This window comes from Mobula hypostoma, chromosome 16 (genome assembly GCF_963921235.1).
Source record: "Mobula hypostoma chromosome 16, sMobHyp1.1, whole genome shotgun sequence".
NCBI classification, from domain to species: Eukaryota; Metazoa; Chordata; class Chondrichthyes; order Myliobatiformes; family Myliobatidae; genus Mobula; species Mobula hypostoma.
Window position 1 is genome coordinate 45,649,995 of NC_086112.1, and position 144,179 is coordinate 45,794,173.

At 39.2% G+C, this 144,179-nt stretch overlaps 1 protein-coding gene across 3 annotated transcripts; it reads right to left on the bottom strand.

Annotated features, from left to right (window-relative positions):
* Positions 1-7,484: 7,484 nt before the first annotated feature.
* Positions 7,485-78,996, bottom strand: ptch1 (patched 1). Of its 3 annotated transcripts, none has more exons than XM_063068864.1 (24): positions 78,848-78,996; positions 70,590-70,782; positions 50,684-50,873; positions 50,352-50,421; positions 50,143-50,234; positions 46,419-46,617; positions 46,066-46,187; positions 44,995-45,142; positions 43,112-43,243; positions 42,697-42,852; positions 40,233-40,331; positions 38,984-39,109; positions 35,885-36,003; positions 34,199-34,610; positions 33,168-33,480; positions 27,972-28,114; positions 26,396-26,579; positions 20,922-21,202; positions 19,066-19,203; positions 17,911-18,053; positions 14,927-15,026; positions 12,209-12,463; positions 10,483-11,007; positions 7,485-10,237 (listed from the first exon to the last, which is right to left on the bottom strand). In XM_063068864.1, exons 1-23 carry the CDS (start codon positions 78,848-78,850, stop codon positions 10,483-10,485), a joined length of 4,143 nt encoding a protein of 1,380 aa, XP_062924934.1. In that variant the 5' UTR covers positions 78,851-78,996; the 3' UTR covers positions 7,485-10,237. The 3 variants fall into 3 exon arrangements, with proteins under 3 accessions (XP_062924934.1, XP_062924932.1, XP_062924933.1); XM_063068862.1 differs by lacking the exon at positions 78,848-78,996 and adding an exon at positions 71,927-72,461; XM_063068863.1 differs by lacking the exon at positions 78,848-78,996 and adding an exon at positions 71,049-71,133.
* Positions 78,997-144,179: the final 65,183 nt, after the last annotated feature.

Genomic DNA, 144,179 nt, shown 5'->3' on the forward strand with positions numbered 1-144,179 from the left:
AGTTCTGCCCTTGCTGCAACCAACTCGCACTCGTGGCTACAATGTCATAATTCCATGTGCAGATCCATGCCCTAAGCTCGTCAACCTTATCTAAAGCATTCAATCAGAAAAAAAATTCAATAAAATCTTCAATGGATAGAAACCTGCCTTCTATTTGCAAATAAGTACATAAGAAATAGGAGCAGGAGTAGGACATCCGGCCCATCGAGCCTGCCCTGCCATTCAATAAGATCATGGCTGATCTGTCTGTAAACTCAGCTCCATCTACCTGCCTTTTCCCCATAACCCTGAATTCCCTTACTATGTAAAAACCTATCTAACTGTTTCTTAAATATATTTAGTAAGGAAGCCTCAACTGCTTCCCTGGGCAGGGAATTCCACAGATTCACCACTCTCTGGGAAAAACAATTTCTCCTCATCTCCGTCCTAAATCTTCTCCCCCGAATCCTGAGGCAATGTCTCCTAGTTCTAGTCTCACCCACCAATGGAAACAACTTTCCTACTTCTATCTTATCTATCCCTTTCAAAATTTTGTGTGTTTCTATAAGATCCCCTCTCATTCTTCTGAACTCCAGAGAGTACAGTCCCAGGCGACTCAATCGCTCCTCATAGGTTAACCCCTTCATCCCTGGAACCAAGCTGGTGAACCTCCTCTGCACTGCCTCCAAAGCCAGTATATCCTTCCTCAAGTATGGAGACCAGAACAGCACGCAGTACTCCAGGTGCGGCCTCACCAGTACCCTGTATAGTTGCAGCATGACCTCCCTGCTCTTGAATTCAACCCCTTTAGCAATGAAGGCCAGCGTTCCGTTTGCCTTCTTAATAACCTGTTGTACCCACAAGTCAACCTTTTGCGAGTCATGCACAAGCACTCCCAAGTCCCTCTGCACGACAACAATGGAACAGCATGCTGCAAATTTCTAAATCAGCCTAGAATCGATCTCTTGAATTTCATCTCACTGTTGGTGAGGCGGATTTTAGGATGCTGTCAATTCCCTGGGAGCAGATATGTTACAACAGAAATAAAAATTGGAAGGTTGTAGGATAGTTTATTGATTCATTCCCATCTGATTTGGTACTTTCTGATTGGAAGACCAATTTTACTCTGATGATAAGATCGATTCTTGACCTCACAATCTACCCTGTGATGTTCTTGCATTGTATTCTCTACCTGCACTGCACATTTCTGTAGCTGTTGCTCTTTATTCTGCATTCTCTTATTGTTTCACCTTGTAGCACCTCATGCATCGTGTAACAATTTGATCTGTATCAACAGTATGTAAAACAGGCTTTTCATTGTACCTCAGTAGATGTGACAATAATAAATAAATACTGGTACTTCAAACCATCTGGCAACCTGACAGAAGGATTCAGATTTCATAGACGATAAACCATGAAATGTAATGCAATGCAATTATACACTCATTGGACACTTTATTATCTGCAGGAGTGGAGCCTGGTGTGGTCTTCTGCTGATGTAGTACATCCACGTCAAGGTTTGATATGTCATTCATTCAAATATGCTCTTCTGCACACCACTGTTGTAATGGATGTTAATTTGAGTTACTGTCGCCTTCCTGTCAGCTTGAACCAGTCTGGTCATTCACCTCTGACCTCTCTCATTACCCACAGAACTGCTGATCATTGGATTTTTTTTTTGTTTTTCACACCATTCTCTGTAAACTCTAGAGATTGTTGTGCATGAAAATCCCAAGAGATCAGCTGTTCCTCAAATCCTCAAATCACCCAGTTTGGCACCAATAATTATTTCACTGTCAACATCACTTAGTTCACTTTTCTTGCCCATTCTGATGTTTCATCTGAACACCAACTGAACCTCTTAACCATGTCTACAGACTTTAATGCATTAAGTTGCTGCTACACTATTGGCTGATTAGATATTTGCATTAACGAGGTGTGCAGGTGTACCTAATAAAGTGGCCACTGAGTGTATGTACCTAACAGAAGGATTCAGATTTCACAACCATGAAACCAAATGCAAATATATATATATATTACCTGAAACTGAGATGAAACTATAGGTTTACTGAGTGTTTTATGAAGTCAAGTATTTCCAGCACATTATTATGCTGTGTGTTCTCTTTCCTGATTTTCTATACTTGTTAGTTTTTGGAATGTCTGTGGACATTCACAGAATGAAGCACTTTGCAAGCATGGTATCCAGTTTGACCAATCATCATGCCAGTACACAATATGGTAAATTGTACAAAATAAAAGTGCAACCAGTTGGTCCCACGTGAATTTGTATCATTTCATTCCCGTATCTGCAAATTGATATTCATCATTAGTTTGCCATTAATGAGGCCATACAATTTTAGAAAAGTAGTCACCTGGTAATGGTCTACTTTGATTTGCTGTTGCCTCCTTTACATAGGAAAAAATGTGCAAAATTATTTTCTTGGAAAGCAAAGGTCCTATTGCTTTTGTGAATCGTTGGGCCTGTGGTAACCTTGAAGAAAAAAAACTGGTTGAACAAATTCAGAATTTTGAGGTAATATTTTACAGCTCACCAAGTAGACCTTGTTGACAGAATGGGGTCAAGGAGGCATTAATATAAAACACAGAATGTGAAGCCATTAATTTTCAGACACCAGTAAGCCAGTAGCTGAGGACTTGGGCACTTGGACTAAATTTATGTGAGCACTGAACAACTGAGCTGCAATGATGTCTACTATTTTGACTTTGAAGAAACTGTTTTTTATCCAGTTTCATGATTGCCTTCGAAACATCTTTCCATGATGTTTATTGTAAATGAAGCAGGTACTGTTAACTACAATACATGAAAGGCTTTCTGCAAAAGAAGTCTTTAATGACCAGATGCAGCAATAAACACAAATAAGGCAAGTAATACACCAAAAATATTGCATATTTAGGAAAAATCATCTTAGTTAAAGTCGAAACTGTTAAGAGTAAAACTCCTGCAATGAAGTATAATAGGGTTGTTTGGTCAATAAAATTATTGGTTGAATCAGAGTTTTGGACCTGCATGCCCAATTCAGTACCCCAAGTAGAAGGTACTACATTATGAGAACATTATCATTAGCCTGGTGAATGATTAACCTATGCACTCACACTATGAGATAGGGTAATTGATATTAAATATTAATTTATCTCTGTAGACGCTGCCAAATCCAAGTGATTCTAGTATTTTTAGTCTTTGCTTTAGAACTGTCCTGGAGGAAATTTAAGTAAGTTCTTCCTGCTTTGTGTTCTTAAAATAAACATGTTTAATATGAGGTTATGAACACATACTTCCTAGATTTCAGAATCAGCATTAGAATCAGGTTTAATATCACTGGTGTATGCCATGTAATTTGTTGTTCTACAGGAGCAGTCCATTGCAAAACATAATAATAATAATTATAAAATTACAATAAGTTTATATTTAACAAATTAAATTTAATTAGTAGTAAAAAAGAGAAGAAAAAGTTAGTGACGTAGTGTTCATTGTCCATTCAGAAATCTGATGGTGGAGGTGAAGAAGCTGTTCCTGAAATGTTTAGTATGTGTCTTCGCTCTGTACCACCTCCTTGATGATAGCAATGAGAAGTGGACATGTCCTGGAAGATCTGCATGCACCCCCTTCTGAAAGCTGGCAAGTACAGTATATTGTGAATGAGCATGCACCTCCCCTATAAGAAAAGTAGCTGGCGCATCTCTGTCTTGTAACTACTCTGTAAAAAAATTATCACTGATATTTAAGTAGAAGTTTTACACAAAGTATCGACAAATTTAATAAAAAAAATTAAAAAGATTGTAGACAGTGCGAGAGGGAGGATAGCAGGTGATAGAGAAGGGGCGTGCTCAGACCGATGGTTTGAGATGTGGCTATTTTAATGCAAGGAGTAATATGAACAGGGTGGATGAGCTTAGAACGTGGATCAGCACTTGGAGCTATGATGTTGTGACCATTACAGAGACTTGGATGGCTCAGGGGCAAGAATGGTTACTTGGAGTGCCAGGCTTTAGATGTTTCAGAAAGGAGAGGGAGGGAGGTAAAAGAGGTGGGGGTGTGGCACTGCTGATCAGAGATAGAGTCACGGCTGCAGAAAAGTAGGAAGTTATGGAGGGATTGTCTACTGAGTCTCTGTGGGTGGAAGTTAGGAACAGGAATGGGGTCAATAACTCCATTGGGTGTTTTTTATAGACTATCCAATAGTAACAGGGACATCAAGGAGCTAACAGGGAGATAGATTCTGGAAAGGTGTAATAATGACAGGGTTGTCGTGGTGGGAGATTTTAGTTTCCTAAATATTGATTGGCATCTCCCTAGAGCAAGGGGTTTAGATGGGGTGGAGTTTGTTTGGTGTGTTCAGGCAGGTTTCTTCACACAATATGTAGATAAGCCTACAAGAGGAGAGGTTGTACTTGATTTGGTATTGGGAAATGAACTTGGTCAGGTGTCAGATCTCTCAGTGGGAGAGAATTTTGGAGACAGTGATCACAATTCTATCTCCTTTACCATAGCATTGGAGAGGGATAGGAACAGGAAAGTGTTTAATTAGAGTAAGGGGAAATATGAGGCTATCAGGCAGGAACTTGGAAGCATAAATTGGGAACAGATGTTCTCAGGGAAATGTACAGAAGAAATGTGGCAAATGTTCAGGTACGTTCCAATGAGACAGGGAAAGGATGGTAGGGTCCAGGAACCGTGGTGTACAAAGGCTGTTAAAAATCTAGTCAAGAAGAAAAGAAGAGCTTACAAACGGTTCAAAAACTTGGTAATGATAGAGATCTAGAAGATTATCAGGCTAACAGGAAGGAGCTTAAGAATGAAATTAGGAGAGCCAGAAGGGGCCATGAGAAGGCCTTGGCGAGCAGGATTAAGGAAAACCTCAAGGCATTCTACAAGTATGTGAAGAGCAAGAGGATAAGACATGAGTGAATAGGACCAATCAAGTGTGACAGTGGAAAAGTGTGTATGGAACCGAAGGAGATAGCAGAGGTACTTAATGAATACTTTGCTTCAGTACTCACCACAGAAAAGGACCTTGACAATTGTAGGGATGACTTACAGCGGACTGAAATGCTTAAGCATATAGACATTAAGAAAGAGGATGTACTGGAGCTTTTGGAAAGCAACAAGTTGGCTAAGTCACCGGGACCAGACAAGATGTACCCCAGGCTACTGTAGGAGGCGAGGGAGGAGATTGCTGAGCCTCTAGCAATGATCTTTGCATCATCAATGGAGACTGGAGAGGCTCCGGAGGATTGGAGGGTTGCGGATATTGTTCCCTTATTCAAGAAAGGGAGTAGCGATAGCCCAGGAAATTATAAACCAGTGAGTCTTACTTCAGTGGCTGGTAAGTTGATGGAAAAGACCCTCAGAGGCAGGTCGTGCCTGATGAGCCTGACTGAATTTTTTGAGGATGTGACTAAACACATTGATGGAGGTAGAGCAGTAGGTGTACTGTAAATGGATTTCAGTAAGGCATTTGATAAGGTACCCCATGCAAGATTTATTGAGAAAGGTAGGAGGCATGGGATCCAAGGGAACATTGCTTTGTGGATCCAGAATTGGCTTGCCTACAGAAGGCAAAGAGTGGTTGTAGATGGGTCATATTCTGCATGGAGGCCAGTGACCAGTGGTGTGCCTCAGGGATCTGTTCTGGGACCCCTACTCTTTGTGATTTTTATAAGTGACCTGGATGAGGAAGTGGATGGATGGGTTAGTAAATTTCCTGATGACACAAATGTTGAGGATGTTAAGGATAGTGTGGAGGGCTGTCAAAGGTTACAGCGGGACATTGATAGGATGCAAAACTGGGCTGAGAAGTGACAAATGGAGTTCAACCCAGATAAGTGTGAGGTGGTTCATTTTGGTAGGTCAAATATGATGGCAGAATATAGTACAAATGGTAAGACTCTTGGCAGTGTGGAGGATCAGAGGGATCTTGGGGTCCGAGTCCATAGGACACTCAAAGCTGCTGCACAGGTTGACTCTGTGGTTAAGAAGGCATAAGGTTCATTGGCCTTCATCAATCGTGGGATTGAGTTTAGGAGCCGAGAAGTGATGTTGCAGATATATAGGACCTTGGTCCGACCCCACTTGGAATACTGTGCTCAGTTCTGGTTGTCTCACTACAGGAAGGATGTGGAAACCATTGAAAGGGTGCAGAGGAGATTTACAAGGATGTTGCCTGGATTGGGGGGCATGCCTTATGAGAATAGGTTGAGTGAACTCGGCCTTCTCTCCTTGGAGCGACGGAGGATGAGAGATGACCTGATAGAGGTGTATAAGATGATGAGAGGCATTGATCATGTGGATAGTCAGAGACTTTTTCCCAGGGCTGAAATGGCTAGCACGAGAGGGCACAGATTTAAGGTGCTTGGAAGTAAGTACACAGGAGAGGTCAGAGTATGTTTTTTTTTTACACAGAGTGGTAAGTGAGTGGAATGGGCTGCCGGCGACCATGGTGGAGGTGGATACGATAGGGCCTTTGAAAAAACTCCTGGATAGTACATGGAGCTTAGAAAAATAAAGAGCTATGGGTAACCCTAGGTAATTTCTAAGGTAAGGACATGTTTGGCACAGCTTTGTGGGCCAAAGGGCCTATATTGTGCGATAGGTTTTGTTTCTAAAACCATTATTAGAGGCAAAGAAAACTTGTTTTGGAATGGCCAAGTTCAGAGTCCAAACCTTAACCCAATTGAGATGCTGTGACATGACCTGAAGAAGGATGTTCCTGCAAGGTATCCCAGAAATATTGATGAACTGAAACAGTTTTGTGTGGAGAAATAATCTAACATTTCTCCTCACCGTTGCACAAGTCTGATCAGCAGCTACAGGAAACATTTGGCAGAGGTTATTACTACTAAAGAAAGTTCCACCAGTAATTAAGTACAAGGGTTCATATGTTTTTTCCAGCCTCAACAAATGTGTCAATAAAGACACAAGATATACAATTATTTCTGTTATTAGCTTAGGCAGATTGTGTTTGTCTATTATCGTGACTTAGATGAAGATTTGATCCTATTTTATGAGTAATAAATACAGGTAACCAGGTAAACGCAAACAGTTCACAAACTTTTTCTTATAACTATTCAGTCAACTTATTTTTTAAGATCACCATAGATCATTCTTATCTGTGCAATTTGCATCAATATAAACTGTTTCCACTTGGGAGATAGAAGACAGAGGTGAGTTTAGACAAATTCTGGTGGCTTCTGATATTCTGTTGATCTGTTTTTTTAATAACTGCATACTGCAACTGAACATACTTATAATTGTTTGCCTAACTCAACCAAAAGAAGTTCTCAAGGAACATGTAGCTTGGATGAGTGAATAAATAAACTGTTTTTGGTACTGTATACACTTTTTCTAACTCGAAGTTTTCCCTGAACAAACCTTGTGGTGTATGACTGGAAATTCAAAACATTTACACACAAGCCAAAGTATTAAAGGACACCATTCCAAAGTTAAGTTATATTATTTTTATTTGTTAGAAATTCTATCAGTGTTTGAACATTAATATTTAGGGAGCTTGCACAATATCCATTTCCCATGATGTAAAATGGATAAAATTAACAAGGCACGTTTTCCATGGAAATTGAAACCAAATTAAGTAACATTTAGAATAGTTGCTTTCTTTTTAACACTGTAAAACATCTTCTCCAATTGTAAGTTATAATGAAAGTGTGCACTGAAACTGTCTCAGTTATGATCCAACACAATGGCATCATTACATATAAACTCTTTAAAAATATACTTCTGTCAAAAGACTTGATGACTACTATGTACACTACAAAAATAAATTTTCATATAAATAAATTATATGGCATACATTTATCTTTGTAACTGAAATGAAACAAACTCACCCCTACCGACACTGGCAGGCAATGAAACCCAGTTTGAATATTTTTCCTTTTGCATCCTCATACTAAAATCTACGTTCTTAATGTAACTGTTATATATCTTTCCTATTTAGTTATTAACATTAGTAAGCACTTTATACAGATTAAAAATCCATTACAAAGTAAAACATTACTGTAATAATGTTTCAAACAGAAAAATCCCTGCATTTTTGTTATAAACTGGCATACAAATTCTGTAAGAAACAATCTTATGATACAAAAATATAAATATCACAAAAATACAATTTTTCTTAAAAACATAGTTGCCAGCCATTGAGAAATTCTCCCTTTGCCAGTATGACTATAGGAGAAAATGTGCAGAAGCAGCAGATAGTGGAGGAGGGAGAGGAGAGAGTACACAAACATATATTTGCTTTTGATAGACTCTGTGCTATTAAACAAATAAAGGGGGGGGGGTGGGTGGGGGAATAGCTGGTGAGAATTGATGTACACCAAAGCAAAAGCAGTGGGAAGCCACTCTGAACTTTTGACACCATTTATACTATGGCAGCTGAAGTTAGTTCCAATTAACACCATACATTTTTTTGTGAATTCTGGATGATAATGGGTCACTGCAAGTGCCATATAGAATATCACACACATTTCAATGCCAGGGGTTCTTTCAATATATTAAAAAGGCAATTAAGGTTAACCCTTAGTGTGCTATTGGCAGTAGCTTTTTTTTCCCCAACACTTAAAAGAGAAAACAAACATAGCTTATCTGAAACACAATTTGGCATCATCTGTTACTTCAATCAAAGTGGCATAATTGAAAAAGATATGCAAAATTCAATCTGAACTTTTGGTGTTAGCATTAAAATTGGCTGTTCATTATAAAGCTTTCCTAATTTTCCTTTCCATAAATTCAAGTTAGGGAAATATATAAATGGTGGTAGATCCAATATTGAACATCTGAAATATTTTGATGAACATATTTCTTAATTGTATAGAATTCCTTTGTTATCTCAATGTATTTGATTATATAATTGATAATTATGAATTAATAAATGCATTCACATATGAATTTTATGTGGATGTCTGTTACAAATATTACAAAAGGAATTTTTTCCCCGATCAACGTTCATTCACCATATATTAAAACATCTAAATGAGGCACCTGGATAATCATTAAGTGACGATTGTGCTTCAAGTTCTTGTTAATTTGATTTCAGAATATTCAACAGAAAGAAAATGAGACACTGGAGGTCATGATCCACAGATCCCTCGAAACACTATAGCCAAATAAATACATTTGAAGTGCAACTGCTGTTGGAATGTAGGAAATGTTTGTAATTCTTCCATATATTACATTTATATGTATAAAAAAATTAATTGAGGTTGCTGTTGGAGAATTATGACCATGTCTACCCACTTGGTTTGAGTACAATGATGCCAAACATGTATTACAGTAGATGAACTCAACATTAATATAAACCAGTGTTTTGAAGGCATAGTTCCTGTGCGCCTCTCTACATATTTACAAATAAAGATGGAACTGCAGTTAAACCTCCTTTCACAAGTTCACTTGACTGGATGTATTTTTACAAATATACAAATCTTCGCTAAAGAAAACAGTGTATGAGCTTACTGGTGGGAATTTTGCAAAAACATAGATTGACAATAAATAAAAAAAATTAAAAACTGTCGCTTTGTTAGTATGACAGTTAGAAACTGCAGATACAGTTTATCATTCAAAGCATCTGAGGGTGTCAATAAATATACACATACACACACACTAAGGGTTAAATTAAAACAACATGGACATGTATAATACACCACAAAAAGAATCAAATAACTACAACTATCAAGGTCATAAAGATTAACGTGCTTTTCTTCATATCTGGTCATGAACCACGCATAGCGTGTTTGTAAGTTAACAGTGAACATTTTATACTACCACAGATCTGTGATATACAAAATTAAAATATTTTAACAAAATGTGTACCTTTACAAAATCCTATCACATGAGCAATATTTGCATAGAATAATTATACAATTATACAATATTTCAAGCAGCAGCAACATATGCTGACATTTATGACTAAGTTAAGCTTAAATGTGGCACAGATAAACAGATCAATGTACATAACATATGGATCACATAAAATTGTTCCCAATCCATTTACTGGAGCTTTACAACTCCCAAAATTATACCTACTTTACATTGTACATTTGTATAATACATATGTATACATCCTTTAAATATTATAGAGAAGCAATATTTAACAAATACAATAGATTAACAGTTACAGTAAACTGTTTTCACAATTCAAGATCGCCTGTGTTTATAGCCTGTAGCTTTCAGGATCAGACTATGCAAATTAATTGTTTTCCCATCTTTGGCCATATCAAAAATTCCATTCTGTAATAGTAAAAAGAAAGTAAAACTATTAGTTAATGATAATATTTTCACATCGTATAATAGTTTTCAGACCATCATCTTTCTTGAATGTAGTATGATTTACTAACATAAATGTAATTAAATCAGTTATTTTCTATCTGATCGAAGAAACAATTTGTTTTAATTATCTACCTAATGTAATTCATCTGTTCAAAATAGTTTTAAACAATATTGCATCTTTCACCAAACTTCCCTCGTAAACCTACCTAATGTGTTTTGTTTCCATTGCTCTGTGTTTCACATTCAACGTCCTCCAACTCTAAAACTTCCACCTTTGAGTCTCTTTCATAATGTGCATCAAAGGGCACATGAGGATCAACAAATGCTCCTTCATCGGTTTCGCTGTATTCCTCATAATGGGGGCATCCTCCAAATGCATTTTGGCTGGGGATTGGAGGGTGGACAGCAACAGTGACTGAGGCTGTAGCAGTCACAGTAGTGATAGGCTGGCAGTACGTTGGTGCAGAAGCACCACTGGCAGTGAACGCTGGATTCCTTGTCTTATGAAAATGTGACCTATGACTCGAATAATCATTATTGCTTATTCTGGAATGCCCATCGTGAGCAGTTTCAAAAGCATCCACACGCGGTCTGCAAGGAGGCGGTCGAAACCCTTCCCTTGCCTCCGAACTGTGGTCCCTGCAACTCCTCCGGGACTGCTGATGTTTGATGTTCTGTGCGGGTGGCGGCCTTGGTCTTGGCCGATGGAATCTGGATTCTGGCTGAACCACCTGAAAGTAAAGTGAATTATCAAATGGTAAGGAAGTATTCACAATAACAATGTAAGGATTCTGAGTGAAGAAACTTCTCCTCGTCTCGGATCAAAACAGCCATAATCTTATTAAATGGTTCAGCAGATTCGATGGGCCAAATGGCTTACTCCTGCTCCCATTTCTTATGTTATGTTCTTAGATTCTTTTGATCCATTAAGTCACTTGTGCATTCCAATGAGATCACTTCTCACTCTTCGAAACTTTAGCGAATAGGGTTCTAGCCTATTTAATCTCTCCTTGTATGATAAATGTGTCATCTCAGGAATCAGTCTTGTGTATCTTCCTGGCATTCTATCTACAGCAAAAATATTCCTCTTTAGAAAAGGAGACTAAATTATAGAAATCAAAAACCTGCAGCTGCTGGCATTCCAGAATAAACAGCAAAGTACTGCAAAGATTTCGTCAGTCAGGCAGCATCCATGGAAAGAGAAACAGTTCATATTTTGTGTCTTCTCTTTGCATTGATGCCGTTTGACCTGCTGAGTGTTTCTAGCAGATTTTGTTTCTACTCCAGATATGGTTGCACCAAGGCCTTACATAATAAAGCAAAGGTGTTTTTTTCCTTGAAGTCAAATCCTTTTGCAACAAACATCCACAAACATGGCCTTAATTACAGCTTGCTGCATCTGCATGTACAAGGATATCAGAGTCCTTTTGAACATCATCTTTTCCCAATCTCACTCCATTCAAAATAACTCAGCAGTTGTTTTTTTTTACAAACTGAAATACATAATCGCTATTTAACCTACGATGTACTGTCTACCACATTGCTGTGCACACGTGTATAATATATGTGCATCTCCTTGAAGCCTCATTAAATGCACATTGCTAATCACATTCCCACTAATCACCAATTCTCCTACAATAACAGAAATATCCTCAAAGAATTCCAACCGATTAGTCAAACGCAAATTCCCTTCAAAGATCCAGGTTGGTCTTGCACTATCGCATTAATATTTTCCAAACATTTTGATGTTTTTTGCTTTAAGATAGATTCTAGGGTAACAGGTTTGTAATTTCCCTTTTTTCTCTCCCTCCCTCCTTTGTTAAATAATGGAGTCCAGATCTGTACTCTATTGAAATCATTCCAGGGTCTATATAGCTTTGAAAGAAAATGATAAGCAAAGAATTTTTTTTTCAAAAAATTGGCTTCACTTACTGCAGACCTGGGGAAGACAGGATTTTCTGTGGCTTCCACCATGATTTGATGAGGTGGTGCTGCAGGACTGAGGCTGGATTCATAATGCTTAAGTTCTTCACTAATCCCAGAAACTGTAGTTTGAGAGCTGAATTCAGAATCTGAAGAATCAGATCCATTATTCCCTTGTTCAGGGGGAACTGCAAATCTCACAACTCGAGGTGGTGGCTCTGGTGATGGAGTAGGCAACCTTGTTCTTCCTTCGGAAGGTGAGATCTATGGACAAATGTGAAGAATGATTAGTAATCTTTGGGAATTCTTCTCTCTGTTTACAGTGAGGTGGTGTTTTAAAGTCTGAAATAATTCACCAAAAGCAGAGTTAATAACTCAGTCGATGATTACATCAGAACCAGAAAAATTTAAGGATAATACAATATTTTAATTGCGATCAAGTGGTGGAAGAACAGAAAATAAAAAGTGGCCTTTGAAGGAGCGGAAACCAAAAACAAAAAAAAATTGGATGACAAGTAGCTATGGTATTGGCTGAAAGATAGTGGCAAAGGCTAGCGACCAGCAAAAGCTGGGAATGTGAGTATGAACATCTGAAAAGGTGGAATTCAATAGAATGAAAACTTTAACACTTCCTTCTGCAGAAATTACTTGGCTCGCACAGAGTTTTAATGTGTAAAAACACTTAATGTTGGAAAAATGGTAAATGATATAGAATTTTTGAAACTGGATAAACTGACAACTCCAAACTAAATACAATGAATTCAAGTTAATTGGTCCATTGGTTAATCAGGTCAGCCACTTAATTGGGACAAATCTTAAAGAACAAACAATTGGAGAAAATAGCAGAGATTCCCTTAATTTATTTGGGACACTATACCACCTAACTGGGGCAGGAGGCTGGTTTCTAACTAGTGTCAGTCACGCGCACTTGTGTGGCCGTTAGACAATACACAGTGCTTTAAATAAAAAGTTTTTAAAATAGCATCAGTTGTGCATGTTTGTCTTAAAAAGGCAGCGATGTTTTGTCACTAATAGTTGGCAAGACAACTCAGAACTGTTTTGCTCACTGAGGTTCAAGCAGTCAGGCTTGGAGGTGCTAGAAACGGCTGGGAGTGAAAAATGAAACAATTTAACTACATCAACAGGTTAGAAACTACGAAGAATTTGAAGATATCGACAATCATCTTGAATGTTACAACTAAAATGAAGATTTGGAAGAAATAATCATCGACAGCATTGTATGAAGCCAGTCCATTATCGGCACTGATTTTGTGCATTTATTGTCAAAAGATGAGAATACAGATGAATTCCTCTGTGGACAAGTATTAGGAACTAATAAGTAGCTTTATAGTATTGTAGTAGTACTGGTAATGTTCTTATTTGCTCTGTATTTCATATAAATACAGAATTTGTTATTCAGTTTGTCTATTTTATACCTTTGTAACTACTTCCATGAACCTTCCGCTATTTCGGGCATCCACTTAGTTGGGCCAAAATGGTTCTGAAGAGTCCCAGTTAACTGGAATCCACTGTATGTCGCAAATTGCTAAGAGAAGTAAGGGAGGGAAATATAGAAGATCTTGGCATCATTTTTCAGATCTCCTGTTCTACAGGAATTGTGGTCTGGTAACTTGCACGAATTACAGATCAGTTAGTTTATTTTTGTTGGTGAGCAAGTTGCCTAGGATAATGTCAAGGGACAATATAAACCTTTTTTTTGAAAGCCATGGATTAAACCGGAATAGTTATCACTCATTAGTTCAGATCCTGTCTGACTAACCAGAGGTAACAAAAAGCTTCAGTGAGGGTTCACAGGGGATGGCTGGGTGGGTGAGAACAGAAGAACCAAAGGAGAAATTTCTTGAGCGGGAATGTATAGCCAACAGTTTTAAAAAGGAAACAGTGATGGTGAACAGGGAAAGTTTAAACAACAATGCCCCACAAAGGAGTCAGTACAGGTTAAAGGGTAAGCTGTAAAGATCATGGGAGCAAAGCCTCAATCTCGTGGAAGGAATTACATTACAAAGAGAAGGTGGTTGATGATGGAAAAACGGCTCAGAATTGAAGTAGTTGGACAATGTTCTTTGGCCATGATGCAGATAGTTGCATTTTCATTTCAAGAAATAAAGCAGTCAGATTTGAGCAGCTAAGCTCACACTCCAATGCAAGCCCGAGCCCCCCATATTTCAGGCAAGATAACAATCTGGAGACCCCATCTGCTTTGCAATTAAGACAATGGAAAGCTCAACATGATGAAGTCAAATGTGGCAATTGATGGCACATCAGTAATATACCAAGTGTGTTCAAGTTTCCTTTCTTGGTTGACCAAGCCACTATTTGATAAGGTTAATAGTTTCCTAGTGGTACAAGGATCAAAACTGAACCTGGTGCTCGTGAATCTGTTCAAGCTAGCATTTAAATCCTTATATCTTTTGTGGGCAACATTTTAAATAAATGTTTTCTTTTGCAGTTTTTGCAATGCGGCAAAAATTCATCATCTGCATCTGAGTGACTTTGTGGTAAGCAGAACTTTAATGGCTTAAGTACACCAACCCCAAGCCACGCTTGAAGATTTTATATGATAGAAATCAGACAACAACATTGTTGTGCTGTTTCTCTGGACTTTGATTGCCTATAGTCAGAATACAGTATTAGCAAACTTACTTTCGTTCTAATATCAACTCATTAGAAGTACCACAGTTATCATGAAGAAAATGAGAAACATACCTCTGGAAGTGGTCCAAAGTAAGACAGCAGCACTGGAAGCAAGACTAACCCATTGAGAACACCCAGAATGGTTAAGATAGCTAGGACTGCAAAGAAGTACCTGTAATAATAAAGAACAGTGCAATTAATTTCAAGGAATTCCTTAAACTGCTAATTTTTTGCACATAAAACCAAACCTTAGTGTAAATATAAATTCAAAAAAATATCACAGCAATTATTTACCTTTCACATCACTGAGGATATATCCTACAACAACAGTTAGTTGACCAAAAAGAGAGAAGAGTAAATTAATTGGTTAATTATATTGACAACAGTATAAACTGTTATTCATGAAGTCGTTACACATACAGAAAAATATGGAACGTGGAGCGAATGACCAGAGGTTCATACAGCATGAACAATGAAAGAGGCCCCATTATTGTAACCCCAGCAGAAGCAAAGTAATGAAGCAAAGGGTGTAGAATTTAAACAAGTTAGTCTAGAGCAGGGGTTCACAACCTTTTTTATTCCATGGACCCTCACCATTAACTGAGGGGTCCATGGACCCCAAGTTGGGTACCTCTGGTCTAGAGGCAGGGGAAGGAAAGTATCAGGCAGCTAACCCATTGTGAAACACTGCTATTTCTCACTAAAGAAGATGACTGTGCTGCTCTAAAGAGCACTATATGAGATCATTCTTACCCTCAGCCATTAGGCTCTATAATGAGTTAACCTGTAGCTGGGGAAGTGATGACCCCCTCCTGTTAGACTGTTTGAAGCAACTTATTTTGGTTGTTTCTTACTTCTCAATTAGTATTTGTATGTCTGTGCACTTGTAATGCTACTGTGACACTAATTTCCTTTGAGATCAATAATATCTAACCATCACCTCACAAAGTATCAAAACTTTTTGTGTACACCACTTAGAGATGCTGAATTGCAGTTTTATTAAATAGTTCATATTAAAATACATTATAGAGCATAAACCAAGATTCTGTCACAAAATGCTACCAATTTGACAGTTTACAGGAGCAGTTTACAACAGCGTCACTGCAGTGCAAACCAAATTTTTTGTAGTATAATTAAGTATCCATGAATAATCTTGTTTTGGGTCAGGGATTAAATACATTTATTAAAGTATATATACACATATACAGTACAACTTTGAGATTCAAAGACAGTCATACATTCAACGTGAGCGAAAGAATAAATCATGCAAACATTTTTTTTTAAAACGTGCAAACAATCCACAGAACATGAACCACAGAGACCCTGAAAACACGTCCACAGCCACGGCTGCTGGTGCGAGTGCCAGTGGCTGAAGGCTGTACTTCAACAGTCAGTTCAGCATTGAAGCGAATAAAGCCACAAGGAATAGTGAGCTGAACACCGGTTTGTCCATCACCTTGGCCTCGACGCCTTAATCTGCCCTGGCGCTTCAATCGGCCAAACATCAGTTTGATATCTGCTCTCGGATCTGGGCCCCTCAGCTTCAATCCAGCCTGAAGTTTGAGTCTGGTCCCAAGTCCGCTCCAGCAATGGTCACTTCAGCAGTAACTGCGTTCTCAAGAGTCCAGTTCACCAAATATGCCAGGGTACCACAAAGAAGCCAGGCCGTACAGACAGTTCAAAAACACACCTCCCAGTGGAAAATTACAGGCTGCAAATTGCAGTAATTGTAGTCCCGAGGAAGTATATTTAGTAGAATTGTTACCAGTTTTGTTAGTTGCCTGCAATGCATTGCCATGTCTCGCCAGCGTCATCTTCGCAAAAAGATTTATTCAAACATACCATTGCCCAAATGGTTAACTACTCTAGATTTCAAGATTTCCCTGGAATCTTCATAAATGCAAAGTAAACTTCTAACCAAAGGAGACCAAAGGAGAATATCTTTAGTATTTATTCTACCTGGGAGAAGCCTTGTAGATACACTTACGAATAAAGGATTCTAGGGCACAACAATGGATAAGACTTTAAAGGACATCATTGTACAGCAGCACAATTAGTCTAATACCAAATGCAAAATTTTCTTAAAATAAAGATTACATCAAGTAGCAGTGACTATCTTCTTTTCCAACTAGTAATGATATCCATTTGTGATTTCGTTAGCCAAGTGTAGTCTTTATCATTATAACTCAATATAAACCAGTAAATAATATCATACGAATAACAGAACCATGTTAAGGAGAGATTACATTATAACCAAAAAATGGTCTGTTTACTTCAAATATATTGCAAAAATTAAGCAATCATTGTCATTTAGCTTATTGGCTGCCCTATTTCAAAAAAACACTGAAAGCTGCCTTTGAGCCCCATCCCCACCCTTGTAACAGAATTCTGTGTTTATTTTATATTTCACTTATAAAAACATGTACAGCCCAAGGTCAGTTCTACTGTAGCAAAGACAAAAAGCCCAACAGGCTTCTCACTTTACAATAAATAAACTACAAAATATTGTATCCATAATTACAATTCAATCATATAATTTAATTCATAATTAGGGGGAAAAAAACGCACCAGCTCCCTAAATAAGCCCAGTAAACTCTGAAAATTGACTATCTGACTCATTTGGAATTCCCGATAGTTTGGCACGTGGCTCACCAGGTGCAGTTTGTTGTGCTCCTCTCCCAACTCATAGTGGACCTAGTTTCTATACTTCCTTTCAATTCATTGGGCCCAGGTGAGTTGTAAAAAAGTACAGGAACCCCAAGCCGCAATAGGTTGGAATTAGTCATTTCCCTTTGTTGGAATTATGAAAATCACAGACTTGACAAAGGTTAAAAAGCAAATGGGATAAAATAATTCTCAATCAGTCACCATTACATTAGTTTAAAAATACATTTTAGCCTATGAATTATTTGAAGGTTTAACAGCAAAACAATTTACATTTAGCATCAGTGACAAAGCAGTACAAAGTTTAAGATGAGATGACCATGCAGTTCAAAAGGAACATGGCAAATGAGGTACAGAATTTCTGGCACTAAAGAAGAACAGTAATTCCTTACCGTACAATAAAGTCAAATTCAGAACCAGCAAGCATGAGAACGCCAAGAAGTGTTGACACAGCTCCATCTAGCACAGGTGCAAACATCTGCTCCAGTGCAAGAACTACCCGTCTATTCTTGTCTCCTATGGCTGTTAAAAAAGCCTGTTGATAATAAAATCAATGGTGTCAGGTATGGATTTACTAAAATACATTAAATGAAATCTAAAAAGCCCTTTTAATGGCTCAGCTGTGGTTTTGCCTTACAAATTAATTATCTCAGGTACATTTTAACCAAAAAAGTACAAAAATCATCCTTCTTATTTAATAACTTTTAATCCAATGATGTCGAAGAATCTTAAAAAAAAAAGAGAAGTTCAATTTATCTAATTGTTCTTGGGTTTTAATGGGACTTAGTTACGGCAAACGGTTAGGAAGATGTTTAACCCAGAACATTTGTGCCAAACAGAAATGTGTATGTAAAATGACATCCATCATCCATATGGTGACTCTTCAGTTCTATTGTTTAAAATTTCCCTTTTTCTCATCATAAAGTAAACCAAGCTGCATTTAAACTGATTGTTATTTATGATTTCATTCTGATAAACAATGTCTTATTTGAAGTACTTCAATATTTTTCAAAAGGCTGTTCTCAGCCATGTGTATCCTTATTTACAGAAGGTGCTTCAACAGTCAGATCCTACTACACTAAGCATATGGATTCATGTATTCCTCAAATACAAAATGAGCACATAGACAAGATTTGCACCACTATGTTAAGCAGAAATATTTTTACTTTTATTGAAACATGCAGTTAACTTCCATTTAGTGAAGGCTTTATTTCATGACTTCTTTTAATTTACATTTTCAAAGATGGACTTTACTCAAGGCATGTTATCAAATACTTACTGATACACAAAATTTAAGAGACCATTCTGACCTAACCTACTTCAAAGTCATATTCAAATTAAACACAATATTTGTAACTTGAAAGTAACCAAAACAGTTTTTTTGGTATATTTTTCAATTTAAGAATTTCTACATGTAAGTAGTAAAAGATTTGTACGAGTCTTAAATCTGGAAAATACATCTGCTCAGAATGGCTTGTAATAAACTACATGCATTGTTTCTACTCAATTTGTCATAAACACAAGTCAGTGAAGAATGGTTGACATACCAAAGCTACATGAACAGTGAATTCCACCCCAATTCCAACAGAGGCAATAAGAATCACTACAGGAACTGCACTCAGCTTTATTCCAATGAGACCCATCATTCCAAAAAGTTCCACTGTCATCAATGCTAGAACCAATACCTTAATGGGGTTAAAAAAAAACATGAAATTAAATTAGCTTGCTATAAGAATTTCATAATTTGATTGGATATTCCCCCCACAACAGACTTAATATTAACCTCTTCAAAAACTTTTCAAAAGCAGTTAAAAATGTTCTAAAAAGTGATTTTAAAGCCTTGCATTTTGAGTTTCACAGATTCCGATAGAGCTCTCTACACGAAGCAACAGAGCAATTCCCTCACCTTGCAGATACAGTGCCTCCATCTCACACTACAAAATAGTATTCACCAACAACCCAATTTGAAAGTACCTTTTTAAAACTTATAGCACTTAATAAAAAGGTGAAACAATAGAAGTGTTCTGAACCAAAGATGATATTAAGGAGGGTGATGAACAGCCTATGGGCCAATGAGGGCAGAATTATTGGTTTAGGATGTGGATGAGGTGAGTTTATGGAGGGTGGATGATGAAAGCTTGCCTGGAAAGCACTGAAATAATCAAGTCCAGTGTAAGTTAAAACATGGATCACTGTTAACAGTAGACTGACTGAGGCAGAAGCAGAGAAAGATAACATTACAGAGATGGTATCTATGATGGAAAGGACAAAAAGCTTATTAAATAATTTGTGAAATGGTGTAGACATATTTGTATAATACATTCATAATGCAACATGCAAGTGAAAAATAGGAATAGGGAGCAAAGGCATTTTGGAGTCTCCAGAACTGCAAACCCAAGATGAGAGTGTGCAGGGTTCTCTAGCTACACATGATTGAATGATGTTGCAACTAGGGTAATACCCTTGTGGCTGAAGACCTGGGCAAGGAGGATGCCGAGCTCTCCTGTGTAAAATCAGTGTCAGGTCTGTGACAAAGACAAAGAAGGAGACTGCACCTAGGTCAGATTCAGAGTTGTTGTTTGTGTTGTGTAGGGGCAAAAACCACACTGCAGAGGTTCAGAAAGAAATCTAGACTATCCTAAATACTTCTTCAAAATGTTTTGTAAGTATTGATGAATCTGGGTGTACAAAAGTCCTCCAAAGACTTCTATCAGCTAATGTGTTTCAAATTACTCGTCTCTTTGCTCCTTAAATTTAAAGAATTGGTCTAGTATGATTAAATTTGAGCCAAAGACACCTCTCCATCTAGTTGCGACACAAAGAAATATGTACCCCAATAGAAACAGCTACTAAATTTCACACAGAATTTCAATGATGTTTCAATAGTGCAAAACAAAAACCAAATACAGAATTTTTCTTTTATGTTCTGACCAACTAATCTATTTAAGAAAGTCCTGCAGCCTTTGATGTGAAAGCACATTAAACTTCAACGAAATTTCAGGGCAAAATCTTAAATCATTGAACATTCCATTCAACATGTTGCATACTAAACATTTCTCTTCAGAAGACATACTGATACACAAAATTTGCTATAGTATCTGTTAATTAGTTCACATCTGGTATTATTAACCACCTCTAATGCTTTCACCAATTTTGCTCTCACCCTGAAATTAGTCAAAGCAAGAGCACATTTATTGCTACAGATGACATACTCTTTGCTAAGCTTGAAACTAACCCCTGGTTTTTCTTTCCACTGCTGAAATTTTCACCCGTCATTTTTCCAAGCCGAATAAACACCTCATGGATGATGTCACAGGCATACCCAGACATAAACAAAACCTTTCCCGACTAAAGAGCTATACCAAAAGGAATTCAGCAGGAACAAAGCGCCTTCTAAACTTACAATGATCCCAGCTGTCCACGGGTTCAACAGGAAAAGGGCACACACCAAGAACGTACATGCCAACACTACGCTGATGGCTAGCAGCAACCAATGTCGGAGCCCAATGTATTGTTCCCAGAACAAAAATGGATAGCCATTTGGATAACTGGCAAGACCTTGGTTAGTGAAGTTGCTGCAGATATTTCTGACTTTTTCAATAGCTTCCACAAAGTCCGATGTTTCACGCAGTACATTGAGGTAGAAAGGAAACTGGGCATATTCAATCGGCTCAGCTGCTGGAACTAAACAAAAAAAAAATCAATTTACAATTATATAAAAACTTGCATTTTCATTGCTATCTGAATCGTGCGAACGAGACTTATTTATGCTTGGATTTATTCTACTATTGTAAATCAAAATTACTTAGCTAGTAAAGAATTTCCTAAGCCTACAAAGAAATAACTGTCCCTACAGTTCAGATCAGGCCCAAGTTCAGATCCTAGTCTGTGCCAAATTCGCTAATCTTAGCCAAGCTCTTGAGCTTATACAATCAGTACCAAAGCTCCTGTGTGGAAGTGAAAATATCTTGAGTTTCTGCTTGCTATAGATTTCTTTTTGATGTTAGTGCCTACATGACAAAATGAAGACAGAATTAGGGAAAGGAGGATAAATGATTTGACTAGGAATGAAATTGAACTTTGAGCAGGGCACGGAACAAGGAATACTTAAGATGCAAGTATTCCACAAATTTGAAGATAGCACCCTTGCCAAATTTCAGTACCACCACCAACTGCTCCTTTCCAATTTGCTTTACAGCATCAATAAAACTGCTGTATCATTTGTGCAGCAACCTTCAGATAATTCTTTGGTAAAAGCTTAAAACTTCTTTGTGAAAACCTTTCAGATAGATATCTATCTGGTCCCCCTACAAAAAAAAAATGAAAAGTAGAACAAATTGGTCCATCATTTAAAAGCAATACAATTCAACTCCTTCACTCCAAGAGCCACAATGCATTGCAAAACCAATTATATAATTTAAGTTTCTTGCCAATATAATTATATATCTATACACATATTACTAATCTAAATAACATTAGAAAATAATAATAATATTTGTAAACTATAATCACAACACTTTGTATTTTATGTACAGAATCAGTTTTTGAATCCATATGAGAAGTTTGTATCTGGGTGGCCTCAGAGGCATAAAATTTAAATATTCAGACCTAATTAACTGGTGAACCCAAGTTTGATCATAAATATGACAATTAAGCTTTTGTTAAAAAATCAAAATGCAAAAATATCTTTACATTTGCAAGTCTAACGGTTTTTTAAAAAAAAAACTGAATACCTTTCCTTTCACTTAAATGCAAGACTACCAAAAAAAAAAATCCCCAACAAAACCAGCATTTAGTTTTTGCTGCTGTGTGTTCCAGACCCTGCAGGGTCATTCAACTGACTTGCTAAACATGATTTGCCCTATTATAATCTCAACTATAAATTTTCATTAAGACAAGACTTGGCTGGCTGCCACCAGGCTCCAGGGTTTGGAATACAGTGAAACTTCATTATCCAATCACATTTTCAGGAGCTCGCTCAGCAGACCAATAACCTCAACTAGCAAGCAGTCATATAACTGAAACCTGAATTGAAATTAAATCAGTCCAAGTTCTCTCCTGGAGACATAAAGGACCCCCCTCCCTGGTCAATACTCCACAGAATTACGGTGATGAAGCACAGGTGTGCAAGAACCCACATACTGGTATCATATCATTGACTAATGGTTATGCAAAAGCCTTTACAGTCTGTGGAGGGAGTAATACATGTTCCTTTCCGACAGGAAATATAATGAATTCTAGAACAAAAATACACATGTAATATTTCCCCTCATTTGGCCTACAGCTTTCTTTTTTTTTTAAGAAAGTGATAAGGTTTACATGGAAGTTTGAGTTATTTTTGAAAACAGAATTTAGGCAGGGGCGCCAGAACGCAATGCATTCTTTTAAAATGATTCATTTACTATATTATTATAAGAAAATAATGTTTTATAAATAATTTTGATGGACTTCATTAAGAGCTTTCCACACCTTGCTCCAATTTACAATCCCCAAGCTCCCCAAGGCATCATAATTCTATAATAAGTTCCAAGTTTTATTATTGTACTGTCAAGATCACCAGAGTCACTGTCATAACATCACAAAAACATCAGCAACTTCGAGATTTCTGTGCCTGCATATTTTATAGTGAAATCCCAAAGATTTTTTCAGTTCATCCTTTGTTTTGATTATTTTATTTTGAAACACAGCCTTATCCAAAAGCAATCAAGAGAAAGCAGTTTGAGTTGATATGAATGGGGTATTCATAAATTAGCCCTACTATTAAATCCCCTAAAATGTGAAGTTTTGTTGCATAACATTTCAGGAAATTTGTGATGATGTACTATCTAAATTGTCTGGAATCTCTTCTCAAAGCTCCTTTGCAAGTACCTCCCCAACCTCTCTGCCAAGAAGGGCAAGAACAGGCTGTACTGTGAGTTACACACAACCCTGAACCTAGGAGTATATCATCACATTTTTATGGTCACTTGATTCCTGGATATTCCTAATGAACACCAATATGGGAGCACTTGCAGCAGGAGGACTGCAGCTGTTCAGAGAAGGTGCCTTACTATTGCCCACCCAACCTCTTACGGTGAGGGATTTTACTGAATAGTAACATGGGCTTGTTTTTCATTTAATGGATGTGGTCATTCCTGGAAGACCACTTTTCTTTCCACCCACTTTTGTTTTGTCCTTAAGTCTACCTTCTTGACACCTGCAGTCTTCGTGGTGAAAATGTTTATAATAACTTTAGTAAAAGTTGTGCTATTCCATCCAAAGCTTGCTCTCAATGACGATTCTATACAGGGGTTCCTAACCTGGAGTCCACGCACCCCTTGGATAATCCATGGATTTAAGAAAGGTTGGGAAGGCCTGCTGTCATGGACTTGGCTATCCAATAAGCTCGATGACATCACAGCTACCGATACACAAAATCCCTTTGAATTTACAGCTGATAGAGACTGACCTTGAACATAAGAATATAATAAACAGGACCAGCAGTAAGCCATTTGACCTCTTGGGCTTGCTTCACCGTTCAATAAAATAATGGTCAACCACCTCAGTGCCACTTTGCTGTATTATCCCACATATTAGAACAGCATACTTGTTCCTGTGTTGTGGGCATTGTTGGATATGCCAGCATTCATTATCCAGGCATAGCTGTCCCTGAACTGAGGGAGCAGTTAAAAGTCAACAACACTGGTGTGCCTGATGTTACATACAAGCCAAAGAGAAAATGATGGTGTATTTCCCTCCTTTAAGGACATTAGTGAACTAAGTGGGTTTTTGCCACAAGCCAATAGTTTCATGGTTGTTGATACTGAGACTAGCTTTAATTCCACACGTTTATTTAATTACTTGAACTCACACTTCAATCCCACATAGTAGCTAGAAAATTTGTCTCTGGCTCAATGGTTCAGAATTTTGACTGCTAGCCTGGCAACCTAACTACTATGCTACCTTACTTCTTGATGCCATATAAATCTTTCTGCAGAAGTGTTGATTATGGCCAAGGACTAGACCTCAAAATCCTTGTTCAGTAAACAATTCCATAGATTCATTACCCTCTCAGTGAGGGTTTCTTCTCAATTCACCCCAAATGGCTAATCCTTATTTTGAGACTGTGACCTCTACTTCTAGGCACCAGAGAGCAGAACAGATCGAAAAAAATCTCAGTCAAACCCTGAAAAAAAATCAAGTACTCTCAGTCAAACCCTGTAAGAATTTTATATGCTTCAATGAAATCACTTCTCATTCTTCTAAGTTCAAGGCAGAATACATTCAGTTGGCTTAACAACTCCTCAAACAACATATTCTCAGGAATTTACCTTTGCAACACTATCACAAGTTTAACCTCCTCAAGTAGAGAGATACTTATGACAAACTTCCTCATGAATACACAATCTACATTACAACAGAGATCATAACAAATGAAAATAAATACGTTTTCAATTTCCACTGACATAAATTATGAACTTAACCAGTCTGCGGATACTTGACAGCGAGATTCACCTTATTTCGCAGTGCCAGTGTTCTCTTAGTTTCCAGCATTTCTATTTCTATTTCTAATATAGTGAGTTCAGTCCCACTTCACTGAGGTATAAAAGTTAGTTTTGTGCTTTGACGCATGTCTGAATAATTGCAGCATTGGCAGTCTAGCCATCACCTGGCTGAGGTGTTAAACTGGTTTCCTGTCTCCTCTGAAGTAGAGGAAGAAAGGCATTATAAAACTGAAAAAAAATTGCAGATACTGGGATGACTTAGAGCCCTCCAATATCTCACTTTAGTTTCCACTTTGACCTCTGGACTTGTGGCCTCCTGCCACAATAATGATGTCAGATACATGCTTGAAGAATACTTCACCTTCTATCTCGGTGCATTGTAGCTTCTGAACTAAATGCTGAATTCTACAACTTCAAGTAACCCGCTTTCTGTCTGTATCAGAACTTCCCCCTTCCTCTGCAAGTCATCCATTAGTTCAGTTTTCCTGTCTCCGTTTGCAGGGCAGTCTTACACCTTGCACTTTTCTTAACATACCTTTGCCTGTACTCCTGCTCTCTAATGTCCTCACTTCAGCTTTTATTGTTTTTTCTCTTATTAAACTTTGACTTCTAAAACTTATCCCCATGGCAATCTTGGCTTCACTCAGAGACAGATCAGAGATATTCCCTTCATCCTATCCATCCTTTCCTCACCTTTTCTGCAACTCAAAGCTAAGCTGTTTTCACTCTTTTCCAGTTCTGCCAAGGGGGCCTTCGACCTGAAATGTCAACTCGGTTTCCCTTTCCACACACGCTGCCTGTCCTGCTGAGCCATTGCAGCATTTTCTTTTTCTAAAACCTTAGCACTTTTCAAAGAAGAAAAGATGAATTATTCCTGGCTAATTGTATCATTTCTTAATGCATGTATGCATTTCTAAATGACAGTAAAAGAAGACTGAGTGTTCTCATAATCTAAAATTTATCCTTTTGTTATCATCACTTCACAAGATTATCAAGCCAGTTGTCAAGGGCTACATAAAGACAGGAACTGCAATTCCTGTTTTCTGGAACCTTGTAGCGAGTAAGTGAGTGACATCACCACGTATTGGCATCAAATAAATTTCTACCAACAATGGTGTAGAAGTGAAATCAATGGTTGACTAGAAGACTGAAATTCTTGCCCATTTTAAGATTTTCTCCAAATATGCACTGAACTATTTTGTCCCTGCTCTCCCCCCCCCCACCCCCTTTGTTCTAATCTGGCTTTGATGCTAAAAATAGCATTTGCTTTCTTTAAAATAATAACCGCCATACTAAAACAGAACTTAAAAGATCTTTAATTATAATCAGCCAGAGAAAATGACTGAAGTTAAGAAATTGGTCCAAACAGGGGAAGGGAAAACAGTGGACTTACTTCTAAGTGCAGTTTCAGGCCTGTTGTCCACCTTATCATGAACCCATTCAGGAGGATGTGGCCGGATGTTTGCTTGAGAGGCAGCGTACGCCACAGGGTCATTACTGACCCAAGCAGTCAGGTAGATGTAAAAAGCATTAGGGTTGATGATTCCATCAGCATTCACTAATCGCTGTTTAGTCAACTGAAATTGGATGAGAAATTATTTAGATCACAGTATTTTTCTTTCATTAATTTACCTCACAGCCGTGAGGTGAAAGAACCACCATAATCCTCATAAAGCAATCCTGCTGTCAAAAGGAATACATCGCAACCTAGCTTTAATTAAAGCTTCAAAGTATATCACAAATTTTACAGCATGTACTATTACATATTTCAACATTTGGAGCAATATAACAGACAAACCTAAAAAGAGAACGAAAGAAAATTTGGCAAGAGTCCATTTTCACGTCTGTGCGCGGTTAACCTGTTGCTAATGCCAAAGGAAATGCTGCCCAGCAAATGGGGGATAGCTATAAAAATAAAACAACATATGTGCAGGTTTTGCTAGCATTTGCTTCATTTGACCTGTGTATAGTCCGATAATGCACCACGCCAAAAACAGACAGAAGCAGAATCCTGCATCATTCATCTGTAGAGCAGTTTTCCGTAGAATGCTCACCTCAGACAGAAAACAGCAAGGATTTTAATGTCAAAAGGAGCTGCTTTCATTGCCAAAATTTACACATTGTGGAGGAGGAAATGAAAAGTTAAATGACATATATGGAACATGTATAGTTTATCTTTTAAGTGCACTTGTCATGTTCTGCTTTTCCTTTGAATGACAGAAGTATTGAAAAATATTTGATTCACAAGCTCTGGTTTCAATTAATCAACAGGATTCTCAACAACTGTACGCCTTCAGCTGTATACGGAATCAAACAGTGTGGCTAGCAACCCCTGTGGGCATGGCACACTTTTCTCCCTCCCAGGCACAGGAAATTACATCAGAAGTTACAGTTCCAACACTTATTCCCACAAGTTACACCTGGTAGAGAATGAACTACTGTATTTAGAGCTTACTAGGGTAAATATTCATTCAGGACAACTCTAAATCAGTATTTTGTGTCTTAATTCATTCAGTGTTAACGGGTATGCTATAGCCTGCAGTAAAGCAACACGCTCTACACCACATAATAATTTTAAACAATGTGCTCTGTAAAACTGTCATCTTGCATACGGCGGAGAACATAGAGAATAAGCAGGGCTACTCTCAGAACATAATTGATGGGACTTTGCCAAAGAAAGGCAAAAAAGACAAATGGCCAGAACGAGAACCTAATTGCTTTTTCAGAGCTTAGTACTAGTTCCACTGAGAGTTCACATTGGTAATGAAAGCAGACAAAAAAAAATTGCAATTCTGTAACCTTGTGTACAGAAACCATGTGGAGAAATAATGCATTACTACAAGAGAGGCCACAAAATTGTTCAAGAAATTTTGGGTTCACACGCAGTAACTCAAACAGCAGAAGAAATTCAGCTATTCTTTTCCCCACTTGTCAATAAAGAAGATGTCAATATGTTTGTAAAGCCTCACCTGACTCAGGTCAATTGGCTTCTGCCTATTGCCAGTCTGAATTAACAACTTGTACGCCAGAACACCGTCATCGGACCCATTTTTGTAATTGTTGTGAGTAATCTTTCCAGCTTTCCATTCCCTATCAAAGGTGTCTTGCAGACCTGGTGACCAAGAGGTTGAAATATTTTGTAAATAATTTGCATTTCCAAAACATATCATTTTTTATTTACATAAAGGTCTTCAACCTCACTGCCTGCAACCCAATTGAAAAACTGATCCCTTCCTTATTGGATCAGGGAAAAAAATACTACTTTAGAAGATCATCCTTGAGGTAACACTTCTACCCTCTTTGCCTTTTAACACATAATTATTCCAGTTTACATCGGAATAAAATCCATTCCCCCCACAAAAATTAAGGCACCACGGTAGTGTAGCAGTTTGCACAATGCTATTACAGCTTGGGGTGTCAGAGTTTGGAGCTCAGTTCTGATGTCACCTGTAAGGAATCGGTATGTCCTCCCTGTAGAATGCATGGTTTTCTATGGGTGCTCTGGATTTCTCCCACATATCAGTTATTGGTCATTGTAAATTATCCCTTAATTTTGCTAGGGTTAAATGGGGGGAGGGGCTGCTGCTCGAAGGGCCTATTGCGTGCTGTGCCTCTAAATAAAAATAACTACAGTTTTTGCTCTCTCGAAGCTCTTTATTTCTTTAGAAGGTATTTAATAATAAAACCCTTGAGGACTGAATATATGCACCTTGAAGATGTAAGCTCAACATAGCCTCATGAAAACCCTTCAAAGGAGTGGAAATCCAGTAGCTTTGTATAATAGCTGTTAAAATACCAAAAAATTAATTTTGCATGCTATAATTGTCATTATGTACAACTTCATTTCCAACGTGACCAGCACCGAAGTATTTATTCTACCCCAAAACATTTAAAAGACTTTGCCTCACAATTTACCTCATTTATGACCTTGTACTTTATCGTTTACCTTCATTGCACTCTTTTGGTAACTATTACACCTCATTCTGCATTGCTATTGTTTTACCTTTTTCCGGTTTAATGCCAGTCATGCTTTTCACCGTAGTTGGTATATGTCACAGTAATAAACCAAAACCAATAGTTTCTGCCTCCAAAACCTTCAACTTCATGTTCAATGTTTAAATATCTTTAAGCTGCCTGCAAGTGTCCTTCTTTGTTAAAACGGAAAACCATAAAAACATATATGCAAACCCTTGTGTACTTCATGATGCACGGCTTTCTCTACTGGTAATATTACAACACCAGGTTTCACAGAACGGGCTGGAGGAGAATGTATACAGCACAGAGAGAAAACAGTATGAAACATCCAAGTTAAAAAGAGAAAGGAACTCAGCCGTTCCTCAAGCGCGGCATGAGCTAGCACTGTGTCCTCAATTCATTCCATCTGTTTGACTCGGGCAGCACTTACAAGCCGTGAGATCTGTTGCCAGCACGTGTAAAGATCACAGCCAACACCTATTCATTCTGAACTGCTATTTTGCTCTGCACCCCTTTTTAAAAAAAAAGTACCAAAGATCAGTGGCTGTTCCAAGCAGGTAATTCGGATCAGATTTGGAACAGGAAGCCACAACCCTTACAACGTGCCTCCGTGTGAGCAGATGACAAACCACATACCCGACATTTAGACCCACCTCACAGCTGCACTGAAGCTGTAATCAAAACCATCATTACAGATCTGATAGGTTAACTACAGCTGTGAGGAGATAAGGGTAAAGAGGCCAGGCACAAATGCCATTGCCTGAGGCCTGAACTAGCTCATTCCAGATTGAAAAAAAACTCCCACATAGACTTGCAGACTCCAACTTAAAACAAACTGATTTGAAACAATGGTGAGAGCTTCAAAAGCACAGAAAGTACACCTGCCAAACTTGATACACATTCCCAGACATGTCCTGGAATGAAGAGAAACCAAGTCAGAAATACCACCTAGGTGATTTCAAAGCACTCCACTCAGTGTGGCCTACGTTTGCACATGCTTTCAAAGCTTAGTTTCCCTAAATAATAATCACGCAACTGGATTATCTTCCACCCCATCACCACAAATACCTACTGGCACTACGTTAATGAACATGTTGGCCAACCAATAATGAAAGATAGCTGCCCAGAAATTGAACACAACTGTGCTTTTTGAAAAAAAAGGTCACGCCTGATGCAAATTCATTCAGAATCTGGAATGAATTGTATTTGAAATCATCTCTAGATAAAAATGACAACCCTTGCAAAATTGGACCAGGCTCTTCTTGTTGCAGTTCACACGGGTGTGTCTGACCCAAGGGAAACAAAGGCCCATCCAATTATAAAACGAGTTTGATGTTGTACCATTACCTATAACCAACTGAAAGCAGACTATCCACATCAAGAGAATGACGTTCATAATGAAACAAGCAGCAGATCTTAGGGAGATCATCAATAGGTTGAGCGTTCAAATGGTCTTCATTCTGACATCAATGTTAAGCTTAGAGCATTTGACAGCTTTTGTTTTGCAATGCTCAAGATACTTACAAGTCTCTCTCTCTCTCACCCTCTCATTACTAAGTCTAATTAAAAGAAAGCAACTGTGCAACATGCTACAAACTGCTTCATGGATCATCTCACAACACTGGGGTGCTGGCATTCATTCATGGGTCTCCATCAGCATAGGAAAATGGGGTGAGGGGAAGGGTTTGTCACGCACACTGTACCTAAATGGGTACCGTTTAATTTCTCACTAATTTAGATATTAACCAACAGTACTTCGCTGTTTTAAAAGTGACCAGAACACCAAGGTGGAAAAACGTTTCCTAAATTTATCATGAATTACAATAGAAAAAGACTCAAAATTGTAGTGCATCTCAGCTTATAAAGACTATCTTTCCTTGTTTCGCAATTGACAAAGGTTGATGCCATTCATTACAATCCTGTTGGACATCATTATTCCGACTGCTCTCCTGTTATCTATCTACCACACTGTTGTTATGAATCCGAGTCTTCACTGGCCACAGTTCTCAATGTGGCAATACTAACAGTACTGGAGTTGCTGCCAAAAATCATAGCAGACTCCAAAGCTAGAATGAAGAGGCAATTTCAAGCAGCAAGCAGCAATAGAAAATCAATTAGTATAACAAAATTATGAGATGACTGAAAACTCATGGTGCATAGTGTTGATGAAATCAAATGACTTTTACTTATTTAACAGCAAAACAAGCAAGTGGGTCCACAGTTAAAATGGATTAATCTGCTTCGGTGCACACACGTACGCATGTTTTCCAACAGGGGTCACTAGATATTGTTAAAAGGCAGGCTTTGCCTGACCTTTCTCTTCTCAGATTAGCAATGCAGGGCCATCTGTCACAACCACAGTTGTAAATGGTTTTGTTTATAGTGGCTTCTGCACTTGATGATGAAAGTTTCATAACTCGGCATTTAGTGGGCAAATATCAGCAATTCTGTCAAAAATATACCCAGCAGTTAATAAGACAGGCACTTGACATGCCATTCTCAACTTTTGTTCTCCCTCCTCAAAAAAAATCTAGTTTTTCTATGAACAATTATACAGGCTGTCCTTGGCTTATGAATGCTGCACTTGCAGACATATTATTATTATAAAAATAATTATATTATTAAATACAAAAGCTCATTGTACATATACAAGTTCATTACTACGAATGGCAGAGGTAGTTTCCTCTCTCTCATTTTTAGTAATTGTTCTTTCTTAACAGTTTTATATGGCTTTCATGCAATTTATTACAATACTGTGGTCACACAAAAATATCACCCAATAGGGTATCATCTGATAAAATCAACATGGATGCCTACAAAAACAGAACCTATTTGTTACCTGGGAATGTTCTGTATGTCACAGTATCTCCAATTGCTTACATGGGTTCTGAAAATGCATCTCTGTGTAAGAAGTCATTTACACTGTCTTCACTGTCTCACGTACTATTTTTCAGAAGTATGATTCTGCTAGCAGGGTTCCAATGAAAAGTCATCAACATGGAGGTTCACTGTTTCATTCTCTTTAAATATTGTCTGACCTGCTCAGTGTCGCCAGGACTCTGCGTCTGAACAGCAGATTTCCAGCATCTGCACTATTTTACTCTGCATAGTTCGATAATAATAGTTTAATTTCCTCCTCATTAAGAATATGCAGATTTTACCAGCTTCAGACGTGAAAAGGATGAAATCTGCAACATTGTATTGGAAATATACAGTGGTGCATTCTTACGGTGAAAGCAGGTACGTTTAGCATCCCAAGCTATCTGTATAGCCTTGCAAAAATGAAGTATCTACCCATTCTAAAATAAGACAATCATCCCAAGGAAGGCAAAGGGTTGTCAGCTAGCCCTACAGTGGGAAACCATTACTTCACTGGGTCTACACTGACCATCGTTGATAATCTCAGTGATCACAAAGAGTTATATGTCCTGGAGCATCAGAAGTACTCACAAGATAAAAATCAGCCCATCTTCCCTTTGGGGTTATTCACAGGGAGAACCAATGCAAAATAACAGAACAGGTATGATATGATGTCTGTGTGGAGTGAGGTGGGGGGGGGAAACAGAGGAATGCTGGTAACTAGGTGACAAGTGCAGGGAGAGGTGCAGCCAAACACTCCTTTGCTGGCTATTCCTATTAAAATTACCAGAATTTTCTTTCCCTGAAGGTAAATGTCCACAATGCACCGTTTATCACAGAGATTTCCCACTGAAAGGCTAATCAGTACAAGTCATCCAAAGCCACAAACTCCAGCTAACTCAGCTGCAAACAGAATGAAACATTCTCATTTATTACAGATTTTTGAGGACCAGAAATCTTAGGGTTTTGACTGATTTTTCTATATTAATATCAAGGGTGTTGTTAAAAGTCATTCCTCTTGATTCTACCAAACATATTTGGTCATCGGAATAAAGTTCTTTCTTCTAATAATAATTATACATCATTTACAGCTTGTGGTTTTCTGATAAAACCTCTAGAAACATATCAAAAAAATCAGTAACAAGTTCATACAAATGTCAATTGGAAACTTCCCCAGCATGTGATAAAGCTAATGTACATTGCAGATCTTAGCTGCTGGCTCTGCATTTCTGTAAGGTGCTTTTCTGAAACTTGTACAATTTCCAATGATTTTTAAAATTTATCCTCCTATTCCATAACTTAAAATAAGAGGAAAAGATTGCTGTTCTTACCTTGTAACCAATCACAAAAATAGTGCAGCCACATTCTTGGAAGTTCTCCATTTTCTTCCAATAAAACAAATTTCACATTTCTGAAGCTCTTGTGCAGATTATACAGCAGATATTGAGAATTTGGATAGTCTGTTTCTTCTTTAGTTACGATGTACATGTTGTAGAAAGAGAAGTATTTGAACTGTGCTGCAATAAAGTCATATTCTCGTGTGTCACGAGGCACAATGTCTGTAAGATCCAGTCCATCTCTGACTGTTGTTGTTCCGTACAGACTAATCCCAAATAAACCCAGAAAGAGTAAGATGACTGTAATCTGTGATAAAAGGGGGAAAAAAAGTCAGATTAAGCAATAAACTATTTTGCCACAGCTCAAAAAATTATAGAATCAATGGCACTGAGAATTGATTAAAAAATTAACTGGTGATATATTCATATGCAGTGATAAAATTTCTTATTTCCTTTTCAGGTTATATTTCCCCTTCATATTTTCAAAATTTGCTGTATTTCACTGCATCACTCTGTGATCTGTGGAAGTTATTTGTTTTTCTATGACTTACAAATACTGTTCACAATCAATCAACCATCTCCCTCCAGTCCTCTGTCTGTACACATTGTTATTCAGCCTTGAAGTAGCCGCATTATCTACGTTTCTGAATGCAACGAGATTTGGTAAGCTTTATTAAACTACTGCTCAGACTTTTCTGACTTTACTTTCCTTGTGGCTGAATACAAATATTTTTTGTAATACCTTTTAATTAGCAAAACAAACAGAATATAAAAAGGAGAGAAAATCTGCAAATGCTGGAAATCCAAGCAACACACACAAAATGCTGGAGGAACTCAGCAGGCCAGGCAGCATCTATGGAAGAGTGCAGTCGGTGTTTTGGGCCGAGACCCTCACCTTCCAGTCCGGCTGAAGGGTCTCAGCCCGAAACGTTGACTGCACTCTTTTCCATAGGCGCTGCCTGGCCTGCTGAGTTCCTCCAGCATTTTGTGAGAATATAAAAAAGGGGTTTGATTCTAGTACTCACCTTAGTTGTGGGTTTTAGCAATAGCAGTGCATAATGTTTTTCAGCAAAAGAAGAGAGAGTCCACTTAGTGCAGGGTGGATCGACACAGTTATTACTGGGCTCTGTAAACTGGGACAGAAGATCCCGGGTTGAACTGGCAGTATCTGGACTCTGAGTGGTAAGTGAATCCTGCGTAGACGGAGTAACCGGCTGAACGGAAATCTCAGAACGAGGTTCTGCAGTTGTATAATACGCCTGGGTATGAGGATCATATTCTGTGCGCAGCTGGACTGTAGACTGCATGGTAATTTGGGTTTCATGAGTAAAGTTTTGATTAACATAAGGGGGCGGTGGTGGTGGTTGACGAGGATGGTTGTCATTCGTATCTCTATAAGCTTGCGGCTCAATCTGAATCACTCGGTTGGCACAAGGGCTGAAAGAAAGAAGAACAAAAGATGAATGCGATGGCAGTGCCATTATCACATTCACTCCAACTGTCATTTCATTCTTAAATATAACCTTCGTTCTGGGTGGAACCAAACACACTGAGATTACCAAACACATATCAGCCCATTACAACACACACAAAATGCTGGAGGAACTCAGCAGGCCAGGCAGCATCCATGGAAGAGAGTGCAGTCGATGTTATAGTCGTTACCCTGTTTTTTTTTCCCCTATTGATGAAATTTAAGTTAGGGAGAAACTCCTATATTTAATGCTGATTACCCTGATACGAAGGATCAAGTAAATGGCTAATGGCGGCTGAAGAACTACAAAAACTAGACCACTTTAAAAAAAAATCAAAATACTCCAAGCCAGCAGCATCCTTTAATAAGACCCAAAAAAATTGAAATAAATTTTAAACTTAGGAGTCAGGGAAGGATAATGGGGCTGATTCAAGGTCTGGAAATCAAAGGAACTGTGCATTCTGCAGGCCCTGCCAACTTTAACAGCAGGTTCTGATGGCTATTGTTATGCCTTTGCTTCATGCCAATCACCAGTCAGACCAATAGGCTGATGGGTGGACCAGAGACATAGGGCACTGGTGGTAGTTGGGGGCGGGGTGGTGTATGCAAGGAAAAGTCAGGAGTTCTGAGCCAGGCAACAATAAAGTGAATGGGTTGAGGTCAGTAGTTTTACATTTTAACCTGCAAAAGGTTACAACATTATGGTGAGACAACCAAATAAACTTTGTGGCCTTCAGCTTTACTTCACTAAACTCTGGGTCATTCATAATCTCCGAGGTGAAAATTCCTTGTTAGTTTTGCTGCAACTGAACATCATTCAGAATGAATGCCATACATGCCTTGCTGTCCAAAACCAAAATCCTGGTTGAGAGAGATGCTTTTCCCTCGATTTCATACACAATATTTCTAGATCAATATAACTAAGTATTTTGTAAAATGGCATGACAAATTTAAGTATTTAAACATGAATGGAATTAAATCAGTTCTACTAAAACCCATGGGAAAATCAGCAATTCTGTCCCGCAGACCATAACTACTGATTTATCTCTTACTTTTCCAGGGGACAAGAGTTTATTGCTCTTCAAACAATTGTGTGTCCAGTAAATTATTCAGTCAGAAAGCACCATAAAAACTTATTCTTACTCTACCTCTCAACAAAAGCAATATTACAAAGCCGTGGGGTATATTTATTCACATACCACAGAACCTTAGAAAATTTAACTTTTCAGTTGCTTCATACCTTGTAAAACAGCAAAGGATGTCCAGCTTCCTCTCCTCCCTCCGATAAAGATCCATGCTGAGAATGGCAGGGAAGATGAGAAGAACCATAGCAAAGTTAAAGACCACAACAACAGCAGCCTGAAAACAGAATTGAGTAGGTAGTCCATTTGAGAAAAGACGGTGATGAAAATATCTGTACACAGGAATACTACACATGAAGTTAGTCAGAACTTCAACAGTTTTAAGCCCCGTCTTTAAAAAGTTTAAGAACAAAAGTTTTACATTATCCTTTAAAGGGTTACTTTTTGTCATTTGTTATTTGTATATTTAATGTCTTATTCAGATCTTTGGATTTATTAGTAATTGCAACTTGCACAATAGTTATCACAAGTCAAAACTGCATGTACTACATATGCTCTGTGCCACAATGAAACAATAAGAACAACTGTGAAAGGGTAGCACTGGCATGAACAGCAAGATTTTCTCTACAATCCCGTGAAAATTCACTCCTCTCTCTCTCAATCTACACACTACCTACAATAAATATCACAATCATATTTGCAATTGTGTGCGTTCACGGCTTATGCAAAACTACTTTTATACTTTGTTTCTTAAATACATATCAACCCAAATGTCCCAGAAAATGTTTAATCTTTTATTTCTTTTCTTTTGAGATAATGTCTCAGTGCTGCTCTGGAGGAAAAGAAAACTGTGATTGCCTTTAAAAGCATTTTCCATAGAAAAGTAATAATTTTGACAGCGACAGGGATTAAGATTTAAAACCAAAATTAATTCAGGTCTCTGAAGTTTCAAATACAGCATGTATTCTCATTATTTTAGAATTCAAATAAATCAAACAATTCAAATATGCATTATCAATAAGCTGTTCATGGCAAAACTGGTTACTTCATGCTAAGGTTAAAAAGAATAAAAGCCTGTGCAATAAAGAGAAGCCAGCATGACTGGCTGCAGGGGCCCAGCCCAAGGTACAGGCGGTATGTGCCATTCCCGGTGGACCACCCAGAGAGCATGGGTATATACTGCTCATCACCTCTGGCTATGCAGATGATGAGGCCTGTCACCCACAGTTCCCACCTTACTTCTGCCTGCTTGCAACTCTGCTAGATCCTCCTTTTGTTGTCCTTTTCAATACCCTGTTCTTAACTGCTGGAACAGCTTTTCTTTAGAGTGCAATTCTATTTGTCATACAATCAAGGCAGGGGTATACAAAGGTTAAGGAATTGGGGAAGGGGGCTATGTAGGTCATTCACTGCACTTACTCAATCTGCCACAATTGTGCCAAGGATTTCACCACCACCACCAACCCCCACCTCATACTCTCTAAGGTTTTCCAATGAATGTTAAACATTCTATAAAAATGTATACAAATGCATTTAGAAGTACTTCATCCAGTCTTCTTGTGCAAGTTCCACAAAATTACCAAGCTAGATCTGATTAGCTTAAAATTCACCACCACACTGTTTATCAACTGTGACACCATAACCTGATCAAACATAGATTTGCTACATGATCAACAATACATCTGGAGAAAACTACATCAAACATTCAAAAGAAAATAACAGTGAAAGAAACGAAACTACTGACGTGCAAGGCTGAAAGCAGTCTGCGTTTCCAAGATCTAATCCGGAAACCATTTATTCTCCCTCAGCAATTGGATTGTTTTACAGATACTGGGCCTCAAAAGACATAGATACTTTGATAACTATCTCACGCTGTCTTAAGGAAATCATCAAAGTCAACTCCCTTTCTGCCATATGAATCAGTAGGGGAATTACTACTTTTTATTATATCATAAGGGGAAAAGAAGAGAAAACAAATTGGAAAATAAGAAAACATCGTTTCATTCAGTGCAACTAAATATGTCTTTGGCAAGCCAATCAAATCAATTTTAACAAGTGGTTTGGAAACAGAAATCTGTATCATCAAAAGAGAAGTGTTTTGTTTCTAATCAGTCTGATTAGTCTGTTATGACAGTTCATTTTATGCAATGCTTTATATAAAAATACTCTTAACCTTTTCTGCCCCTCTGCACTTCAAACCTGTGACTGTAACCAAACGGACAAATTATCACTCTTGATTTCAAAGAACTAGCTCTGTGTCTTTGAACCTAGCTGTTGTGATATTATCCCAGGTATTGTGAAAAATTGTAACCCTTCACTTTTGTTGGGGAGGTTACCATTCAGACAGCGTGATAAATGAATGGAGACTTAAGTTACAAAATGCAAAAACACTCTTCTGAAATATTACAGTTAACCTCCTCTGCAAATGTTAACTGACCTCATAAATTGTTTCCATGTTAAACTGGAGCAATTATGTTTCAAATAAGCAATACTGAAAATGAATAAGATCTTCCTGATGTCAACACTTCAGCTAACTAGCAAGATTTACCTTTGATGCTTCTGGCTTTGGTTAAACAAAACTACTTGAAACAAGTTATATTTAGATTTTCCACATTTTTACAATATAGATTTTAGCTCAGATCATAATGAATTGAGGTACTTTATTGACAGTTAAATTATTGGTTTGCAGACATGTAGAGAAAGAAACTAATATATAGATATGGAAAACTTACAAAATACTGTATCTAGAAAGATAAAGATAATTTTAATAGAATTCAATTTGATATGCAGAGCAATAAAATCAACTGAAAACAAAAATAAATTCAAAGAATTTCAGTTTCACTCTAAATTCATGTCAATGAACTATCATATTCAAAATATGACCAAAATTTCACGATAATTGTGCAAATATACGAGAAATGGACTACTGCAGTAAGCTGCAAAAGGTTTCTCTGCTATTCCTCTGACTGATCATTGAAAACTTTGTGCATTTCAGCTATATATTTTCAAACAATGGATAATGTGCTGTTATAATCTTACAATAGTAACAGAATTAATATAGTGAAATTCACCCGAGCAAATTATTGCTTTATTAAATCAGAATTCCTATTGTTTCACACATTTTCAATGACTATTCCTCATTTTCAGACATCATAATGTTCACACATCAAATACAACAATATATGATTTTTAAAACAAAGGTTCTGAATAGAATTCAAAGTTCTGAGTAGAACATTGTATTGAGTAGCTTCACATACTTGCAAGGAAAATGCTCGTAGGGCAGGGATGGGTATTAAAGCAGCCATAAAAAAGGCAGTCACATTGCTGATTGAGGTAAGGGCCACACTTGCTCCAGTTCTCTTTAAACATTCTCCTGTTCGGTCCTGTGGGAGACAAGTTAAAGAATTTCAAACCACAATCATCTTGGTTATTCACCAGAAAAATATTAAATGATAGAACACATTAAAAGTAATACATTCATTCGGAATGCAAGTATGAAGCATACAGCACTAGTACTGTTCAACAAAAGTAACATTAGTGAATGAAGGCAGCTTAGATTACCATCTTGGCTTGGAAAGCCAATGTTATTCAAATACTACACTAATTACAATCAACTTTCCATTTTAGGAACTGGAAAAGTTTTTTTTAAATTTTGTTTGAAGACACTCTTCATGTTAACTCTTTAAAGGCTATACCCACCATTCCAAAGATACAGACTGATTTTAAAACCATAGTTAGACATGTGTTTTTATAGCTCACAAAACTGGACATTGTTTTTGAAGTCAGAAGCTCCTCATTATGTCAGAATAAAAAAAACAGCCTCAGCCTCCTCCAGTGTACAGAAGTCTAACCACATTCCCTTCAGGAAAAAAATGCATCCCAATCCTATTGTGCTAGGGAAGAAGAGTTCTTTTTTTAAAAAAAATTAAAGCCAAACTATTTGTGTTTTTGATACAATTATTCCTGTGGCATGAACAGATCCAGCTGTTGGCATATCTGCGGGAGTATAAACATAGGTGCCACTCCTCTTTTTATAACTAAATAAGGGTGCAGCAATAAAATACAAGACCACACAGCAAGTCAGTCTGATATTCAGAGCTAAAAGGACAACATTCTTCTGCCAAATACACTGTTTACTATTTGAAACCACTTAAGTATCTGCAGAAGCATGATGCTTCAAGCTTGCCAAAAAAGGAACTGAGAAGTCAATCTCATCTTTGGTGAGGTGGAGTTAGGTTTGGAGTAAATGTGGAGAAGAGGTAACTGACCAAATGGAAGAGAAATTTCTTTTTGACCACCACTTTATTATGGACCTGCAGAAGCCTATGACCAAAATAAAGATGAAGTATGTCCTTTGCTACGATTAAAATACTGAAACTACTTTCTATCTGAAGTACAGGCAGTTGCTAACTAGGTCCAAAATACTTTTATATGATTAGAAATAACATAAGAAAAAGTAAACAGGTTTCAAAATGAAGATGAGTTTTCGTAAGTTCTCCTTCTTACCTCAAATGGAATTCTTTTATTGTGTCCCGTTTCACTGAATGCATGTGCCAAGAGGAAGACATCATCCACTCCAACACCAAGAGCAAGAAAGGGCAAAACCTGCAGAACATGAACACCAATAGCATCTCAATTCACTAAACAAGTACTTCAGATGCTGAATTAATAACTGATTAATGCACCATTTTAACTCACACAATTGGTAAAATGAATAAACACTCATTACTGAATGCTCGTACTACATACGCTATTCCACAAAGTGCTTGCAAAACTCTCAATAATTCAATGCAAACTCCAACAGACCTCACAAATCAAAATTCTGATTGGCCTGCTCTGCTGGCAGAGACACTTTAGACCAAGCTGTATGTGTGCCCTAAGTTCCAACATTATCATGTACTGCAGGGATGAAGTTATTTGTGTAGACAGATCGGGCAACTAAGGTACCCAGGGAGCACACATGCAGAGTCCATGGTGATCCAGCAGTAGATAGCCCAAAACAACTGTGCAAGGTTATGTCTGAATCTTTCAATGTGGCAGAAGAGTCCCCTAAGACTTTGATCTCCAAAGAAATGCTCGAATTTAGTGACAAGTAACGATGTTTGCTAAGTGTCTGGTACCATTCTTAGCTAGTAATAGCTCTGCTAAGGCCTTATAGGGGTGTGCTGGACAAGTTCCACCTGTGACATAGGAGCTCACCCAAACACACCCCAATGATATAGGGTTCAGGGGAGGGGGAATGCAGATTGATGATTTTCCCACAGCCTCCCATACCTGAAATATGGGACGGAATCTCAGACGAACCAGGTTCCACCCCATTTTCTGGCCTTCTGTCCGGAGATCCACTGGGGTTCCTTAATGTTTAAGTATTAAGAATCAGTACTTTGAGACATTTATCTATGTTAAAGGTGCTAAATAAATGAAGATGCTACTGCAGTAGCAGTAATGAAGACATCAAACTCAAAAAAAAAGCATCACAAGAGTGAGGATGTTTATTTCATTAGTACTTAATCTCACTGTCATCTTCAATAACACACTTTACATTTCTTGATTTGTTAAATTTAAGATCTGGAAGTTAAAAAGTGTTTAGATTTCAAATGAACTAATTTACACGAATTTTAAGCTACGAGTCAATAAATTTGCTGCTAGTGCGGTATTGTTCTATAAACAATATGCAATGATAGCAAAATGACCAAAGCAATATGAACATAGTGATGTAAAATTTTATTGTCATGGCTAGTGACGTACTAAAGTGTCCACTGGGTAACACAACTTCAGAGTCAGCAGTTCAAACAAATCTATGGCAATACACATTGATTTACTCCAGATGAAATGAAAACAAGGTCAAAGATGGACACAGTCTAGGACTCATTCAGATTAAGGGTTTCATTGTTTTCCATGACGAAACTCAACTTTATACAACTTTCGTATGTGTCTTGAGTTTACTGACTTTCATGTCGATGATCTGTGATCAGGATATAGGACAAGGATAAGGACTACTATCTAAAATGTAGCTTTCATAACTCTGGAGCCATGCTAACCAACCCAGGTTGCCCACTGAAAATTTGGTTTATAATTATGTTGCTGAAAATAAGGTGAGATTGCTTTGGGGGTAAAATAAAATGCTGGAGTCTGGTTCATTGATGCCGCTGATCCTTGTATCTACATGAAGCAAGCATCAGAATAATACTTCTTCAACTGGGCATTCAAAATATCTGAAATGACATCAATACTTTGAGCAGAAAACATTACTTTGTCACATTGCATGACCCAGATGATTTTGAAATAACAAATTTTTGTTTTATCATTTTGACAGTTTTGAAACAGAGCCCAGATAAGGAAATTTTAAAAAGCCTGGAGATTTTGTTCAGGATAAGATTACATAAGAGCAAGTACCCCGAGCATTAGGTATCCAGCTCTGAAAGCAACCCATTTAATTCCCTTTCCTGAAAATATATTCTTTAAGTGATTGTATTTTAAGTTTCTCCAAGGAGCTATTCAAGTAATCCAACTGCTGAGTGAAACACTGCAGTAAATGTGTTCTGTTCACATTTTTGGGTCATACCTACCTCTTTGTACTTGTGAAATTTTCAAGAGTGCTTTAAAAAAAAATCTCGATTTAAAATTAAATGCTGTAAAATCTAAAATTCAGTAGGGTATCATCATCTAACGAATCAAACAGTAAAGTTACTGCACTGTCAACTGTGGTCGGAATTTGAAATATGCCAATAGGGTTTTAGCTGCTGAGTTTGCAAGGAAAATCTAGCATTATCTACTCTGTAAATAGCCTATTCAGGCACTTGATGGAGAGGCCAACGCCAAGTTATAAATCAATTTAATCTCCAAAATAAAAATTTGATCTGCCGGCTGCTCCATGAATAAATTACTTCGAATGGATATCACAACGCAGCATTAGTAAGTATGACTGACTAGGCAATTACTTAACAGATTACTTGACTTTATATTATACCTGAGTTGTTGCAGCATTAAATGAGATTCCAATCAATGAACAAAGGCCCAATCCTGCAGCCACTGACAGTGCAACCAACAAGACACCTGCTAGCCCAACAGCACCCTGGGACTTAGCACAGTCCCACCGCAGCATGGTTAAACAGGCATAGGCAAGCTGCAAGCAGAACACAGGAGAAACAAACATTGAAATCCAAATTATTCTCATGTTTTTCAAACAAGGAATTACTCAAATTCATTTCTGAATCAATCGCTGTTATAAATTCATACTTCTGTTCCACTCACACACAAATGCCATAAACTATGAGGTTACAAGGCTGTGCATAAATAGTGCTTAATTGGCATACATTATTCCTGAGTGATCAGCAGTGCTATTGCTTGCATAGCTACACCTTGAGATGCACAGAATGACTTACCATTAAAAGATAGCCACCAGCAACTCGTATAACACTGACATTGGAAAATGACTTGAGGATGTCCTCAAGGGTAGTAGTAGAGAACGAAAGAACCTTGTGGGTCGAATTCTGTGCAACACTTTGATGGACAACCTGGAATAGAAGTGTATATAAAAGAAACTTGAAAAGGTGATACTGATTTGATTATAAATGAGCATTTTCTGTGAACATTGTCCAAATTCTATAGCTTTCTTGGAGTAAAGCATAAAAAGGTTGAAATAACCACATCATTTAAAAACCAATTAAAACTGAACATTACCCATGAGTGCGCACCCACCCTAAATCAAACCAGAAAATAAGATAAACTACTGCATATTTGTCACCTTAGTTTAGCTGCAATCCTGATTTACAAGCATTTAATGAACCTCCTTTTCTGCTTGTATGCAAAACAACCTTTGTTTCTCCACCCCCCCCACACCCCCCCACCAATAGCAAAAGTCACAGTTTAGGCAATTCATCATGTTCTTCTTCACTCCAACAAAAAAAATTCTTCAGAGCTCCTCATTCACACTTCATTGGCTGGCCAGCACACAGGGTCACAGGCTGCTTTACAAAGGTCACTGCCCGGGAAACAAATGCCAGATGATGTCACATGACCCCACCAATGGGACTGCAGCTGTGAGAAGAATCTGCGCCTAGCTAATGTTTTCCAGACACCTTTTTTTTTAATAAACAGAGTAACAATCACAGTGGGCGACTGTTGCTCAATTCAGTTTAGGCTTTGTTTGTTTCCATATTATGCTAGTAAAATGCAGTTGCAAACAAATATTGTTCTAAATATGCTTGAAATTTTAGCATCATGTCTGTTAGCATTAAACTTGTAACGGCCATAGGCAGCACTGTGAAGAAAAACTATACTGATGATTCTGAATCCCAACAGGTTTACCTCGAAATCAAGCACTGCATAGCAAGACATTTAAAAAAACTGTGCAAGCAAAGAGAGACAGAAGCAGGCTTCACGGCAGGAAGCCACATCTGGAGGCTAAATTGACCATTTGACAGACACATCCTTCCTATTACACATAGCCTTACATGCTATGTTTTCTAAACTGAAATGCATCTTATTTCCAACACTGTATTTTAAAAGAAAAATATACAGAAGATCAAATGTGATTTTACTTCAGCACTGGAATTTTTCACTGATATTCTAGGGGGGTTTATTTTTGTTTCACAAAGTCAGGTAATTTTGGTTTTTAAAAATTACATGCAACACATTAACTTCCAGTTTCAATTATAAATTCCAACAAAATAGCTTACAACAGTAAATAATCCCTGTACAAAGTCTTTCATTGTTGTGCACCATTTTATTAGAGTAATTTTACCCAGTTATCTAAGCATATCACTGACTAGTTTAACAAACATGGCAGATCATAAATTTAAGTACAATTGGAAAGTCATTTTCAATGCAAAATGACTGACAAAATATTTTCCTAACATATAATTTATTGGTGCAGAAAACACAAAACTTAATGTTTAAATCAGGTTTTGGATGTGTTTGCTGTTATTGGGGGATGGGGAGGGAAAAATATATTAAAAAAAATTAAAGCCCAACTTAAGAGTTATCCAGGGGCAATTTTGTACAAAGGAGCTGGAAAAAGTGCAAATCTCTGATAATTGTTTCAAAGTACTCATGCAGCATATCTTTCTCTGAAGTGGTTTTATGCAGAGCTAACAGCAGTCATATTGCACCCAGCAACAAATAGCAATGAGATCAATGATCGGAGATGGACAGTGAATGGATACAGGAGTAGGTGCCCATTTCCTTAAATGTTAGTTACATTCTGATCCGACATACAAATTTCAGCATGTACATAAGAACTTCCATTGCTTCTTTTTGACTTTACCTCAACATATTTCCTTTGCCAGGCCTCTAGAATGGCTGCAGCTTTGTCCAGATTCCAGTTGATATCCGAAACGTAGTAATAACCCTTGAAATGCTCATACATCTGTTTGGGGGTCATTAACTGAAACATGGTCTGGAAAGCTTGGGCACTGAACACAGGTACAAAGAGATGGGGGATGGGGCAAAAATAAACACCATCAACTCAGTTTACCAAGTCAGAAATGAAAAGCTCAAAATGTCTCAGCTACTTTTCTCCACCTTCTAAAAATCTGACTTTTACAGTTTAGTGACTTGTAAATGAACATTCAAAGGTACGACTCAGATTTTCTCTGAGACAGAGAAAGAAAACATTTGACCATTAGCTGTCTTATTTCTTATTAATTAGTTGACTAAGCTTTACATAGTTCAAAGTAAAAGCAAACACACTTTAAGAAGTTTTATTTCTAATATGGCTTCAAGAGCAAGTTTGCTTTCCTCCTTTTTCAATGTTACTTCCTTCATGGCCTAAGGTTAACAACGTCTTGGAGGCAGAAAGTCATAACTAAGGACTGGAATATCACTGTCATTAGTGATACAACATTGCTATTCAGATAAAAATTTTAAAATGGATTCAAGCAGAAGGAAATCCTCCTCCCTAGTAAGCATCTCTTTCCCATCGAAGTCTATGAATAAGGATTTTAGATTGCACCTTTTTAAAACAATTTTAACACAACATCCACCCAACCCAAGTAATAAATCATATATACAGAGCACATCTGCTGGAACCATCCAGACTAAAAAAAAAATCAAAAATAAGCATGTTTATAATTATTCTATAAGATCCTTTAAGTGCAACAGGAATCCAACTATTTTAAGAGGTGTCTTCCTTTACTAAAAATCAGCCATTATCATGACAACCCTTTCTAATTAAAAAAAAATCTTTTGGAGTGCTTCCTTTCACCCATTTGCTTTGTGAATATTTAGAGCATGGAATGAGACCCTGAGACAAGATCATCCTATTTGCATACAATTCTGTTATTTTAATTGACTATAATTTAGTGTGCGTACAATGGTTTCTGGTTCAGTTGCTTACCTGCGAAGTTTTCCACTGCTGTTCTTGGTGGTACCTCCTAATATTAGCTCCTCTTGCCAATGCATGTACTTTTTAGACAGGCCTTGGCAGCCACCACTTAGTACATGGGCAATATTAAGAGGCTGTAAATTTAATAAGCATCATCAGACATACAATTATAACAACATGATTATATAACTCGAGAGCTTGTTAGAATTTTCAGTTTGACTACAAGCTTATTACCATTGATATTGCAATGCTTGAGAAGGACTGCAAGGTTATATGCAAGTCAAAAATCCAGTAATAAACGCACATCATCCCTGATACAAAAGAACTATACAGAAACACAAGTAAAATATCTAGTTACTGCTTACTGTTGTTGAGTTCTTGTTAGGGGCAGTATGTGGGCAGTCAGGATCTGCGGGGTTCAGGCACGGGCGATCCATGTAACCATGTCCTACGCCAGCCTTGGTCAACATTTCTTCCCAAATATCCACCTCATGCTTTAAGTTCTTTAACTCCTCAAGGAATTCTAAGGGGTCAAGATTTGTCCATTGCAACTGTGGCTTCCCTCTGTCAAGAAATAAATTGCACCTTTAAGTAAACTTTCACTAAAGACAGCTGCTACTTATTTCGGCAATTTGTGTTTACTATTTGGGCACAGGTCAAAAAAAACCTTAAGTATCTCAGTTGTTTGGGAGGCACAGGGTGTAGCTGGTGGAGTTTCAGCAATACAGAATTAATCTGTCCTTCAATAGTGCTGCCAATTCCCCATGTGACTGCGAAGATTTCCCTTGGTTGCTTCAATTTCCTCTCACATTCCAAAAGGGTGTTGTAGGTTAATTGGCCACTGCTAATTGCTCCTAATGTGGCTGATTGAAAAAAATCTGGGAGAAGTTGATGCGAATGTGAAGAGAGAAAAAAAAGTTACAGGAAAAAATAGAGGGAATGGGTTGCTCTGCAAGTAGGTATAGATAGACTGCATAAGGTAGAAGTTGCTTCCAATTTTTAGGGAGGTATAGAATGACATCACTGGCTTGTAAATACTAGAAAATACAGGGTAATTATATTAATTCAATTAATTCACACAAAAATCTCCATCATACAGAACTTTTCAATATCTCGCATATTCTTCGTCAGAGAATGAATCGTTCTGCTGAACCTGTGCCATGTCCGACCTGATGAAAGATCCAGCACCCAAATTTTCCAGTGTAATTGCAGAAAGTCCACCTCTGTCACTGAACTCCACAAGCAGTCTGACATTAAAGCAAGTCAGACTGACAGTCACAAGTAACTCTCAGGATGTAGGGAGCATCCAAATTTGCATGACTGAGCTTCAGAAATCTTATGGATTGTCAATCTAGCCTGCTTACATAAATGTAGTGCACTGCTAGTACAAATTACTCTTTTCAATTATTTTTGCTTAAATATTAATTGGTTAAAGTGTTTTAACTTTCATTTTAAATAATTTATGCTTTTTTAATTATTTGTTTTGAATTCAAATAATTGGATATACTATTCAAACATTCAGCAACATTTAAGGTTCTTGAAAGATTTGACAGTTGACTAAGCCCAAGGAGATGGCTGGTTTTTTGTAAGCTCTTTTGCAGGCTTGTTCTGGCATTACATTGTGCAAAGCCATTTGAGAATTAAATTAGCAGATCTGGTAAATGTATAAAGAGACTGTAGGACAGGTTAGAAGCTGAATCAGATGGCTCACCACCGGCTGCAAGTTCAGTCATATTGTATTGTACATGCAGGGAGCCAGGATTTCATGTAAGCAGAGAGGTATCCAACTATAGTCAATTTTCTGTTCCGTTTGTAGTATTAAAACAATGTTAAATTGAAAAGGTGTGGCATAATTTCCACAGCCAAACAAAAAGCTAATGAATAGAGAGTATTGGAATATAGGAGTGGAAAATTAATAAATACTGAATTTACCACTTAGCTGTGAATTTAAAATCTATTCCACCACATTCTGCTGTACATTTTAGTAACACATTTAGTCTGGCATTTCAAACACATTCAATGAAGCTTAACTATCAAATTTAGTAATAATCTGAAATTGCTATCAAAAGCACAATAATCTAAAAGGATTAGACATTATATTCAAAAACTGAATGAAAATTCATAATTCACTGCATCATTGGAAAAACAAATTTTAAAAAAGTATTTTTGAAGAATACAAGGAGAAATTTTGAGAGGACTCAGTTGTTAAAAGGTCTAAAAAGGCATGTTACCTGATTAATTTCAATTTTTGATCTGCATCAAAAAGGGAAGCTAATGCATTTCACAGGAGAAATTAATAGGAATTCAAATGAACTCTAGCGCCTCCTGGCAACTTCAGGCAGCAATGAAGGGCTACAAATACACCCCTTTATCATTTACCAGACTTAGCTGAAAACCTAACAATAAAATAACTTGCCAAAAAATCCTCCCAAAATTAAAGGATGTCGATGATAAAAATGTGAACATTTATATGTGGGAACACAATGGTATCAGCATTTCTTCAAATCGAATCCATGTAAGCATCAAAAATGTGGATGGTTTTATTCTCAGAAAAATATTGAATAATTCCTTTTCCCACAGGGTTTAACATAAAATACAATCATATTTCAACTGGATATGCTCTTCCAAATTCTGCCTCTTATGCTTCATTGGTTAATATTGAGAGAGAAATTTGTTATGAATATGCAAGTTCTGCCAGCCTGCATACACAAGTGTTTCTGTCATTAAAGGCTGTCACATTTACACATTGACAGGGTAAGAAAAAGGCATTCAAATGGATCAACAGATCAGGACATAATGTCTTCTGTATTATAATAATCAAAGCTGATTTTATTCCTGAATCTTAGTACCTTACCTTTATTACTGCTAATGATACCTTACTTCTTTATAAGCTTTGACAACCTGGCAATCAACCAACATCACCCTCCCCTTTTGAATTTCTTCCTGCTGCTGACAGATTAGAGAGCTTTTGGCTGGGTTACTTTGTGGTTCAAACCACATTGTATCTGCCTAACCAGGCTTCAATTCTCCCAACCAGAAAACACAAAACCCTTATTTACAATTCAATTTTTTTTACATTATCTGTTTCTTGACCCTGCCTACATTTACAAGAAGTCTCAAGCCACAGAGGGTAAATAAAATAACACAATTTGATTTGCGAATCAGAATTTTGAAATCTACACATTCCGTGATTAAAATAGCAAACTTAACTGACTGATAAAGAGCCACATGTGAGAAAATATGCTTTCATTACTCTTTTCTAATTGATGTTAGCAGCCAAATATCTTTGTTGATTGATGGGAATGGGCAGTAGAACAGAGACTAATGTCATCAAATTATTAGCTATGAAAACAGAGTAGAAAGGTTGTAGGATAAACATTTGTTCAGGCCCCACTTTGGTTCCACCAGGAGACTTGAGCCTTGCAAAAAAAAAAATAGTCATTGAACCCATTAATTGGCTGAACTGCTGGTTCTTGTCAGGATGGTATGGGCATCTTACCAAGCTGAAGAAATGGCCACATGCTTTGCCTGTAGTCAAGAGGGTTTGTGTGGTTGTGAATTGACACATGGAATGCCATGAACTTGATGAGCATGCCTATTTCTCCTGGATCAACAGTTAGTGAAGAACAGGTGCTCAGTCTGCCTTGGTGCACCTTGTCAGACTTCTCCATGGCAACCCTAGACTGGTGAAAACCCAAGGGTTCCAAAGCCATCTGCTTAACTCTGTTTAAATAGTTATCTTTGGAGAACAAGTTCTTAGTGCCACTGTCATTGCACCCATTTTGCCCTTAAAGTAGGCACTTCAGTTCCAGTGTCAACTTTATTATTGAGACAAAATGTTAGCTCAAGACATAGCTAAATAAACAAGAGTTGCCCGGTTCTCAAGTTTTTGAGTTCACAACAATGAAGGAACTCATGGAAATTCTGAACCTATTTATTGACTGCATTCTACTTTGTAGTCTGTTGTGCCTTTTAATTGATCCATATATATTTTTAGTAAAAATATAAAACGTGAACAAAAAACCCTCACATAATATCAGCTAAAAAAAATCCAAATATTGACATTTATAACTGAAGGCAATTACTTACGGTAGGTAGACTGTTCCTAATTGTAATTTAGCACCTTCCCAGAAACAGTCCAAAGGTGTGATTATTAGACAGGGATACAATTTTTCGATAAGCTGATAAAAACAGAAGCAATCACTCATTTTAGCAATGATAGCAATGATCAAAATTGAAGTAAACTTTTATTTTACTTTGTGTAATAGTTTTGAATTTCAATGGTACTCTAATCTCACCTGGTCCATCCAACCTGTTTCTGTTACAAGTGCTCCTGATTTATAACACAAGTGGTCTAAGGTCCACTGTCTAAAGAGAGGGAGAGAGAAAAAAGTATTAAAACATGCACACAAGTTAAGAATGTGCATGCAGGAAGATTAGATGGCAATACAACAAAATGACACGATGACAGGACTAGACTTCACAGACTTGAAAAGGTAGCACTTAAGTACATTTTCCAGTTAAGAGTCAAATTTCTTGGAAGAACAAAGATTTCCTTTGAAATGGGAAATAAAGTGCTTCACGCAAGGTAGTTAACTTTGAGAGATGTGATTAATTCAACGTGACTTACTTGTTGTACAAGTAAACTTGCACTCTGCTGGCTTTAAGTGCAGAGTCAAGGTGTTGCTGCAGTGCTTCAACTGTTAGAATATTAGCACCTTCCTCAGGTGGTGTTTGAATCATGATCTGTGGATTGAACATGGCCTCTTCTCCTATCTTCTCTCGCGTGTATGATAGTTCTCGACTCACTCTGCTACCAACTATGGAAAAATACAAGAAATTTACTTAGTAATATTGGAATGTTGAATGGAGTAATCAATTTCATAACTATTGATTACCCATAAATTATTAAACTTAATTGCAAAATTTAATTTAATCGGAATGTCATATGACAATCACATTGCTGAATTTCTGATTGATACCATGATTATTTTCATCATAATTCCTTACAGCATTGATACTTGTGAAAAATTAGGAATAAGATTGCTCAAATAGTTAAAAAAAATAAATATTGAATCAAGTTGAAATGCTGCTGGCATTCCATTCAGATGGGTAGTACATTCATGGGTATTTTATATCTATGTATGTCCTGCAACAAAATAATCTCAGAATAAAGCAACAAATAGTCATTCCCCATTCCAAATAGTTGCTTTACACATACAGCCATTTCCATTAATTGTCTGTTCCTGAAAGATGCATGCCACAGGCAAAAATCATATTCAAGATAACCAACAACCTTCTCATATCTTACTTCACACAAGTAACAAAATTCCATGGCCAAATTACTACCTTGTGCCTTCCTTTGATCCAACATAAGTTTTCTTAAAATGCTTTTGGCCATCTAGTTATGGCCATCTTTGCTGCTTGGGCATTAAGAATCACTCAAGAAGAAATGAAAGTTTGGATGTGTTTCCAAGTCATTAGCACAGACTGTCCTATAAATAAGAAGCAAACAGGGCAGGCACGATAATAGACATGCAATTCACCCTACCTACTACCTATTTTCTCCATTATATCTAAAAGAATTTTAATGTCCCCATGTTATACACAAATGTTTACCCCAATGTCTCCTGCTAAATCATACAACACTTTAGCACTAACATACACTTAATTTAACTTTTATCATGTGCACAGTTACACAAAAAACTATTAGTTAATATACGAGACAATTCAATTCCTTGAAGCAAACAGCCAAATAATATTTCATATCCCCAATTTATTTAAATGTATGCAACTTGGATATTAACTGCACATTATGGAAATTGGTACACTTCTAAAATTGATTGCAAAAAGAAAATCCAATGTTTTGCATTTCCCTATTTAAAAAATATTTGCAGTAGACAGGAACAGAGTGAGCAGAGACATTTCAACTTTCATAATGCTAAGAAATATTGCAACTGCAGCTTCAAAATGAAGAAAGATTCTGTAGAATATGGAAAATGCATTATAGTCTTGGTTTCTACAAATTGCATATATTCCAGGATTTTGTTTCATTTTATTGAAAATCTTAAATATCTATGTACTTTTTATACATAAAATCTCTGTCAAGATTTTTGTCAATGTTAAAAATTAAACTTTTTCTAAATAACTACAAGTCATTCACAATTTCAATATTTGTCAGTTTGTTAATGAATCAAAATATTCATCTGAAATCTTATGTCATCTTTCTTAGAAACTATAGGTTATAACATCCAACATAAAGTTTAAACAATATATTTTCAATTAAATTTTATAGAAGGTTTAATTTGTCATTCCAATTCTTTAAAAATTTAATTATTTCCAGTGAAGATTATTATTGGGAATGGACTCTCCAAAACTGTGCCAGTCCCCAATATTCGTGCTGAAGATTTCAGATCCAAAGGACTGTTGCAATGTTCCTGAAACCACAATCTCATTTACCAGTACTTCTAAACCACACTGGAATCTTCCTGGATTTTGAAATCCTGGTACAATGTTGGACTCCAGTCTAACATCAGTTCCTTTCTTGATATTACAACTGAAGAATACAACCTTACATTTGAAACATATGACTCACTACGAGCAGCACCACCAGGATGAGGAACTGTACATTGCGACTAAGATGTCACCTGTACAGGAAAGCTCTGACTGGAAAGCCCCTCTCACCATCAGCCAAGCGAGGTCTGGGTGCTTGTTGCTCAGATCTGCCAGATGAATTGGACAACTTGTTTGGGGTACAAGCTCACAGAAACCATACAGTCCCTTTTCCGTAGTGTCTGCAGTACACTGCATTTTGTACATTACAAGAATGACAACAGCTTCTGAAGAACGAGAAAACCTGCAGATGCTGGAAAACCAAGCAACACGCACAAAATGCTGCAGGTCATGTAGCATCTATGGAAAGGAACAAATAGTCGACGTTTTGAGCCTAGACCTATTTGCTGCCTAACCTGCTGAGTTCCTCCAACATTCTGTATGTGTTGCACCTCAAGAACTTCACTGGGTGAAATCTAAACAATATTTCTGTGGCTATTTCTTTGAAATTAGGTATTTCTCAAAAACTGATTTTTTTCCCCCTGAATACTTTGGTAATCGAACATAGTATACTTGGGAACTTATTTCCAATAATCTCAGAACTGAAACCTTTATTACAATAAAAGAAACAAACAACATGTGGACTAGAGGTAACATTTCAGCATAACAGAATAAATTCTCTTTAAATCTGATTTTTTTAAACCAAATGTGTTATAACATAGATTGGAAGATTATTGTATAGTACTTGACCAATTTTGTAACAAATTTGACTTATTGCACACAAAAGAACTGATAATTAATGCAATTTCTAAAATGAACCAATTGGTCTGTCTACACAAGGACGTCAAACCTGTAGCAAATTTACTATTTTCTACTTAGACCACAACTTTAGGACACAAATTTAACTTTAAAATTCTGCACTTAGAACAATTTGTATTAGTAAGCCAGTTGACAAACTTTAAGGATTAAAGAGATTTCCTTCATTTGTCTTGCGTACATTGAACCAACAGTGAAATGCGTAGCTTGCAACAGATCAGGCAACAAAAATTGTGTTGGGGAAGCCCTCAAATGTCGCCATGCATCCAACACAGCATGCCCGCAACTCACTAACCCTAACAGTACGTCCTTTGGCATGTGGGAGGAAACCCACACTGTTATGGGGATAACATATAAACTCCTTACAGGCAGCAGTGGGAATTGAACCCTGATTAGTGATGCTGGTGTTGTAACGCATTGCACTAACTGCTATGCCGCTGAGCCGGCCTATTTATGGGAAATATTGCAAGTTATCCTCACAACAGGTAAAACAAACAAAGTGAGTTAGAAATACTCAGCATTCACTGTAATAATTTATTTTCTTTACTTCAAATCCAAATTACCACTGCAACCTGGAAAGCAATTTTGTGCACCATATACCATTATTTCCCATCATGACAATTACTTCCTGGTTCTAATTAATCACTATATTGTGAAACTTGAACTCTGTTTTTTTTCCTACTCTGAACCTTAATTTTCCTTTAGGCTTTGCAATAGTAATCAGTGTTTTGCAAAGAGAGCGTAAACTGATTCACTTACACAATTCATTAACAATCACTCCCACAGAGCTTCCATTACTCTAGTAAAGAGACAGTCTGCACTAGTGCTTAGTATCAACACTGCTGTAACATTTTCCAGCACCACTATCAACCTAATCAAAGAAGAGCTGAATCCTGAAACAGTAGAGACCCTGACATCCATACAGATAAAATACTGTCTAATAAGATACGTTAAATCCTCAGCAGGGTCATGATAAAAAAAACTTCAACTGCAGAAGTTAGCCTTTCATTCAGTATAAAAGCTACTCTATTAGGAATTCTTGCTTGAGATGATATTTCCTTTTGGGATCAATGGAATTTAACACTAATTTGTATCAAAGACAATTCCTGACTAGGACAAGCAAGTTATTCTTCATCGTTTCTCAAAATGACTAACTGTTTACTATCAACAGTAGTTATTATTTCCAAAACAAGCCGCTGTCAAATTCCATTAGAGATCTGAAGGAGTTGGACTGTTGATCAATGTTATATGACATTGACTCCACATTTGGAAAGAGGAAAATTTCTGAATCCCATCATTGGAATGTACTATACAATCACACAGGCAATTGACTCCACAGTCTTAACCCCTCTGACTGTACTTTGCAGAGCTTTTGATGTAATTAACTACAAAATGTACAGAGGTCTTTCATAGCAATTTATCATTTTCCAGTGTAAGATTTCAATAAATAGCCTGCATTTTTGTTACTTTCAAATGAAAGCAAATCTTAAAGCCAGCACAGAGATTTTCATCAGTATCAAAAATCCTAATTTTCGATGCTTTAGCCTGGATTATCTTATCTATCTTCTGTTATCTCATTCTACATAGACCTGAACAATGAAAGGATGGGAGCAGAAACATAATTTGGGACAACAGAAGAGGAAATATTAGTACAAGGTGAACAGGACATTGGGCTTTAAGCGGGAATATAGGATCAATGATCTGAAATGTTTAAAATGTTCCTTTTAGTTAACCCAAGCAGAATATTTAAACATGTTTCATTTCCCCATTTAACAATACACTTGACAGACCTGAAATGTGTCATGGGGAATTAAGCAGCTTTTGCTGCACACTATTTTAACAGAGGAATTCTAAATTGCAGATATGCTAGCTAGAAACATGGAATTTTTCAAGCTGCTATCAATGATTATCTGCTCAATCAAATGCAGTTTTGTAGTATTTTCTAGAATTGTGTGTAAATATCTACCAAAACCTTTAAATTATAAACTACGTTGAAAGAAACGGCTTGAATATTTTAATTACACATTAAACTAGGTGCAACAGGCTTTTAAAGCACATTAGTCATAAAAGTCACTTGGGTTCCAAAGAAAAATTAATTTTAAATGTCAACTGTCATTCCCTCATTTTTCAAAAATCAAAGTTTACATAAATAATAAGCATAACTAAAAATTGCTTCAAGTACTTGGGTGAGGCACCATCTGTGGAGATTCAAAAGTTCCCTTTTCCTCTCTCTCTGGATGCAGCCACAGTTGCCGAATCTTGCTAACATTTTCTGTTCTTTCAGACTTTCAGCAACTAGTTTTTCTTTTCAATTTTATTATAATGGCTTTTGATATTATTTTAATTGTTCTCTTCAAAACATTTTAAAAGTTTAAAAATTAATTTAGACCATAGAGGTTTTCACCACTAGTGCCTGAAAATCTATTTTTTTCTTGGAATGGTTCATAATCTTATTTATTTCCGGGTTAGATCGTGTCAAGCTGGTGACACCAATTGATACAGCCTCCAAGACTGTCAACACACCCAACAATACTCACTCCCGTACAAAATCTCCAACCCTCCAAATGACAAACTTCTTGACTCCATCCAACCCCTATTCCATCTTCTGATCTCCCATCACGCACTGACCCGATCGTCTCTCGGCATAACCTCCATCACCCATATGGGACATCTGAACAGTAGAAATCACAGTTCCAGGGTAATGTCAGATCAAATTTTTACTCCCCCCACAATGAAATTCAACAATTAAGGTAAGCTGATGCAAATACTATCAATATGTGTATTTCTAAGTACCTACACTTATTGAAGCCACGTTAAACTCCATAGATCCTAATCACAAAAAAAAATCATTAGGTACTCCACCTTATGAATTTAATAAGTATGCCAGTCCCTAGAAAAGGATACTCATTTAATGGACTGAAGTTATCTAATAACCTCCAAGAAGCAATTCAACCCAGTCAGCCTATCAACCCCATTCCCCAATTTATTTCCCTGTAAACTATTGTCTTTCACATGGCTCGACTTCTCCTATCACACATTTACAATTTGTAATGTTCAAATAACCAAACAATACTTAACTTTTCCAAAAGTGTCTTAGGGTCAATAATGCATTGGGCTGATTATGCTATTTAAAACAGTTGTGATAGGTCACCAGCTATTCAGCTGGGAAAATCTGCTCTGTGGTGTGGGTGACGAAGCTTCCTCTCCCATTTCCACCCCCCTACAATACGGTTTATCAACAGGGTGATCGACTTTTTTTAAATCTGCACCTCCCTTTTCTGATTATTCCCATGGGTTTCACCTGAAAGGATTTTTTTTGCCCACTAACATTTTTAAATCGATAAACAAAAATCGTTAAACTTCTCAAATATGTAAAATAATTGAACTGCATGAAGGGGGGCTATTATCTTTAAAAAAGAATTTTTCAGCAAATACAATAGTAAATGTCTACCATCAGCTATGAACAAAGGCTGTAATTGATAAGACTAGATTGATTTTCAGGTACAAAATTATTATGGTCTCAAAATAACATATGAAACACTGCGCCCCTACTTTGAAAACCATTTGGCCCAAATGTCGATCAAGATTATCCTTTCACTTGCCTTTACTGCCTATCTTCTTCGTTTTCATTGCAGTCCATCCTCACTCACCAGCTCATCTTCTGCCAGATTAATGACAACATTACCAATACGGTGCTTACTGTTCAACTTCCCTAACTTTCCCCCGCCTGTCAACCCAGTAAATAGTTCCTGTTCATGGGTACTATTCTACCCCATTCGAAAATCCTAATTCCCTCCTCAAAAATTGCATTCTTGACTTCTCTGTTGTCACCAACCAAAAGCTTGCCTCTTACACAAAGCAGTTTAAAATGCTAGTGTATGATTCATGCACGTGAATAGAGCCACAATTTCCTAACTTTTCGACATCTTGGAATCAGTGACCTACAGAGCTTCACGCGCTGTTGAGCTCTGTAGAATTGCTATTGTTTGTTTCCAGTCATATCTGTCCAATTGCAGCCAGAACAGCTTTTATCAACGGGTTCCTGCCCGACACCTGTAGTGTAACGTGTAATTCTGGAGCTCCTTCCAGGTTTAATCATAGGCTCCTTCCTCATTCACGCAAACCAGAAAAACAGGGCAGCTTCCATAACAAGGCAAGTTCATGCATCAGAACAAAATGAATCGCAACATTGACAGGGGTACTTGCCCAAAACCAAAGGTGAGGGGCTAGAATCATTCACGTTAATCAGCACTCCATTATAAGGAGGAATTTCAAATTTCTGATGTACTCTGTCATTTCATGAACTCCAAGGTCAGCAGTTAATTTATAGGTACTGCATCAAGTGCAGGCATTTATATATTAAAATATATTGTGACATGGAATAATAAATGTTCAAGAAACTTCTTTCACGAGCATGGTCACAATAATTTACTTCAATAAATTGTATTGAAGGAAATGAGCCCCTTATTACGCAAACACTCAGGTTTTATCTTAAATGACAGTAAGGCTTTTACCTATTGACCAAACTGAAATAATATTAAAATTCTACCGGTCTGCTGTTTGCACCATCTGTTGCTGTGAAGTTTTACTCAAAACTGCCTTGCACTGGTGCACGTCTTCTGAATCCCTTTTCATATTCACTCACTCTGCCAATCCTGATCAGGTTGAATCAACATTTCCAAATGTGTGAATCTCAGATCATGTCACTGCCTGCATGGTCTCACTGTTTGTATGTAAACTGTGATAGTGCTGTTAAAAATCATTCAAGCAAACCCCTGTCTTATATGTGTGAATTAAAGTTGAAAATTACTTCTGAAGCAATGTAATGCTACACTTTTTGTTCCATCTGTGGTAACCATGGAATTTGCAGTTTAATACTTGAAATTTCCGTTTGCCATCCACCAGTACTGAAGTTTACTTTGGGAATTTCAGCAAGTTTTCTGCTACCCGCAGACATGAAAGTTATCTAAATGAATGAAATGAGTGTTCAGTCTCACCTATACTTTATGGCACAAAACTGAGTATCAACATTGGATATGAATAAAATTGGAAAGTGAAGCCCTGCTGACTGGCCAACAGCAGCAGTAATGATGGTCAAAATACCCACCTCAGTATTAGTGTGTTAAAGTACCAATCCTCATTCCTAAAATGTCACGGAGGTGGGGAGGGGCATTTCTTCAGCCAGAATTGTCTTCTTTTGCACTTTAGTTTCAACACTAACAACAGAAACTTCAAAAATAATCACATTGGCATTGATACAGGATACAAATGCAGCCCAAAAATCAATGGACATGCTTGTTCTACCAGTGCAAGCTTAACAAAACCAGCACTGATAACTCCATCTTCTAACCTAGCTCCTAGCTTGTGCTAATACAGCTCACCCTGTACAAATTTAAATCTGAGGATTAGTTGATTTTTTAAAAATTCAGATTGCAATGATGATTTTATACTGACTGGTGGAGGAACAGCAAAACAATACTGTAGGCAGGTCTGGCAATCCTCAGGGAGGAGAAGATGGCAGCACGACGCAGCTCGCAGCGGCCACTCCGGTGGTGATGATATCTATTATCTGTCAAGTAGGGTGCCGTGCACAATTCTGATTTGATGGAAACAGATGTGAGAGTACGGAGGAACATCTGGTGAAACTTCTGAAATGCCTGTTTTGCTGCCGCTGCTACTGTGTGGTCCAGAATCTCCGGAGGAGAAGGCCCCGAGTCCTCGGCTTTGCTTGTTGCTCGGGGGCTGGGGTGGGGTTGAAGCGCTCGGCAGAGGGTGGTGCTCGGTGCTCGGTGGCGGAGGGCTGGTCGGAGGCTCGAAGGTTTTGGACGGACTCAGTCGGCTGCGGTCGGGTGCTTCCAATGCATCGGCAAGTTTGCGGCGCTTGGAGGTTCATGGCAGGAAGAGTTTCTCCCTTCTACCGTCTGCGTGAGATGATGGGGCTATTGGGACTTGAGACTTTTTTTAAAACAGTGCCCATGGTCTGCTCTTTATCAAATTACGGTATTGCTTCGCACTGTTGTAACTATGTGTTATAATTATGTGGTTTTGTCAGTTATAGTCTTGGTTTGTCCTGTGTTTCTGTGATATCTCTCTGGAGGAACATTGTATCATTTTTTAATGCATGCATTTTTAAATGACAATAAACGAGCACTGAGTGTCCTCATAATCCAAATCTTATCTAAATAAAAACTAACCAGGTCTGGGATATCTATTAAATTGCCCGATTTCTGTTTGGGATTCTGGGCTGGGAAACCGGGGCTCTCAAAAGGACCTGTACATTGAATTAATCGCGGTGCCTAATTTGTTGGTCATTGGAGAACCTGAAGTCAGGAAATTTATAAAGAATGGAACGGTACCACCCCAACACCATCACCCCATTCCCAAGTTCCCCTGATGCATTTATTTGAGGCAAACAAAGCCCCTCCTCTATTAAATCCCATTTCAATTACCAGGAGAAAACTGGGTCTTGGATAATGTTCCATTTCACTCAGGCTTCTACAAATAACTTCCACATTCCTTCAGTCAACATAATGCGAAACTGAAAAGAGTTCATCTTTCCCGTCTACACAGCATTAACATAATACTATGTGTGAAACATAATGAATCCAATCAAGAGTGGTATTAAGATCTTGCACGTTATTATCAAAGATACTGTTCCAGCTTTCTTTCCTGAAGGAGACAAATCAGGTTTGGGTACCATCTTATGGATACTGAAATCTTCTAATACCATGCATAAACTAGTTCAATACTACTGACACTTGGCTGAACTAATTCTGCCGTCAGTCAAAGTTCAGGCATGCCTATTTTCCAGCAGGTGTTTCTGATAACAAGCAGGAAACTTGGTTTGATTTTATTTTCCACCTAACTGCTGGCCAGGAGACCAACTGCAGAGTCTGCTTAACTGGATCACTTAACTCAGCAAAGATCAGAGATCAGACTTGAAAGCTTGGTCTACACGAATATGCACCCCACCATTCAGTCCATTTACTCCTTGCAGCAACATAGAATTAGAGGTGCCAGTTCGCAAAGTTCAATTTTTAGGATTTTCCCGAATCATATATTATAGCAAACATTCACAAATGGAAAGCTATGAAAAATTAACTTTTACATTCTTTTTCAAAACTATTTGATATTTGTGACAACATTAAACATCGTTGGTTAAAATTGAATTCAAAATAAGGAAAACTACTATTTACTTCAAACATCTACGCTTTTAACTCAACCAGTTTTGCACAGTGTCTCATGAAACATAGCCACTGGTTTTAAGGCTGCAACTTCATGTCAATACACTCACTTCTGTTGCGTCACACTGACCCCATGCCTCTTTTAAAGCTGACATCACCAATCAGTTCTGAACAGGCCTCACCTCTCAGCAACAAAGTCTCTTTTCATTGGTTTTCCACTGTAGGCCACATGGGCAAATACAATGGCAGCCTCCAGCTTCACACAAGATCCCCAGTCTGTATGGATCATTTTGGAGTGATTTATAACCAAAACTTTTCCTTCTGCATCTGTGCAGGGAAACACACTTCACTGGGGGCCACTTTCATGATTTTGTTGCAACTAGGATTAGTTGGATTAGGGACTGACTCATAAGGACCCCCTGCAGCTATGAGGAAGTTTCATCGCTGGATCAGTGTGATGCTAACCATGCTTCACCATCAACACCACAAGTCTGTCATAAAATAAATACAAAAGTAAAAACTGCACAAACAATTTATAACAAATTACTGATTCCACTGAAATATAGAATTATTTTCTCTTAATGTTTGTTTTCTTGTCATAGGGCATGAAACTTGTACTTAGTTTCCCATCAAATGAATAAAAATGTGTCTCAAAAAATACCTTGATGAAAAAAAATCAAGCTAATAAGCCCCTTCTTCCGCATTTCATTCCAAACAGTTGCTACTTTTAAAAGTACTTCACAAGACCTTTTAGACATTGAAATAGATGCAACATTACTTGGAAATTCAGATGAAAAACAGTCAATCAACAAATATAGGGATGCACTGAAGATGGAAATCCACTAAAGAAAATAGAAATTTTTGGAGCAATCATGATGTTTTTCCAAAGTGTTATATGTTATACTTCTTTTGCTCTTCTCTCTCTCGTTCTTTTTCTCCTCTCTTCTGTTTAGTGCATTCACTATCAAAAGAAAGGGGGTAAGAAATGGAGGCTTTGACCTGCAGCTGTAACACAATACTTTCACACAGCCCTGTCGACCCCCTGACATAAATTTTACACCGCAGCTGGCATTTACACACTTAACATTTCCATATGTATAGCGTGGTCTGTGCTAATTATGCTAATCACCTGTCTAACTCTCCACTGCGAAAAATGGTTGTATTTAGCAGTCCACTGCTTACAAATACAGCTTACTGTGTGGCTGAAATGTACATTCAGACAACCCTGAATGGTAAGATTTTTCCACGTTGCTGGCTTCATTCAGACTGCAGAAAAATTTATTCAAGTCAACTGGTTTCGGCCTGCAACAAAAAAGTTACGAGAAAAAAGTGAGTGTGCTCCTGCCCTAACATTCTAAGTCTGCTTGCAAGCAAAATGATAAATCAATTGGTGTGGGAAACAAACGAAGAGATATATTGTGCAAGGCATGTGAAACTGTTGCCTTAAAAAAAATGAAAACTGCTAGGTCCACCCATTTTTTCCAAAAGATCTCAAGGATGAAGAACATTTGTTCCTCTTACAGCAGGTATTGAAACGAAGGTGGTTAAAAAAAACTTGACAGAAACCAACTCTTCTATTCAAAAAAGAGAATTACCACTCAACAATAGAAGAATGTTAGATTTTTGGACTTGTCAAAGAGAATTTGTCACAATCATTTTTGTTTTTGAATTCTGAGGGAAATAAAACACTTGTATCTTTAAAGAGAAAATTATACCCATTTTGAGGTCCTTGCATAGTAATCACCTGCAGTGTTTGCTGATGAATAAACCATATATATATATATATATATATATATATATATATATATCGCTTTTCAAATTTAATTATTTAACATCAAATACTTTGAACAGTTTTAAACTGGACAATTCATTTTGCAGAAAACTTCTAGCAGAAATACATTGTGTTAGTAGGATTTGAAAATTTCTTACAAATAATAACCTTTTTCAACAGTGAGGCAATTACATTTAACTCAAATTCCACTTGATTTTAAATTCAGTTGCAGTTCTTTGGCAGTCCAGAGCCTTGTAATAATTCAAATGTTAACTGTCAGTTTTGTTCCAAAACCCGGCTCTGCAGCCAAAAGAGAAATAACACTACAACTACTGTGGTCATTTCACAGCAGAGAGAATTTTTAAAAGGGCGGGGGGGGGGTGCTGCGGAGAGTAGTGGGATGGAGGTTTGGACCACCCTGATTCCATGGCACAGTATTCTGTTTACATTGCAGGGCTTGATTGTGTAATACATATGGCATTTTTGGGCAGGATTCCTGAGCCTTGGGCCAAAAGTCGTTTAGTAATACTATTTTAAAAAACTGTACACTAGCCATTTATTTTCTTTTTCCTTTTTGGAAGACTTTTATTTGGATATTTATCACTAAGCACGATAACATCAACCACTTTGCCCTCTATTCCATCAACAATGACAGAAGTACTTTTTAAATCTAATTTAATCATAAACATTTAACACTGAAATATCTTAATCTACATATGCAGCAGGCCAATCAGTTGTCAAAACACATTCCCAATAATGTAAAAACATGTTAATTGACCAGTTCCTTTGAACCACCAACATCTCAGCACTAGGTCCAAATTTATCTGGACCAAGTTAATCCCAAAGCAGAACAATGAAAACACAATGGAAATTAAGGCACAATCTAATTTTTTTTCAATCTGAGATCAGCTGTGGCCAAGATGTGGTGAGTATCTGGTGGACATAGTCTATCAGCAGGTCACGGGGAGGTCAGCTTTGAAGGAGAAATCCAAATGAAATATAAACATGGCAGGATGGAAACGAAACAAATCTCCCATAGCTCTGTCCAGCCAGCACTAATCTGGGCATCAGCTGCGAAGCAAGATCCAAACAAATGGATCACTCAGCTCATACATCTGGAAGCTGTCTTATTTTAGCCTTCAAGCACAGAAGTGCACAGCCTAAACATTGATCCATCACACAAAACCATTTATAAGAACATGATTGGATCTTGTAAAATTAATATTAAAATTAATATGCATTGTTCTGGGCTGTCCAATATTAAACAGAGAGGAGCTTTGAATGTCATGGGGCTTTGCAGTGAGATACTGGTAACACTACATTAAGGAACTTCTTGACACAATCTGTATTTCTGTTAGACTTTAAATGCTACTTCACTGACATATTTTAAATCAATACAAAATACAGGGCATGATAACGTAATAGCTGTGAAACTGGCCGAGCCCCCAGCATTCTGGACCATTGAGCACTCAACTGCCATAACAGCAGCGATAAATTTAAAACTGAACTAATTTAATAAATCTGGAATTAAAACTAGTTTCAGTGATGTTGATAGTGAAGCTAAGCCTGCTATAGAAGCTACTACATTGTTCACAAATATCCTTCGAGAATGAGAATCTTCCACCCTTATCCTTTCTGATCTTCAGATCTACAAATGTGACTTGGACCAATAACTGCCCCTGAACTGAGGAGAAAGTTAAGGATGAACAATGCATGGCAGTACTTCCTTATAACATCCACATTCAGTGAATGAAAACCAACACAGGACTGAAACAGAATCTATTTCAACACAGATATTTAAAATGTCTACTTTAATGATTTACAGCAGCGAAAACAGGTTTTGATGAATGAACTTTCCAATGTATTACTGAACTGCAAAGTGCAAAATTTTAAAATGTTATACCAAATTCTAGCTGAAGACATTCCTGTTTACAAGTGTTAAAAAGATTAATGTTTCAATGTTGAACTCTAAATTAGAAATATTACAGATTCGTGATTAGTTTGACCAGGCAAAGCTGTTAGCTTTTTTTTAAAAAAGCCTTAAGGCCATGAACTAGTAATCTGACCTTTATGTGCAAATGTAAATACAAGTCAAATTGTTTACTGCAGCAGCTGTAGAAACATTTAATGAGCTTTTATGATAATAAATAACAATTTATTAAATCAAAGGCTAGCATTTCATATGCCTAAGACACTATTTTTGGAACTCCTTGTTTATGAATAGTTACTTAAACCAATAAATTCCCTGGGCCAAAGGAGTTTTCTTTATCCAAGGCCATGTCTGAAGAACTGAGTATAAATGAATCTAACCTGGAATTGCAAAGCTGTCAACTGTTCAAAATGCACTACTATGAACTACAGAACATAGTGCTGAAGAATAAAGGGGGAGAAAACATCAAGCACTAGTCTAAACACTGGTAAGGTGGTCTAGCTTGGATGGGCATCTTGGTTAGCATGGACCACTTGGGTAGAAGGGCCTGTTTCTGTGTTACATGATTCTATGATTATGGCTCTCTACAACTATACACCCTCAACTGCAAACTCTTCCATGAATCTTTATAGCGTCTTTCACAACATGAAACTTTCCAGGGTACTGTATGGGATTTAGGGAGTCAGAACACTTTAGCAAGAGGAATAGGTACTTGGGAAAATTATCTGCACAGAATTAAAGTATAACAATCTGATGCTTTTATAACTCAATGCTAAAAATTACTTTGTGTCTCAATTAAAATGTGGAGCAATTGGTTCTACCCTTCATATTAGATGCAGTGCCACATTTTAAATACTGGTTGCAACTTTTTGTGCCTTGGTTATATGAGAATAGGTGTTTAGGAGAAAAATAACAGTAACAGTACACCACAGTACAGTACACGTCCTTCTGGGATTTTGTGGTGAGGAATTAATCATTGGTTCATAACCGTAAATGAATAAAAATCTAATCACCAGCCATAAAAGTCACTGAAGTCAAAGGAAAAGAATTGGTAGGAATACAAGGAGCAGCCAAGATGCTCATGTGAAATCAGTGTTCAAATCCAAAGGCGAATCTCATCCTTTAATTAGATGATGTTTCATTTAAGATCAAGAAGGAAGTGATACTGAGAGACATACATGGTGAAGTGATACTGAGAGACATACATGGTGTAGATAACAGCAGTTCTGATGAAGGGTCAGTACAATGTTCACTCTGTTTCTCCCATCACAAAGTGCTGTCTCACCTGCTCATTGCATCTGTAGCTACCCGCCCCCACCCACCCAGGGATATCAGCAGAGTCTGGCCAGCTGTGAAAATGCTATGCGAATTTGAAATAAACAGGTCTGAAAAAGACAGAAGACCAGAATAAATCCAGTCTGCCTCAGCCATTCAGCACCTGCCACAACACTCTTCATTCAGGTCTTCCAGTTTGCACAGATAACACCTAGTGAATGCACTCTAGATACACACCCGCAATGAGGTTACAAGTTTAAGAACACATTGACACGATCAGCAGCACTAAGGATAAATATTTTAAAAAAATCTGCTCCTGTTCATATAGTTCTGGAGAGCCGTCATCTACTTCTCTCAGAGAACAGAACTCTCTAAGATTTGGTGTTGGAAATACCAACACCAACTTTAAAGTTAAGATGCCTGTATTTTGAACTCTGGGTACAAGGAAGATCATGAAAAGCCCAAAGTTTAGAAAAGTTAATTTATTGTGCACTCTCCTGTTAAATGTGCATACTGTCATGTCAATGCTGCCCATTGGATTGGTGATTCTGTTACAGGCATGCTAGGGCTGTTACATTGAACTAGATTACAAACTGTTAATATTAAATTTTGTTAATGCTGACTGTCATGTCACAATTTTTATGTATTGTATTGTCAAGGTTCATTTTGTGCAATAACTGAAAGCCACGTACACTTTCAACGTCACTATACTTTCCATTTTGAATTGACTATTTCTGGTAATTTTAGGTTTGTCCTTCAGGTAGATCTTTCCACATAGGACCGGGAAGTTCAGTAAAGACTAATATTAGGACAAAAAAAAAAGTATCCTAATGTTCACTAGCCATTAAATTCACTTCATGTTGACGCGGTATGGTGTGTAGGAGGGTCTTGGAACTGCTGGAAGTACCAATAAAGAACAATTAGTACATTTCCTAAGAGGAACCTAACCATTAAATTTATATCATAGCAACATAATGTAGTACAAGGGAGTATCCTGGAACAGGGAGGCCCCATTTGTCAAATAGCTTGCTTAGATTGAGATAGAGTGACACGCTGTTGGCAGGAATATTAACTGAGGTTTTGTGGACTGTAGATGCAAAACTCTTGGATGGAGTGGGAGTATGAAATATTTGGGGAAAAAAAACAATTTATTCTACAACAGTCTTTGAAGCACAGTTTTTATATGCCTACAGCTCACTTCTCTCATTTTGTTTCTCAAAATGTTTTGTGATTTAGATGCAGTCGCTGATAAACTTAAACAATGTAATTTTAAACTTTTCATCAACATCAACCTGTATTAGAATGATGATCAAACAGTACTGTGCTGAAATTTTATCATTAGTACACAGTGGTAGAAAAAAAATAAAGAAAACAATCAAGTACAAGCCGACTAAGATGCAAGGCTGCTAATTTAAAAGTATTCTTTTAAGATCATCGGTATTAACTACATTAAGTTCCTGAAGCAAGTAAACCAGTTTATGCAATGCAGGATAAAGGATACAGTGTGCCTAAGTATGGCACTTGGCAAGAAACAGGTTGGATTTTTATCAAAGAGGTCCCTCTCCTGGAACATTATTAAACAAATTCATAACAACTTGCAGTTCTTCCTGTTTCGGGCCATTGCTGGCACAGCCAGTCCTTTTACTACTCATCTTTTATTGCCCTTGAGAAAGTAGCAAATAAAGTTACCACCTATCTTGAAATTCTGCAGTTCTTCCGATGAATGTACCCTCACAGTACTGTTTGGTAAGGGGTGCTAGGATTTAGATCCAGCAACCATGAAATACATCCAGGTCGGGATGACGGATAACTGGGAGAGGAACGTGTGGTTGGTGTTCCTAAGCACTGTTGCCCTTGTCCTTCGTGATGTTAGAGCTTGCAGATTGGGAAATGCTGTGAGAATAATCAAGATGAGTAACTGTAATGCCCTTTGTAGGTATCACACATTATGGCAATGGCCCAATGTGAGAGATGAAATGCTCGAGTGCCCTTGACGGCGTCAAGCTCGAATCTTGTTGGGTGCTGCACTCAAATAGGGAGCCACTGGGCCTCCTTCATTATTTCCTTTTAAAGTAGTAAAGTCTTCGTGTGTCAGGAATTACTCACCACAGAATACCCAGTCTCTGATCAGACTGGTTGTGTCATGGCCTGCTACCACGATTCCAATACTGTACATTGTAAGCTGCAGAGAGCAGTGGTCACAGCCCTGTCGAATATGGGCACAGCTCTCCCCACCACCTGCATCATTTACGGGACGTGCGCCTCAAGAAGGCAGCATCTATCATTGAGGATACCAACATTCGGGCCATGCACTCTTCTCACTGTAAGAGTACAAAAGCCTGAAGTCGCTAACTACCAGATTCAAGAACAACTATTGCCTACAACCATCACATCCGGAACCAACCTGCAAAAGACTAAATCCTACATCAGCAACAAAACACTACAGACCACCTGCTGTAATATTATAGATTTTGTTCAAATCACGATATTAGCACAAACACAAAACAGTCTTCCTTCCCTCTTCACAGTTTGATAAATTATACATTAAAATACAAAAAATTATGTTTTGTATGTTGTTTGAACCTGTAATCACACTGACGATGAAATGTTTTGTTGTTCCTGTACCTCACCAATCCTGTGCACATGACAATAAATTCAACTTGATCTTGCAGCAAGAGTATTTTAACTGACTAATGTAACAGGCCTTCTGGTCAATGGTGGCTGCCAGGATGTGACTGGTGGGAAACTCAACAATAGTAATGCTACTGAATGTTCAAAGCAGGTTGTGAAAGACTTTTTGGAGATGGTCATTGACAGTCAGTTGTGGCATGAATATCTGTTCTTTTTTATTTAACGAGAGTGTTTGTGCTGAGGATTTCTAATAGATGACCTAAATAATTTAATATAAACAAGGACATTTCAATACATGTTCAATTTTTATATCAATTTATATAAAAAGCAGAAATCCAAAAGAAAATTATTTATTTTCGAAGGAAGCCTAAGAGTTTTATTGATTTTAGGAGCAAATGACATTTAAGTTTGCCCACAGAGAATAACAATCAATCGAGGGAGAAGAGTATTTTCTTATTGGTATCGATTATGCCACATTGCTTAGAGGTTCCAGTTTTGAATTACACTGGAAACTGTGCACACACTGATGCAGCAAGTATTGACTGAGTTGCAATAGCTGAGAAAGATGCCAAGAAAGTGAGGGCAAAAGGTCATTTCTGATTATATTAAACTTTTTCCAAACAAATTTTATCCACGTGAGAGACTGTTCAGGTAAATTGTGCATTTATTTACTCCAATATCACTCACAAGTTTGTTGAGATTTATTGAAATTGCCAGCATCCTATTGCATTTGGTGTGGTTCACTTTCTTTAGAAACCAAAATCTTGTGAATGTCAAATGCAGTAAGGATTGTTTTCATCCATGCTTCTTTAAATGGGCTGATATTGTACCAGTTTCTCAATAAGCATATACAATACACATGTTATTATGATACATGAGAAATGTTTCAAGTCTTTGATCAAAAGCTGCCAGACTGAACCTTGTAAAATGTCATTGCTGGTATTTTTCCCTGTCACTGTATACTCCAAACTTTGCAAACCAAGTTGGGTTTGTCCCTTTAGAGAACCCAACCTCCCACACTGGTCCATCACCTGCATAACTCCCCTCTGTTCAATTCTTTGCTCTGTATCGCCTTCTGTTTATACACTTAACCACAGAAGTATGCAACTGCTGCTCTTTTAGTTTATTTGTGCAGTGCCCATGTTCGTGACCAAAGAGTTACACACTCCACTGAGAACACACACAGCTACACAAGATTCCTGCTGCTGTCAGCCATTTGGGGAGGGGGAGCGAGAGGGACGACAGAGGGGGAACAATAAGCAATATGTGAAGCAAATGAGAAGGTAAAAACTTTTTTTTTTAAAAAACAGCCACAGATAACAGAAAATAGTTAAACAAATAGAAGTATAGCTAACAGAATAAACTTTGGAGCTGTTACATTAAAAGGCATACAAGTAATCCTTGAGATACTGGAAAATATTTAATAACTCAAAATGACTTGATTAGTCCGAATTATTCAAACTAATTATGCCATTCTACTCATATCTTCAATTAAATCTTCCTTAACACAACATATTCGAAAGCTTCCCAACTATTATTAGGTACTGCATGTCAATCATTTGACAGGATTTGGATAAATAACAATGTTTTCATTTCTCTCTACTAAACAATGAAAGCTGTTCACTTGCAGTATTAAAAAGTTCAATAACTGTATTTCAGTTCGTAAACTACTCACGCATCAATGAACCACCTTAGCCCCATTGTTTTTAATCACTATAATGTAGATCAAAGCTCACAAAATCTTTAATTGAACTTAGCTTCCTACCACAGGGAAAAAAAACACTACTTATAGAAAACTCCTTTTAATGCAATACTGACTTGCAATTACATTAAACATACGTCACCTCCCGCTAGCTTACATTAATCTACTTTGCAAACATGCGTTCCAGTCTGTACGACTTCACTTTTTTCCTGAGACAAATGTTTTTTTGAAAGTTGAAAGCCGTCCAAAACAGGACCACACACACACACACACGCTCACTGAGAGAGCGCTGCAGCGATCATACTCTGCTGCTGGGGGCACTCACAAAATGGCGGCTTTGACAAGCTCCACTGCTAAAAAAAACTTTTAATCCCCCCCCCATTCCCGCCAAGCAAGGTGCCACAAATCACTCTCCTCACCCCCAACACCAGACGCCGTGAGCTTTACATAAACGTAGAAATTCATCATAAAGGATTACAGCAACTTCTTTGTAACTTTTGCTTGGCTGTTAGCCAAACAGACATACAATAAACAATCCCCACTCTGGCATGATGTTTCTTCATCACTGCCCCCCCCCAATTCTTTTGGTAGCATTCATTCTGTATTTTAAAGTTGGATTCGGTTTAATAAAACAAACGCTCCCGGGGGGGGGCGGGGGAGAGAGAAAGGTCTTACCTTCCACCCACAGCTCCTCGACATCGGTTTCTAGATTAGCAGCCCTTAATCCTACTGCGAACGCCCCAAATATTAACAGGCCCACAACGAAGAACTTTCCACAGTTCCTTTGAATGTAACAGCCCAGATTAAAAAACAGTTTCTGAAATTTAGCTCGAAGCCACAACGGTGCTTTCTTTCCAGTAGCCTTTCCCTAAAATAAAAGAAGACACAGTTGAGAATCTGAGAGAACTCATCGGGCAGTTGCATCCTTAAAGAGACAGCACTCCTTCCAACTGACGATTTCAAGTTGCAACAAGTCTTTCTGTGAGAAAGTAAAGTTTTAAACCCAATGCTTTTAATTAAACTAGCCCCATTAAAGATTTTTCACTGCCCATTGGATTACATTATATTACGTATTGTGTTACTAAAGGTGACGGCAAACGACTGTCACTTCATCTGTCTAAATTGCAATCCAACCTGTAGTGGTGACAAAGCGGGGGTGAACTGCTGTTGCAAAAAGGATTGGTATCTCATGCTTTGCAATCCGTCGGCGTCATTGTTTTTAAATTGCAAATAAAGTAAACGGACAGCCGAAATACGTGCAAATATTTCACTATATGGGGAAAAATAAAAGTTAAACCGCGAAAGGGTCAACGTGTTAAATTATCGTAATTAACATATTCAAGTAACGGCCAGATTTTTTTTGGGGGGGGGAGATCTAATGAGATACATGGTAGCAAAGAGTGCATCCACGTGGTTGCTCTGCTGTAACATCATAAGCCTGAGTAATTCATTTCCATAGCAGTATCAGGACGCTGTGATCAGAATTAGGAAGTGAAGCAGCCATCTGAGAGTTACGACAATATTTGCGAACGGAAGAGGGAGCCACATGGATTTCAGCTTATAACTGAGCAGATACGATCGCTTAAAGAATGTTTCGCTTTTTGTTTACTTTAAAACTTAAAGCATGCAGCCAGGATTTTTCAGTTTTTAGTATCTTTTAAAGACACGCCGGAATCCGCATTGCCGTAAAGCATTTCCACGCAAAAACATGGCGAGTTAGAGAAACAAGAAATCCCACACACACACGCACACACACACATCCAAGTGAGTCGATGCTCCCTCCGTGCTACTTGGGACTGCAGCAATTGTGGAAACAGCGCCTGGGAGAGCTGAGCTTTGTTTTCTCTCGCTTTAAACTTTCACTTCTACTAGCAGCTCAGTGATAACACGGGGAATGAGCATCGATGCCCCGGCGATTCGCTCCCCACTCTACCGCTTCTGGGGAACACAAAAGGCTCCCAATGCACAAAAAAGCAGCAAAAACAGAGAGGGTTTACAAACTGGAAATGCACCTTTGAGATCTGATCCAGCGCAAAGGCAGCATCGCAATAGCTCGGCCGTTCCAGATAATCTAAAACCGCTGTCGGATGCCGCAGGTTTCTCCTTATCCTCCTCTTTTGCTGAACATGGTCCTCCTCCTCCTCCTCTGTCCTTCGGCGCTCCGTAATGTTAACAGTCGAGGCCATGTTGTTGATGGGACTTGGGCAGTATAATCACACACCGTCTTAGGTTCCACCAAACGGGCACTTTAATCCTCAACAAAGTAGACGCTGCCTGGCAAACTTCATACTCCTCGTAGCGATGGCGAGTCAAAGTTTGCGCCTTCCATTCCCACATTTCGCGATCTGGGGGATCCTGGCGTTCTTCTACATTCACGGGGCACAGTGCACTTTAAAAGAGATTCGGAGAGGGCAGCTTGAAAACGTTCACCTTCTTGCAGAGACTCGGGGATTTACCCGCACCGATCACTCGCTTGAACCATTCTGTGCAACAGGCCCTGAAGCTCGCTGAGCCTTGATTCAATAGGGGAAAAAGCCTCTCTCTCCATTTGGGGGGTGGGGGGTGGTGGTGGTGGAAGGAAAGCAAAAACCCGCCTCCAGGGCCGTCAGATGGCTGGGAGAAGGCTTGTATTGCCTGGCTCTGATTGGCTGAGGAAGGCTGAAATTACTCAGCAAACACGACTATTATTAGCTGCTTAGCAACAGCTCACCAAAGTAGAGAGACCACCCAGGCTGTGAATGCATCCATCCCCACTTCAGGGGAGCCGCGGTTCTGCTGAAAGAAATCATAGTCCTTCACTCCCGTCACCATGTCTCTCCCTCTCTCTCTTTTGCACGCACTTAGTAAAACAACTTTTATACTTTAAACAGGGATACAATTTCGATATTTTTCCCCTTTAACAGCAAATTGGGGTTTCTGTATTTTACAGGGAGGCAAATTCTGAAGAGTGTTTTAAAGATTTTTTTGTTGAACTATTTGCTCTTGTTTAAATGAAAATTCTTTATCTTGGCCTGGAGTTGTAACAAATGCTGGGAGGTCTCAGTTGAATTAGCAGGCTTGCTCGAATGACAGTCCTGGTATCGTGCAGTGGGAAGTGCGAGGTTTCTGTGTGTGCGCGCTCACGTTTTCCTCCGAGACCTTAAATAACTGCTCTTTCCAAAAATGCGCAAGTGATTTTTTTAAAAATCCTTCCCTTCGCCCCATGCAATAAATAGGAAAGACTGCCGAGTGGATATAAATTTCTGGAAATGTTTAAGCGTTGTTTCTTGTTCCCTGTTTGGGACATTAGAGACAAATCGAGCTATCTTCATTTTTTTATATCATAGAAATCCCACACATCCCTCCCACCGCCTCCACACAAACCACCCATACACATTTTCATTTTATTCATTGAGAGATAGGGGAGTTTCACTAGGGGTCATGTGACCGGCGTACCCAGGGCGACGCGCTGCAACAATGTGAGAATGGCTGAATTACGGTAGTATCAAAGGAAGAAAACAAAATCCTCACTGGTCCTGTCAAACCCCATCAGGATCAATGTGATTTGCATGGATAATTAACAGACTTCTGTTAATTTCTAGAAAGGAAAGGGATAGCAGAGGACAGGACGAGGAAGGGAAACCTGCTAGGTTGAATTTCACATTCATGTGCGCCTGTGCGTAAGGAATTTGAGGAAATCCTGAATTCCTAACAAGGTCTATCTATTCGCCCTCATTCCGTACTTTAAAGTACATAGCGCCTTTCAGAACACTCCACATAGCGTAATAGTCAATGAAGGTATAGTCGCTACTTCAATGTAAGGAACCTAGCAGCTAAACTTCTCACGGTGAATTCCCTAAAGAGAACAGAATGACGGTCAGGTCATCCGCTTTCTAGAATATTGAACTGTGCGAAAATATCGGGCAGGACACGAGATAACTGCTCCGTTTTTCTGGGAAACATGGGGTATGCGACATTTTACTTTCACTTGGGAGTACTCGGTCTAATTTCTCATCCAGCAGGAGGAACAGTACCCTTTCAGTACCACATTTTGGCGTGTCTGCCTAGACTTTGTGCGGAAATCTCCAGAGTGGGATTTCAACTTTCTGACGCAATCTACTAAACTGCAACCACACAGGGTGGGCCACTTGTTAACTCACTACGTGAAAGTTTGAAGGGGTATACGGCCCTTCAGGCAGACTTATCCCGATCATTTCATTCGATGTCAAACTATACAAAGGCCTTAAATGGACTTGTTGGTACATAGAGACATTCAGCCCAAGAACTGCTCCTTCATCCCACTATGTCGTTGCCGAACATCCAGTTCGCTCCTATACTAATCCCATTTACCAAATAGACACAAGAGATTCTGCAGATGCTGGAATCCAGAGCAACAAACACAAAATGCTGGAGTAATTCTGCAAGTTAGACAACATCTATGGAGAGGAATAAACAGCCAACTTTTCAGGCCGAGACCCTTGATCAGGACTTATCCTGATGAAAGGTCTGGGCCCGAAACGTTGACTGGTTATTCCTCTTCATAAGTGCTGCCTGACCTGCTGAGTGCCTCCAACACGTTATCGTGAATACTATACATTTGCACAGGGTGTTCTAATAAATTCATGTTAAAATTGGCGTGCAGTGAATAACTTAGTGAGTAGACATCGTCTAGAGTGCTGAAATGAGAATATATTGGTTACCTGCACAGAATTTCGAATGTGTACGGATTAGTTTATTCATTATTTCTAACATTTTCATGAAGTCACATGGAAGTAGATTAACATTACATAGTCAACAGAAGAAAGTGATTAATTCAACCATAATGTCATAATAATACTTATAAAGTACGAATCGGATTCAGATTTAGACGTCAATACTATTTACTATCAATTGACCATACTTTTCACAACATAGCATCTTGCTGATGATACTAAATATGAATAAACTTAATTCATTCAACGAATGTCTACTACTTTCTCAAACTTACACTAAACAAATACATTAACTTTTTCTTTCAACTTTGAACAATTATATTTCATATTCATATTTCCAATTAGTAATTCTCATTCCTCAGTTTAAATACTAAATATTAACTGTAACTTCCTTCACTATAGCTGAATAAATTAAACATTAGTTAACCATTATTTCATCTTATTCTATCTCAATCCAGTACAACTACACAGTATTTAACTCATCACACAATATATACAGCGAATATATAAAGCATTTTTATTAGTATTAACTTTAGTGTTTGGTTCTTAAATGAAAATATGGTCTCTATTATAAATTTGACCCGCAAGTATATAGATTGATATTATGTGCAATTTGCATCCGGTGTAAAAAGTAATGAATGTCATACCCCTCAGCGTACCTGCTTTCGCAAAGTACGTCGCCCCTTAGAGGTTCCAAATGGCATTGCAACAAAGAACGAAGATTGATGAATTGGTCAAAATGCATCTGCCACAATAGCTGTTTTTTTTGTTCAGATTTATGTTCTCTAGATTTGTGTATATATACAATTCAATCTTCTGTTTGCGCATTTTGGTATCTCGTTTGTAACAAGCATTTATAAATACCAATAGCACAACAGATTATACGCGATAGAATTAAATAATATCCAATTCAAGAGATAAATATAATCCTGAAAAACGTCAAATGATGGCAATTTTGCACAGGAATTGATCCAAGAAAAGTAAAATTAATCTTACCCTTTCAAATAGATGCCTTATTTGCACATTTTAAATTACATTCAAAATCAATTTTTTCTCTATCGGAACTACCACGAAAACAAGATCAATTTACTTTGTATGTAGTCTACAAATGGCATTATATAACTTTATTAGAACGTTTTGTTATTTAAAACTTAATCAGAAAATTTTAGTTAACCCAGACTAACATTAGCTTAATGACAACATGAGAAATGTGTGTGTTATCTTGACCAAAATGGGAATTTATCATGTTTCACTATAATCAAAAGTTGTTCCATACCTCACTTTCATGCATCGATTATTAACCTCCTATATTACTTATTGTGCGCACTTTTGCAATAAGTAATGCCTTTGTAGGTGATAAAGTATAATGGCACGAAATGTTGACTTTAAAAAATAGATGCCATATCACCTTTGCTTCCAATTTATTAAGTGATTGTTCTACTTTAAAGAAAATGTTTAAAAGGAAGGCGCGTCTCCATAGTTAACTGCTTTAAAGGCAAGGGGAATGGATGGAGTACATTCGGCATGTAATTGCCTTGCTTCTGTAGAGAAGCAGAGAAAGGAAGAAAGCGTGAGCTCAAACGCACGACCTGGGTGGTCAGCTATGGATGCCCTCAATTTGCCTCATTACTAATGCATGCGAGTGTTCCATTCCGAAGCGATAATGTTGTTCGTAATCAATCTAGCCTTATTTACATTTGGAAGCTTTGTTGTCTTTAATATGCATGCCTTGTTCATGTAAACGCGTTCGACGACCGGTTGGGTTAACTTCAACAAATCATTATAGCTCCCCCCCCCCCCCCATAATAGTCAGAACTTTTTTTTCCCAAATAGATTTAATCAATTTCATTTGTCATTTGGGTATTACTGAGTACTGTATTTGCACTTTCAGAGTTTGACTCTTTCCTTCTGCATTGGAAGTATTGCACCATATCTTCGGAGTACGTTGAATCAACCATTTAATGAATATTAACTCAGATCCACGATTTACCCGATGTAACATTTTAACTTCATTTTGCTATTTCTCATTTAAGATTATGGTTAGATGGAAAAACACATAATCCAATATCCCGCATCCTTCTTTCTTCCATTTTTGAACATTATTATCTGATTTGATGATCTCCACCATGTTTCATACTTAAATTTTACAAAAAGGATTAAACTGTTATCTATCTAGTTATTTGTTTTTTCCAAAAAAAGGAGCATCTTGAACTATTACTTGCTTTCCTTAAACATTTATCCGTCCATCTACAATGTTCTGTTTCTCCAAGCTTTCATTTGTCCTGTCACTGGTCTATAGATCTTAAGGCAATTCATTACTTTCTTCTGTAAAATAGAAAATGGTAATGGACATGCGTCCGTGACACTCTCAGCATCACATCTCCCAGCAATCTTCTCCAAATCCAACATACGCATGGTTTTTTTCCCCATCTTTAGTTTACAACTTCCATTCATTTTAAGCAGACATGGCGCCAACAATATAAAAAGAGCAAACTATAAATTACTCTCTGATTGACATAAATCATTCAACCCATTTTCGATTGCAATACATTGAACGAAGTACGACTTTCCACATGAGTTCTGAGAGCTCGTACCAAGTGTATCTTTGGAACTATATGTTGTAACCACCAGACATGAATTTGAAAAAAGTATATATTTATATATACGTAATGTTTAGATTCATCTGTGTGCATTAACACTGGCTTTAGTTGGAGAATACTGGAGGAAAAGGCATTACTCATCACCTCTAAATCGCAACCATCTTACATTTTCAGTGTTGCTGATTTTGTCCAGTCTAATTGATTGGTCAGTTTGTGAAAGATGTTTTCAATTTTCTTTGAACTAATTTCAGCTAACAGATTTTTCAACTGAAGTTGACGTTGTCCTCCAATGTGCTTTAATCTTCAAACACAGCACACAGTAGTTTTTCTTGTAACTGGTTTCAATATGTCAAGCCTCCCCTCTGCTTCTCCCACACACGATGGGGGGAAAAGCACTACTCACAAAAACTGTCAAAATAACGCAACTAATTACCCCTGATCGAGCTGAAAGAGAAGTGCATTGCATGCTGCCCGGAGCATGGATACCGAATTAGGGATAGAACACACAGACATATATACATCGACAAACTCACACAATTCTGCTTTCAGTAAGTAAGTTTAATCATTTCAGGGGCCATTCATTTGACAGCCTAGCATCACGTCTTGTCGAACACGATTGGCGACACGATCCTTTGACCTACTGCTGTAGCAACAAATTTATTAGATATATAGGCGTGAGAAATGAAAGGAAGTAAAACAATTCCGCTTCATTGTACTCACCCTTTGACTCTGCTAATCCGGTTTACACCTCACGCCTACATCACTCAATAGGACTATTACCAGCAAAAAATAAAGGGGGGGGGGGAAGGAATGCTGAAGTCTAAGAGGGAAACTATTTAAGCGAAAATGAAAAAAAAGATTAAGACATTCATTTGCACGCGCCGATTTTCAACACTCATTTTCATGGTGGGACTTCCTTTTTCAAATGGCCCGCTTTAAATATAATTATCGAATTTCATTTGAGCCTTTGATCCAAATAATTGATTTAAGAACTTTATTATTGTGAGGAATCGCTCTGTTTTATAAGTCACAATTTAGGTTACGTTAATCGACCGACTCACTGTATAGACGTTAGTTAAGTAGCATTTAAGTATAACCTACACAACTGGGAGAAGTAAAGGAAATATTGTATACATGAACACTTCAATATCGTACGTGTGTTAAAGCCAACGGCAAGCACACCGGCACGCCACGCTACTTACAGAAGTTCAACTTAAGAAAATATAGATGTCTTTTTATTTCTGATAAGAAGGCAGCAGTAATCAGAGATTTCTCCTCCCAGACGTGCATCTCTAAAAGAATTGCACTGAACGGAAGCTGGGGGCGACCTCTCGGATCCGTGAAAATGAGTTCGCGGGATCCTCAGGACCCTCAGCTCTGATATCTTCTCCATTAACCCTCCATCTGTTTCAGCAACCAGTCCAAGCTAAACCGAGTATTTCCAATAGAATCAAACAGCAAATCGCCTCGGATCTTTATCAACGCTGTTATACTACCCAACCATAATAATCCCACTATTAGCTGCAGAAGCAGAGGCTAAAATAACTGTATCAGTAACACAACAAGCTTATGCCATCTGCCAAGAGTTCACTCCAAGAATCTGCGGTCTCTCTGTGCTCAAATCAAAGATAACTTCACTTACCATCTTTCTCGAGCCTCCCCTGTATGACCGTGCTGGTCTTGCTTTGCGCGATATTTTCAGGAGTTAAAAGATGTTACTTTTCCACAAAAATTAAAAAAAAATGATTTTAAAGGAACAGGGATTGTAATAATCCTGCTAGGTTGCAGTCATTCTGCTGTGTGCTGGAAGGGCTCACAATTACATGCCTGTTTCTATTAAGCAGCGCGGTCTTCGAGGTGGGTGGTCTGCTCTCAATAGGCAGGACCTGTCACCGTCACGTGACTACCCAACACCACCGCCACCCCCCTGCACAATAAACTAAACTTAAATCTAAACTAAACTAGCGTGTTATCAGTCCTGTGTAAACACCCAGTACACAGCAAACTATAAGAAACCAAGTACTGTGTTCAGTCCCTACGAGATCCAGACGAAGCGTTCCGAAATATTGACAGCTAGAAAAGGAGATTATTTATCCACTGTTTGACATGACACCAACTAATACTTTGTGAGAAATGATAAATAAATGGCAACCTTCTCCTGGATAAACAATTGTTACATAAACACGACTCATTTCAAAAGACGGAATTTTGCAATTGTATATGCTTTGCATTAACACGTTTGACAAAATCGTTCTGTTAATCTTTTGTAGCAGCAATTGAAATTCCCCAGAATATTGGTCAAAACACAAAGATTGCGATAGATGTGAACATGTGCCTACATTCTATTTCGGCATTGCAGTCGCAAGAGAAGCGGTCTTACTGCATTCTTATACTGTACAATTCAAAACATTTTAGGTGTTCTAAGAGTTAAATAATATACTGTTATTTCATTACTTAAGATGTACATCTTCAGTTTTGGGGACGGTGGAGATAGGAAAAGGGAGGCGAACACGCAAGATTCAGGAGGAAAAGATGCATAGCATTGAGTTCTGGTGAAGAAAAGGTGCAAGGAAGAACGAGATACAGGAAGACAACGAAACATACGCGAAAGGCAGAAAATTAAGGACTGAAAAAAAAACGAGGCACCAAGACAGAAACTCCGAATGAAGTAGAGAGAGACACAGCAAGATAGATAGTTTGCAAGAGGGTGTGTGTCTGAGAGGGGTAATATTTGTAAGGGGAGAGAGAGATTGGAGAGGAGATGGGTGTAGGAGAAGGCTAGGGCAGAGAGACAAGTAATAAGATTGAAAATGCGGGTGGTACAGAAATCTAGTATGAACGTGTAATACATCCACTTTCAATGTGTAGTGATTAATTTATTTTGCTGTAGATTAGTTTCTACCTATATGCCAGAGCCAAGTTATAACCAGATAATTGCATACCAGCCATTCTTGATTTTTATGTGGTGTTAGTTGCTTGCAGAGGTACAACAGATAACCACATGGTTTGTTCTCCTTGCAAACTTAGTCCAGGTCCAGCAGCAACTCAATACTGGCAATTTTCATCATAGTAAGATTCATTTGTTCATTTTCCAAATGATTTTATGCTATAAAGGAAGTTCTTTTTGTAGTACATTTAGAGATTGCAAATTATTATATCAGTCATGGAAAACTTTCTTCACTTGGGAAACTGAAGACTCCATGAATGCTGGAGGATATTTTGAGCTGCTTTAATACAGCTTTTTTCTTACCATACAGATGGGGCCAATGTCACCAATGCTGTGAAGCAGACAGAGGAATGGCTGAAGAAGATCAACAAATCCGGACTTCCGGGTAAATTCAAGACCTGGCTGTACCAATATGGCCTTCTGCCCAGGCTTCTCTGGCTCTTCACACTTTATGAGTTCCCCATGACTGTTGTAGAGGGCATCGAGAGGAAAACCAACAAGCACCTGCGGAGATGGTTGGGAGTTCCCCCAAGCTTCTCTTCAGTGGGCCTCTACATTCGTTCTGGGCAACAGCAGCTTCCCCTGCCATCTGTTGTGGAGGAATTCAAGGTGGCAAAATGTAGAGCTTTATTAAGCTTGAGAGATTCCAATGATGTCTTGGTAAAGCAAGCAGGGGTTGCAACCAGATCTGGGCGCAAGTGGGCAGCCAACGCATCTGTGGAGCAGGCAGTGTGTTCTCTGAAGCTGCGAGATATCATTGGCAACCCCTGCGTCGGGCAGCAAGGCCTCGGCTCAGTTCACTTCCAGAAGTGGGGAAACACAAGCATAAGGAACAGGCGAGACGTGATACAGGCAGAAGTACGGATCTGTGAGGAAGAGAAGTGGATTTCAAAGGCAGTGGAACAAGGGTCCCAGGGTGCCTGGACAAAATGGGATCTGCCTAAGCGCAAGATCTCATGGGCAGAGTTATGGAGACTGGAGCCCGTCCGTATTTCCTTCCTCTTGCGATCCGTGTATGACACCCTTCCTTCACCATTACATCTGTACACATGGGGGATGAGAGAGGACCGAACTGTAAACTCTGTGGTCAAAAGGGGACACTAGCTCAGATACTGTCCGGGTGTAAAACAGCTGTAACTCAAGGACGGTATAGGTGGCGCCATGATAAGGTGCTTCTGGCTCTTGCTGGAGCGGGAGAGACGCAAGAAGAGGACGGTTGGCACAGATTTGAGGAAGGCCATCACCTTCATCAAAGAGGGAGCTAGGCCTTCCGTAACCAAACAACCAAAGCCCAATCTGCTGCTAATGGCCAGGTCCTGGGAGATGAGGGTCGATGTGGGAAGGAGGTTGCAGTTCCCGGATGTGGTGCACACAACCCTACGCCCCGACATTGCACTGTGGTCAACAGAAGACAAGAAAATAATTCTGGTTGAGTTGACTGTGCTGTGGGAGGAGGGATGGGAAGAGGCCCACGAGAGAAAGGCCTTGAAGTACCAGCCCTTACTGCAGGAGTGTAAAGACAAGGGATGGCAGGCATAGTTGTTCCCTGTGGAGATCGGCTGCAGAGGTTTCCCAGCCAAATCAGCATGGCGGTTGTTATCAGATCTGGGCCTGGACAAAAGGAGCAAAAAACAAGCAGCTCATAGGATGGTGGAAGAGGCAGAACGAACCTCTTGTTGGATTTGGAGTGGGGCGAGAGGAGGGGAGCTGGAAGCCAGGAGCATATGGGCAGTGATTTGGCCACCACTGTCGGCCCACCAACTGGAGAGTTTCATGGTTAAGGGTCGAAACACTCTGTGAAGGTTGGGAACCACCTGATGACATCTGCTCCTGGCTGAAGGCTACGGTTACCTTATAAAGTAACTGGAGAATGCACCCTAACAGGTGTATGTAACAAGCCAGAAGACAAAGATGGAAGACAGGCAAGGGGCGGGGGTTCTAAACTGAATGAAGTAATTTATTTCTTTGAGAGTAATCCCACCCTTTAAATATTTCAGACACTTGGGTTTTTATTTGGGAATGCAGACATTATCACATTTGGGACATTTTTTTTCCAATCAGTGTGAGCAGCAACCTTTGAATTTCTCTAAATAATATTGCTCAGAATAATGGACAGCCGGGGTTCTTCAAATGGATTGTAGTAACAATTCAGAGAAAGCTTGATATGGACACCTCCACAGAGGGAAATCATTTTTAAATAAGAATAACAGCAATGGAAAGAGTATGTTGGTTCATATTTCACCATTCTGTGAAATGAAGGTAACTTGCTAAATTTAATGGAATTCTTCCCTCCTCTGCTCCCCCCTCCTCCCTCCTACAAACCACCACCAAATCTCTGTGAGTTTGGAGACACAGAGCATCTTGGGCCCTCTCCCTGGATAGGCAGCAAATGAGCCCAGTCTGGTTCACTGCTCTTGGCTGGGCTTGGATGACTTGGCTGGGCTTTGCTTACTGGTTGAGTGAGATATAATTCTCCTGAGAATGTGGCCTCCTGGGTTTAATTAATATATGTAAAATCATCATTTATCTTCCCTCAATAAGCCGGCATTGTGTTGCAAGGAAGTTAACACATGTAGGGAGACTGAAATTAAGTAATTCATCACTTTCAGATGTGTTGCTGTCTTCCAATACACTGCAGGGTATGGCCTCTGTGAAATGCATTTAAAAGCAGAGAGAGTTCAGCCTTGCTTAATATCTGCTTAAATATTTTTTTCCTAAAATGTCTCACTCCCTTTTACTGGACTGGGTAACCCATTTAGCCCATGATCCTATAGAATAACATTGAAGACTTTTGAATGATTTCTCACATTCATTAAGCATCAGTAAACAGATGTTATAGTGGGCACAGAAGGTCTGATCTGTTTGTTGAGTTGTACAATTTAGCACAAGTCAAATGATAAAACATGCATTAGTACTGTGTATTATTTTACTCATTAGCATCAACTGACCTTACATAAGTAAGCCAAAGAATGTTTTAATTTGTTCTTGGTCATGGAGTAAAAACTGGCAAGGTTAGCTTAATGAAACACACAAGATGTTTCTGTTTTACACACACACACACAGATGTGCCACCTTTTTGCACACCCTTAGGTGTTACAAAAGGTGATTGCTGGATCATCTGAGTTTTCAGGACAACCCATTAACTTTCATGATTATTTTTGTCAGTACAAACCCACGTAATACAGAATATTTCATTTTATCGCTTATCACGTGGTTGGGAAACGTGGGACCTGATGTGGCAGTTAAGAGGCATTTAGAGCTAGCCTTAGCTTTTTTGAGTGAACAATGTGTTGTTAATAGTAAGCTTGTACCATAACTGGTAGACCATCATATTTAAATATACTGCGTTGCTATGTTATAATTTTCACCAGAAAATATAGAATTAAAAAGAAATACCATATATAGCAATTCAAAAACACCCTGTGAACTAATTTCTGTTCAGGAGCAGGAACTAATTTCTGTTCAGGAGCAGTTAAAAATGTGGTATTCAATACAAGAAGTCCCTCTCATCCTAATTTTCTTGATCGCTAAATATTTTTCTTTTTTGCAGTCACACACCTAATTGTAAGAAAAAGAGAAAGTTGAAAAGTGGTTTTAAAATTACAAAAGGATTCCCTAAGGTGGGTGTAATGAAGGTGCTTACACTTGTGGCAAAACTCCAAAATTAGGGGCTATGAATATAACATAATTACTAATAAATTCAGTATAGAATTTAGAAACTTACTGTACATTATGCCACTGGCATTTAGGGCAACAATGAAGATCCTCCATCTCTGGCAGAGTTCAGGGCTTCCTTCATCATGTCAGTAGCTTCCTCTGAGTTTTCACCATTGTCAGTGTTGCAAGTCCTGGGCGGAGACTTGGGATTACTGTTGTACTCAGATGTAGAAGGATTCTTCATTGCTGTTTCTGCACCAATTTTGTTTTACTGGTCTGGGTTGTTAGCTCTGAGCTGAACCCGCGAGCCTGCACATTTGGTGGACCACTCTTAGTCTGGCCTCTACCCTTTGACCTGTTTGGCATGAGTGACCCTACCAAAAGTGAGAACATAAAGCCCTGACTACAGCCAACTTAACTCTCTGGGTCAATGAGGCACACTAGTCTCCAAACCCAATGTCAAGTTTGTGGTCCTCTTGGAGGAGAATTTAGAAAGGACTACTTTATTTAGTGAGTGGCGAGAATATGGAACTTATGACTGTATGGATATGAAGGAAAGAGATATTGATAGCTTGAAATAAAGTAAGATGGGAAGAAAGCTCACATGGAACACATCAACATTTGTTTCTACTGTATAATCCAAACCATGTCCCAGTCAAGTATTCTAATGATTCATAAAATGTTATTCATTCTTTCTCAGCTCAAGCGTACCTCCACATCATTCACAATCCTCAGAAATCTCTCAACAATTCCATTCTTATGCATGCATTTCTTCTTGAACACGTTTTCCTTAAAGATACAAATATAATCTAAAACCCTGAATAGCTGTTAAAGTGGTGTACTAGACCTCCCACCATTTCCATCCACATGGAACTGCCCTTTCAGTATGATTTATGGTATGGGTTTGTTCATACACAAGTGAAAGCATGTTAGTTTGTAAAGAGGGTGCGGTCTAAGTTTTTTAAAAACTCATGTTTATTAAATTTTGTCAAGTATTTTATAAATCAAAATTCAATAGTTTTTTTCTGAAGGGTTTTATATAGATGGAGATTACTCTCTGCCCCTTGTTCAGCATGCATTAGCTTAATTTGCTTTGCTACTGCCAATTATTAGACCATTATTGACCTTCCTAACACTTGTTATCCCTGAGAGGACCACGACTTTGTTATGGTTTGGAGGCTTGCATTTCTCAATGATCCAGTGAGCTATGCTGGCTGGGAATCAGGGCCAGGCTAAGTGTGGTTGTCTGGTCCACCAGGTTCGGGGGTTCAGCTCAGGACTAACAATCCTGACTGGTTAAGCAAAACTGTGACAGAAACAGCAATGAAGAATCCTTCTCCATCTGTGAGCAACGGTATTCTTGAGTCTTCACCAGGGACTTGCATGGCTAACAATAGTGAAAACCAAGAGGAACCTACTGGCACAATGAAGGAAAGCCCGAACACTGCCCAGAACAAGACCAAAATTGGTTTCTGGGATGTATGACCTTGAACCACATCTAGGACACAATAGAGAAGATGGCCAAGGACAGACAGAAATGGAGGACCTTCACTGCTGTCCTAAACACCAGCTGCGTAACAGGCAGTCAGTAAGTAACACTTGTTAGACCACCCTTGACCAATTGTTGGAAAGTAATTGGAAGGTAAAGTCATTGCTCAACGCTGTTAGTTCAGTAGAAAAGTCCTTGGATAAGCAAATCAAAAGGTTCATTGTGATGCAGAAATTCATTTGCAGTGGATTTTAATGAACCAAATTTTTCATGCAGTTCACGAAGTCACAGTTCTTTTCAAAAGATTCCAAATTTATTTTGATGGTGTAAAGCTATGATAAATCGATCCCAACAAGCTTTTGCCAATATTTGAATAACATTAGGGTTCTAGCGTTTATCTGTCATTCATTATTCACATTTTTTCTTTCTGTTTCGTGGAAGTTTGCAAAGATTATGGATTTCAGGTTGCATACTGTATACATTCTCTGATATTACATTGAAGCTTTGAACCAGTGAAAATGCACGTAAGCATTTGATTTTTATTTATGTGATGCAAATATGATGAATACTTACTGCTTGGCTGGATGAGTGCAGTTCAGCAAAATTCAACAGCTACTTGCACTTTCAGAAAGAAGTAGATTGATATCTCAACCACCTCCTCCACAAATGAGGTACCATCGCATCCTTACTACTGGATCCAGTGAAGTGATTTGTTGATTCTACAGCATATAATTCAGGCTGAGATTACAAATGTTTGTAGAAATGAACCTCTTTTTAAATCCTACATCCAAGAATGGAACACAAACACTCTGCAGTCTTCCCTTATCTTGAAGTAAAATGTTAATGAATACTTCTGGAATCATTGGTATCTAGTCAATATATTGAAGTCACTGCAGTCATACACCATTCAAATCCCTTGCAGCAATGTATTAAGCAATACAGAATGGAGCGAGTGGCAATTCCATGGAGCAAAACTCCCAGAGACTGCAAACAAAAGTATTGCAGCTCCTCTCATGAATGTTTTTCATGAAGTTGCAGCAACCAAGATCTGAAATTTACAGTTCACTCTTAATTCTGGATTATTCGGTTTAGGGGATTGGTCATTTGCACTCTATAGTGATGGTCAATGATCTAATCAAGAAAGAAATCCCCATCAGCCACAATATGGCAGGAAACGCCTACTCCCATAATGCTGGTGCATCCATTAAACTTAATGAATTCCACAGAAGGACTCAGAGAGTGCTAGGTAATAACTACAAGATGACCTGCCAAATTGGGATCTGAACTGCCTGCAGTAGTTGACAGATCATTTTATGACTCAGCATGAAAAAACACACTGCAATTTAATCCCATGGGGCATCCACTGAGGACAAGAAGTCTGCCACTGAATTTACTGCGCTCACCAAGGGAATAATATATTTGGAAGCAGAGGAACACACTAAACTTGACAATGTGGATGTGTCAGGAAGGACGATGGTACATCCTAATCACTAAAATAAAGTGAACACAATTTACTTTGATAACCTTCCGAGTTTTCTCCATCTTTGTGGGAGTGGCACTGTCTAAGTAGCTTTGTGTGGAAAATAGAATCAAGAGTTATACAGCACAGAACTATGTCCTTCAGTCCAACTCATCAATGCCAACCAAGTTGAGCTATTCCTGTTTGCCTGTGCTTGGCTCATATCTCTCTAAAAACCTTTCCTATCCATGTTCCTGTACCTTCTTAGATGTCATAATTGTACCTGCTTCTACCAGTTCCTCTGGCATCTCATCCCACATACTCATTGTGTGAAAAAGTTGCTGCTTTAAATCTTTCTGCTCTCATTTTAAATCAATGTCTTCTAGTTTTAGACTCATCAACTCTAGGGAAAAGACGATGACCATTTATCTATGCCCTTTCTGATTTTATAAACTTTTATAATATTAGCTCTCAGCCTCCTTCACTCCAGCTTATAACAACAGTTTAAAACCCAAGCCCTCCATTTCCAGTAACATCACCGTGAATCACTTCTGTACCCTTTCTAGTTCCATGATATCTTCCCTTTAGCATGGCAACCAAAACTGCATGCAACATTCCGACATCTGTTCTAATATTTTGTATAATTATAACATGACAACCCAACTCTTGTATTCAGTGTCCTGATAAGGGAAAGCAAGCATATCAAAAATCTTTGTCATTGTCCTGTTTACCTATGCCATCACTTTCATAGAAATATGTACTTAAACCCCTGGGTCTCTCTGTTCTACTACATTCTCCAGTGACCTGCCATTTACTGTGTAAATCCTGCCCTGTTTTAACTTATCAAAATGCAACACACTAGTTTTTAATAAGGGGCCCTGTTTTCTCCCTATTTACCCTTTTGCTACTTATATATTTATAGAATCTTATTTGGATTCTCCTTTACCTTATCTGCTAAAGCTGATTTCCCTTTCAAGTGTACCCCTACATCCCCTGTACTCTTTTGATCCCTGTTGCTTGTAGCTGACATATGTTTCTTTATTTTTTTCCTATCAGAACCTGAGTATCCTTTGTGAATCAAGGTTCTCTAATCCTGCCAGCCTTGCCTTTCACTCTAACAGAAACGTGCTGGCCTTTAACTTTCCCTGTCCTGCTTACTTTCGCCTTACCTGAAAACAGCCTCTCCTAATCAACCTCTACAAGTTCCGATCTTGTTAGCATTGCCCCTATTTAGGAATTTAACATGGATCAGCTTAATCCTTTTCCGTAACTATTTTAAAACAAATAAAATTATGTTCACTGGTCCCAAAATGCTTCCCCTCTAACAGCTCAGCCACTTGCCCAGCCTCGTTTTCAACAGGAGGGCATGTGTTGCCTCACACCCACCCCTCACTAGAAAGGCTGCCTACAGTACATATTGCTTCAGAAAATTTTCCAGGATACTCTTAAATTCCACCCCATCCAAGTGCTTAGATAAATGGCAGTCTCAGTCAATATCAAGGAAGTTATAATCACCTTCTATTACAACCCAATAGCTTTTACAGCTATCTGTAATCTCCCTACATATTTGCTCCACCGACTGTATAATACAATCCTATCAAATCGATCACTCCCGTCTGTTTCTGAGCTCCGCCCATACAGTCACGTTGGATGACTCCCCAGGAATATAGTTGTGAATTTATCTGGATCTGCCATAGCTTAATGTCAAGGCAAAGGGAATCTTAACAAAACCAAGCACATTATATCAACTTCCTGATCAAATGCATGTATCGTTACAGAAATACTTCAGTAAGATATGAGGTAGTTCAGTCAACGAAGCACTGTGCCCCACTCTCCACCCCATGGTTCATTTTACCTGGAAATAACAGAATGTCAATTTCAAAGGGAGATTTCTTTATCTATTATTATGCAGCCTTAGTAACACTGCAAACAGAAATAAAACTAAAGGCTGGAATTACAGAAGCAGGGCTTTCTCGAGTGGTTTGAAATGAAAAGGCAGGACAAAAATATGCTACAAGCTGATGGTGAAATTAATGCTGTCATGTGCAGATTGCAGTTTTAGAAATAACTCCACTTTTTGTATTGATTGTATAACATCGTTCATTATTCATTATATGCCTTAGCTGAAAATTAAGTACTTTTGGCCGATTCTGAATCAGCATTAGCAGAAGGCAATTTCGCACAGACCCTGTTCAATCTTCACATCAAGAATACATTACAAAGCTGCTAAGCTGGACAGAATCAAAAGCAATCTGGAAGTTGAAAACTGGCATCCATGGGGTGTTGAGGAACAGCAGAGGGAATGTACTGTGCACACCAATGTCATCTGCAACCTCATAACCCAGCATTTTCCGACTCTGCCATTTTTATCAATCCAGGTCATTGGCCATTGTTTGAGGAATGTGGAAGGGCATTGTTGGGTGCAGTAGCACGCATGATTAAAAATGAGATTGTGGAGCTGCAACTCAGGACTGATGAGGTTGGAAAACAGGGCTACAATTATACTCAACAGAGACAAAATATGCATATGGTAGAGAAAAGTAAACATTCCACTATCAATGGATAGTCCGACCGCATTTCATTGGGCAATTATGTAGTTATAGGGAGAAGGAGATAATAGGCATCCGTTAGTCTCATGAGGCCATGGATTTGTGCCTTGGAAAGTTTCCAGGATGCAGGCCTGGGCAAGGTTGTATGGAAGACCGGCAGTTGCCCATGCTGCAAGTCTTCCCTCTCCACGCCACCGATGTTGTCCAAGGGAAGGGCACTAGGGCCGATACAGCTTGGCACCGGTGTCATCGCAGAGCAATGTGTGGTTAAGTGCCTTGCTCAAGGACACAACACGCTGCCTCAGCTGAGGCTCAAACAAGCGACCTTCAGATCTCTAGACCGACGCCTTAATCGCTTGGCCATGCGCCAACACAAGAAGGCGTATCAATAAACATTTCCCTCCTCAGCAAATGCAGAGCACAGCTCATGCAAACTAAAGGCAAGGTTGTTTAGTCAAGATCACTAAATGCAGCAGAAGCTATGAAACCAGGAAACATCTTGACCATAATGTTGAAGGCCTCTGCCCCAGTACTAGGCTTGCATCTAGCCACACTGCACCAATACAGGAGAAAATTTGCATGTGCTGGAAGTCCAAAGCAACACACAGAAAATGCAGGTGGAACTCTGCAGGCCAGACTGCTTTCCATAGACGCTGTCTGGCCTGCTGAGTTCCTCCAGCATTTTGTGTGCGCGGCTCCTATACAGTTGCATCATTTTTGTGAGTGTATGAAAAACAGTTCAACTTCACAAAAATCAGACCAGTCCAATTCAGCTCATAGCAACACAATCAGCCTGCTTTTAATCATCAGCAAAGTGATGGAAGTTGTGTTGGCTCCAAGTTTTATCGCAACTTTGGCCAAAAATTAACTAAAGTTGAATTCCAGAAGTGAGGAGAGGTTGCTAACCTTCATATCAAGGCAGCATTAACTGCGCGTGCCATTGAAGAGCAGTAAAATTGAAGTCAGTGGGAACTGAGTGGAAGGAATTCCTGTGGCTGGGGTCATTCCTTGCACAAAGAATGATGGCTGTGGTCTGCAAAGGTCAATCATCCCAGCTTCAGGATGTTACTGCAGGAACTCCTTAGGACAACCTTCAGCTGCTTTGTCAATGACCTCCCCGCCATCATCTTGCCAGAATGCAGGTGTTCACAACATTCAATTTCACTCAGAAAATGCAGCGGTTCCTCCCACTATGTAGCAAGGTGCACAGTGGAGAATATCCTGACTGGTTGCGTCTTGGCCTGGTATGGAATCACCAATGCCCAGAATGAAAAAGCCTACAGAAAATGATGGATTACAGCCCAGTCCACCACAGGAAAAGATTTCCCCGCCATTGAGTACACCTTCAAGGAGCGCTACCACAAGAAAGCAGTATCCAACATCAAGGGTCCCCATCATCCTGGCAATGATCTCTTCTCACTGCTGCTATCTAGAAGGAGGTACGGGAGAAAAAGGATCTCGTGCTTTCCTGGCGTAAGTGACGAATAAACTCTTCTCAGGCCTCCAGCAGGGTACAGGTATCGATGACAAACTCTACCATCTTCTTCAGGGATGATGCCTGGGCATGTCTAGGTCGTTGGTAGTACCTGTACCAGCTGGAAGCCTGAGAAGAGTTTATTTGAGGTGCAGGGGCTTTACGCCCCACACCACCCAGTTCAGGAAGTGTTATTACCTTTCAATCATCAGGCTGTTGAACCAGCATGGATAACTTCACTCACTTCAACTCTGACTAATTCCACAACCCATGGGTTCACTTCTAAAGACTCTACAACTCATGTTTCCAGTATTATGTATTTATTGCGTTTCTTGGTATTTGCACAGTTTGTCTTCTTTCGTTTACCATCTCTGTGTGTAGTTTTTCATTGATTCTATTGTTTTACTTTGTTCTACTGTGAATACCTGCAAGAAAATGAATCTCCGGGCAGTATATGGTGACATAGAGTATATGTACTTTGATAATAAATTTACTTTGAACTTTGAGGTGACTGATGAAGTCACCATGGGACCTGCAGACCCTTTCATAGCCGGGGTAGGAGGTGTGGCATATGGCATGTGGGCATGTGGGCATGTGAGTGGATATTTTGCCAGCTGATGTGCTCCTACTACAGCATATGCCTTCACGTGATATTGAAGTTCTCGATGTACCTTCTCCAAAGTGATTCATCATGAGCCAGGAATTGGTAGTGATGTTACTCTTCGTTACGAAGGCTTTCACAACATGCTTGATATGTAACACGCACAACACGCTGGAGGAACTCAGCAGGTCGGGCAGCATCCATGGAAACGATTAGTCAACGTTTCGGGCCGGAACCCTTCATCAGGAAACACTGACTGATCGTTTCCACGGATGCTGCCCGACCTGCTGAGTTCCTCCAGCGTGTTGTGCGTGTTGCTTTGACCTCAGCATCTGCAGAGTATTTTGTGTTCATGCTTGATATGTTTCCTTTGTCTTTCTGATAATCTCTCACTGTGGTGAAGCTTAGAGTGGAATGCTTGCTTTGGTAGCATGGTTTGAGAACAATTTAAACTATAATTGGTCTACATCCCTCTATTCACAAAGTGTTCGTGTGCCTTTCTAAGTCCTTCTTCAAATGTTGCAATTATATCTGCTTACACCACTTCACCTACAGCATGTCCCAGCCATCTACCACTCTCTATGTAGATCCTTCACCTGGAAGTCTCCTTTAAACCCCCAGCCCTGCCCCCACCCCCATCTAAAAACCATGTCCTCTACTATTTGATGTTTCCACTGAAGAAAAAGACTTTGATTATCTACAACAGTGCCTCTTTCACCTCAGACGGCTGAAGAAGTCCGGCATGAGTCCCCAGATCCTCAGGACTTTCTACAGGGGCACCACTGAGAGCATCCTGACTGGCTGTGTCATTGCCTGGTATGGGAACTGTAATTCCCTCAATCGCAGGGCACTGCAGAGAGTGGCGCGGACAGCCCAGCCCATCTGTGGATGTGAACTCTCCTCTGTTCAGGACATTTACACCAGGAGGTGTGTAACAAGGGCCCATAGGATCATCAGGGACTCCAGCCACCCCAAGCCCAAACTGTTTCAGCTGCTACCATCTGGCAAATGGTACCACAGCACTAAGGCCTGGACCGACAGGCTCCGGGACAGCTTCTTTCACCAGGCCATCAGATTTATCAATACACATTGATCTGTTGCACATCTGATCGTACATTGATCTGATTGTGTACCTGACTGCACATACATGTATGCAATTTTAGAGTTTGGCCAATATCCTCCCACATTTTCCCTCTTTATTGTTTGTACATTGTGACGGAGATGCAATATAAAGAATTTAACTCCCTTGGATGTAAGAAATAAAATAAATACAATACAATACTTCTTTCAGATCTCCTCTCTGTCTTTGATTCTCCAGAGAAGCAATCCAAATCTGTCTAACCTATGGTACTTACAGCTGGTACTCTCTAGTCCAGGCACCATTCTCTTGTGCCTTCTCCAAAGTCTCCATATCTTTCCTGACCAGCTCAGCACACTAATAAGTGGCCTTGCCAAAGTATCATACAGCTGTAACATGACTTCCCTATTCTTACACTCGTAACCCAGATCAGTAAGGACAAATATGCCATATGTCTTCTTCACCACCTATCTACTTGCAATGCTACTTTCAGTGAGCTACAGACTCACGTGCCATCAATGTACGTCAACACTCCTAAGAATCCTGCCAGTTTCTGTACACTTTCATTTTACATTTGACCTCCCAAAATGCAACACCTCACCTTTCTCCATCTCAAGTTCCATCTACCATTCCTCTGCCCACATCTACAACCAGCCTCCATCCTGCTGAAATCTTTGGCTGCCTTCCTCACTATCAGCAGCACCACCAATCTATGTGTGTCAGCTGCCAGCTTGCTAATCAGTACACACAAAATGCTGGAGGAACTCAACAGGCCAGGCAGCATCTATGGAAAAGAGTAAACAGTTGATGTTCTGGGCCAGTCTTGAAGAAGGGTTCTTGGTCTGAAACATTGACTATTTACCCCTTTCCATTGATGCTGCCTGACCTGCTGAGTTCCTTCTGCATTTGTGTGTTGCTTTGGATTTCTGGTGTCCGCAGATTTTTTCGTGTTTGTGAGCTTACCAGTGGGCTTATATTTTCAACCAAATCATTTATACATATCAGAAATAACAAAAGCCTCAGTGCCAATCCCTGCAGAAAACCACTAGTTCCAGTGTTAGGCCTGTGAATGACGTGAAACAGCAACTGGAATTCACTGTGTGCAATTAGCACCTCATTGTTGGTGGTATTGGCCTGGGAACGAACGCCGAGCTGATGTTGGTTTGACTATCCTGCCAATGCAGAGTCGTGTTGGAGGTTCCTCTGTGCTGCTTGGAGTTGTCTGGTGTAGTTGTTGATGTTTCAGGAGCATACAGAAGGGCAGTCATCATGAGCTTAGTTCCAGATTCAAGGTTTTATTATTGTCAAACATTCTTCTGCTCAGATGGCCAGAAGATGTGTTAACACACTGAAAGTGGTGGTTATTTTTATTTTAAACGGCTGACTTCACTGAGAGAAGTTTTCTGAGAAACGCGAACTAGTCCTTTTCCCCAGGGTCATCTAATGGTCTTTATTGTCAGTGAGCAGTGTGGTACAGAAAGGAAATTTATTTTGTAAATGGTGTATACAAGATCCATTCTCTCATTTTCTCTCTGGTGACGGGAAGTTGTTAAAGAAACCTATGCTTAGTGCATTTTGTTATCATCATTCTTAAGGTCAAAAACCCTTCACATCCGAAGTTAACTTACACCGCTGTTTCTCAATTTTTAAGTCTAGAAAATGATTATAATAGAACATAGAAAAGTACAGCGCAGTACAGGCCCTTTGGCCCACAATGTTGTGCCAACCCTCAAACTCTGCCTCCCATATAAGCCCCCACCTTAAATTCCTCCATATACCTGTCTAGTAATCTCTTAAACTTCACTCGTGTATCTGCCTGCACCACTGACTCAGGCAGTGCATTCCATGCACCAACCACTCTCTGAGTAAAAAAACCTTCCTCTAATATCCCCCTTGAACTTCCCACCCCTTACCTTAAAGCCATGTCCTCTTGTATTGAGCAGTGGTGCCCTGGGGAAGAGGCGCTGGCTATCCACTCTGTCTATTCCTCTTATTATCTTGTACACCTCTATCAAGTCTCCTCTCATCCTCCTTCTCTCCAAAGAGTAAAGCCCTAGCTCCCTTAATCTCTGATCATAATGCATACTCTCTAAACCAGGCAGCATCCTGGTAAATCTCCTCTGTACCCTTTCCAATGCTTCCACATCCTTCCTATAGTGAGGCGACCAGAACTGGACACAGTACTCCAAGTGCGGCCAAACCAGAGTTTTATAGAGCTGCATCATTACATCGCGACTCTTAAACTCTATCCCTCGACTTATGAAAGCTAACACCCCATAAGCTTTCTTAACTACCCTATCCAACTGTGAGGCAACTTTCAGGGATCTGTGGACATGTACCCCCAGATCCTTCTGCTCCTCCACACCACCATGTATCCTGCCATTTACTTTATACTCTGCCTTGGAGTTTGTCCTTCCAAAGTGTACCACCTCACACTTCTCCGGGTTGAACTCCATCTGCCACTTCTCAGCCCACTTCCGCATCCTATCAATGTCTCTCTGCAATCTTTGACAATCCTCTACACTATCTACAACACCACCAACCTTTGTGTCATCTGCAAACTTGCCAACCCACCCTTCTACCCCCACATCCAGGTTGTTAATAAAAATCACGAAAAGTAGAGGTCCCAGAACAGGTCCTTGTGGGATACCACTAGTCACAATCCTCCAATCTGAATGTACTCCCTCCATGACGACCCTCTGCCTTCTGCAGGCAAGCCAATTCTGAATCCACCTGGCCAAACTTCCCTGGATCCCATGCCTTCTGACTTTCTGAATAAGCCTACCGTGTGGAACCTTGTCAAATGCCTTACTAAAATCCATATACACCACATCCACTGCACTACCCTCATCTACATGCCTGGTCACCTCCTCAAAGAACTCTATCAGGCTTGTTAGACACGATCTGCCCTTCACAAAGCCATGCTGACTGTCCCTGATCAGACCATGATTCTCTAAATGCCCATAGATCCTATCCCTAAGAAACTTTTCCAACAGCTTTCCCACCACAGACGTAAGGCTCACTGGTCTATAATTACCTGGACTATCCCTACTATCTTTTTTGAACAAGGGGACAACATTCGCCTCCCTCCAATCCTCAGGTACCATTCCCGTGGACAACGAGGACATAAGGATCCTAGCCAGAGACTCAGCAATCTCTTCTCTTGCCTCGTGGAGCAGCCTGGGGAATATTTCGTCAGGCCCCCAGGACTTATCCGTCCTAATGTATTTTAACAACTCCAACACCTCCTCTCCCTTAATATCAACATGCTGCAAAACATCAACCTCACTCATATTGTTCTCACCGTCATCAAGTTCCCTCTCATTGGTGAATACCGAAGAGAAGTATTCATTGAGGACCTTGCTCACTTCCACAGCCTCCAGGCACATCTTCCCACCTTTATCTCTAATCGGTCCTGCCTTCACTCCTGTCATCCTTTTTTCCTTCACATAATTGAAGAATGCCTAGGGGTTTTCAATAGTTGCACTCATTCAGTAATGATAAGCTTTGCATGTTATTACATGCTGTTTGAGAAAGTACATTTATAAAATATAATTTTCTAAACAGTTCAAGGTATTATAGAAAGAATGTGTCAGTTGGCATCTTACTTTGCTTCTGCTAGCAGAAGAACATCAGGGGCAGGAGTTGGTCTTTTAGCCTCTCAAACGTTCGTAGTTTAAACTACATTTTTTAAAATCAAAGTTTGTATACTTTGTATAACCTTGAGGTTCATCTCCTTACAGGCAGGCACGAAACAAGGAAACCTAATAGAAACCATTAAAAACAAAACAACATCATTAAACACCAGTGAGAGGGGGAACAAAACAAATCATGCAAACAATAAAGCAAGTAAGCAAATTCTGAACTTCAGAATGCCAGATATCACTGCAGCGAATCCAGAAGCCCACTAGTTGTAGGCCACAGCCTGATCCAGCACAGAGACGAGCAAACCCTATTTGTCATTCAATTAAATCAAAATTTTATTTATATGCATTAATCATATCCTTTGGTTTTCTTGTCTGACAGAAATGTATCTGACTCAGTCATGGATGATTTGTTGATCCTATTACAGAGATGACTAATGGAAATATGACTTTATGCAAATTCTCCCAGACTCTGCTCTCAGGTACAGCATTTGAACCTCTTCAGAACCAGAATCAGGTTTAATATCACTGGCGTATGTTATGAAATAATCAAGATCATCAAGAGGGAAAGCTGAGCTCTACTTTAAGTAGGATCAAATGTTACAATCCCCAAACACGCTTTCATTTATTAAGCCATCAATGGCTTTCTTGTTGATTAGCAAATCAACTCCCTGTCACCTCACCTGCAGACCAACGTTTTCACACTTCATTTACTGGTAACGACTCCCACCCCCTTTGCTGATCTTTCCCTGTCATTTCTTCGCCAGCCCCCAAGGTCAGTCAAAGCTACATAGTTAACATTACAATATTGGGGGAAGTTGCTAGTTTTTGACTAGGGAAATTATCAGTTTTTCACAGTTCTAAGTGACAGAAGATGCAAAAGGCTGCAGTTGATGGAATCTGAAATGAGAAACAATCTCTTGCACTTAACTCAGTGGGCTGGGCAGCACCTGTGGGCGGGGGGGGAGGGGGGAGGAAGAGGATTTGTTGATGTTTAGGGCAGGATTTTGGCCCGAAACATCCTTCCCCCCCTACACTCCCCTGCCTCACACACACACACACACACACACACACACACACACGCACACACATGGATGCTGCTCTATCTGCTGAATTCATTTTCAAATTTCGTTCCACAACAAGCTCCTATTCAAGCAAGGTGCATCATTTCCCTATGGGTAAACATGCTGAGTAACTAAGCACAAATGTTAAACATCACGAAGGAGAAACTGTGGAAGTCTGCATGTGATGATATTGCCAGCAGAGGAGTATACTTTCACTGTGTATACTATTTCAGATGTCAGAATAAACTTCTTTAAACCTAAAAGGAATCTAAAACAATCTGCTGGAGGAACTCAGCAGGCCAACCACCACCTGTGGGAAGAAAGAAATTGTTAACTATTTGGTTCAAAACCCAGAATCAGGCCTTAGTGCTTGAAATTGTAGCTGACTACTTATATAGTAACCTGGGCCTTCATTCCATTACACTGAAAATGGTGGATCATCTGAAGTACTCTGATCTAACCAAGCAACTCCTCGTTTACACCTTCCCATTGGTAAAATTCATTTCCATGGAACTGTACTCAGGTTGCCTATAGTTAATCTGTTCGTGGATTAGAAGATTGAGGGAGATGTCTGAAGAGAAATTGCTGGGATTGGAGAGCTGCCTGCACTTGTGATCTACCTCCCTAGATAACAAAATCTACAAGACTGAGCAAAAGCTTTATTGTACATCAGCCTGAATGATGACGATCTGAAGTTCAACAATCATGAATCTCACAGAAATGAACTGGCGGGTATTTAAACCGTCACCCTTCCCAAGTTTAACTGGCTGTTATGGCTGTCAAACAGTTTGAAAGTTAGTGAATTAAAATTTCCAAAAACACAAATACTATTAAAATTAAATATACTATTAACTAATTCAGAAATAATCTTTTGCATTATTTAAAGGATACAGTAGTTTAAATCATGTAAAATACATGTCTCACTATTGAATTGTGTAGAGTTGATGAGAGCACATGTAATGACCTGGTTCATAGTTTTACTGTTATGTTGTATGTATTTCATTTTGTCAGTTCTGTAAGAGCAGTCTGTTCTGTTTTCATGCTTGTTTGGGTTACTGTTGAAGATAAGAGATGAGGAGAAATGTGTGCCATCCGATTAGGATGGTCGAATTAAGGGGAGGCTTCTCTGGTGAGGGACACTAAGGTTGGGCTTGGGGCTTTTGTTTGAAAGGAGATAAAGAGAGAAGACACTGGGAAGAACTGGTCATAGCATACATTCCAGTGGGATACCAGTTTGTTCGAGATGGATTCCAAGTGATGTTCGGATGGTGGTGTGTGCTTTCACGTTGACCCAGGGCCCAGCGTGTGAGTGACAGAGAAGTTCAAGATGACCTCCAACTTGTGCACATTTGACTGGTTAATTAGAATGGACCCTTTTCTTTTTTAATTCTTTACTAACCCTTTAGTTAAGATTCATAAATATAGTTCCTTTAATCATATCTGTTATTTCATATTATTTCCTGATTGAGAAGTTGCAGAACCTGGCCCTTTGTACCTCCCTCCGCAATTGGATCCTCGACTTCCTAACCAGAAGACCACAATCTGTACGGATTGGTGATAACATCTCCTCCTCACTAACGATCAACACTGGTGCACCTCAGGGGTGTGTGCTTAGCCCACTGTTCTACTCTTTATATACTCATGACTGTGTGGCTAGGCATAGCTCAAATACCATCTCTAAATTTGCTGACGATACAACCATCGCTGGTAGAATCTCAGGTGGTGATGAGAGAGCGTACAGGAGGGAGATATGCCAACTAGTGGAGTGGTGTCACAGCAACAACCTGGCATTCAACGTCGGTAAGATGAAAGAGCTGATTGGGGACTTCAGGAAGGGTAAGACGAAGGAACATATACCAATCCTCATGGAGGGATCAGAAGTGGAGAGAGTGAACAGTTTCAAGCTCATGGGTGTCAAGACCTCTGAGGATCTAACCTGGTCCCAACATATCAATGCAGTTATAACGAAGGCAAGACAGCGTTAGGCAAGACTTCATTAGGAGTTTGAAAAGATTTGGTATGTCAACAAATACACTCAAAAACTTCTACAGATGTACTGTGGAAAGCATTCTGACAGGCTGCATCACTGTCTGGTATGGAGGGGCTACTGCACAGGACCGAAAGAAGCTGCAGAAGGTTGTAAATCTAGTCAGCTCCATCTTGGGTACTAGCCTACAAAGTACCCAGGACATCTTTAGGGAGCAGAGTCTCAGAAAAGCAGCATCCATTATTAAGCACCTCCAGCACCCAGGGCATGCCTTTTTCTTGCTGTTGCCATTGGTTAAGAGGTACAGAAGCCTGAAGGCACACACTCAGCGATTCAAGAACAGCTTCTTCCCCTCTGTCATCCGATTCCTAAATGGACATTGAACTCTTGGACACTACCTCACTTTTTTAATATATAGTACTTTTGTTTTCTCCCCAATTTTTAATTTGTTCAATATACGTATACTGCAGTTGATTTAGTCATTTATTTACTACTATCATTTTATTTTGTTTTTTTTTCTTCTATATTATGAATTGCATTGAACTGTTGCTGCTAAGTTAACAAATTTCATGTCACATGCCGGTGATAATAAACCTGATTCTGATTAATTTGTAACAGGGTAGCAAATTACACAGCATCCACACAAACAGCAGCTTGGGGCGAGAGCACACCCCAATCTCATGAGTTTGGAGGGGGGCTGTAGGTTGTCTTCCCTAGACTTACACAGGTGAGGAAACCAGGGTGTTTCACATGTTATATCTAAAGCTGGAAAACTGCAGGAAGCTGGTACTCTTCTGCTCTATTCCATGAAGATTTAGTCAGAATTACCACACTGAGCAACGGCCAAGATGTTTAGCACTTCTGCATTCACAAACACTTGGGTGAGAGTTTCAAACTTCCTGATAGTTAAGGACGAAAATGAGGATTTTGTTGAAAAAAACAATTGGGTTTCTGAAGAAACTTTGGGTCAATGTCATTCAATATTATCTTCTATCTCTAAGTGATAGGAGCACTTCCACAAAAGAAAACAACAATGGAACTAAAATACATCAGATAACTTAAAAAAAACTAAAATAATGAGAAAACAAAAGGGCAAAATGCTAATGTAAATCACATGGCTGGGAGAAGCACAAATTATGGTAAATGTAACAAATCTGCAGTGAGACAGTACAAAAAGAAACCTGCAAGGAATATCAAAACCAACCAAAAGTATTTTAAAGACTATATTAATAATACAGTGTGGTCTGGAAAATGTGACCCTCTTAAATTATCAGTACAAACAAAAAGACAGATAGGTACTTTCAATGACACTTTCAGTCAGTGCCTAGATTAGAGAAAGAATAGGATTGCAGACATAAAATGAAGCTACTATTAGATTAGACACATGGATTTATGTGAATAAATGATGTAACGGGTAAAATATATATGCTCAATGTAAGAGATACTCTGGACCTGATAGATTCCCTCTCAAGTTTGTAAGGAAGCTGGTGATAACATTGTAGGGTAGATCAGAGGTATCCTGTGCTGAGAGACTTACCTCCTTGACGGCCCAAAACCTTTTGTCAGTGTACAAACTGGACGTCTGATGGAATACTCTCTGCTTGTCTGATAAAGGGCAACTCCCAGACACATGGATTTCAGAGCTACCAAAGAATCTTAGCATCATCAAGTACAGACTGCTAACTTGAATGGCACATAATCAATCGTCCTAAACTTCCTCCATCACTGGCACATAGAGGTATTATCTATAAAATACATGGCAATTACTTGCCAAGGAAGTCCAACAACAAATCCCAAACCTGTAGCTCTACCACTAAGGAAGACAAGCACGATAGGCACATAGGAAGGCCATCAGCTTGCATACCACCCTGAACAGGATATATGATCATAAATTAATAATAATAATTGATAATGATAACATTCATAATTCATTAATATATCATTATCCCTTCATTGTCATGGTTCTAAATCTTAGAACCCCCTCTCCAAAAGCATTGTAGGAGTTCCTTTATCAGAAGGAACTCAATGACTCAAGAAGGTTCAACATCATCTTTTCATTGAATAATTAAAATGAATTGATTGACCGCCAGAAACTCATTCTGAAAAATGAATAAATAAAATAAAAGTGATCAAATTATAGTTTTCTTAGTATCTTTCAGTATGGTTTTTGTTTATTTGGATTGAAAATTTGTTGAATTCACTTTGTAATTGTCAGCAAAGTAAGAGAGAGAAACTCTAACAAGGATAATGTGATTGAACGTAGTGAATATTAGTGAGGATTTGAATGATAAAAAAAACACATTATTTGAAGAATTAACTAAAGTAAAAGGCTTCTAAAAGATATTTGAAGGAGTTCCGCTTAAGAAAATTAAAAGTCTTAGAATCGACATATAATTCACCTTTGAGAGCGGCTGAAAAGAGGGCGGTGGAGGAATGGTTTGATACACAAATGAGCAACTTGTGACTAGTGCTTTCCCAGAAGGATCTGTATTGGAGTTGGAATTATTAACTTATCTGTAAACAGCTTATATGAATGGATCAAAAGCTACATATTTAATATGGTAATGGCATAAAGATGTTTGCTATTGTAAGCAATATAGGCAGCATTAAAGTAAATGAGTAACTCAGTGGCAAGTATAAAGACATCTATTTTAGACCTAAAGAGGACGGAGGATGTTTAAATGGTGAAAGTCAGAATAAGTGGAGGTCCAAAGAGGGAGTTCGTACATACGGATATTGAAGTGCGATGGGCAAATCCAGAAAACATTGAACCAGGCTAATGGAGTGCAGGCAACTGGAGGACACAAGAGTAGAGTTTATGCCCTCAAATATACAAAAGGCACTTTCAGTACCAGGCACATTCCTGCTGTATGAAGGACTTTAGAAGAAGTGCAATGGAGAATTGCCAGAATAACACGTAGAATCTCTGGCTTAATTTGCAAAGTATTTCATTGAAGTTTCAATAAAACTTTGGATGAATTTTAAATAGAATAGATGAATGTAAGTAGAACAGTTAATACTACTACTAATGGGGTGGCGGGGTGGAGATACCAAAGGAGGTGTAAGGTGCTCCTTCTCTTTGCTGACCTGCAGGCACCCTTGGGCAATGTGTAGCACCTGCTTAGCTCCTTAATCAGGATCACATGAAGCCAAAGGAGTAGATGGTGGATGGTTTTATGAGCAGCTGGCACATATTACAAGTCCTGGTTATGTGACCACTGTTGCCAGGCAGACAATCTCTGAGGAGTATTGATAATGGCTGGGATCACCCACCTTGTAAAGACACTGTCCAGAAGAAGGCAATAGCAAACCACTTTTGTAGAAAATTTGCCAAGAACAACCATGATCATCTGACACGGCACATGATGATGATGATGATGATGATTATTAATTAATATACATATTTTGAAAGCATTTGATATATTAATTATAGGTGTTATTAATTATGATTTTCCATTGATATTTTATATAGTTCTATCACATTAGCTAAATTGGCTCACCACTGCAATATTATTGGAGCTTTCACTCACCAACCCAGATCTACTCTTATGGTAAGAGAACCTTGGAGCACAGCAATGAAATATTTATGATCTAAACTAGTTACCTGTCTCCTTTGCACACTTTTTCTTTCATTTTCTCCAGGGGTAAATCAAGCTCTCTTGAGGCAGGCCAAAATTTGGCTCAAGTCATAAGCTCCCTTACTTCAATGTAAAGTGAAACAAATAAAATGGTAAGTACGATCAATCTGTGCAACTCCTGGTTCCAAAACAACAAACTGGTTTTCACTATGCTTGCAGCAAAATGGGTAGATGTATTTATCACTAGTTGTTTGATATCAGGGATAAAAGTTAAGGTTATCCCAGGAAGTTATACAGGGCAAACTTAAACTCAAAACAGACTTTAAAAATAATTCAAAGGTTCAAAGGTTCAAAGGTTCAAAGGATCATTTATTATCAAAGTATGCAACTCTGAAATCCTTCTTCTCCAGATAGCCATGAAACCAAGAAAGGAAGGAACGGCAGCACAGTAATTAACTCTCAAATTCCTCCTCCCCCGCACAAAAAAGTGAGCAAAAATGGAACAGGCACATTGATCCCCAAAAAAAGGAAGATTGGGCAAAAAACACAGAATATAACAAACTATAAGACTGAAGGAAGTCTATAGTCCAAGTATATATCCATAACACAGAAGGCCTGGGGAACATTCTCCGGGCACAGTGGCAGGCCTTTCCATTCCGGCAGCAAGCCATTCCATCAGCAACCAAAAGGCAGTCTCCCCTCTCCGGCAGCAGAGCGATCTACCTGTGATAAAAAGGCAAGCAGCTGGTCCTCACTTTCCACATTTGCCATGATGTTTCAATCTCCCTCATCGCTTTAATTGGCAAAATGGAGTCAAGCATTGGCTTGTGTCCCGTTCCGCAGCCTGCTCGCCACAAGATTCCCGCACGCAGCCTCTGCCTCCCGGAATTCTCTTGGAGACTGCAGAGTGCTGAAACACCCAAACGATCTCTAAACCACAAACCTCAGGCTCCAACAGTTCCAGAATCACATTCATGATGAAAAACAAATGAAAGAAGTGAAAAAAAATGGTTTCATGATCTATCCAGAAGATATTGACCAAAGGATCATTGTACCAGAAGTCATGCTTTTCATGGAAAAATGGCTATGAAACGCTGATATAGAATGCGTGAACTTTATCCATTCAACAATATTTTAGCTCATATTTTGCGTTGTAGTTATACTGAAACTGCATGCACTGTATTAACTTTATTATATCGTGGAATCCAAAATAATTTTGGAAATTCCATTCATTGATTGCTAAATGTAGAAACTTTGACAGTTCTGTTAGTAATTTAATGCTCCTATACAATCTGCTTTGTTTTGCAGTTGACTTTTGCAATCAGGAGAAAATTACAGGAATTTCTGAAATGGTCATGCTGTGGACATGCTGAAAACATTGTGGCTTGCTTGTATGAGGTGTACATGAATTTTCAATGATGCACAAAGCCATAATTACCACTTAGTAAATTCTCTGGCCCTAAAAATCTATGAGTATGCTCATGGATTGCAACTAATATTAGAATCAGAATCAGGTTTATTATCACCGGCATGTGACGTGAAATTTGTTAACTTAGCATCAGCAATTCAATGCAATACATAATATAGAAGAGAAAAAATATGATAATAATAATAATAAATAAATAGATAAACAAACAAACAAACAAGTAAGTAAATAAATTACTGTATACGTATATTGAATAGATTAAAAATCATGCAAAAAGCAGAAATATTATATGTAAAAAGGTGAGGTAGTGTCCAAGGGTTCAATGTCCATTTAGGAATCGAATGGCAGAGGGGAAGAAGCTGTTCCTGAATTGCTGAGTGTGTGCCTTCAGGCTTCTGTACCTCCTACCTGATGGTAACAGTGAGAAAAAGGCATGCCCTGGGTGCTGGAGGTCCTTAATAATGGACTTTGCCTTTCTGAGACACCGCTCCTTGAAGATATCCTGAGTACTTTGTAGGCTAGTACCCAAGATGGAGCTGACTAAATTTACAACCCTCTGCAGCTTCTTTTGGCCCTGCGCAGTAGATAGATAAATATATCAAAATTTAATGGATTTAAAATTAATTAATAAATGTTTTTAATTTTTGATCTGTTGGCCTCTCCATGAATCTTATTCTCTGTAAAACATTCACACTTTTTGTTAAAATGTGTGGTCCTTATTTCCTTTCTTAGTTTGCTGACGCAAGAATCCTTCAATTTAATTGGTTGCTTATCCAAATTGGTGCTGTGGAGGTTACTATGTTTTAGATATAACCTGGAAATAATGCCTCCATTGGCTGAAATCGAAAGGAAAAGAACTCACTTTAACACAGTAATCGCTTGATCTTTCAGGAACCTTCTACGATTGCTGTTGTTTAACCGCTGACCACATGTACAAGAAGGCAGTGCAGGTTGAGTACCCCTTATCCAAAATACTTGGGGTTGGAAATGTTTCATATTTTGGCTTTTTTCAGATTTTGGTATATATAATGAGATAACTTGGCGTTGCCATTATTGTGTATTTAATATTCCAGTAATATTTGAGTAATTTGAGTAATATACAGGGTACTGGTGAGGCCGCACCCAGAGTACTGTGTGCAGTTCTGGTCTCCATACTTGAGGAAGGATATACTGGCTTTGTAGGCAGGGCAGAGGAGGTTCACCAGGTTGATTCCACGGATGAAGGGGTTAACCCATGAGGAGAGATTGAGTCGCCTGGGACTATACTCTCTGGAGTTCAGAAGAATGAAAGGGGATCTTATAGAAACATACAAAATTTTGAAAGGGATAGATAAGATAGAAGTAGGAAAGTCGTTTCCATTGGTAGGTGAGACTAGAACTAGGGGACGTTGCCTCAAGACTCAGGGGAGAAGATTTAGGAATGGAGATGAGGAGAAACTCTTTTTCCCAGAGAGTGGTGAATCTGTGGAATTCTCTGCCCAGGGAAGCAGCTAAGGCTTCCTCACTAAATATATTTAAGAAAGAGTTAGATAGGTTTTTACATAGTAAGGGAATTCAGGGTTATGGGGGAAAGGCAGGTGGATGGAGCTGAGTTTACGGACAGATCAGCCATGATCTTATTGAATGGCGGGGCAGGCTCGATGGACCGGATGGCCTACTCCTGCTCCTATTTCTTAGGTTCTTATGTTATGTTTGTGAATATGTCATTTGATTAAGCTGTCATGGTACGATCTGTGAAGTCTGCATTCCGGTTCATGGTCTGGTCCGTGGGCTCAGGACTCTGGGTCTTCCAGCTGTCCCTTGTTTTGATTGAATTAATCATATACACCTGATTCCCATCTTGAGGCTTGGAATATAAGTAGCCTTGGAGTTGAGTGTGGGCTGTGGTTTGTGTTGTCAAGATCCCCTGGGAGCAACCTGCTGGTGGAAGGCTAGAGCAGCCACTTGCCATCTTTAGGCTATGTTGGGGCTCCATCCCCTTATGGAGCCTTGCTATCAGTAGTCGGAGCTGCCTTTGCGGTATGGATTTGGCTGTTTCCTGGGCCACTCTGAGCTTGGTAGGGATTTGGCTGTTTCTGTAGCTAGCTGAGGTTGCTGGCCATAACTGTGACTTGGAGTGACTCTGATGCAGAGATGGTACTGTCTGTTGTTCTTTGGTGTTTGTCTCTTCTTGTCCTTGCCTCTGTGGTGTAAGTCAGGCTGTTCTGCTGCCCAGTGGGGGGATCAGTCTTGTCCTTGCCTGGGTGGGGTAAAATCAGGCCATTCTGCTGTTGCCCTGTGGGAGGACTTGACTTCTCTTGTCTTCTCTTTGCCTCTGTTGGGTAAGTCTGGCTGTTCTGCTGTTACCTGATGGATGGTCCTGTCCCATCTTGGTGTGGAGAAGAATTTGAGTCCTGGATTGTCTAAGTATAAGTCCTGGCTCTATGTCTATGTACTGTTCTGTCTCATGTTGGTTGTTGTGTTAAAGATGAGTCCTGGCTTTTTGAAGGATAAGTCCCGGTTCTATGCTCATGTACAGTTCCCAGCCTGCCTCCAAGCTCAAGACCCAAGACCCCAGCCTGCCTCCAAGCTCAAGACCCAAGACCCCAGCCACGTCCTGTAGCCATGTCATGTCCTTGCCTAGTTCTGGGGTCCGAGCCTAAGGCAAGACCCACGTTCTGGATCCTTGTCCAGTTTCTGGCTTGGAGTCCAAGCACAGGCTCCTAGGTCATGGTTCCTAGTACTGGTCCTGCTTTCCCAACCCCAGGCTCCTAGTTCATAGTTCCTTGTCTGGGTTCCCTGTTTCTTTTCCATGTCTTAGCCCAGGTCCTGCATCCTAGTCCTGTCCCTAGTACTTCAGTGTCTGTGTCTTGCATTTGGGTCTGCTACCATTGTCCCCATTGTGACATAAGCATTCTTTGATGTTTATATAATTCATTATGGTTATATGTATATTTTGCTTAAAGTCAGACTAATCTAGACTCACATTTCAGAACCTCCATCTTTTCCTTCAATTAGTTTTATATTTTGGTGTTACAAAACCTAACAGTGGCAACGAAGCATTTTTAAAATGAATCCTACGACTACCTACCTGTTGAAATGCAGTGCGGCATCAAATAAAAAGTATGAAATGATCAAGTTAAAAAAAAAATGCAGCATGCCTTTCTTCAGAGCAGCATGTTTTCTTAGCAAAAGGAACAATGATCAAGTAAAAAAAGGCAGAAGATGGAAGAATTCACGTGCTCATAAACAGTGAGTGCTGGGTGATATTAATAAGAAAGTAGAAATGGCTGGTTATATTGGAAAGATTTTCATATTTGATTACACAACATATGACTGGATATTGTATACTGAATGGATTGAGCAGCATTTTGAAGCAAATGGAATAGCCAGTAGAGGTGAGTGCCAATTTTGCTGACTGCCTTCCTTGGATTTAAAAGTGTACAGTTTGCTTCAAAGTTTAGCTGCTCCAACCAAACCAGCCGAAATGATCTTTACTGTTATTCTGAAAGTAATGCAGGAACATTTAGAACTGAAACCATTGTTGGTTGCAGAACGCTTTAGGTTTCATACACAGAATCAAGAGGAAGAAGAGTCTATTTCAGCATATCTGGCTGAATTGAAGAGACTGTATGAGCATTGGCAATTGGCTTAATGATACACTGTGAGATCCTTTAGTTTGTTGTATCTTAAAAGAAAGCATTCAAAAACATTTTCTACCTGAAGCACAACTTGCATTTAAAAGAGCAGTTGAAATAGCCGCATCAATGGAAATAGCAGGCAGAGATGCAATTAAGTTGCTGTCAGGAATGAGAGAGAGTGTGAATAAAATTGCAGTGTCTAAACAGAAACCAGCCTGGCCAAACAAATTGTGTACTGTTGTGGCAGGGGCTCACACTCATTGGACAAAAGCAGAATGAAAGGCAAAACTTTCAGAAAATAAAACAAAGTAGTATGTTGGGCAGACAAAAATAAATGCACTGCACAGGATAGAGAAAAAGGTAAAATGTCAAGTTGCAGTTTCAAAACCAGCACTAAGCTGTCGATGAAAAATCTGATAATGATGAGAGTGGCACAGGATTGTGTAGCCTTGGGATTTACAATGTGAAAATTATCACTAGACAAGCAATATGGCTTGCACCAGAAGTGAACAGCAAATTAATTAAAATGCAATTGGAATAGGTGCTGCGAGGCTGCCCAGGCACTCAGTGTTACCTGGATGACATCATTGTTACCAGTGCGGAGATCAAGGAACATCTCCAAAATCTCAAGACAGCCTTAAAAAGATCAGAAGATTAGGCGCTCAGAGCACAATGAAACAAATGTGAATTCTTTCAACCAAGCATCACTTACTGTGGTCACACCATTGATGCATAAGCATTAAATAAGAGTGCTGAGAAATTTCAAGCAGAGGTGGATGCCCCAAGGCCAAAGGATGTGTCAGAGTTGCGGGCCTTTTTAGGATTTGTCAATTACTATAATAGTTTCGTGCCAAAGCTGGCCACTGTGCTCCATCCCTTGAACTCATTACTGCAGTTCAGAAAGAAATGGCAATGGAAAAAGCCGTGTGAGGTGGCTTTCAAAAAGGTAAAGGAAATGCTGACATCAGACACAATAATCACACATTATGATCCACACCAACTAGTGAACTTTACCCGTAACACCTCACCTTATGATATAGGTACAGTCATGTCACATGTTATGACTGATGGAAGCAAATGTTCCATCGCCTTTGTACCATGTTTCCTTACTGCTGCAGAGAAAAATTATACACAGATTGACAGAGAAGCTTTGAATCTGGTTTGGGGTGTAAAATGTTTACAACTAGAAAAGACCACACACTGTCTCAGTCTACCTGACCACCCAAGGTGCCTGAAATGTGCAGAAATTACAGTTCCCTCTGTTTTTTTTTTAACCAGTGCTGGAATGAGCTTGCTCTTGACAGGGGTTGCCATATGTGGGGATTGAGAGTTGTTGTACCATCCAAGCTGAGGGCTAAAGTGCTGGAGGAGCTATATGCTGGTTGTCTAGGCATGGTTAAAATGAAAGCATTGGCTCAAAGTTTTCTCTGGCGGCCTGGAATAGATTAGCAGATCGAGCAGCTTGCCATGCATTGTTTGGGGTGCCAACATATCTGATAGATGCCAAGGGCAGTGCCTCTCCATTCCTGGGAATGGCCTGCATTACCTTGGCAGAGGATGCATGTGGATTTTGCCAGACCATTCATGGGCACAAGTTTCTTGGTAGCTGTGGATTCAGCTACAAGGTGGCCTGAAATGTTCCCAATAGCCTCCACTACAGCCTCATACACTATTGATGTGTTGAGAAGCATCTTCTCAATGACTGGTGTTCAAGAAAAATTGGTCAGTGACAATGGTCTACAGTTTGTTGTGGAACAGTTTCAGTCGTTCCCGAAAATGAATGGAGTAAGACATATTACCTCTGCATCATACCACTCAGCTACAAATAGCTTGGTGGAAAGGTTTGTCCAGAGTCTGAAGGACACACTGCAAGTAATATCAGCAGCATAGACTACACTAACACTGAATCAGAAGCTCATCAAGTTCCTCCTTGCATGATGCAACACAGCACACTTCACAACTAACAGCTCATCAGCTATGCTGTTCTTGGGTCATTCCTTGAGTCCACACTTGGATATCCTCACACTCGATCTCAGAAGGAGTATTTAAGACAAACAGCTGAGACAAATTGAAAGCTCCCCAAAGAAGGCATTCAATGTTGCACTCTTTTGACAAGGGACTACAGAGTGATCAAAAGTGGGGAGTTGAAAAGATTAAGGATAGAACTGTACAGCTCTTTTACCCAGTGGAGATGTCTCCAGATGATATCAGACACCGACACATTGACCAGTTGAGGAGAGCAGAGTCAATTGTTAAAGAAGACATGTGCCCAATGTTGTCAGAACCACTTCCTGCAGTTCCAGAGTCAACTTTTACAACCACCATGGAGGAGGACCCAGAAGCTGAGATTGCTTCTTAGCCATAAGTCTCACCTGCCAAGCGGAGGGATCCCTCTTGTCAGGAAAGCTGTTATCCCACAAGAGAAAGAAAGCCTCTACAGTGATTAAATCTATAGGCCTGAACAGGACAATTTAAAGTTTACTATGCTGAGGGTGTCTGTATAGTCATTGTATTATATAGTATATGGTGTATATAGTTAAGGTACATTTTACATTGAGTTGGAGTTTATAGCTAAGCAGGGAGGAATGTTGTGTATTTAATATTTCAGTAATATTTTAGTAAAAATGTAAATAAATTGATTAAGCATTCTTTGTTTATATAATTCATTATGGTTATATATACAAAGTATGTGAATGGCATATGTCATCATGGTATCACATCATAGGGGTGCACCCCATTTAAAGTAAAATTCGCATTTCAAACTCTCCATATTTTCATTTAAATTAGTTTTATGATTTGGAGTTACAGCTTATAACAGCCATCATTTCTGACTCTGAATTTATGTGCTACTGTCAGCAATCTTTGTCTTACACTTGTTCATCACACATATGTACTTAACAGTAAGAATTATTACATACCAGTAATATAATGACAATATAATGTGTACAGGATAACAAAAACAGCATAGTAGTATCAGGATAGAATACCTGAATCAGATGTTGAACAGCAATAAACAATAGCAGAATTTTGGTCTCGACCTATGATGTAGTGTTTTGATTAGAAGATTACAGTGTCCTGTATTTGTGTTTTACTTTTTTAGGTATAAGGTAAGGTATAAAAATAATTAGCATTGTAGACTTGTTCTAGTGTTAGATTGTCATCAGTGACGATCTTTGCAAATTCAATGAATTTCTCTGCTGCTTCATGTATGACTATGATCAGCAGTCGCTTTATCTTTAAAAAATTAATGCCATACCTTTTCTTAAATTTTTGCAACCAGTCAGCTAAATATTCACAATTATTTTCAACTTTCAGTTCATCGTGATAGATCCTTGCTTGTTTCTTGATCAGTATACCGTAAGTGGCATATATTCACTCCGACACCGACAAGTCTGCTCTTCCAATACAATATTGAGATCCTTATTTTTCATTTTATGCAGTGTTTTTATAATTTTCATTAACTTCTGTTCAATACATATGAGGTTTCTTCTCAGAAACGTATGTGGTGCACAGAGACCTGCACATTGCTTGGGTACCTTCCTAGTGCCTTGAGATATTTTCCTTATGTGACATAATTTCAGTGCTCAGAAAAGTTTTGGATTTCGGAGGCTTTTGGAGTTTGAAACTCCGGATGGGGGTACTCTACCTGTAATAAGTTACTAAGATGCGGCTCCTAGATAATTTGATCTTGTTGCTCAGTTCTGCTGCTTAATGGCGCTATGCCCTCCATAAATTTTTCCTTCAACCCATTTGTATTCCTCAATGCAAAATGGAAGTGGTTGTAATAGTTAGTCTTGAAAACAGTTGAAAAGTCAGTTGGATCTATTTGTGGATTGATAACTGTCTTATTGTATCTGATCCCAACTCCTATGCAAAAACTTTGTTTTAAGATTACAATAGCGTGCAAGAAGCAACTGGTGTGCAATAGCATTGTAAAATAATATTTATGACATTCTCAGCTGTGGCTTCTGAAATGCAGTTGAGGTACCAAAGATTCATAATTATTGAACTTAATTTCTATGCTTTTGTGTTGGCACAACTTTGCAACTCAGTATTGTGGAAAGCTGTACAAAAAGGAATCATGTCGATTTTGGATGAAAACTAATTCAGACTCAGATATTGGATATTCTTATGGCCAGACATTGGACAATGGAAGGCTTGTGCTGCTCTGTGGTGCAAAAGTCATGAAAGCACACATTTGTTAATGTGTTAGCAGTATACCCTTACTGGCTCAGCAATTCAGCTGAATTACACAATTACTTCTGCAGTTAAAAATGCAATTAAAAGCTGAGGCAATGCACATTCCTGCTGGAAAGTAGAGTACACAGTGACCACATGTACTCTGTTACAGAATCTTTTGCAATTAATTAGCAGAGACGATAACTTGGACCTTCCCCCTTACCCCAACCTTACTCTTTTCACTGACTCTTTGAATTATTAGATAAAATCTTTGAATATCATTTTTTCTCTACCATCAATATTTTGTTTTGTAGTGGCCACTAAACCATAGGGTGGAAGATGCTATTGGAATTTTCTGTGCCTTCAATAATATGGCGCAAGGAAATGATCTTTATAGACAGATGGCAAGACAGGCAATGAAGCTTCAGTAGTAAAGATGAACAGATGATCTTTTTAGTCCAGTACCAGAACATGCCAAGAGCTTCAGATCTGACATGCCCCTACAGATTGCATACACTTCCAATTGCTGCGAGCTTCTTCTGCTTGCACTGATTAAAGAACTATATTTAATGCTAGCCCAGCCAATAGCATGTGATTAGCCACTGCATTTTCCTAAACAAGAGAATTAAACCATCTATCCAATCCTGAGAATATGTAGGTCGTATTATATGATAGCAATCATATAACACAACTTATCATTTGCAGGAACATTTGAAGGGAATATATTACATAATGTATTGATCTATTCAGTGACTTGAACTCAAGCTGCACTGATGGAATGGACAACTTCAAATTCAAAATGAAATGGTTTCTTATTGTTAATCCTCTCTGGAAAATGCACAAATTTCTCAGAAAAGAATGTTGCCCTTTCTTATATATATATATATAATATATATATTAGCAGCCCCCCCGAATCCCTACAATATAAACAGAAAAATGCCAAAGTTCAACAATATATATAATGAATAGAAAGTTGCATCCTCATGTCCAAATCTCACCTTCCCTTCTCATCCATGGGATGATATGGCTTCCATTCTGATATATGCAGAAGGAAATCTATGATATGGCTTGGAAACACACTTGCTTTGAGTCACAAGATTATGGGTTTAATTCAAATTATGAGATTTAAAACTTAGGTTGATATTTTGTTGCAATGCTGAGGGACGTTGCATTGTTCTGGATGCATGTTTTCAAATTCATTTATTCTTTCGTTAGGGATTTGATCATTACTGAAAAGGCCTGCATTTACTGCACATCCTTTGAGAAGATGAGGGGTACATCAATCTCCCATACTGTTTTTAGGTAAGGAGTTCCAGAATTTACACCTAGTGGTAATGAAGTCCAGTTATGCATTTCCGAATCAGTATGGTGCGTGATTTGGAAGAGACTTGTGGGTCACTGGTGTTCTTCAGTTCCTAATGTCACTGAGGTTGTGTGACAGGTTGCATATTTAGGAAGTGCTGTAGGAGTAGTCAAGTCAATTAAATATAGAGCATTCTGTTCATGGTATACATTACAGCCACTGTGTGTTAATTGGGAAGGGAATAAACATTTGGGGTGTCTGTTAGGATGCTAATCAAACAAACTGCTTTCTCTTGGATGGCTTTGAGCTTCCCAAGAGTTGTCAAAATTAAGCTTATCCAAAGCATTCGGAGAGTATTCCATCACACTGCTGACCTATACCTTGTAGATTGTGGAAAGAATTTGGGGTACGAGGAGCTGAGTCATTGGCTACGGGATACCGAGCCTCAGACTTCATGGATTTTAGCCACAGTATTTTTATGTGACTGATCCAGTTGATAGTGGGGGTTTTGGTAATGGCAATGCTATTGATCATCGGGAGGAGGTGGTTAGACTCCATCTAACTGGATATGGCTATTTCCATTTTATGTCGTAATGCTGGAAGGTTGTCTAAGTTTTGCTGCATGTAGGAATGGACTGCCTCCTTTGCCGAGGAATTGCGAGTGGAATTTGATATTGTGCAGTTACCAGTGAGCAAACCCACTCCTGGCTTCATTAATGAAGCAGCTGAAGATGTGGGGCTGAGAACTTTGGCGTGGAGATGCTTTGAGGCTGTGATTATTACCTTCCAGCAAGTATAATGTGTTCTTTTGTGTGACACTCCAACTGTTGGAGTGTTTCCCCCCTGATCACATGGATTTCATTTTTACCAGGCACGTTGAAGATACAAAATGCTGCAAAGGCAGTCACTCTCAGCTTACCTCTGAATTCAGCTCCTGCGTTCATGTTTGGACCTAGGCTGTGACGAAGTCCGAAGTGGAGTAATTCAAATCATGGATCAATGAACAGATAATTGGTGAGTGAGTACTGCTTCATAGCCCTGTTAGTAACACCTTCTGCCACTTTGTCTATGAATGGGAGAAGACTGATTAGCAGGGTTGGACTTGCCCTGCTAATTGTGAATAGAACATACCCAGGGCAGTTTTCCACAATGACGGGTAGAATTCAGTATCTAGATCTGTGGAGCAGCTGGACAGCATCTGGGATGCTGTCACTGGATTGAATGCTCTCACCTTTTGATTTACATGGATTTAATCCAATAGGATGGAGAATGACTTCTGTGATGGCAACGAACTCTTGGCTTTCAGTGACATTGCCATTGTTAAACCCCTGTCTTTTAACAACGTGGAGAGTTTGTGCTGGAGCTAAACGGACCAATCATGAGTATCAAGACAAGGGGTATAGATTTAAGGTGAGAGGAGGGGGTTTAAAAGTGGATCTGAGGGGAAAGTTATTTTTTACACAGAGCGGTTGATATCTGGAAGGTGGTGGAATCGGATGCACCACTATATTTAAGGGGCATTCAGTCAGACAATTAAATAGGCCATGCATAGAAGGATATGATCCTAATGTGGGCAAATGTGATTAATGTAGATAGGCAGAAAGGATGGCATGGATATGGGTAGGCTGAAGGACCATTTTGTATGCTATATGATTTTATGACAAAATATTGATTGGGGTGGTTCATCCTATGCTGAGAGACACGTCACCTGTTACCCCAAGGAAATGAAGGCTATCTGTAAATCACACACAGGTGTGATCCTGCTGTTCAGATCTTGCTTCCTTCATATAAACAAAACTGTACATTAAGTGCATATACAGTGTGCAGCCCAGCATGATAGGCCTGATGTCAAGGTAGCATTGAGCAGGGATCAATCGCGTTGCTGGATGATTCCTTTCTGTGTGTGTAATGCACCAGATACAGACTGAGTCTATTTGGCAACTTACATAAGCTGCTGTAGTAATTTGCAATCAGAGCTGAACATGTGGGCACCAATTGTTGGGAAAAAAAAATCTGACTTTTTGGCCTCTTTCCTGCTCACTTCTCTTTTGTTGCTCCTGATTTGCAGCATCCTTCTTGAACAAATATCATCTACGTCAGTAGTAATAAATCTGATTCTGATTCAGCTTTTTATAAATCATAAACTTGTTGCTTTATGGCCATGAGGTATACAACTCTCAGCTGACCACAACCCAGTTAGGGCATTTTGCTTAGACTTTCCCTTTGAACAGAATGGCTGTGATTGGTGGCTCAAGGGTGTTTTAACTGGTGTTACTCTGCTTTGGGTGTTTTGTGAACTGGCACTCTTGTTTTAGTACCTTGGACTGCAGCAAGTTCATAAAATCTATGCATCCACTTGCCTTTCCTTCTGAAGATCACATACACTGCTGCATCACCCCGGTAAAGGTTGATGTACAATTAATACATACCCAGTAATGTTAGCACTGTGACTTGTTCGGTGAGCTAAGTAACAAGATTCATCATTGTCATTGTGTGCTGTGTTGTATGATGTGGTCAATCATGGTTTTACATCCGTCTTTAATCTGAGAAGTTCTAATAAACTCTTCAAAACTTTTGCCTGTCTATCCCTTGATGTAACTCATAAATGTCAAGCGCTGTCGACCGCAACTTTTTCTTCCATCAATTTTTCCCTGTCACTTCAAGATGTTTGGACTTCTCTTCACTCAGTACATGTCTCAGAAATTCCATCTGCTGATTCCTGATTGATGATATCAGCTCTCTTCTTATTCCAGCTTTTTGTCGCACTTCCTCATTTGTTACTCTACCCTTCCATGATATTTTCATCATTCTTTTCAAAAACCATATTTTAGTAACAAGGTTAGAGTGATTAAACAAACATTCTGTATTGAAAGCATTCAATACTTAACTAGCATAACCTCAGCAATTTGACTCCTCTGAAGATTCCCCTCCTGATGCCTTTAAGCACATTTTCTCATGTCTTGGCTTTCTCTTTGGCTTTCCATGGATATTGGACCTTTTCCTCTCCTTTGCTGTTTGTTTAACATAGAAAGTTTTCACCTCTGACTTTCCTCCTCTGGATCGTCTCCAATGTTTGCACTTCGTCCATAACTGATTTTAGCTTCTTTTGATGCACTTCGGCTACACTGTGTTGAACTGACATCAGTAAGTCTAGATCTTGTTTAATGTCACTCACGGGATATGCCGAAATCTTGAACTGCCTCCACACCCTTCCATACATTCCTTCCTCGTGGCATTCACCTCAGCTTGAGCTTGATTAAGCTCATTTCATAAATCCCTCAACAGCAGAGGTCTGGCATACTCAAAACTCATTTTCAGGACTTGTACAGTCTTATCCACTGCAGCAGCATCAGCTGACTTGATTAACTTGTTACAATGCTCTGCCAAATTTCTCACCTTCCATCTTATGACTAAAATAAATACAGACTCCCCTTCTAAACTGCTTGTAGCCGATGCATAGAGGCACAGAAACAGCCCCTTCAGCTAAACTTGTCCATGACAACCACAGCATTTCCCTGCGTGTCGCAGTTGTCCATGTCCAGCCGATTGCTTGCGAAGCCCTTCCCTCCATGTACCTATCCCAATGCTTCTTAAATTTTGCAGTGGTACCTGCCTCAACCACTTCCTCTGGCAACTCATTCCAGGTATGCACTGCACTCTGTCTAAAGAAGTTGTCTCTCAGGTCTCTTTTAAATCTCTCCATCTCATCTTATATCTGAACCCTCTAGATTAGGATTCTCCAAACCTGGGGAAAAAACTAAGACCCTCCATCTTATCTATACCCATCATGATTCTATATGCTTCTGTGAGGTCACCTATGACCCAAGAAATACCAGTGTGGCCAACCTGTCCCAATAACTCAGACCATCTAGTCCACCTAGCATTGTCATAAATCCCTTCCGCACCCTCTCCAGCTTGAAACATTACTACACCCCAGGGTTCTGAAAGAGGTAGCTGAAGAGATTGTGGAGTTATTAGTAGTGATCTTTCAAGAATCATCAGATTCTGGAATGGTTCTGGAGGACTGGAAAATTGCAAATGTTTCTCCATTCTGTAAGAAGGGAGGCAGGCAGAAGAAAGGAAATTATTGCATGACAAATCTGTCGGAAATCCTTGACTAGGTAACAGGCAGGATAGACAAAGGAGAGTCAGTGGATGTTGATTATTTAGATTTTCAGAAGGCCTTTGATAAAGCCTGCTTAACATGATAGGAGTCCATGGTATTACAGGAAAGATAGTAGCATGGATAGAGGATTGGCTGACTGGCAGGAGGCAGAGTGGATCTTTCTCTTCTGGTTGGCTGCCAGTCACTAGTGGTGTTCCACAGAAGTTGATGTTGGGACTGCTTTTTTCACGTTATATGTTAATGATTTGTATGAGGGAATTGATGCTTTTGTGGCCAAGTTTGTGGATGATATAAAGGTTGGTGGAGGGGTAGGTAGCATTAAGGAAGCAGGGAGTCTGCAGAAAGACTCAGGCAAATTAGGGATAAAGACAAAGAAGTGGCAGATGAAATAGTGTTGGAAAATGTAAGGTCATGCACTTTAGTGGAACGAATAATGGCATAGACTATTTTCTAAATAGGGAGAAAATTCAAAAATCAGAGGTTCTCGTGCAGGATTCCCTAAAGGTTAACTTGCAAGTTGACTCGGTGGTAAGGAAGGCAAATGCAATGTTAGCATTCATTTTGAGAAGACTAGAATATAAAAGCAATAATGCAATGCTGAGGTTTTATAAGACATTTCCCAGGCCACACCTGGAGTGTTGTGAGCAGTTTTAGTCCTCTTATCTAAGAAAAGATGTGCTGGATTGGGCAGTGTCCAGAGGAGGTTCACAAGAATGATTCTGGGAATGAAAGGGTTAACATCTGAGGAAGACTTGATGGCTCTGGGCAAGTTATCGCTTCAACTTAGATGAATTAGAGGGTATCACATTGAAGCCTATCAAATATTGAAATACCTAAATGGAGTGAATGCGGAGTGGATGTTTGCTACAGTGGAGGAGTCTAGGAATAGAGGGCAAGGCCATGACACCTATTTAGAACAGCAAAGGAGAGGAACTTTAGCCAGATGGTGGTGAAATTGTGGAATTCATTGCCACGGGTAGCTGTAGTGGCCAAGTCATTGGGTATATTTAAAGCTGAGGTTGATAGGTTCTTGATTAGTCAGGGTATCAATGATTATGGAGAGAAGGAAAGAGCATTGGGTTGAGAAGGATAATAAATCAGCCCTTATGGAATAGCAGAGCAGGTTTGATGGGACAAATAGCCGCCTTCCGATCCTATGTGTTATTGTCTTACGGTCTTAAACCAAGCTTCACCTTCCTCTTCAGATGGGTTATAAAACTTCAGTAACTGTACTGTACCTTGACCACTGCCATGACTTCCATAGAGACAGATACCTGCCTTCAACATTCTCTGCTCCCAAATAATAGCCCCTCTGACATTCCCAAACCAATGGAACTGTAGATATTTATTTCTTATTCATGATCAATCTGTTGGTGCTGAACCAAGTTTGACAGTGTCTGTGAGCTCTGCACTTTTTTTGCCTCTCTCAAGCTCACCTGTGCAGTGATAAATTTAGACTGGACCAAGTACCTCCCCTACATCCAGCTTGTCCAACACTGCGATTCACTGAAACATACAGCTCCTCTGTCTGAATACTTCAGTCTAGTCAGTACCTGCGATCACTATTATAGTCATCCAGCCTGTATCACGAGAGGAAATCTGACCTATTTTTCTCCACTTCATCCATCTATGGCCTGAAGAATGCCCCCAGTGTGGGTGCCCAGTTATTCAAATCATTGAGAAACCTCCAATAACATTCTTCGCTATAACAGATTAACATGCAGCAGAATCAGTACTCATGGCATTCATAACTGATCAAGTTGCTGCTAATGCCCTGTCATTAGACTCTGATTAGGTATATGTTAAGTTCTATAGAATGTACCAACTGCTGTGAATGTGCTATTCTGTGGCACTTTAAGCATCTAGCAAGGTCACTCTGAGGTTGGGTGCAGCTCCCATAATGTCCATGGTAACGCCTCCTATATTTTACATTTCAATAACTTGTAGCATTCTTGGTTTGCTTTAGGAGGTTAAAGAGTTTCAGCTTGTCACAGACTACTCTAACAATCTTCTACAGACGTACCATTGAAAGTATCCTGACTGAACATGGTATCATGGTCTAGAAAAGCATTTTGGATGCACAGGAATGGAAGAAGTCGTGTACTGCCCAATACAACATGGACATACCCTGCTACGAACATTAGTATTGACAGGAGGTGCAACCGCACCTTCATAGATCCCCACCATCCGGGCCATGCCATCTTTTTGTATCTGCCATCGGACAGGTGGTACAGAAGCCAGAAGTCCAACACTGTAAATTTCCAGTACATCCACTTCCCTTCATCCATTTGATTATTGAACCAACTAACAAAACCCAAATCACCACAGGTTAGAACAGTTATGATTGATATACTCTAAAATGATCTTTTTCATTCTGTTTGTGTTCTTTCTTGTAAAAAAAATTATGTGCAATTGATGTTTAATGTTTTTCTTACAAATGGAATTATCCGTGATGCAATGTGCCTGTGATGCTGTGACATGATTTTAATTGCACCTGTGTATACATATGACATAAGAACATAAGAATTAGGAGCAGGATCTGGTCCATCGAGCCTGCTCTGTCATTCAATAAGATCATGGCTGATCTGGCCATGGACTCATCTCCACCTACCTGCCTTTTCCCCATAACCCTTAATTCCCCAACTATGGAAAAATCTATCCAACCTTGTCTTAAATATATATTCACTGAGGTGGCCTCCATTGCTTCATTGGACAGAGAATTCCACAGATTCACCACTCTCCAGGAAAAGCAGTTCCTTCTCATCTCTGTCCTAAATCTACTCCCCCAAATCTTGAGGCTATGTCCCCTAGTTCTAGTCTCACCTACCACAGGAAACAACTTTCCTGCCGCTATCTTATCTATCCCTTTCATAATTTCATATTTTTCTATAAGATCTCCTCTCATTCTTCTGAATTCCAGCGAGTACAGTCCCAGACGACGCAATCTCTCCTCAGTCTAACCCCCTCATCTCCGGAATCAACCTGGTGAACTTCCTCTGCACCTCCTCCAAAGCCAGAAAGCCAGTGAACAATGAACTCAAACTGACTTGACTAATGTGACTCACTTTGACTCTATCAAACTCACTTGCAGTGGTCATGTGACTTAGCCACAGAGAAGAAGACAGCACCACTGCTGCACTTCTGCGGGTTTGTTTCCCATCAGTGCCATGGTGTTATGCCCCAAGGGAAAAAATATAATGTTTTCTCAGCACCTTCTCCCACTGGCAGCGAACACTCAATTAACAACAATGGCTGATACAACAATGTTTCAGAAGTCATACCATAGCACACATAGTTTATAAAGTTATATGCACACTTAATGTTTACTACATATAGTCAAACTGGAATTTTTCTGGACATGTTGTTTTGTCTATTAGTCCTGCATTTATTTTTAACACAGTAATTGCTGGGATCTCTCTATAATTTTGATACTTCTCCCATCTGTTGCCTCCCAATGACAATAGTTTGAATATTCTCATAGGCGTATACTGTGCTGTAATTATTCACGGTTCAGAATCACGAGATCATAGCAGTGTAAAAGCAATTTTGCTGATGTTAAGATGAAATGACTTGTATAGTAATTAAATAATGTAAACTTCGTTTACATTTTTGAGAACAAAAAATCACTTTAATCATGAAAGTATGCTTGACAACTATCAGTGCATTCTGGCTTTGCTTCGGCTGTGTCTGTTTATTCCTTGACATTTATACTCATAATTGCACATTGTTTAGATTGTCCAAAGACTCAGGACAGTGAGCATAAACAGTTAAACAAGCAAGAAAGGCCTACAAAAAGAGCAAATCAAGGGCAGTTGGAACACTGTCTTCAAACTAATGTGTGTACAGACTGGTTCTTTAAAAAAAGCATTCAACCATGTGTTATTAATATTCCATTCTCCTTCATTTGCTATTGTATGAAAAGTAAAAGTAACAGAAATTTTAACACTTCAGGACATGTGATTTGTATATAACCACATTCCTTTAAACATTGCTCCAAAAACAAATAATTTCTTATGTATTTATTTTTAAGCTTTGTATTTAAATAGAGGACTAAAAAAAAGTTTATTTTTAAGCTTTGTATTTAAATATAGAGGATTAAAAAAAATTTATTTTTAAGCTTTGTATTTAAATATAGAGGATTAAAAAAAATTGTTATACAAGGCTGACCCTGAATGGATTCTCCCAAGGATGAATTGTATTGAAGGCTGAGCTAAGGCAGCAGTGCTGTAGATCTACGATGCTTGAGTTTTTGACCTCTTACTGGAATTTCCAAACATGACCCCTTTCAATGGTGTTTCTAAACCTCGTCTAATCAGAGAAAGTAACTGAGAGATAAACTAGCTCGAGATAAACATCTCTTTGATTTTGGGCTCAGATCATTCAAATAAACAGCAAAGGGCTAATGAAATGGTTTTGGCATAAAGTGGAGTAAGAATGCAAAAGATGGAATGTGCCAGTGAAGAGTTTTGTAGGATACTAACCTGCTATCATGAAATTGTTGGTACATGATGTGTGAGATGCAAGGTGCAAGTGTAATGACTCCGAATATGGAGAGAAATAGATGAGTTGAAAGACAGTAATTGTAGGAAAGAGATGGGATAGAGAAATATTGGAAGCAGTAAGGTTGGAAGATTAGGAGGAGCATAAGAGGAGTGCACATTAGTTTGACAAACCAAGCAAAGGCACTGAACTTCTTTTGGGGGTTTGCAGCCATGTCTGGGAGTTAAGTTACTGCCCACCACAACAATCTGTCTCATGGCTACAACTCTTTCTGAAACTGATAAAGGCATAACTTCAAGAGTTTTTGACTAATGATTATCACAGATAATACTAATATATAAGCCCATTTATGTAGCTTGCCTCAGTTCTTAAACATCTACAAGGATATTAATCAGACCACAAGAGATAAGCTAACTTATGCACATTTCTTTAGTATGATCATTAACCAGGTTACTGTATATTCCATTCATGTTTTTGAAAACTTATACTGTTAACTGATCTTACTTTTAACTATAAATATATATAATATACATAAAATGATTGGAATTGCAGCCAAAATTTATCATAATTATGAGGATTAAGAACCTGTTTTCTTTGAATTTTTATTTAATTATTTGAAATCTGAGATTCTCTTCTTAATACGGTCCCCTTTATGCTTTGGTAACTAAAACTGAAAGTAATATCAAGACATGCCTTGAGCAGGGCAGAAACAGTTTTACCTGATACTTTCTATTTATATTGATCTAATGATATACCTGAGCTTTCTGTTCTTTTGTTTATTACTTTCTCACAATGATGGGTTTGCAATCACTAACAAAACCCAATTCCCCTCCTCCTTCCTTTTCTCCTAAACTCTTCTCTCCCATCAGATTCCTTCTTCTCCAGCCCATTACCTTTCCCATCCTCCTGGCTTCACCCATCACCTTCCAGCTAGCATACTTCCCCTCCTCCCCACCTTTTTTATTCTGGTATCTTCCCCCTTCCTTTCCAGCCCTGAAGAAGAGTCTTGGCCTGAAATATCAACTGTTTATTATTTCCTTAGACCTGCTGAGTTCCTCCAGTGTTTTGTGTGTTTCCTTACAGTTTGTTTTACCAATCTGTCGGCTATTTTTATCTCTTATGTTGGCTCTGCACACGCCTTTGTACTTGTTTGCAATACCTGTAATCAATTACGCCTATTTTCATTTTGAAATTTTACTCAATTCTCTTCTTAGATCATCAGCTCCTTCGTACCAGGTTGATAGGTTCTTTATTGGTAAGAGTGTCAAAAGTTACAGGGAGAAGGCAGGAGAATGGGGTTGAAAGGGATAATAAATCAGCCATGATGGAATGTCAGAGTCCTCAATGGCCAAATGGCCTAATTCTGCTCCAATGTCTAATGCTCTTAAGGTCTTTACAATATGACAAACATTTGCGGTTTGGTTTCATCAGCAAATCCGACCAATTTGTTCAATCGGTTTCTGGAATCAAGTTTATTGAGAAATACGAACACTGATCATTCAATGCAACTCTTCATCTTGACTTTACTGACCAAGCAACGGTTTACAGCTCTCATTCTCTCATTCACTTCCTTTGGTGTCACTTTGAGTTCCCACTGCTCTCAGGACCAGTAGAGCCTTCAGCAAGCAGCTTTAGTAATCTTAGCACACATCCCACCTGGTTTGTCAGACATGATTTCCCCTTTACTAGATTATTCCACACATGCAGCTTTCAAATTGGGACTCTGGGATTGTGGCCTAATGGACGAACTAAAAGAAAACTGTGGTGCATTTGTAATTTAACAGGATGTGAATATTTTAGAGGGAGCTGTACAGTGAAGAAAATATTTTTTTAAATATTTAGAATGGCTCAACTGCCCTTTCAACTGGGTAGAAAATATTTGGTGAAGTAGGTGGGGGAAAATGTGACAGGCAAAGATTGAGTGAAGTGTATAGACACGTAGGTTTGCATTCAGCTGCTGGGCAGATCGGTGCCCGCCCAGTTCTGTGGTGACCGCCTCAGTGGAGGGATTTCATATCAGGTGGTTCTGAGGAAATAGTGTTTGGAAACAGTTTTGGTAAGGCCAGTGGTACTTTCCCTGCAGAAGGTGACTGAATTCAGACCCTGGTTTAATACTAGTTTCCCAAAGTTGTTGAAAGATGAGAAAATCTGCAGAGTTGTTATCAGGTATTGCAGTCAAAAATTTGAAATTATGGCCAATAAAGATCCATTGCCTTTGTTCTCCATAATATATTTCTTTCATATGCTACTGCTCAAGGAAGAACATTTTCCCGAGATTTAGATGCTCAAAGAATCATACAACATTATGGAGTGGTCTGAACATTACTTCCATGCCGTCAGAACCTTTCTTGGAAAGTTTGAGACCCTAACTGCCCTACTCCATTGATCAAGACAAGGGGACTTTTACCTCTGCTGGTACCAGTGGAAACAGAACATTGGTGCTGCCTGATTTGTACTCCAAGAGGAAGAAAGCAAGAACCATGAAAGGAACATCACACAGGCATAGTAAAGAAGGCACATAGATGTTAACCTTCATCAGCCAGAGCACAAAATATAAGAGCAGGGAAGCTGTAGTACAGTATTATAAAATATTGGTAAGGTTACATCTGGAATATTGTGCACTTTTGGTCACCATAGGAGGGTGATTACTTTGGAGACAGTGTGGAAGAGATTTAGTAGGATACTACCTGGGATGCAGTGTCTCAGTCCCAAGGGAAGACTGGATAAGTTGGGTTTGCTTTCCTTGGAGCAGAGGAGGCTGAAGGTGAACCCAAAAGAGGTGTACAGGTTTCCCCCACCATCCGAAGGTAGAGTGTTCCTATGAAATGGTTCGTAAGCCAAAATGTCGTAAAGCGAAGAAGCAATTACCATTTATTTATATGGAAAATTTTGTGAGCATTCGTAGACCCAAAAATAACCTACCAAATCATGCCAAATAACACACAAAACCTAAAATAACAGTAACAAATAGTAAAAGCAGGAATGAATGATAAATACACAGCCTATATAAAGTAGAAATACTTCTCTACAACGATTGCCTGCACAGATCTCCATAGCAAAAATCTCACGCAAGCGCTCTCCGCAGAAAATCTCACGCAAGCGTTATTGGCAAAAACACTCACTCCAGTAACTTTTAAACTATGAAGCTGCCAAATCTACCAAATAACATGTAAAAATACACAGCCTATATAAAGTAGAAATAATGTATGTACAGTGTAGTATCACCTACCAGAATCGGGAAAACAGCTTGCCGTGCACACTGATGATGGTGTGTTAGACTGAGTCGGCGCAGGTTGGGGTGGTACAGTGGCCCCCACCCTCCAGGCCGTCGACTGAAACATTGCCGCGAAGAACGCAGCGGTAGCCGGGAGGCACACAGCACATCTTTAAGAAAAAAGCCGAAGTAAACATGCTAATTAATTAGGTGCTGCCCGGCATGTAAATGTCGGCGCAGATCAGTGCCGATTGCATCGCCTCTCATCTGGGCCGAAATTACGTGTCGGCGGCACCTAATTAAATAGCATGTTTATTTCGGCTTTTTTCTTAAAGATGTGCTGTGTGCCTCCCGCCTACTGCTGCATTCTCCGCGAATCGGTACAGTATCTGTCCGGGGCCCGGGGGTTGGATGGTGGGACACGGGGGTGTCACCTCATCCATTGCTTCACTTTCGCTACTGCATTCGGTTTCAATGGTTATCCTTTCCTCTTCCAATTGCATCAGCTCTTCATCTATCAGTTCTTCGTCATGGGATGCCAAAAGCTCTTCAACATCATCTTCGTCAGCTTCCACAAGCCAAAATCACTTTGTCCTTGCTTCGTTCACCATGATCAAAATGCTTAATTATGTCTAGTTTTACACTGAGTGTAACACCCTTACGAGCTCTTTCAGGCTTTTCCAACACCTTAGGACTCATCTTGCTAACAACTGCTCAATGCAACGTGTTTAAGTAATGCCGTTCCGAATCTGGGGCAGAGCGGCTGCTCGGGGTGCGCACTGCCTTTTCTCGCGTGCTATTTTTTCACACACTGATTTTTAATCGCGCGCTGCCTTTCTTTGTAACAGTGAAAACACCTTCTGAAAGCGAAAACAGGGTACTAATGTAGGTCTTTCGTAACAGTGAGGTTTTGTAAAGTGAATGTTTGAAAAGCGGGGGACAGCTGTATAAAATTATGAAGGGTATAGATAGTAGTAAATTTAAACTTTTTGTCATAAACTTAACCATGGAGCAGAGGTATCCATGGCCTGAGGGTATCAGTTTAAAGTAAGAAATAAGAGGTATAGAGGAAATGGAAGGAAGTTTTTTTTTCCACACAAAGAGTGGTTGGAATTTGGAATGCACTGCCTGGGAGAATGGTGGAGGAAGAGACTATCACAACATTTAAGAACTGTCTATATGAGCACTCGAATTAACAAGGTAGAGAAGGCTATGGAACAAGTGTTGGTAAATGGGATTACATTGGCTTGAGAATCAAAAAAACCGCAGATATTTGGAAATCTGAAATAAAAAAAACTAGAAACACTCAATAGGTCAGGTAGGAGAAACAAGGTTAATGTTTCAAATGAAGGGTTTGACATAAGGCTTCATTCCAGAGATGCTGCTCGATATATTGATGATTTCCAGTATTTTCTGTTTCTACATTGGCTTGAGAGTTGTTCTCAGCTAAAGGATTGCAAGTTTAAGATAATCTTTGATCTCAGTTACGTAATCCATTCAAAGGGATTTCCTACAATACTTCTTAGTTGTTGTATTTTCCTACATTGCTCAAAGTTCAAAGTTCAAAATAAATATATTGGCAAAGTATATATATGTCACCATATACAACCCTGAGATTTGTTGTTTTGTGGACATATTCAATAAATCCAAAGAATAATAACCATAATAGAGTCAATGAAAGACCGCACCAACTTTGGTGTTCAAGCAATGTCCAGAAGACAACAAAACATGCAAATAAAAAAGAGAGAAACAATAATAAATACATTAGCAACAAATATTGAGAACATGAGACAAAGAGTCTTTGAAAGTGTGGCCAGAGGTTGTGGTAACATTTCAATGGTGGGGTAAGTGAAGTTGAGTGAAGTTATCCCCTTTGGTTCAAGATGCTGATGGTCGTGGAGTAATAACTCTTCCCGAACCTGGTGATGTGAGTCCTGATGAGCATGTTCTGGTGGTGGGGGGCCTGTGATGATGGATGCTGCTTTCCTCTTGACAATGTTTCATGCAGATGTGCTCAATGGTGGAGAGGGCATTAACTGTGACGGGCTGGGCTGTATCCTATAGTCATAGTCATACTTTATTGATCCCGGGGGAAATTGGTTTTTGTTACAGTTGCGCCATAACTAGTAAGTAGTAATAAAACCATAAATAATTAAATAGTAATATGTAAATTATGCCAGGAAATAAGTCCAGGACCAGCCTATTGGCTCAGGGTGTCTGACCCTCCAAGGGAGGAGTTGTAAAGTTTGATGGCCACAGGCAGGAATGACTTCCTATGACGCTCTGTGTTGCATCTCAGTGGAATGAGTCTCTGGCTGAATGTACTCCTGTGCCCACCCAGTACATTATGTAGTGGATGGGAGACATTGTCCAAGATAGCATGCAACTTGGACAGCATCCTCTTTTTCAGGCACCACCATCAGAGAGTCCAGTTCCATCCCTACAACATCACTGGCCTTACGAATGAGTTTGTTGTTTTTGTTGGTGTCTGCTACCCTTAGCCTGCTGCCCCAGCACACAACAGCAAACATGATAGCACTGGCCACCACAGACTCATAGAACATCCTCAGCGTCGTCCGGCTGATGTTAAAGGACCTCAGTCTCCTCAGGAAATAGAGATGGTTCTGACCCTTCTTGTAGACAGCCTCAGTGTTCTTAGACCAGTCCAGTTTATTGTCAATTCGTATCCCCAGGTATTTATAATCCTCTACCATGTCCACACTGACCCCCGGATGGAAATAGTGGTCACCGGTACCTTAGCTCTCCTCAGGTCTATGACCACCACCAAATCCACAACTGTTTGTAGGATTTTCCATTCAAGACCGTTGGTGTTTCCATACCAACTTGTGATGAAGCTAGTCAACATACTCTCCACCGCACATCTGTAGAAATGTGTCAAAGTTTAGATGTCAAGCTGTACTTTCTTTGTAATTGCATTTATGTGCTGGACCCAGGACAGGTTCTCCAAATGAATAACATCAAGGAATTTAAAGTTGCTGACCCTCTACACCTGTGATTCCCTGATGAGAACTGGCTCATGGACCTCTGGTTTCCTCCTCCTGAAGTCAATAATCAGCTCCTTGGTCTTGCTGACATTGAATAAGAGGTTGTTTTCATGGCACCACCTAGCCAGATTTCCAAACTATCTCCTATATGCTGAATCTATGGGTTGATTTTTACTTTGTGTGATAGTGGGTAATAGTGATGTTGGTATATTTTATGTCTCTCCACAACAATGGGCAATCAATTCAGCCTCTGGCCTCTAGCATAGCTTTTATCTACCCCTTCTTGGAAGAATAATTTCTTGTTATGAGCCTTAAGTTACATTTTTTGAATTTTAATTAAGGCCTTCATTTGTATTCTGCCAGTTTGTTTAAATATTTTTTTAAGAACGTTAACAATCTTATATACATTCTTTCTGGATCACTTTTCAGGCACCAGACGTGAGAGGATTTTGGCAGCTGAGTGGGTGAGGTTGGAACAACTGAGTGAATTAAGTGTGGTAAATAATATGGCATATCAGAAACCTGAATCCATCCTGTTGACTTCCATACTAACCCTTGTTCTTCAGGTTACTTGTGACAAGTTCTCTCTAAGAAGATGGGTCGGGAGTGCCAGAATAACAACCACTCAGCAAAAATAACTTAATCCGAGTGACACAATTCCCTGAGTTTCTTGAGACTTGTTAGTGAAGCCAAAGTAGGAACACTTTGGCACTGGATGGAAACTGAATATTTAATATTCTAACTGGGAATAAAATGCACATTTTTATCCCTAGGGAGATCGCTTTGCTTTTGGAGAGGGGAGACTGCCATTTTATCACTGGTGAGATTGCTCTGCCATGGAGAGGGAGAATGCTGTCTAGGTTTTCTACCTTTTGAATGTGGATTTGGACTGGAATTTTTTTTCCAATGCTATGATTTTTTGTATTGAGTGTTTTTCGTGAGGAGGGATTTGTGTGTTGATGATCATGCTACCGTTCTCTTTTTTTCTTGGTTTTGTGGCTATCTGGAGAAGAAGAATTTCAGAGTTGTATATTTTGATAATAAATGAACTTTTGAACCTTCCAGGTGCTTCCTTGAGAGATCCCACTCAAAAGTTTTGCACAGAAGATATATTGGGAGATTAAATAGCAAAGTTGGAAGAAGGTTTAGTTGAATTTGAGTAACTTCGTAAACATTGCTATTAACATTACAAATTATGTAGATGTGTTTCTGTTGTTTGTACTTTGTATCACTCCATAACCACATTGGCATGACTGCTGTTTGCAATGCCAATACTCGAGACTCAGAGTATAACCACAATGATTCTCAGGAACCACAGCAATTCATCATCCACCTGTAGCTACAGACGAGAGACCTGGGAGACCCAGTTCATAGTGAGCCATACCCACCACACTAAACTTACATCCAAATATCAGAACACCAACATCAGAGGAGGAGAATGTCAGGTAAAGTGGTGAAAGATAATACACTCTATTGGAACAATAAAGGAATGGCCTGATGTTGTATTAGGTTCAGGTCGGTGGTGGATGGTCAGATATGGAGATGAGGGAATGTACACAATAAAAAGGATGGTTCTCCGTAGATAAATTGGTCATGGAGCAATCATGGAGTGAGCACTTGTTGTAAATGCCCACTTGGTCACTAATCTTCTTCAATGTAGAATATTTACTATCCTTTTCTACCTCAGCTGTATGGCAAGTGACTCCAGACCTTCAATGTAAATGGCTGTCTCACTAGTTCATGGCAACAGGAATGGATAATAAATGCTGGCTTCGCTAGTGACAAGGGAGAGAAGTGAAGAAATGGAAATACAGCTCCAGTGCCAGATTTAAGTTTTTTTGATGACACCACTTTTGTTGGCCGAATTAAAGGTGGTGACACATCAGCATATAAGAGGGAGATTGAAAATTTGTTGAATGGTGATACAATAACATCTTGTTCAATTTCAGCATAAAAATAAAGAGTTGATTATTGATTACTAGAGGTCCACAAGCCAGTTCTCATCAGGAGATCAGAAGTGGAGAACTTTAAATTCCATGCCATTATCATTTCAGAGGATCTGTCTTGGATGCAGGACACAAGTACCGTCACAGAGAAGACATGGCAGTCCCTCTACTTACTGAAGGGTTTGAGCAGATTCAGCATGTATCTAAAAGTTTGACAAACATCTATAGCTGAACATTGAAGAGTATACTGACTGGTTGCACCATGGCCTTGTATGGAAACACTAATGCCCTTGAATAGAAAAGCCTACAAAAAGTAATGGACGCAGACAAGTCCATTATGGGTAAAGCCCTCGCCACTATTCAGTACAATTACTAAGAGTGCTTTTGCAGGAAAGCAGCAATAATCATCAAAGGAACCCCACCATCCAGGACATGCTCTCTTCTCACTGCTACCATCAGGAAGGAGGAGGTGCAGGAGCCTTATTTCCTACACCACCAGGCTCAAGAACAGTTATTAACCCTTAACTATCAGGCTTCTGAACCAGAGGGATAACTTCACTCACCCCAACACTGAACTGATTCCACAAACTATGGACTCACTTTCAAGGACTCTATAACATGTTCTTGATATCTATTACTTATTTATTTCTTTTCTTTTCTGTTTTTCATATTTGCACAGTTTCTTGTCTTTTGAAAATTGGTTGTTTGTCTTTGTCGTGTGCAGTTTTTCATTGAATCTATAGTGTGTCTTTGAATGTGCTGTGAATGCCCACAAGAAAATGAATCTCAGAGTAGTATATGATGGCATGTATGTACTTTGATTATAAATTTATTTCAAACTTTGAAATGTTGGCACTCTAAAAGTTTGTAGGAATAGAAGAAGTTACCATTACAGGGAGTGTTGGGATTCTGATTTAAGCGCAAGAGTGGGAACTGGAGGTGTTTGCCAGCACTCAGTTAAGTTGTAAGGAGAGACAGTCATTCAGGAGAGTTTGATGGATGTGGAAGAAAAGGTCTGATTGACAACTAAACTAGTTTTCATTATGGGTCAGATGGAAGCCTTTAAACCTGCAGGACATAAAAACTCGAACTGCAAGTACCTCACAGGGTCTTCACTCTAAATCACCTGGATAAATTGAGCAGTGCACCAATGTAATTTCAGCTGGGGGAAAGCCGTCCACAGAGCATACAGACTCCATCCAGACAGCACCAGAGGTCAGGACTGAACATAGATCGCTCGAGCTGAACCGTAGCAACAGAAACCGCTGTCCCACAGCAATATCTACAACTTGGAACATCATTAGAAGGAAGTTAATTTTTCTACCCTTTATGGCCTATATGTGACTCCAGATCCACTTAGAAAGAGGTGGGATCGGATTTGAAATTGGAGGATCAGGAGGGAAATGGAAGCACTGGTGGTAGACCAGGAGATCCAGGGAAGATCACCATCAAGATGGGAGTAAAAATGGCCTGTGGTTCCCTGGCTTGTTTCTGCTGTCCTGATTAAATAAAGGAATGGTCTTCTGGTACCTCAACTCTGCCTAGCAAAGTTGCTAAAATCCTACTGTTTCCCCAGCTGTCTCCTCCCTTGATTCCCATGGGTACCTGAGATAGATCTCATCTGGCCATGTGGAATTATCAACCTGAATGCATCCCATGACACCTAACACCTACCCCTTTAAGCATGTCTACAGAGGCAATGTCTCAGAAAGGGACCCCCGCCATTTGTAACGCGCCCTCTTCTCAATGTTGCCATCAGGCTGGAAAAGCCTGAAGATCCACTCCTCAAGGATTAGCATCAGCTTCTTCCCCACTGCCATCAGGTTCTTGAACCAATCTGAAAAATCCTAACATCATGTCAGACTGTATTTCTTCTTCCTTTTCTCAATTTGCACTCATGTCATAATGTTTATTTTGTCATTTAAGTTATGTATAATTTGTTAATTTAAGTTTATATTAACTTATGTATGTCATGTCTGTTCTGTGCTGCTGCTGCAAAAAGTTAATTTTCATGGCATTTATACCCTGTGTGTTTATGCATTAAAAAAAACTTGAATTTCTTAAGCCTGACCTGCTGCAGTCTATCAATGTACTCCTTCCTGAACTCACCATCTTCCACAGCCTTCTCCTTGGCGAATACAGTTGAGAAGCCTTCATTTAGGACATTGCCCACGTTACTTGGCAGTAAACATCTTTTGCCCTCTTAGGGTGCTTACACTTTTCCTCCCTATTCTCTGTTATTCTTATAGAATGTCTTGATATTTTCCTTAATCTTACTTGCTATGAATATTTCATAGCTTCATTTTGCCCCTCTAATTTCTTCCTTAAATCCTCTTTGACACCCTCACCTGAAGGCAGCAATTCAGCACAGTGGTTAGCACAAACTTTTACAGCACCAGTAACTAGGGTTCAATTCCCAATGCTGTCTGTAAGGAGTTTGTACGTTCTCCCCACTACTGGGTGGGTTTCTTCCGCAGGCCCTGGTTTCCTCCCACACTCCAAAGTTGTACAGTTTAGTTAAGAGTTGTAGGCATCCTACGTTGGCATCAGAAGTATGGTGACATTTGTGAGCTGTTCCCAGTACAGTACATCCCTGTACTATTTTGGTCGTTAACACAAATGACACATTTCAATGTATGTTTCGATATTTTGATGTACCTGTGACAAGTAAAGCTAATCTTTAATAGACCTTAATCTATAATATGCTTCTTTTTCTCTTGATCAGCTTTTCAATATGCTTTGTCATCCAAAGTTATCATTCTACCCATGTCATTAGTACCAATGTGTACTGCAACCTCTGGCTGTTCTCAGTCCTCTTTCCAAAGGACCCTGGCACCAGGCAGGGAACATACCATCTTAGAGTTTCACTTTCGGACACTGAAATCCCTTTGTCTTTTCTTCACAAGTGAATCCCCTTCCATGAATATAATTAAAAAATGCAACCTGATTTTTGTGGAATTTCACACTGATGCATTTTTATGGTGAAACACAGTAAAATGTCCTTTTTAGCAAAGCTAATGTCAGCATGCATTGTCATTAATCCAGTAGCATATTGAGTTATTTTGGATTTCCATATCTAATTCCTCTGCAATGCTCACTTTGTATGTAAGACCGGGGAGCTAAGTACAGCTCCAAAGCCATATTCAAATTTGCTGACAATATTACTTTTATTGGCCGAATCAAAGGTGGCGACAAATCGTCATATACATGGGAGACTGAAAATCTGGTTGATTGGTGCCACAATAATAACCTCTCACTCAATTTCAGCCACACCAAAGAGCTGGTTATTGACTACAGGAGGAGGAAACCGTAGTTCCATGAGCAAGTTCTCATCGGGGATCAGAGGTGGAGAGCTTTAAATTCCATGGCATTGTTAGACAGTATTCTGGAGTTTTGTGAATATAACAGACATTAATTCAAATAAGAACCAGGCTTCAGTTCTTATTGTAAATGTAAATTCAGGAAACTTGCAATTAGCCTTCGGTTTTTTTCATAAATTGCAAGCAGTAAATTGAAGTTAAAAGCACAGGCTGCTCCACAGACAATGAGACTGCATAAACAAGAGCCAAACATTAAAACAATGGAATTGTGTTATTGGCTTGCATCAAACCAGACAGTATGGCTAAGTTATTTGCAGTATTGTGACTTGAGAGCTAGCTGGTAGGCCAGATGGATGTTGTCATTTAGCACATCAAACATGGTCACAGGTATAGGCAATCAATAATTTTTGTGTACATGTCATATTTGTGCACTCAGAGACCCTGACAACATTAATTTTGGGTATCTGGCTCTCTGTTGTCAAAAGATTTTAGAATATTTGTGTTAACTAGTTTCTCTGAAAGGTGTTTGGACCTTCAGAGGTGTCGTTAATTGCAATGTGCTTGTGGTAAACCATATATATATGTTGTAACTGGGTTACCTGTCTGGACACGCCCCTCTGCTGACTACTCCTGTGGCTCCTCCCACAGAACCCTGAATAAAGGCGATTGCGCCATTGCTCCTCCTCTTAGTCCAGGGTAGATACTCAGCATGGTGGAGGTCACATTTTACTGCTAATAAAAGCCTTTCAGTATTTACTCTGCTTCTAGTCTTTTGGAGTTATTGATGGTGCATCAGTGTTTCCACTGATCAAAGGAATTATTCGTCAACCCGAAATATTGAAGTAAACAATGTCATTGTTACGCAAACAACAGGAATTCTGCAGATGCTGGAAATTCAAGCAACATACATCAAAGTTGCTGGTGAACGCAGCAGGCCAAGCAGCATCTATAGGAAGAGGCGCAGTCGACGTTTCAGGCCGAGACCCTTCGTCAGGACTCCATGGTGGATACTATACACGCACCTCTCTGGCATCCTTATGGTCAGTAACCACCTTTCGCAACTGGAGGCCCTGCTACTCAAAACTGTCTTATAGCTGGTCTCTTACACTAACACACATGCACCACACTTTTATATGGCCCAGTTCAGCTTTCCACCATGTTCTTTGATACTTTGTGATCCCATGGTCATTGACCTGAACAGATCTAAGCATGGGGAGCCACTCTTAAAAATACTCACTCCTTTAGACTGCTGAAGTCACTGGCCACACAGAGGGTCATGAATATATCCCAGACGAGTCTCCAGTGAACAAAGTCACTGGAGAGATATTGAATCTGGTGATATAGAAGTTTTTATTCAGCACAACAAGCAAGTATTCTTATGGTGACTCTCTCGGTAGAGTCCCACAAACCCAAAAATACATCACATTTTTATACCCTTAACGTCAAAGGTAACAATGATTGTATTTTTGGGTTTGTGGGACTCTACCGAGAGAGTCTCCATAAGAATACTTGCTTGTTGTGCTGAATAAAAACTTCTATATCACCAGATTCAATATCTCTCCAGTGACTTTGTTCACTGGAGACTCGTCTGGGATATATTCATGACCCTCTGTGTGGCCAGTGACTTCAGCAGTCTAAAGGAGTGAGTATTTTTAAGAGTGGCTCCCTATGCTTAGATCTGTTCAGGTCAATGACCATGGGATCACAAAGTATCAAAGAACATGGTGGAAAGCTGAACTGGGCCATATAAAAGTGTGGTGCATGTGTGTTAGTGTAAGAGACCAGCTATAAGACAGTTTTGAGTAGCAGGGCCTCCAGTTGCGAAAGGTGGTTACTGACCATAAGGATGCCAGAGAGGTGCGTGTATACTCATTTGGGGGAATTGCATAATAGCATACATGTTTGTGAGTGTATTTGTGTGTTTTAGAATAAGGAATACAACAGGCATCATGAGTTCAACAGCATATAAGCAGAAGATTGCAGAGTACTTACTCTGGTTTTAAATATCTACTGTTTAATTTTTATCCATCCTTTATATTTTGCTTAGTATGGGAATTAGTGTGGAGATAATTTAGGGAGAGGACATACCCAGGTGGGTCTGTTGGGATGGCACCTGTAGAGGTTAGACAACATCAGATTGAGAATCATAAGACCATAAGGAGCAGAATTAGGCCATTTGGCCCATCGAGTCTGCTCCGCCATTTCATCATGACTGATCTATTTCCCTTTCAGCCCCAATCTCCCATCTTCTCCCCGTACCCCTTCGTGCCCTGACTAGTCAAGAAATCCTGATGACCCCAAGCCAGCCCTTGACACTGATTACTACCATTCAGAAACCCTTCACCCCCAGGGAGAAGCAAAGCATTTTGTCTGAGCTGCCCTCACTCTATTTCGCTTGTGGGAACTCAGAGTTCTGGCGTAAACTCAAAGAGATGACTGGAATTCACCGGGTGCACCTCAAAGATATACACGTGTTGGTTAAGGTGAAATGCCCGAGGAATATGTGGGATAGTATGGCACAGGGAGTGCCGGATGGACATAGGCAATACTGGGAATGCCAGCAACAAGGAGAGATATTACTTTGGTAAAGGGGAAGTTGGGATGGCACCTGCAGAAGTTAGATAACATCAGGTTGAGAATCATAAGACCATAAGATCATAAGGAGCAGAATTAGGTCATTTGGCCCATTGAGTCTGCTCTGCCATTTCATCAGGACTGATCCATTGCCCTCTCATCCTCAATCTCCCACCTTCTCCCCCTATCCCTTTAACTGATTTAATCAATGACATTTATGAGACTGGAATAATACTAGAAGAGATGAAAAAATCAGTATTTATCACTCTTCCTAAGAAACCTGCAGCAATAGAATGTGAATTACATGGGACCATAAGTTTAATGAGTCATATCACCAAGATACTTCTAAGAATTTTGATGACAAGAGCTAAAAGTAAGATACAAGCTGAAATAAGTAAAGAACAATGTGGTTTTGTGAAAGACAAAGGTACAAGAAACGCAATATTGATAGTAAGGATACTATCAGAACAAGCTATTCAAGTGCAAAAAGATTTGTTTGTTTTATCGACTACACAAAAGCATTTGATAAAGTGAAGCACAATAAGTTAGTTGAAATATTACAAAAAACTCTAGATCTAGATTCAAAAGACCTCTGCCCAATCAGAAATCTGTACTGAGAACAAGCTGCTGCTGTAAGAATAGAGAAGTGAGTCAGTTTACGAAAATCAAGGGAGGCGTTAGACAAGGGTGCATTTTCTCCCCTGATTTATTTAATGTGTACAGTGAAACAATATTACAAAAAATAAGAGACATCTTGGGAATCAAAGTTGTCAGTGAAAACATCAATAATTTCAGATACGCAGATGACACTGTGTTAATTGCAAATATGGAGGAAGAACTACAAAACTTAATTGATATAGTTGTTGAAGAAAGTGCAAAAATGGGTTTATCTATCAATTGCAAAAAGACAGAATGTATGGTGATATCCAAAAAGAAGGAGAATCCTATCTGCAGGCTGAAAATAAATGGGTAAGACATAAAACAAGTACAGAAATTTTGCTACTTAGGGAGCTGGGTGACATCAGATGGCAGGTGCGACATGGACATCAAAAGAAGAATAGGGATGGCAAAAGACACCTTTACGAGAACGAAGAGTATACTGACCAATAGTAAACTAGGCATGACAACCCGCCTCAGTGTACTGAAATGTTACATTTATCCAGTTATGTTATATGGCTCAGAATGTTGGACAATGTCAAGTAACATGAGGAAACGAATTGTAGCAGCATAGATGTGGTTTTTGAGGAGGATGCAAAGAATATCATGGATGAAACTAATATCTAATGAGGATGTCATGAACAGAGCAAACACAAAAAGAGAAATAATGTATGAGATCATGAAAAGACAACGTAACTTTATTGGACATGTGATTAGGAAAGAGGAATTAGAATGCACGGTAATTATGGGAAAGATTGAAGGGAAGAAAGTAAGAGGAAGACGAAGACAAATGATGATGGAGACAACAGCCAGAGAACTGGAAATGTATACCAATGAATTGACCCGAAACAGGAGTGTGTTGGCCATGGCAGTCAAAGCTCAAACTGGGCATGGCACCTGATGATGATGGTGAAAGGGGAAGCGTGGCAGTGACTAGGGAACGGTAACGTCAGTGGTTCAGAGAGCTGATGAGCCAGTCATGGATTATGCAGAGCGTAAATATCAAGCGTATGAGGAGTATTCAGGGTTGGGCAATTCAGGAAGGGACAACCCAGTCTTCCTAAAAATGTTGAAGGAGGGCATGAGCTCAGCCCACCAAGAAGTTTTAGATTTGGCGACAGCAGTGGCATCAACCTACTCCACAAAAGTATCATGGGCCAGGGGGGTAGACTAGAGAAACGGGAAGAGAAGTTATTAAGTGGCAGAGTGGATGTATCTGTTGTGACATCACAGAGGACTTGCTTTGTGTGCCAACAACTAGGGCACCTAGCAAGGAATTGCCGGAATAGACATGGAAGGGGAAAGGAGCTGATTTGATATATCCGTGGCCTCTCAGGCCATGGTTGGAGGCAGGGTCCTGGTAAGGGAGGAATTTGTGAGAATCACTCACCAAAACAGGCAGAAACCACAGCGATGCCCTTTCAGTCTGATCTGACTGCCAACCAGATCTAAGGCAGCTTCTAGGTCAGACAAATAGCTGATGGCAGCCTCCATTGCAAGTGCTGGTCTCCCACATATGTACACAAAAGGTTTGATAGGGAGCTGGCAATGCCATATTTTTTGGATACGGGGTCTTCAGTCTCAATAACTGATCTACCTGTGCCCATGGCTGGAGAGGTGACTTATATTACCAGTGCAGGGGGTGAAATGAGAGCAGAGGGAAGTGAGCCTCAGGTAGTCAGGAAGTGCAGCTTCCTGCAGATTTCTGGGTGCGGACAAACAATGAGGGTGCTACCCTGGGGATAGAATATTTGCATTGATTAATTTCTCCTAAAGCCCTTTGGAGCTTTAGAAGTGTCTTGACATTTACAATGGGCTTCTACTATGTATGCCAAAGGAACCATTTATCACCCCAGAGTATTGAAGGAAAACAATGCCATTGTAACTGCTGAAATTGTATTGAATCACCTGCTGTTCCCTTTGATCTTAAAGGTGTAAAAGTGTGATGTGCCTTTGGGTTTGTGAGCCTCTGCTGAGAGGGTCCCCAGAAGGACGCCTGGTTGTTGTGCTGAATAAAAGCTTCCATATCACCAGTTTCAGTATTTCTCCGGTGACTTTGTTCACAGTCACAACAGGCATGACCATTTCAGAGAATCTGTCCTGGGACCAGCGTGTAAACTCCATTATAAAGAAAGCATGGCAGCGCCTCTACTTTCTTAGAAGTTTGTGTAGATTTAGCATGTCATCTAAAACTTTGACAAACATCTATAGATGTGTGGTGGAGAGCGTCCTGTTGGGGCATCACAACCTGATATGGAATCACCCATGTCCATGAATGGGGACACTCACAATAAGTCATGAATGCAGTGCTGTCCATCACAGGCAAAGCACTCCCCGCCATTGAGCACATCTACAGGGAGTGCCACCAGAGGAAAGCAGCATCCAGCATCAAGGAACCTATCATGCAAGCCACGGCCTTTTTTCACTGCCACCATCGGGAACGATGTGCAGAAGCCTTAGGTCCCACACAAACAGTGCCAGAACAATTATTACAGTTAGTGGTTGAGGCAGGTTCGATGTTGTCATTTAAAGTTAAATTGGACAGCTATATGGACAGGAAAGGAATGGAGGGTTATGGGCTGAGTGCAGGTCGATGGGACTAGGTGAGAGTAAGAGTTTGGCACGGATTAGAAGGGCCGAGATGGCCTGTTTCCGTGCTGTAATTGTTATATGGTTATATTACCTGTCAACCATCAGGCTTCTGAACCAGTGTAGTTAACTTTACTTCGTTCAAGTCAACAATGGACTATTTCACAATCTATGGATGCATTTTCAAGTACTCTACAACTCATGTTCTCAATGCCAATTTTTGTAATTGCACAGTTTGTTTTCTTATGCGGATTGTCTGTCTCTGTTTGTGTGTTAATGCTGTCAATATAGCACCCAGATACCCCTACCCCAAAAAAACGGCAAAAAAAAGTTTTATGGTCATTTCTTGTACTTTCAGATACACTGAACAACATATCAAAAGTTGGACAGAAATGGAGCACGGGAAAGTAAAAAGAATCTGACATTAAAAATATGGCTGCCAATGAAAAGAATTGGACCCATACCTGTCTTATTTTGCTATATTTCACTGTTTCTAACAACGCTAGTGTCATAATTGTGGTACAAAATGTGAATGGGAATACCCGCAGAAGATGCATACATTGCAGGATGACAACCCTGAAGTTCATCGGAAGTTCCAGTCTGGGTTCCATGTAGTTTTGCATTGATTTTATGGTGTTTCTCTGTATCTACTGTGAATGCCCACAAGAAAGGAATCTCAGGGTAGTATATTGAGGCATATACTGTAAGTACTTTGATGATAGATTTACTTTGAACATTGATATTTGAACTTCCTACAAATACCGCTGGATTTATGACTGAAAACAGAATGCGCCATTACCATTAACGTTATTTTGACTGAATCTACTGACTATCATCCAGACAGAGTTTATAATCATTTGAACACAATTGATGGTTAGGAATTCTCTGCATTGCCATCAAAGTGTTTTCCTTTGTGGGAATTTTATAGAAATGTTGTATTATGAATTAGAATTTGCCAGATTTGAAATAATGTGAACACCAACTAATAATAATATTTAAAAATTGGATCACCACAGGTAGGGGTGACATTCAGTGCTACTGCTTGCATCACACACACTAAATATTTTCAAATTTCCCAAATCAGTAACTGGTAACATTTGGATGTTGCATTTTCAGTTTTATCTTTGACAGTTTAACTCAGTAGTGCTCCATAAAATGTAATGAACGAGTGCCCATTTTACTATTGATGATAAACCTGTGAAATCAGTCTGCTAAAGTTTATCACCTACGCTCTGTCTGCCAGAGAAAGCAGGATCTCCCAGTGGCCACACACTTTAATTCCATGTCCCATTCCCATTCTGATATGTCTGTCCACAGCCTCCCCTACTGTCAAGATGAAGCCACACTCAGGTTGGAGGAACAACACCTTATATTCCGTCTGGGTAGCCTCCAACCTGATGGCATGAACATCGACTTCTCAAACTTCCATTAATGCCCCACCTCCCCTTCGTACCCCATCCGTTATTTATTTATTTATTTATTATTGTTATTAATGTTTTTCCTCTCTCTCTCCTTTTTCTCCCTCTGTCCCTCTCACTATACTCCTTGCCCATCCTCTGGGCTTCCCCCCTCCCCCTTTCTTTCTCCCTAGGCCTCCCGTCCCATGATCCTCTCCCTTCTACAGCCTCATATCCATTTTGCCAAACAACTTTCCAGCTCTTGGCTCCATCCCTCCCCCTCCTGTCTTCTCCTATCATTTCGGATCTCCCCCTTCTCCTCCCACTTTCAAATCTCTTACTATCTCTTCTTTCAGTTAGTCCTGACAAAGGGTCTCAGCCTGAGACGTCGACTGTACCTCTTCCTATAGAGGCTGCCCTGCCTGCTGCATTCACCAGCATTTTTGGTGTGTATTACTGAAGTTTATTGTAAGTTTTAAAATGGGCATACATTCATTACATGTATTATTTTAGGGTTCAGTTGCCCTACTATCTGCTGAAATAACCACTCTTTTTCCATGCTGACATTGAGGCATGCATCTGCCCACTTGATCTTTCTAAGGATTCTACTTATTTGGGGATGACTATTAGCAAATGGTACAAATTATTATTCAAATATTTGCAAATATTTAGTTAATATATTTCAACATCTTCTAAATTGCTGAATTCATAAACCTGTTTCAAAAATAAGCTTAATCTCAAACAGAATTGAAGAAGTATGTAAAATTAGAGCAAAATTTTTGTTTGACATATCGATAACCTCTGATTTATTTCTAATATAAGCAGAAAGAAATCATTATATAATCATGCATTTATGAAAAAGAGTTGCACACTGTCTCAGAGATTTATATTTTGTTGATAATATTGTCCAAATAAAACTTCGTGCTGGATAACTTGCCTGATTACAAAGTGTACTTTTGATGGAAAGAAATTAAAAACGAGCTCTGTTGGCTAAATATTTTGTGTATGTGTTTCAACAGCAGTATATTCAGGCAGAGGTCCATTCTGCTAGAAAGTGTCTTTGTGGGATGTGCCTACTAGACTTGAAAAGATTAGTTTGTGCTGGTCTATTAATGGGTACAATGGCATTAGGGATGAGATGTATCCTGAGCAAGATAAATACTGTCAGCTTTGGCTTTATCTCAGCAGTGAGATTTATCCAAAGCTGAATGGTTATTGATCAGGCTGTAGATTATCATATAATGAACTCTAAGTTCACTTAGGACTTATTTTTGGTGAAGCAAAGTTGACAAACAAACAGCTACTCAATTAATTCTTAAGTTCTCTCTTACAATTAATGGTCACTGGAAAACCAAGGTGAGTTGCTGCAAAGCTTCTTACAGATTCAATGCTTTTGCAGCTTCTGGAAGACTGGAGTATAGCTCACCAACTTCTTACAAAACAATATTAAAAGGATGAGGAATATTGCCATAGCAGTATGTATTTCTGAATAGAATCACTATGGTCGGGTCTGTTTGGTGTAGAAGTGTTCAACTACTTCATTAAAATGATCTTGTTATGTCTTGCAGATTCAAAACATTTAACTAAAACTAAGGAAGACGTGGGGTGTCCAAAAATGGGTGTAACTTCGTCTTTGCTTTAAGCAAGATGCACAGGTATCACACGGTAGCGTAATGACGTATGCAGTTAACTTTTTTTTTTACAATATAACCCAGAATTAGTTATTTAATCAAAAAAGAATACTTAATCAACTTATATATATACAAGATTACTCAAATATTATTGAAATATTAAACACTCAACACTCCTCCCTGCTTAGCTACAGTATAAACTCCAACTCAAGAATGAATGCATCTCAACTATATACACAGTAGACGATATGATACAACTACTATATCCAGACATCCACAGCATAGTAAGTTTTAAATTCCAACACTCCTGTATGCATCAGAAACCTGGACAACATACCGATGACATCTGAAGGCACTTGAAAAGTTCCATCAATGCTGTCTTCGAAACATCTTAAATATCAGCTGGGAAGATTGAAGAACCAACGTCAGTGTGCTAAATGAAGCAAAAACAACAAGCATTGAAGCCTACGTCATCAAGAACCAACTAAGATGGAGTGATCATGTTGTTCGGATGAAAGACGAACGTCTGCCGAAACAAATCTTCTACTCCCAGTTTGAAGAAGGCAAACGTAAAAGAGGTAGACAACAGAACAGATTCAAAGACGTCTTAAAAGCCAACATGAAGAAATGTAACATCGACATCAACAATTGGGAAACCAATGCCAAGGACAGGAAACTCTGGCAAGCCATCATCCGAGAAGGAACAGCAACTTTCGAAGCCAACAGATGTGCAGAATTAGAAGAAAATGGAAAGAGAGGCAGCACCAACCAAAGCCCGATCTGCCATCTGGAACTACCTGTCCTGAATGTGGAAGAACTTTCAAAGCCAAGATTGGACTCATAAGCCACTTGAGAGCCCATAAGTAGATCAACAGAACGAAGACCATCATCCTTGACCTCGAGTGATAGCCACAACCATGACGACAGACATCCACAGCATAGTAAATTTTAAATTGCCCATTTAGGCTTAAAGATTTAATTGCTGTGGAGGATTTCTTACTCTCATGGGATAAGAGAGTTTCTTACTCTCTTTCCTGACAAGGGGGAGCTTTTGTTTGGCAAGTGAGACTTGTGACTGTGAAACAATCCCAGGTTCTGGGGCTTCCTCTGTGGTGGTTTCAGGAATTGACTCTGAGACTGAAGGAAGTGGTTCTGACAGCTCTAGACACCTTTCTTCTCCCTTTCTCTCTCTATATCTATTTTGATCCCTTTCTTTTTCTTTCTCATGTTCCTTCTCTCTTTCACACCATTTTCCTTCACTATCTTGTACATCTTGATCCTGGGAAGGTGTATTTAGTTCAAAAAGCATCGAGTACTTTTCTGGCATACTTGATGAATAAACTCCTCTCAGGCATCAAGCGGGTACACACCAACGTTTCGATGACAAAGAAGAAGATGGCAGAGTTTGTCATCGAAACATCAGTTATAATCAGTACCTGTACTTGGCTTTAAGTCTGAGAAGAGTTTACTCATTGCATTTAGTTCACTGAAGTATTCTCTTATTAATCCCTGTATTGCTAACTTTATGATCTGATCTTTCCCCTTAGTTCCCTCATTCACAACATCATTTAATGAAGCCTGTTTTTGTATCTCCATTGACTGCTTTCTTTTTGTCCTTCTATTCATCCAGCTGCGCTTTGGTCTTTGAATCTACTTTTACAAGCAGCTTTTTGCCTTCTACTTGAACAACCTTAATGCATTCAATGTAGACTCTGGTTCTTTATACTCACAAAAGCTGAATACTTGCAACTTTCCTGAAGCTCCTTGAATTCTCTTCCAGCTTAAAACCAAGCCACAGTTTGCAAGTAACTGCCTGATTAACATATCAGAAACTTTCTCAGAAATGTTGCCTACAAAAACTTCCATGTTTTCTCTGAGCAACGTCGTCCTTCCTTGGTCCAATATACTTTCCAACCAGAGCCACAGAGGCTGGTACCAATGCCTGTTAGTCTTCTGTCGG

What these genes read in the sequence shown, in the direction of transcription:
- ptch1 (XM_063068862.1), bottom strand. Translation starts at nt 72,100, where the DNA reads ATGGCCTCGACTGTTAACATTACGGAGCGCCGAAGGACAGAGGAGGAG. An exon ending in CTAACAAGAACTCAACAACA is followed by an intron (nt 46,188 to 46,418) that starts GTAAGCAGTAAC and finishes TTAAATTTACAG; the next exon opens with CCTCTTAATATTGCCCATGT. An exon ending in GGCAAAGGAAATATGTTGAG is followed by an intron (nt 43,244 to 44,994) that starts GTAAAGTCAAAA and finishes CTTCTATTCCAG; the next exon opens with GTTGTCCATCAAAGTGTTGC.